At 39.8% G+C, this 144,179-nt stretch overlaps 2 protein-coding genes across 3 annotated transcripts; one reads left to right on the top strand and one right to left on the bottom strand.

Moving 5' to 3' along the window:
• The first annotated feature begins 8,560 nt into the window (after window positions 1-8,560).
• Window positions 8,561-50,584, top strand: GATB (glutamyl-tRNA amidotransferase subunit B). The gene is made up of 13 exons (XM_041480126.1): window positions 8,561-8,746; window positions 10,720-10,870; window positions 24,403-24,516; window positions 27,581-27,779; window positions 28,761-28,883; window positions 31,753-31,866; window positions 32,933-33,017; window positions 33,357-33,401; window positions 35,292-35,481; window positions 41,836-41,969; window positions 42,361-42,439; window positions 47,769-47,903; window positions 50,139-50,584. The coding sequence occupies exons 1-13, from the start codon at window positions 8,583-8,585 to the stop codon at window positions 50,265-50,267; spliced, it is 1,662 nt and encodes a 553-aa protein (XP_041336060.1). The 5' UTR covers window positions 8,561-8,582; the 3' UTR covers window positions 50,268-50,584.
• Window positions 50,585-61,770: 11,186 nt separating this feature from the next.
• Window positions 61,771-140,917, bottom strand: FHIP1A (FHF complex subunit HOOK interacting protein 1A). Of its 2 annotated transcripts, XM_041480104.1 has the most exons (14): window positions 140,620-140,917; window positions 140,266-140,354; window positions 126,582-126,698; window positions 96,270-96,502; window positions 94,240-94,866; window positions 89,379-89,537; window positions 87,099-87,185; window positions 76,561-76,728; window positions 74,315-74,394; window positions 72,724-72,911; window positions 71,197-72,237; window positions 67,549-67,727; window positions 67,123-67,261; window positions 61,771-63,113 (listed from the first exon to the last, which is right to left on the bottom strand). In XM_041480104.1, exons 4-14 carry the CDS (start codon window positions 96,369-96,371, stop codon window positions 62,896-62,898), a joined length of 2,988 nt encoding a protein of 995 aa, XP_041336038.1. In that variant the 5' UTR covers window positions 96,372-96,502; window positions 126,582-126,698; window positions 140,266-140,354; window positions 140,620-140,917; the 3' UTR covers window positions 61,771-62,895. The 2 variants fall into 2 exon arrangements, with proteins under 2 accessions (XP_041336038.1, XP_041336039.1); XM_041480105.1 differs by lacking the exon at window positions 140,620-140,917 and having other exon boundaries at window positions 140,266-140,518.
• Between the last annotated feature and the right edge of the window lie 3,262 nt (window positions 140,918-144,179).

Below are 144,179 nucleotides of genomic sequence, written 5' to 3'. Positions count from 1 at the left end.
TTGGTATTTCATTTTGAAGTCCCAGCTTTGAGATTTTAGCTGGGAGTTTGGTAGCTTCATGAAAAATCACACCCCTAAATTTGACTTTATATTGTGAATTAAAATGAGTTTAAAGAAAAAGTGAGACTCTAAATCTTAGCAGTTTTGGGAAAATAGAAATCAAGTAATTAACACTTACTACTACTTGAAAAAGAAAGGAAAAATTAAAAATATAGCCTAACATCCCTCTTGATTTAAAGCCAGTCTTGGGATGTGATTTGGGGGGGTTTAAACTCTCAACACTAAGAACTGCCCTTTCAATGAATTCACGTGCCATAAATTTGGATCCATATTTAAATGCACAATAGAAATTCAAGCCTGAACAGTTAAGTGAATACAGCCACACTGTGAAGAGATAAGCTATGAATGAATAGTTTAATTGGACACATGCAAAATTAACTTGTCAAAAGTAATTACTCTATACATGATCCAACTGGAAATGTTTTATATTATCCACAAGTTGAAAGAGTATTTATGCTATTCCTTGGCCTTTAAAAGATACATTTACAATATGCTGATTATTTACTAAGCTGCTATCATGCATTTGCAAACCTTTCAAGCATTCTGGTAAAAAGAGACAATAAATTCATTTTTGTTCAGTTCCTGCTATGTTTTGTTCAGTATTTGCTAAGAGGTTAGCAGATACACTGACTATATTTTTTAATGAAAATTCTCATATTTTCTTCTCCTTATGCTAGAGTAAAATCATCCTGGCTAGAGGTATATGTTTGTTTTCTGTGTGTAACAATAAAAATGGATTTAAAATTAAACAGATGGAGACTGGGAAAGACCAAGTAAACATAATCACAGTAAGACAAACAAGCAAGTGTCCATATTTCAAAAGACTGTAAGGAAAAAGAAAACCAAAACAGAAAACCAGACATGCTTTGAGAAAGAAGAGTCCAAGAGGAAGTAAAAATCTCTCCCTCACAGGACCTAAAAGAAACAGCAAGCTTTGCATAACCCATACAGAAGTAAATAAAATGCTTCCTGAACTAGACAGTTCCCATCTAGTACCATGAGACAGGAGATTATAATTGGAAAAAGAGAATGTGTTGATACACAGATATATTTCTTCCAGCTATGCATAAGGCAGCTGCATAGCTATTCAAAATAAGGTGTCATTGAATTTCCACCTCAGTAACACAGGAAGCCGTAATCCAAAGTGGGCCTTTGAGGTCGGGTAGCCTCAGATAGTTGTAGTTCATGTAGCTCAGATATAGTAGCTACTGCAGGCCTGGCCCACCCCTAAGGCTTTTCTTTACATGCAGTAACAACACAAGAATTGTCTCGTGCCTTGGCAGAGTATCCCTTCTCCTACAGATACCACCCTGGTGGAAAAAGCTTCCTGTGCCATCACTCACGCATTGCCTTAATCCACACGGTAGCAGAACACGACAGAAGAGAGATCAAAAGCATTGCTGGAACAAAAGCCAACAATGGATTCTTATGCCATTACCATTACTTTTGGCAGCTACTGTGAGCATCAGCAGAAAGAAAATACTTCTAAAGAGAAAGCTATGCTACCAGCCTATAAATGCTAACATCTGGAAAGGATGGAAAAGGAAAGACATATGGCAAAGCTGGAAAGGTTGGTCTCTAAAGTCCCTTTGGCAAAGTTGTTATTGCAATTATCTAACACATACTACTTCCTTTGGGTTTGCTTTAGCAATGGTATGGGGAGTCAAACCCAAACTCTTACTCAATCCCCCAGAGCTGTCTTTGAACAGTTCCTGTAGAAGCAGCCCTTTGACACAGTCTAAGTATCCTGTGCTGCTGTGAATTCCCTGCACGTGCTGCTATCCTGGACAAAGCAAAGAGGAAATACAAACTACAAAGATTATCCAGTGTATTAAAACTTAATGAGCCATTGCCCCAATATGTGCAAAGCACACAACACCTCTTTCTTACATTCTGGCTTCAGACTGCAATTTACTAATCAGCTGCTGAAGCTGAAGCACCTCAGTCCCAAAGCAGTTACTGACTGATTGGTTAATAGAAGTTCCTACAGAGAGAATTTCACTTCCATAATGGAAGGATTTCATTTAATCTGAGATGATGAAATCACTTGCTGAAGCACTTCAGTCCCAAAGTAGTTACTGATTGACCAGTTAATAAAAGTTTCGATAGAGGAAATTTCACTTCCACAATGGAAGGATCTAACCTCATCTAATGTGAGGTGATGTAAAAAAAAAAAAAAACCACACACATACAAAAAAACCACCACACGGCCCCTAAACAAAAAAACCAACCCTATATACATGAGAAACTTCAGGTAAAATCAAAAGATCCCAAGCCCCAACTTCTTTCCCCCACAAAACCACTTGAACAACAAAACCAAACCAAATACCGGCACTTAATTATTTTCCTTACTTTTAAAGTAATACTAAAATAGGTATTCTACTATCGATATAATTTATACACTGCAACAAGACTTGAAAATGTCTGCTGTCCACAAGACTGCACAATTATTCATACTTTTTTCAACTAACAAGTTGGGAAACAAACTCTGTGATATAATATGTATGAAACACCAGGAGTCTTCAATGGGCCAAGTCATCCCATGAGCAAGGGACAACTCAGGTCAAGTTCAAAAGGAGGGACAACTCCCAGGTGAAGGTCATAATGAAATAAAAAGGCTCTGTTTAGTTACCAGCCTGTTTCATATCAGCTGTGGTTACTGGTGGGCAGCAGTTCACACCAGTCAGCATGAACTGATGGCACCACAGAAAGCCCAAGGACAGAATAAACGACCCACAAGAAACCACTTGGCTGAAATTTTTTGGCAGTACTGTCTATTAAGACACTGGATACAGAAGTAACAAAACAGAAAATATGTTTGCACTGCTTCTGTGCGTTCTGGCCTGTTTTAAAGGCTTTCATTTCTCCAGGTTGTCACAATCTGTCTCCACCTTCAAGCTCTCAGTTAATGCCTGTGACTAACACACTATCTTTACCAGGTCCACGGAGAAATCATAAACTGGATGCAAAAGCAATGAGTCTCAAAAAAAAAACCACAAAACCAGCCCAAAACTGCATCAAATTGTGAGATAGATGTTTGGATGTTTAATTTCAAGGGTGCTGCCATCCTCTTTTAATTCTCAGGAAGAAGTGATGTTTACATTTTTTTTTTTTTTCCCTGTAAGAAAAGTTACGAAGCACATAGGTATGGCATAAATACAGAACAGAGGGGGAAAAAAAAGCCAGACACATCATAAACATTCTTGTCACTTATTACTAAAAAGTGCAACATAAACCAGATTTTGCTTTGAATGCCACAGGCACTGTGTGAAGATGAAGACAGCAGTGCAGCTATGCAATTAAAGAAAGAAAATTTTACGTTCCAGAGTGAAAACATTATATCCAGTAGGACAAAGGTTTCAACATCAGGTGTTCTTCAAGCCTGCCTGGGTGAAACATAACACAATGTATCGGTGTATATGTTTGAAGGCAAGGAATATACAAAACGTTTTGAAAATAACTAGCTAACTCCTAAATCAATCATAAATAAGTAAAAAAAAATCCTAAGTAAGTGAAAAGAATCCTAAATAAGCAAAACAGAAGTCTGTGTTCCTTCAAAGGGAAAAGATAGGGCTGTCTCACTTCAGGATCTGCAACTTTATTCAAAGCTTTGGAACAGTTACCTGCAGTATTTTCCTTCATTTACATTTCTGCTGTGCTTTTAGTGAAGTAATAAATCACAAAGTTCCATCTGGACAGCAGTTTTAGCTCACATTCTTATTGCTTTAGACAATTAAAATCAATCCTTAATGTTAAGAACAATAAAGGCAGCCCTTAAAAGCATCATGCTAAGTTGTGGAATACAATTTTTTTAAATATCACCTTTTGAGATTGGTTTCAACCTACTAGTAATCTCATGTTTTAAAGAAGTCACTCTCTTACACGCAGCAGCTTGACAGAATTTAACATTTCAGACTATCTTTAGATTGGTTTTGATTTAAAAAATTAATTTTAAACTAAACTAATGACATTATTACAACCAGCTTACTCCCAGCATTACGTTGCTTGACAACTCCTTCAAACTATTCCTTCACTTGATATTCACGACAGAGAAGTCAATAATAATTGAAGGCTTTGCTGATTCCTAATACCATCTCCTAGTCAGGGAAAACACTTTGATGCATGTTCCCAATTTAACTGTTCAGCTAAAATTTTTCTTCTTTAACAAATTTAGCATAGATCCTTGTGTCTATTTTTTCCTAGGCTGGGCTGTCAGCTGGAATCTTATAACTGAGAATACAAAAGTTCTTGTTTGAGTATCAGTTATGTGAAACTATACACTGCTGAAATGTTAGATCCATGACTTTTATATGTATATAAAGTCATAGACAGCCTGCAAAACAAGAGTTATGGCTCTTAATTTAGGAAGCAACAGGCCTCAGACATAACAGCTCTTTGATAATTTCAGCTGAAAATTATAAGCAGAAGAACATTACACAAATATGCAATGCAAATGAAATACAAGAATAAATTAGTCTCACTTCTACATGCTTTTCCCTCTATTCTTTGTTGTTCTAAATGGACCAAAGTAAAAAACTAAGAGCTAGAAAGACATTTTAAAAGTTTTCTTGCAGATACCAATACAATTAGAGAGAACATACTAATAAAATTTAGATCAGCCGAAATATTATCAATCACTGCCTTCTGCATAATAATCACAGAAAGTCCTCACAATAAGTTTATTTGACTTTAATACAGATGACTTTAATACAGATGATTTAGCCTAGCCTCTGCTGTTTCCAAATGCTGTTTCCATTGCTGGAAAAATATACTATAAAAAAAAACACTATAACATATTCCTTATAGGCTGAGCTATATCTAAGTATAAACCTGGCATAGTTCCAGAATTACAACTCAAACATTTAGAAAACATTGTGCATTATAGCAGGACCAAATCTAATGGAGTGCTCACCCTGTAGGTAAATCATACTGATTTTCAACTAAAAGAAACTAATCCTTAGGCAAGTAGGAGTCATATTAAAGGTAGCATAGGCTCATAATGTAGATTTTCCAATAACTTAATCAAGATGTAATACCACGACAGCAGTGATATGCTAGGAAATCCCCTTATGCCTATAATAGATGAAGTCCACATTGGAAAAATAAGGATTTAACTTATTAAGCAATAAGATTAGGGTAGCACTCACCCTTAGACAAGGTTAGTGGCACTGGACTTCCTCAAACTCTGCCCCTGCCAAATGGTTTTACACAGACCTCAGCTAAAACAAGCCCAGTAACCACTTCCAGCTCAGGATCCCAGGACAAAGGGCTGTCCTGTGGCCCTAAGTGAGAGCTTTCAGGATTGCCAGATTCAAACCACGGTGCAGCCAATGCTCAGTGCAGCACTCCCAGGCAAGGCACACCAGACGAAATCAGCGCAGAAAGGTGCTAACACACAGGTATTACCATGGCTGAACCAAGGTTCTCTTCAATGACACAGCCTTGAGGAATATTAAATTCACCTTCTACACCAGGTAACTTACACGTTTTCATTACTGTTTGTAGAAATTGCTTGTGCATACATATTTCTTGTGGTGTTTTATTTCCCATCTGGCTCTGGCCCTTATTTTTCAACTCATGAGTTATAACAATTTTGCTAAATAAAATAAAATGGCACTATGTCCCAATCAGGAACTTGATGGCACTTTGATACAAGAACCCTCAAATCATGAGGCTGATCATATTACCCAATCTATCACTGCATGCATGCATACCCATATGGTCAGCAGGTCACACAAGGCAGCCCTCTAGGCCCCTAAATACTCTTTCCTGTGGTCAACATCCTTTCCCAATCCTCAAGATCAAGTCCACATTTTTGTGTTTGCCATGTCCCATTACTGGTAGATAGATAAGTTGAATCCATATTCCAGACTGAAACAGTTCATTGTCACTATTAGTTCAAAGTTGCAGGAAAAAAGAAAATTTCTCTCCTTATACCCACAGAGAAGAAAAAACAGGCTTTCAAGGTATAGAGAGGTGACCCTAGGGGCCTAAAAGTTTGAAAACATCTCTCACCATAGTTTGCTTCCCGACTTAGCAATTTGCTTTGTTACTCTTCCCTGCAGGCCAACGTCTGAATTTTTGATAGCCTATGGACCTACTCTTCCAAAAGTCACAACCTCTGCATCAAAATCTAGCAGAGACTCCCGTCTGTTCCTTATTTCACATGCTGAAACAAGACACTGCAGGCAGCCTGTGAAGTATCTAACAAACACCCCAGTCTGAATACCCCATTCCCTGCTGTACCAAAAGGAGAGCTCACAGTCCCCAAAAGAGTAAGTATGAGTGCTAAGGATGACTTGCAAAAATCCAGATTTTAGAGCTCAGACCCTAGAAACTAAAATTCGGAGGGATCTTCTTTCAAATAAATGGGATAGACTGCTTGTGGCTTAAATGATATGCTGTTGGGTTTTTGTTTTCTGCAAAATTCCAATTTCCTCTCAGACATTGGTTAAATTCCTACAGTAACAAGAGACTCAGAGCAAACTGTCCCCTGGGTCTACCCTCTCTAAGATATGAGTCTACACAGTACTGAACTATCATAGCACAAATCTTTATGCAGTGCTATTTTCCTATTCCAAGCCACAGCATGATCTATAAACACACTGCAGCAAGGAACAAATATGTAGCCTTTCCCACCTCAAAGCAAGCTGCTGGGAAAGGCAGTTATTCCCTGTGATTGACCAGCTTCCTGCATATGGATGTGTGGATTTTCATTTATTACCTACTTGGTTACTGGCAGAAGGCTGCAAAGGTTCTTCTAACGAGATTTGTTTCTGAGAACAGAATTAAAATAACACGGAGAGATAATTTAAATCACAAACAATGGCACAATGGCACTTCCCAGTCTTCCTATCTCTGTAAGACAACAACTAAAAGTTCCAGAAAATTTGCCTGTGATGGATTTCAACCTTTTTGTGCTGTCTGCTCCCTTCTAAATGATATGTGCAAAGGGCAGAAGTCCATGCAATCAAGGCAGAGTAAGGCTTTAAGTAACATGACTTTAATATTCATTAGGGTTTAACTTCTTAGCAACTATTTATGAAATCTTCTATTACATCAGGAGAACAGACTTAAAAGAAAGTCAAATAATCTGAAATTTACAATTTTTACCCCAGCAGAAACACTTTGGAGCTATATTTAGAACCTATCCTGACAGCTGGGTTGAAGTGACCTGCCAATCCTTCCACAGCATCAGAAAATAACTACATCCAGAGCTCATGGAGGACAATTGTAAAGAGAATAAAATTGTTTCAGAAATAAAAACCATGTACTAAAGCTTCAGTCTGAAAAGCATTTTTCATCACAAGACACTGCAAAGGATCCTCCAAATGAAAATGGGGTTTTCCTCAAATCAGAATTATCAAAAGTTCTTAAATATTTCATTGGCTCAAAGACTACTACACAGGGAATTACACTATATGTTATATTAATATATGAAGAAGTTTCCTTCAGGAGAGAAGGAAAAAGGCCATTCCAATGTTCTTTCCATCTCCACAGCATGTACAAGATGACCTGTGGTCAGGTCCTCTCTACTGGAAAGGAATTTTTTCTTGGCCACTCTTTGTTGTACAAGGGGAGGAGGTTTCCCAAGGAATGTGACAAGCAAATTAAAAGAAGATATATCGTACAAGTAACTACACATCAGTGCCTGCTGAAAGGACCTCTCAACTGGTTCCTCTTATACAGCACTTCCAGGTAATTTATTAAAAATACAAATATATCAGAAAATCAGTGCTACAAAACACTGTTTATAAGACATTTTCTAAAATTATTTAATTAATAAGTTATCTTTTGCATGATTCAGAAGCATTCAGCATCTCATACTGGATCTTGGGAAGACAAGAGGTCGTAAAGGTTCCAGGATACTTTCAAGTGCCGCCGTGCCCCGCTGTCCCCTGCTGGAAGAGCCTCTCTGGTGTGTGTGGGTGAGCGGCCTCTCGCTGACACAGAGCACAGGTGACATTATCAACATCAGCTCATCTTCATTCCGTTTAAGCCCCACACGCCGGCTTGCGACGGAATGCCATCAATTCTGTTGTCTGTGCAGTGCAGCTATGCAAACATTAGAGATGTTGGCAGACGCCCTGGACAAGCGTTTTTATGCCCACAGAGCGCCAGGCCCCGCCGAGGCCGAGCCTCGCTGCCCCACGAGGCGCAGTCACGCTCCCGGGCCCCAGCGCGTGGCACTGCGTCACTTGACGCCCACGGCCCGCAAACGGCCGCCGATTAAACGGCAACTGGTTTTGTGAAAGCGTGAGCCCAGAAGAAAACCACATACAACGCACTTGGAGGACCTGAGCCACCTAACGCGTTTTAAACGGCAGCCAAGCAGCGATCCCACCGCTCGCTCCAGCATTCCCGGGATAAGCAGCGGACCTGCGGACCCAACCCCGCCGGCGGAGCGGCCCAGCGGCCTGACGGGAGTTGTAGTCCGCCGGCACTGCCCGCGCTCCGCGCAGCCAGCTCGGACTGCATTTCCCAGGGGGCGCTGCGGGCGCCTGGCCGTCGCTAGCGGGGCAATGGCGGCCGTGGTGGCGAGGGGTTGCGGCGGGGTCTGGCGTCGGGCGCGGCAGCGCGGCGCGGGGCAGCCGGGGCCCGGGCCCGGCCCTGGCCCTTTCCCCGGCGGGCAGAGGGCTGTCGCCTGTAACGCGAAAGGCGGGGCGGTGCCGGCGGGGAAGAGCGGGTACGCTGCCGGGACGGCGCGGGGAGAGGGGCCGGTGAAGCTGGTTCTGCTCTGGAGCCCGGGTCCGCGGCTCCAGGTTTGGGCAGGGAGCGGCGGTGACAGCGGCGGGCCCGGTGTAAATTCCGGTGTCTGAGCGGTGCGAGGCACTGGTGCAGGCGGCGTTTGTCCCGCAGCCCCCCCGAAGCGCAGGCGGTGATTGCGGCGGCGGGGCCGTGCCCTCAGGCGCGCCCGGCTGCGCTACGAGCCCGCGGCTAAGAGCTGTGATTGCGGCGGCGGGGCCGTGCCCTCAGGCGCGCCCGGCTGCGCTAAGAGCCCGCGGCTCGGCAGCGGCAGCGCTCGCCTGTGCGAGGAGCTGCAGCGAGGCTGCTCCCGCTTACATGAGCGCGTTCTGCAGGGTTATTCTAGCCCAAAAAAGGCTTTCTCTCCCAGTGGAGTAGAGATTGTCTCCCTTATGAGATACGGTGTGCCTGAAGCAGAGCGTTTTGTTTCTGCTGCAGCTGAAAGTCACGGCCTGAACAAGTTCTCCTGTTGTCTGGTGTCCCACGGTGTCTGCACAGCCGGTCACTTCAGGAAGGTTGTGCAGACAGAGGCAGAAGTGTGCTGCTGATTCTTTAGGGACGCAGATCAACATAATCCGTGAGCAAACACGGCAAGAAGCTCCAGGTGCCTCATCAGTGTTGTTGGTAGGATTGAAGGATTGACTGGTGCACGTACCTTTATCTCTGAGTGTAAACCAACACACTGATTAGGCAAAACCTGGTGTAATTTTTAATGCCGTGATATGAGAGAAAGGCATTTCTGAAAAATACAGGAAACAATGAAATTTGCCTCCAAAATGTAAAAGAAAGCTGTCATGATTTCTTAAACCTTGAGGCATCTGTATGATTAGCTGAAAATACTGAAGAATAATACTATTTCAATTGAAGAAATTGTGTTAACTTCTTTAAATACCTGAATCTTAATATTTCATGATAATATTCTTCTTCCTGAAGCATCAGTATAAGTGGCATCTGCATCACTAGATTGGTGTTTGTAGGGATGTTCTCAGCTGTTGGAGGGCAGATGGAGAGCTAAAACCCTGGCAATGTAGAATGTTCACCTTTGGAAGGAGCACTGTACTTGATATATTTGTTTGATGTTTTCCCATAGCTTGCTTATCTCCTATAGCTGTCTGGGTACTCATACTGCTGAAGTGTTCTGCCACAGAAATGTGATTTCATCAGTGAAATATTATTTGTGCCACTTCATTTGTACAAGGCCAGATAATTACTTACAGAAACTGTCAAGCAATTCATACTGTAAAGGTGACCTTTTTCTCTTGTCCATATAAAGGTTATGGATGTGAGAATTGCAATTACTTTTTAGATTATATGGAGAAGCTTTATTCTCAGAATACATTCAGGGAACAGTAGCTCTCTAGTTGAAATGATGATTTCTCTATTACCACATTACTAATGTTTATGCTAATATTCTACTAACGCTGCTCTGGAGAGCCACCTTTCCCAGCATGCAAGTGTCTATCTGACAGAGAATACATAATTTATTATGCCACCTGTCTGTTGGAGATTTATCAAACTACCTGAGAAGTAATTCATATTTATGATGATTTGGGGATTTTCACAAGGCACCAAATTAGGGTTCATCCAGCATGCAAGTGTGCCTCATTAATTTCTCTGAGATTTCTCACGTAAGGAAAAGTTAAAAGTTTTAAACCATTACATTTTTTAAGATAATCTTTTTTGCATATAATGAACACTGCCATATAGTCCCGGTAGCCTCTGTTCTCCAGTATCACAGCACAGCTTTTCCTGTTACAGTGTAGATGTATTTGCAACATTGTTTACAATATTTTTACAATTACAACTGATTTTTTTTTCATAAATTAAACATTCCTAATTCTATTTCTAGGCTTCCATGGTTTTTAACATCATCCGTATTTAAATTGTTTCTCCCTTCTCCTCTTTCCTTTTCAGCCTTGCTCCGTGGGTACCAGTTGTGGGGCTGGAAATTCATGCACAGATCAGCTCAAACTCAAAACTCTTCTCTGGTTCCCAAGTCCAGTTTGCAGCACCTCCCAACTCTTTGGTATCTTTCTTTGATGCCTCTTTACCAGGAACTTTACCAGTAAGTTAAGCTGCAGTTTCATTTATGTCAGGATTAATGTCAGACAACTTTGCGTATGCTTCTAATATTTTATTTTTCCCAGGATTTGACTAAAGTCATATATATGACTACTTTTCCTTACTTTTGTAATTTCTGTTTGTTTCATAACATGAGATGCCTAGAACTGTTTCTTTTCACTTTCTCACTCCCTAGTTATTGCCTCAGATACTTTATATCCTCTGCAAAGCAGAAAAATCAGGAGTGTCTCTTCAACATAGGGAATGGGTTGTGGTATTTCTTTGAGGCCAGAGTGGGTGTGTTTGCTTAGTATGCCACACAGGAAATTCCTTAAATATGAGACATGCCTAAAGCCCAGTGAGAGAAGAACATCTTAGATTTCTGAGTGGCCATTTGATGTTATTTTGCCATATGTTTGTTTATGTAGCTGTCATTTGCCATTTGGAATGTCTCACTGAGGAGTTACTTTGCTTCCTGAGTAGAAAGTCTCCAATTTAGGAAAGTGTCAACCATTCCTATTTCCATAGCAAACCAATTATTAAAAAAAAAAAGTAATCTGTGTGAGACATTGGGGATTAATAGGTCAGAATAACTAGCTAGCACTTAGCAATAAGGTTTATTAGTGAAAACTTATTAAGTGTTTGAATTCACAGCTTAATTATAACTGTGATGGCTATGACAGTACTGCTGTGGAATTCTCTAAGTATCTAACAAGTTTAATTTAAAAATAAAAGTTAAAAAATTATAACATAAGCTCTTACAATACAGTGAAAATAAATATTTAATAGACTTAGCATTGCCACATGCAACAACTCTGCAGAGACTAAGATGGGGTCTAATTATTTAAAGCAGAAGCATTTCACTGACTATATTCATTAAAGTACAGATTTGAATTCCAGTTACAGAAATGTATTTTTAGATCTAGTTGGAGCTCTTCATCACCATGAAACAGCCTCAGATAATCTAAAATTGAGAACTAATTTGTGGCTGGATGTTTAAGGTCTTGATATATATCATGATCCTTAAAAGGAGAAATTATGTTGTTATTATTATTTTATTTTTATTTCTGTATTTGCAAAGGAGCTAAGGAAATGAAGTTGAGATGCTGATAAAATTGGGACTTTGCTCTGGTTACAGTGGCAATTCAGAGCTGAGTTTCAGATCTAACTGTATGGAAATTCTGAAAACTTCCAGGAGATAATGGGAATGTTATGCAATAATTTGGTTTTAGAAGAGTCTAGCTAGACTTAAATACAGAAAATTAGTTCCTTTCATTTGGGGGCATGGCTAGGTTAGTCTGAAAATCCAAAAGAGTTCAAGATTCTGGTTTTGGACCTTCTATTTAACCTTCTGTTAATGCACAGAAATTCTCTTAGATTGTCTAGTGCTTATCTTCAGTCAAGTAGAAAAGCTGTTCTTGAGTGAACAGAAATGAATATTTATGAGGAAGTTAATTTTTCTCTGCATTACTGTTTATCAAGGGTGCAATGTATGTGTCTGTCTTTTTTCTTTATTAATGAGGCTTGGTATGACCTTTGTAAGAAGACCCCAGTACATGTGGGCTTTGGTAGAGAAAATAACTGCACCTGAGAAGAAAAAAATCCAGAATGGATAGGTTAATTTTAAAGCAGTGATGCCATGTTAGGTTCTGCTATACAAAGAGAAGAAAGATTTTTCTTACTGTAGTACTGGTGGAAATAGAGTTGAAAGTGGATGTTGCAAACTACATGTTCCTGCATGTTAGAATGTGATGCAAAATCCAGTCAGTAGTCACAGCTCTGTTTTCCTATTGTACCTGCTGCTGCTGAGAGACCAGCATTTGTTCTGGAATCAGATGGCCTCGTTTTCTCTGTGTAAATTTGTACATGGCAATACTGTCTGAAGCAGAATTGAATTTTAGTAGATTTTGAAAGATGGAAGGTAATTTTTGAAAATTATTTAAGTATTTGTAGAATAAAACCAGCAAAAGCCATTTTAATAAATGTTAGGTTATTGACTAATAAGACTACTTAGAAGATAGATATTTGGACTCCATTTTGTTGAAAAATGAAAAAAATAGCAGCAAAGTTTTTATACAGTAGTTGTGCCGAGTCTAGAATAGAATGACTCTTTTAACCTGAGAACTATAGGGACAGTTTTCAGTGTCACAAGGATTTAAATTTGCTGTGTGACAACGAGATGGCTGTGATAGAGAGCTGTCCTAGTACTGGCTCCATCACAGTGGGACCAGAAATGATGGTGCTGAAGGGAGCTTTTCAGGTTGCTGTGCATTTCTGGGTCACGGTAAGTATTGGCATGAGCTTTTGCTGTGCTTTACGCAGGAAAGGTGAAACTAGAAGAATGTGTTTAGCTCTCCTCCTGCTTTCCTTTTAATATTTGCCTCCTGTAAGGTTAATACAGCTTATTTTATCCTTCTGCTGCAACTAGCCTTGGGAGGATCATCACAGTGGAAGTGGCATGGCCATTTCACTGTGTTATTCTCATAAAGTGCCTCTGAGAGACAGCTACAGGCAAGAGGAGCTATGCAGATGCCCTCCTATTTGGCATGAGACAGAAAAAAAATGATCATAGAATCACGTTTGAGTTTGAGTGCCAGGGTCCTTACAGCTCATCTTGTTCCAGCCCCCCTGCCATGGGCAGGGACTCCTTCCACGAGACCAGGCTGCTCAGAGATCTATCTAGCCTGGCCTTGAAAACTTCCAGGGATGGGGCAGCTACAGCTTCTCTGGGCAGCCTGTGCCTCAACACCCTCACAGTAAGGAATTTCTTTGTAACATCTAATCTGAACCTGCCCTGTGTCAATTTAAAACCATGTCCTATCATTACAAGCCCTTGTAAAATATCATTCTGGCTCTCTTGTAGGCCCTCTTTAGGTACTAGAAAGTGCTGTAAGGTCTCTCTGGAGTTTTTTTCTCAATGCTGAACAACTCCAACTCTCTCAGCCTGTCTTCATAGGAGGGGTGTGCCAGCCCTCTCGTCATCTTCATGGCCCTCCTCAGACCCTCTCCAGTAGGTGCCTGTCCCTCTTATGTTGGGGGACCCAGAGCAGGATGCAGCACTCCAGGTGGGGGCTCACAAGAGTGGAGTAGAGGGGCAGAATCCTCTCCCTTGCCCTGCTGCCCACACTGCTTTGCATGTAGCCCAGAACATGGTTTGCTTTCTGGACTACAGGTGTGCTTTGCTGGCTCATGCTGAGCATTTCCTCAACCTGCACCCCCAAGTCCTTCTCCTTGGGGCTGCTGTCAGTCCGGTCCCTGCCCAGCCTGTACTGGTGCTTGGGATTGCCCCGACCCAGGTGCAGGACTTTGCACCTGACGTTGTTGAACTTCATGAGGTTTGCATAGGCCCTTCTCAAGCCTGCCCAGATCTCTCTGGATGGCATCCCTGCCCTGCAGCATGTTGGCCACACCACACAGCTTGTTGTCATCAGTGAGCTTGCTGAGAATGCACCTGATCCCGCTGTCCCTGACAAAGACATTGAACAGCTCTGGTCCCAGCTGAGACCACCTAACATCACTTGTCACTGTTTTCCACTTGGACGTTGAACAGATGACCACAGCTCTTTTAGTGCCACCACCCAGCCAATTCCTTGTCCACTGACAGTGTGGGACTACATTTGACTACATGCATTTCATTTCATGTAAGGAAATTTGCAAAAGCTTGGGGTTTTTACCTTGTGAATGGACTTGGCAATGATCTTGGCTTGGTATCTTGAGAAGACCTATTCTGTACATGGTAGCAGATAATGCATTACACCTGCAGACTGGACTGAAATTCTTCTGAGGATCCATAAAGGTGGTTGCCCTCCCAATCTGATTTAGCCTCTGAAAATTATGAGAGGCTAGAAAGGTTGTTAAAGCTAAAACTGGGCTTACAGAAAAAGAATCCATGATTATCTATTTTCATGATGGAGGTGGCTGACTAAAAGTTAATTATAGCTCCGGCACAGAAATAAGATAGTAGATCTAGCAGCTAAAGGCTGAAACCTTTTTGTCAGTGCTTAGTCTTTGTCGCACATTTACGTTTGTCTCTGGCATGACTGAAGTGAAACCATAATCCTATTGTAGGCAATCCTTTGTAGGTAAGTATATAAAGAAATAATCTAGGATTAACATATCCAAAGTTTAAATTAATAAGGTTTGAATTAATATTAGCCCTACAGTCCTAAATGTTTTGAATTTTTTTAATATCTTCTCATGCATTTGAATTTCATTCTCCTCTTAGCATGAACAGCATCTGTTTTGTCTTCTTTTGTTTTTTACAACACACTTTTCAGAAACACTTGGGGCAACCAGATCACTCCTTTTCATGGAAGAGAGCAGTGCTAGAGCAGCTCTCAGCCCTTGTTCCTTGCGGCATTGCAGCTCTGGCACCTTCAGCTCCAAGCTCGGGCTCATCCAAAGCCGGCGGTTTTCAGTGCAGCGCTGCAGAGTCGCTGGGAGCACCTGGATCCGGCTGTTGCCTTGCAATGCGGGGATGCTGAGGGGGCTGCCCAGGCATGTGACAGGGCTAATACCCAGTTTGGGATTATAGAGGCTGTTTCCATCTGTTCTTGGCAGTGGCAGGTACCCAGTGTTTTTCCAGATGTTTTGGGTGATAAAATAACATCTACAGATTATTTATTTCAGACCTAAATAACATCTACAATTCATCAGAATATACAGGATTTATCTGATGCATTTGCTTTCAAAGGCTCTGAGAGGTTTGTGTGAGATTTTGGTGGATCTGTCTGTCAGCTATTCATACTGGAACAGAAACAGCATTTGAGACCAGAGTTTATACTTTACAGCTTGAAACTAGGGGTTTTTTTGTATCCTGTTCCTGTTAAATCTGATGATTGCAACAGCTGCTTTACCAACTTGTGATTTCAGTTTTGTTTTGACATTCCTGCTGGCATGCATGTGAATTTACTCCCTTCTTCTACTACTTTGTTTTGAAAAAAAGCCTGCTTCTTTGCTTGACTTTTGATAACTACAGTTTTAATTGCGTGCACTTTTCATGGGGAGTTGAACAATCTTCTGATCTTTGTATGGATGTTTTTTTAGCTTCCATTACATACATCTTCTTTTCTTTGAAACTATATGATGGCTAGGTTTTTGTATCTATGAGTTCTCCTCTAAAAATAAATTAGTGGCAATGCCTGATGAAAAAAAGTGAGTTCATGCTTGTTTTAAGCCATTTACCTATGTCTACGTTCATTTAAACTCCTCATTACTTATTTCACTAAAACTGTAGTAATTGTACTTAGGAGAAAAAAGGGGACTTTTATTAGAATTGATGCAACCTTTCTGTTGCAGTCCTTTCTTTCCTGATAATATTTGGATTTGCAACATGCAATTGTATGGTCAGTGCTTGGGAGTCTTTTCTTGCTCACACAGTTCCAGCTTGCTGGGCTTGCAGTCCAGAAAGCTTCTATAAAGAAAATCCCAAATAATTTAAAAAAAGACTAGAGGAGTGAATTAGGCTTTTAAACCATTGCTCTCTGGTTCATAGACCTTAAGTGTCCAAGTTCATGGTGAATTAAAGCCTGCATACCAATTTTGAAATTATTAATCAGTTCAAAGCTGTTGTACTGGTTAGAAGAAGCCTTTGAAAGATGATTAGATGCTGGCTTCAGGTGACTCAGGACTGGGTTATGGTGCTGGTTGTTTCTCATTCTGTTTCTTAGTGTCCATAGGATCATCCACAGCTCCAGGGTTACCTCTGGTACCAAACTCCTTCACTGGGTCTGAGTAATGTTATATTTCCTCCATTACTGCAGTTGCTTAGCTCAACTTTATATCATACTTAGGCCATTTTTTTCTGGAGACTCTGCTCTTATGTATTGAAGTATTTTGTGACATTAGTTGCTCCTCTCTCAAGCTTTGAAGATGTCTCTCATTTTTTGCTATGTCTAATATATTTGTGAGTATTTCTGACCCTCATTCTGGATGTTTTAATCTTTTTGTCAAGGCTAACAATTCAGGTTGGGCTGTCTCCTTAACATCTAAGTGTTGAACTCTGTTCTTGGTGGCTTTATTGATCATCCTTAACAGGTCCTGTGGCTGATGCAAACTTGCCTGTTAGAATAGCACTGATAGAACATCTTGTTATCACCTATTTCAGCAGATCCTTCAGTGCATCAATGATGATGCCTGTGTATTTTCTCTTACCTCCTTTCCTGTTGTTTCTTTTTAAGCGCTTTACCTTTTGTTTTACAGAGGTTTTTTTCTACTTCTGTGGGGGAGCAGGAGTTGGCAGTGTCTTGTTTCCTTTCTTTCACACAGTCCTATTACTGCAGTTATTCTGCCATCTTGGACACTTTTGGACAGCACAACCACTACATGATGTAACAGTGTCCCCCCTTTCTGAATTCATTTGGAAATTGCTGCTTAAATGCACATAAGCTTTTTGCAGTAGCTTTTCTCAGTGGGTGGGAATTTCTTTAAGTTGGACCTGAGAGGGGATTTATTGTTGCAAATTTCTATTACCTCTGGTATCAGTCACTATAGGTGTTCTGGCATCCTTAATGTTTTGATTTGATTTGGTTTTCTCACAGTATGTAGACAGTCTGGTTCCAGGTGACTCCATTTGAGGAAAGCCAAGGTGGTATGTCATGTGTATGTGGATGTTAGCAGTGCTCTCTTAAGCAAAAGTTTCATGGTTCTACCAATTTCTTAGCATTTTAACTTTGCAAACGGACCTCTTGCTACTTCATTCTTCTTCTTAGAAATTGTTCCGTTGTAGAGTTTTTCATTAAAAGGTGTTTCGGGAAGCATTGTCTGACAGTAATGACAGATAATTGTAGACTTTGTTATCTTATGGTTAGCTGTCTGGTGGGTAATGTTGCATAACTGTCAGGTTTTTGTGTTTTGTTTGAAACTTATCGTGGCATAATTAGGCTGTAATCAGTTCCTGGGGTAAAATTAATTTCTTTGTGTTCTCTCTGATTATCAGTCACCTTGCCACCTTAAATATGACTATATTTGATTTTGAGAGGATTATGAAACTTCTGCAAGTGATTTTTATCAGTTACATATGCAAATTTTGCCACCAGGACTATTGTTTTCTATACAGAATGCTTGTTTTGCAATTTTGCTGCCAAGTTCAGCCAAATTTTCCTCCAAAACATTTTAGGCTTGTAGAGTGTTGTTATGAATATATTAGCGAGCATATGAAGAAGAAATTATCGATTTAGTCTCCCCACTGATCTCAGTTTATTTTGGGCAGCTGCTCTTCGGATACTTGTGACACTTTATATTCATTTTGGGATGTTTGATGAAATGAGAAGATGGGGGAGTCATGGGAGAGAGAGTTTTGGGGTCACTGCTTAGGTAAAACAAACTAGGGATATTATTTAAAGGAAATTAGTCTCTGTTGGTTCTGCAGAACAAGTTTGTTAAAAGCAAATTATTTCTGTTTGCTGTCTTACAATTTCTCTCAAATAATTTCTTAACAACTCTTTAACAAGTTGCATTATGTCGCCTATTGTTTTCCCCAATTAGTATAATCTTTTATCTATGTGTAAAAGACCACTTCTGGTTTACTCCTAATTCGTATATTGTGCTCTTTTAAGAGATCTGGGTCAGCCTACAGGGAAAGATGGCTGAGAACAAATAAGCATGTTTTGGGAGATAGCTGTTAGGGAAAAAAGGAATGAGGGAGTCAGAGCAAAGGGCTGAGAGTTTAGTGTGGGCTCTCAGACACACAGAAATTGCAGGAAGAAGCAGAGGGCAGATAGCCAAAACTTTGAAATAATAGAAAATGACAGTAAATGGGGATCAAAGGTCAGAATTTGTTACAGCTCAGAAAACCCCAGAGCTGGCTCTCACCAAGCCTACGAGCAGAGGGCCATCTGCAAGGAAAAACAGGGTAGGAGTTGGTTTACAGACTATTTTGTCCTGAATGCTCTGTCTTCATTTAAGAAATTAAGCAATCTGTGTTATGTTGAAGAAGGCAGATAATACATTCAAAAGCGTTTTTTTTCTGGAACTCAGTGTAGGAAGAAAGGTCTGAGTTGGTTCTCCTTAAACATCTTGTTGCCTTTGGATTTGATCGTAGTCTGTAACTTAAGTTTTAGCCATTGCTCAGTCCCCTACCTCCAGCAGCAGTGGGAAGTTACCACTGGATCTTCCTGCATTAAATGTGCCCTGGATAAGATAGCATTAGCAGTGATTTAAATTCTAGCTGGCATTAGAGAGGGAGCATCCTTATGACAGGTCAAAAAACGCCATGTGGCAGATGCAGAAGACTAATGTCAACACGGAGAGCATGGATGTTAGAGAGGTCATGGACTTCTTTATGGCAATGCCACATAAACACAGCATTTGGTTATGAATTTCATGAACCACTCTGTCACCATTGCATTGTCCCGTCTTTGTGGGTTCTCCTGCTTGAAACTGGTCCTGCAGGATAGAATTTTATTTGTTTTTAGATGCTGGTGATGGGATCAAAGATATGATTGGGATTGGCTTCTTCCCAGAAAACAAATTTATTCTATTGAGACCGTTGAGCACTTTGCCCACACAGTAGTCTGAATGGATTTTTCCTTCTGTGTTTCTTCTAGCAACCCCTGTTGGGCTGAGAAACCTTAAATTCTGACATTATAGAAATATCTTTGTATCTGGTGTAATGTTCCATTTTTCTTGCTCTCAGGGGTCAGCATTTCTTCCTACTGCTGCTGCATTTTTCTGGCCGTCACTGACACTGGAAGATGCTTCCTCCATCCTAAGCCTTGTGATAAAATGTTTCAGCCTAGCTCTTCAGCTTTGAGAAAGTGTGCCCTCTGATTCTGTTGAGTACACCTGAAGTAATGTGTATGGAAGTTGGGTACTTCTTGGTGGCAGAACTGCCTAGTTTTTAGATATGACTGGGATCATTGTGTGCTGCATCACCACAAGCTAACTTTGCCACTAGGCAAGGTTAGCAATAATGTGTTTAATGTATAGCAATGTATGGGTTTGGTACCAGACTGTGGAAAGGTAAATTTACAAAGTGCATTAAGTATGTTTAATGGCCCCTGTAGCCTTTGTTGTTGCAGCTTCTGAGTTGCCATTTTCTTCTCTTAAGCTGGGATCTCTTTTGATAATGCTAAGATCTCAATTTAAAATGTCTGGTGCTGCTTCTCCTTCTGAATTGCCCCTTTCCTTAGAGATAAGAACATAATGCTCATACTGGGGCAGCAAACATGCTGTGAAGTAGATGCTGGAGTAAGTGCAGAGGACACCAAACTGAAGTTTTTTAAAATTTTCCCTGAAATTTGAGACCTTGGATTTTGGAATGTGGGTTCTTTGAACACCTAACAAATGACAGGGCTTAAGTTGTCTTATGTTTTAAATTTTTACTGCGTCCTTTGGGGGATGAAGTCTGATTGTAACCTACTGAAATAAATTTGGGAAATGGTCAGCTCTTGATTTATTGTATCTAAATTTTGTACATGCATAGCTCCAGTTGGTCCCTTCTCTGTGTGTGGGAGGATGCAAGGCAGAATGCTGCAGAGCAGTAAGTACTCATCTACAGTGTCAGACTGAACAGCCTCAATTACACTGTGACTAAGTACATATAAGGGTATTCTATTTTGAAGTTTAACTTATGATTGCACTTCAAAGAACCATATATTGCAGCAATTTGGTACTTTTAACACAGCTAGAATAGTAAGACTGGGTATATCCATTAGTAGAAGCAAATAAAAATCAGAGTGAGATGAAATAGGAGTACTTGAAAATGTGATTAGATATATCTGTTGAGGTTTCTAAAGATTGGTGTCTGGTCTACAGAGTACATTGTACTACTTCCTTCTTTCAGGTATTATTTTGAATGAAAATGAGCTAAAATTAAATATTTCTTAGATAAACAGTCCTGTAGTTAATCTGATTAATGCTGATTTTTTCATGATTGTAACTAGGACTGAAGGTCTTAAGATAGCCGGTGAATATTAAATCTACTTTATTAAAATGTGTGACCTAGAATGAAAAACTTCACAAATTTCTGGGGAATTATTTTGATTTTGCCATTTTTAGTACAAGGAATATTTTCTTCTGTAAGATAGGCTTCCTGGGTGCAAATGTTATTGCAGAGATTATTGGGTTTTTGTAAGAGGTAGCAAAAAATAAACTTTTTCCAGGAGAGTTATTTAGATATTTCTTCTTTTTCCACCAATTATCCTATATAATACTCATTAGCAAAACAAGAAGCTGCATACCTAACCTCTTTGAAATCTAAACATGGTAATTTACTAAATATAGAAATGTATATCTTTATGTAAAAGGGTGCCAACTTTCTTTAATATATTAATATAAGGACTAAACCTGTTGTTAAAGAAAAAGCTGTCAGAAAATTGCTTTTGGTGGGAATTTGTGCTGTCAAAGGTACTGTATATAGTTTTGAATAGCTATTGAATATTGAATATTTAAAACTAAGGTCTTGACTAAACTGAACTTGCAAATAAAGATAAATTCTTAAAAGGAGTCTTTCCACTTGTGGTCCAGATGTAAAGAATAGACAAGTAGCAGAAAAAAGAGAGATCTTGGTTGGACTTCTTTCATTCCTTTAGTGCTCAGTTACCATGGTACTGTAGCAGGAGACCGTAGCTACGAGGGAAATGGTGCTGGTGTTGTGATGCCATTGTTAAGGTTTTTCATGAGTTTCCAATACAAACAATTCACATTTCCTTTTGTAATAGCTCGGTAGGATTTTCTTCAAATACTAGGAGGGATGCTTCCCATTTAGAAGAGTATATTGAAGAAGTCTTTATAGACTATTGTGTTTTGTCCATAGCTACTGCAGGAACTACACAGCTTGCTTTCAAGGCCAGCGGTTTACTAGCATAGCAGACAGGCAGCTTGTCAGTTCAAGCCAGTAATTTAAATCTTTGGTGCTAGTCAAAGCTGTCAACTTAATAACAGCATACTGCATAAACAAGCTGGAGGGCTTACTCTAGGTCATTAGTATGGGAAGTTTCACATACTGAATTGATGTTTATCACTGCAGATTATTTGAAAAACAAGGCTTGTTTGAAGGAAAGGTGCTTTGTGCTTACAGCCTTGGTCATGACAGTGGGTAGTACAAGTCACTTCAGATGTGAAGCGGTATTAGATAAGTTTTGATTTTTGAAGAAGAAGAGGGTCGTCTGGTTGGTTTTGGATTGTGTTTTCTTAAAGGCACACAGGGCAGAGGGGGCAGATTGGGGTGGTAGCCAGTGTGCCATAGCAGGAAAGATCTGCTTTGCAAGGCCTTCTCTCACCACTAAGATGGGTGAAGGAATAGCACGGGAAGTTGAATGAGTAATGGAGCATATACAAAGATTTGGCTACTATGATCCAGTACACAGGGGACACATATACATCAGAGTCATGTAAATTCTGGTAATAATACATAAAAAATAATCAGTACTTCCTGTTTTTATGCCACTTTTTCCCCAGGATCGCCAAAATGTTTCATCAGCAGTAGAGCAAAAGATCTCTCAGGTTTAAGTAGTGTATATATGAGGATTATTTTTTTCACCTCAAGACAGTGTTATCCTTTAGGGCAATGAGTAAGATACACGCTCTCCTGTTTGAAGTAAAAATTGAAGAGCAGTGAAGTGCTATGAAGCTTTCAGTGATTGTGACTCAGGTGTTGGGTTTTGTCTTGTTCGCTGATTGCAGTCAGTCACAACCCCTGCACCATCAGGAATTGTAGCAAGATACTGGCTCACTGCTTTGAAGCTGTGGTGTTTTGAGTCTACCAGTCCTCCTCCTTGGAGGCTTAATGGGCTTCTGGTGGCCAGTTTTATTAAAGGACTGACTGGCAAGGTCCTCACTAATGTGTAAAGCTGAAGAGGATTGTGCCATAAGGGTTTAGTAAGAGGAAATTTGCCTGTGTATTTAGAAATATGAAGATATTTTAAACATGGAACAGTTTGACTACCACTGTCACAGAATTCCTTAAACAGTAAAAAAAAAGTGTCTGTACTGTCTGGAAGCATTTAATTATTGAAAACAGGAGCATCTACTATATAATGAACTGCAGTTATGCTGCTAAAATAAATTCATATTTTGTAGTTATCAATTTTCTTTAGATTAGAGTCAGGACTAATTGCATGCATTTTGCAGTGGATTGATATTTCAAAGGGAGATTGTTCTTCCTTTTTTCTTGTCTAGAATTTGCTTTATGTATCTCTTAAATTTTTTAATAAGTAAAATATGCCTGAACAGATGATGTGTTCTAGTTAGCCATATATAGCTACGCTAAAGATCTGAAAGTTCCCTTGTTAAATGTCTTAAATATTTAATTTCTTTTTTGTATAAGCAATTTTAAAGTTTTTGTTCAGGAAGAGTTGCCCATATCCCATCTTACTATTTTGATTTTTAAAAAGTAAATGAATAAAATAAAGAGATTAGTTTTCTGGCTGAAGATGTGGGATGATGGGAAATGTACAGCTGCTTAATATGTTTTCAGAAATGAGGCTGGAGAATATAAAAAGTAAATACTGTCAGAAACATGGAAGAAAACATTATTTAAGCCTTTTATGTTCTGGTCAATGCAGATGAAGTCATGTACATTCTTTTACATAATGTGCTCCTTTAATGGTCCTGCTGGAAATAGACTTCTTGGCAGCTGTGCAGTACAGAACAAGATGGATAAAGTTCTGTTCCTGTTTTGAAATGCTGTAAGTGTGAGCATGTCAGAATTGTAGTAAGACAAATTCAGTCTTTTTTACTTTTCAGTGTCATCCATTTGATGCTAGTTAAACGAACTGTTAAATTACTCAGAGCACATCTGAAAAAAAAACCATCATTTGTCAGTAGTTTTTGGAGTGAAATCTTCTGGATCCTTACCCTGCTGAGGAGATGGAAGGGTGTAGTGCTGAGCATGATTGACTCCATGGTGAAAAACTGCATTTCACTCCTTTATTTCTTCGTGAAGACCTTGCTGGATCTTTAGATCACATGGCATTCTTCAAATACCTTTATCACATGGGTTTCTTAGGAGCTGGAAACATGTATACTTTTAGCCATGGGATCAATTGTTGTCTTATGGGTTCTGTTTTAGCAAAGATGTAAGTGTGCATCATTTCATCCTGGTTAAGCAAAGCATTAAAATCTATGGTATGTGTAGATACTCAAATTCACTGCGGTTCTGTAGTTACAGGTGTTCTGAAGTGTTCTACTGCAACTGCACTGCAGTCCCTAATGCACATCCCCTGTGTTTCGAATTCCCAGTATGAGCTGACAGCTGGTTACCAGTCAGTTATCATGTGCTGTGATTTGTCTCCTGTACCCTCAAAAGATTCTAAAGCACTGAATGTTTGCAAAAGTAGCAAGCCAGAACAGTGCACACCTCCATATGTGGTATGACAAAGTGACTGAATACCTTGTATTTTCATCGTAAAGCCTTGCAGATTTATAGCTGCCGCAGCTTTAATGATGAATAAGAGCTACCCACACAAAGAAAGAGATCTAATGGTGACTGAAGGCAAGTGAAATTGAATATATGCTCCTTATACAGCAGTGTGTGGGAGACACATTTGTAACATACTGAGTATCTGAGCAAAACCATGTGTCATGTTTCCTTAGGTTCTCAACAGGAGATGTGTAGAAGCAGCAGTGATGACAGGCCTGGCTCTCAACTGCAGCATAAACAAGAAGTCCTTGTTTGACAGAAAACACTACTTCTATGCAGATCTGCCTGTAAGTATGCAGTCAGCATGGCTGGTCCCTCCTGGGCTCTGGGAAGGACAAGTCTGCAGTACGGATAGCAGTAGGGCAGGAGTGCAGAGATGCTGCTTCTGTTTTCAGTCAGTGCTCTGCTCACCCCAGCAGGATGCTGCGCTGTGCCCTGATGGAATAGGCAGCTGTACCCTTGTGCTCACTGATTGAATATGATTGCTCTGATTGCTGACTCCTTGCTTAGCTGCACAATTCCAGTAGCCTAATGTAATTGGATTGGGAGCTGGAGCTGATTTGTCCCTTAAGTTTTCCATTCCTGGTGTTTTGTACTAATTGTCTGTTAGGGCAAAAGCAATCTGATAAAAGTCCTTCATTTAAAGTGAATGTATAACTAACACAGGCTCCAGTGGAATAAACACAGTAGGATCTTTTTTGTGTGTGCTTAGGGACCTAAAAATATTTAATTTCCCTTCAAAACTTTCCTAGTCGTGGTTCCAATAAATGAAAAAACCAAAACAACTGAGGAATCGAGTCTTTGCAGTGCGGTTTGTTGGTAGATTTCATATGTGTAGAAGGTGCCACTGGAAATCAGATGTATTTTGCTGCATTTGATATGGATGTAGAAATACTGAAATAGTTTGAGAACCTGACTTCTGTCCGTGCAACAGGATGCAGCAGTGTTTGAGCCTTTTTTTTGTCTCTAATGACATTACACCTTTCTAATTTGTAACTTATTTTTGCATGAGCTTATTGGTACTGAATGTTCTGTTTAACACTAATCTGTCAAAGGGAGGAAGCTATTTTTATTTTCTTTGGTTTTGGGGTGAAGATCTGATGACATGAAAATAAAAATATGTGGGTTTATTTTATTTGGGCAAGATCAGGCATGTTAGCTTATCCTGTCTTTAGGTGAGGACTCTCAGACATCCAGAGAAGCAGAGTGGGAGACCTCTCAGATCCCAGATGAATCTGTAGAGGTGCTGTATTATTAACCAATTACTTTCTTTCTCACTCTTGTTCAGGTATTGAAAATATTTTGAAGTTACACAAAACATTTTAAAATACAATTGCTTCCCACCTTAGAAAGAGAATTATATTATAGTTGTCCAGTGGAAACCTGGATCTCAGAAAGGATTTCTGTTTTATTTTTTTCTAGGTTGTGAACTTGTGGCTCTTCTGTGAAGTTGCTATAATTTTGATTTGGTTTCTGGGGATAACTTTGCAAATATTTGTAAGCCATTAAGAGGCCCTTTTACTGGGAGCTGTGCAGTGACCTGCTGGGAATGTGAAAAGCAAACTTAGCAGTTTGAATTGCCAGTACTTTTTTTAAACATGTAGAACTGTGTTAAAGCCCACTGCAAGACCTGAAGGGAAAAAAGGTGAAATAGCAGGAAATAAATATGACTTTAGAAATTCCTTTACGCATCATGAAGAAACATCAAAAACATCACAGACAAATTGTTTGCAATTTACTTTTAGTGCTTACTCTGTTAAACTGAAATCACTCTCATATTCTTGTGATGCCTGCTGCTGTCAGTCTACTGATAGCTGCTATATGGGTGAATGGTGTCCTGGGAAAGAATCCACGTCCATGTGTCCAAGAGAACAGTGGAGGTGGAAGAAACTGTGGGACTCTGCAGACATGAATTACAGGATCCTCTGGTTACAGAAGCATGGAGATTTGGTCAGGGAGATGCTGACATGTTTTATTAGTTGGAAACATGTAATTCTGGCTTTTAACTGACTGACTTCTGCAGTTTAAGCACTGACAATAAACTGCCCGACCTACATTTCATAGTGAACAGTCTAGTCAGGAACCCTGTAATAAGATGCAGAGTTTAGGCTAATGAGCTGACTAGAACAGATAAATCCAGCTCTTAGGGTCATTTGACAATGGGATTATTGTTACTCCTGAAAACAGGGCTTTGGATGGGAAATGGGATTCATATTATTTATTGTCACTCAATATTTCAGGCTGTAAAAAATTATTTTAATGAGAACTTCTAGGAGATGAGAAGAGCCTGTGATTAGCATAGGCTGCAGAGAGTCAGTTATTTTCTTTTTCTTACAGTGATTATGTCTGGTAGGTCATGCACCTCACTGCATATATAAATTGGGGTGTTGACAGGGCCAGACCTGTTCTCCATTCCAGTGCCCTGGAACTCACCATCTCTATATTTTGGAGTAAGCTTGTCATCCCTGTAAAATATACAAGTACTCCTCCCAAATAATTTGTTTCAAGCAGACTTTTTTTTAAATTTTCACCACTAGTGCCATAGGCAGGTGAGGAAGGAGGAAGCAAATGGAACCCCACCTCAGCTGTCTTTGATTCACTTCTCTATTTTCACATCATTGCAGTTATTCCAATACCTTGTCACTGGCAGCCCCTGTTTTGGCCAGCAGTTCCCTTTGAGTGCAGTCCCAGGCGTGAGGTGGCATTTACCAGCCGTGTGCCTTACATGGGGTTGCAGTGTCTTATCTTTTAAATTGCTACATTAATGAAATACAGCTTTCTCATTTTCTTGATTTCCACGCCTCCACCCCTTCCCTCTCCTCCCCTCTAATGAGTACAATTTGGAAGAGACAGAGGGGGATATGCCTCCTGTTGGGAGGAGGAGGAGGGATATCCCCAGCTTGGGGATGGAAGTACAGTCACTGGCTTCAAACAACATGTAACATGATCGTGGGACCACAGGCATGGAAGAACCTCCTCCAGTCCATTTCCTGCCCCAGGACAGTATCAGAGAAGTTTGTCATCCTTGGCAAGAGATTGTGCAGTTGATTATTGATTATTTCAGCATTAGTATGGTGTCGTATATTTGTCTGTATTGAGGAGTCCTCGTATTTTTTCCAGACTTCCAGCTTCTTACCATTATGTTGAATTTTAGACTCATCTTCTAGTTTGCTTCCTTTCCATTTAAGCAAAGTTACTTTTGAATTTACATGTGCATTTATTCTCTCTTATATAGGTCACTCAGAAAGATGTTGCATTTTTAGTTTTGTTCTTAGTCAATTATATTTGCACTTGGTCTGCTTTCTGAAAAGTGAATGTTTCAGTTGCATATAAAACTAATTTTGTTGACAGGCTGGCTATCAAATCACTCAGCAAAGAGTTCCTATTGCAGTGAATGGAAGTCTGTCGTACAGTCTCTGCATAGACAACAAGATGAGCCAGATGGTGACCAAAACTGTGAGGATTAAACAAATTCAGTTGGAGCAAGACAGTGGAAAAAGTCTCCATGATGATATAAGGAGCCAAACCCTTGTGGACTTGAATCGGGCTGGTAGGCCTGGATTATTTTCCTATTTTTCTCCTCCTTTTGGGTTAAGATGATTCTTTAAAGGTGTAAATAAATGACAGAAAACCGGCAAAAAATAAAAACAGCTTTATGGCTCTCTTCTTGAAAAAATAATTCATGAAAATGACTGTTACACTGGAAACAGACGAATACTTGATTTTTTTTTAATGGCCAGTAAACCTTTCCTACTTGCTGTTGGTTGATGGCAATTGGCAGTAGCAAGTTAGAAATCTTTTGGCTCCAGTTTGCTCAAAACTGTGTCAGTCACATAGAGCCACTCAGCTTTTTAAGCTCTGTACAGTATGTGCTGTTAAAAAAAATAAAATATTACAGATATAGTGAATCGAGTTTGTGTATAGGAAGAGCAGCTGTTGGAATCTGTTGGTGCATGAGTCAGTAATTTCTCTTAATTATTAGCTTTGAAGAAATGTAGATTTTCTCTTCTAACTTAGAAATTGTAAATGGAGTGATCCAAGGAGTGCACAACATGGGCAGCAACCTGGCTGGCCTGGCCTAACTGGGATGAAGTACTCTGGTGTCCATCAAAGCTGAGGGCTGTGGCTGCTCAGGTTCCTTGAAAGCTAGGTCCTGAAGCTAAAAACTAGACTACATCTGTTTACAGTTCTGCCTGCTCCAAAATTAGTTTAAGATAAATAATTTTGCATCTGGAACCCAATTGGCTTTAAATGAGAGTCCTTCTAGAGGAATGGGTCCTTCTGATGTGCATGTCATCAAAGGGTGGGGGTTGTCTGCATTTGTCAGTTACTTTAAAAAATTGCAGGAGAAGTTTTTATAGCAATCTGCAGCTAGGCCCATTGTTCCAGTTGCTAAATAATACATGGGGGTTTATGTGTTTCTTATATTTTTTTAAAGAAGTCCAAGTTCTTTCATGCGTTAGCCAGTTGCACTCTGATATGCCAAGATCAAAAGCTATTGTTGAAAATCTCCTATCTCTTTTCTTGGTAGGAGTTGGTCTCATGGAGGTTGTCATGGAGCCTGATATGTGCTGTGGGGAAGAAGCAGCTGCAGCAGTCAGGGAGCTTCAGCTCATTCTGCAAACACTTGGGAGCAGCCAGGCAGTCATGGCAGGTACTGAGGGGAGAAAGGCATGTTCCCTTGTCAACAGTAATTCTCTGCATTTGCTGGAGTTTTGCAGCTTCCTGTTACTTTTCTCTATGGTTGCTTATAATGCATAGCCCTTTCTAGCTGTAATTTTACAATCCTCAGAGTGTTTCCTAATCTCTGCCATACTTATAGGCCTGCCTTTGTCTGCAGAGCTTTGCCATGCTAGATGATGTGTTTCCTCACACAATAATTTTACAGGATAAGGCTAGGCAGGAAGAAATGTCCCCAGGGTTCTTGTGGTGCTTCTCCCCATCTCTCTCTATCTTGCTTGGCGCAGCACAGAAGATCTGTAGCAAGGATTAATTGTAGGGTATGGAAGGGACAAAGGGACAAAGTAGTGGGAGCATGGATCACCTTCTAAGTGTCAGGTCTCAGCTAGTCATACAATTGATGTAGGCAGTAAACTTGTGCTGGTGTCATGGATGAGATGGAGTAAACAACAGCATGTACAGAAATGGATGCTGGGGTTAATTTTAGCCAAGATTACCTATCTTTGTGAGACCACTTCCTCTTGCAGGAAACGTTGCTTCTGGTACCAGCTCCTTCTGTAATTTTAAGGCCCCAATTTTCACAATACGTGATGTGCAGAAGCATAGCCTTCATTCAGCCTCCTCACCGCTGATTTTATCTCATTAATTGTAATACTCAGATCATGCCATTTTTCCTCAGTCTTTATGTTACCAAAATCTACAACAGGCACGTGGTTACAGGTAGCATATAGCAGACGTCTGCTTAAGTATTTAAAAGTGCTTTCAGGCATTCATCCCCTCCACACGTATCCACAATTAGCAGCTGCTTATTAGTGTTCACAGTGTAAGCTATATTTTTGCCTGTGACAGGTGGCCTCACTGTCTGGCAACAAATTCAGTCCATTTTACAAGTGGATATCTCCTGGAAAACTGAGTCAGAGCGGTCTATGCATCACACAATGAATGGGATCCAATAAATGTTGGCTACTGATGCAACTTTAATTTAATGTAGTGGGAAATAATAATAGCTAGACATTATCTATTTCTCTGAATCTTTTCTCACACAAGTGTCCCACATCTCAAATAAGGCACACTTGTCAGTATTAAGCAGCCAGTTTGGATGCTTCTCCAAGGGCCTTTGTGGGCATATCTATATACAGTCATTTTTCACTACTGAATTTGGGCCTAAGATTGCCATTGAAATTGCATTGTGGTATCTTTTATCGCAGGGAGATTTCTGACTTTATATGAGAATCCCAGTATTGGAAATATTTTTCTTCCAGGAAAGGTAGCTATAAAAGTATGTGGATTTTTTTTTTTTTTCTAAGTGAAGGTTTTAGGCGCTTTTGCATGTACAGTGAAAACATGTGCCCAGTTTTATCAGATGTTATTTCATTAACAGCAAACAAATGAAAAGACGCTTGCATTGTAAAGTAAAGGAAAGTAAGCTGGGCTTAAAGAAAAAAAGCCCTTTTTTGGGGTTTTTTTTTGCTTTGTTTTTTATTTTTTTTCTATTAGGAACTTTTGCAGCTTGGGTCTTTTGCTTATGCCTGATTAAATTCATTGGTCACACTGACACCTACATCCAAGTAGAAACAGGTCACGTCTCAAATGAAGCAAGGGCAGGACAAGACTATTCCTCGTTTGGAACAAATACAAGTTTCACCCCAAAGAGGGAGCACATGCAAAACACTTCCCTTGAAAGAGATGTTGGGTTATTCCAGCATCTTTGTCTCATTTGCATGTCTGGCAAGGCTCTGTGAAGACAGAGGAAATTAGTGTGCTGTCACCCAGCCTGCTTTTACAAATTGTACCAAGGTCTCGTCGGTCAGTTTAAATCTATTGACCGGAATGGGTTCTGAAGCCGTAGCATCCTCACAGTTTTAACTCTGAGTCATTTTGCACTCTCATTTATAATTCTGTAATATTATAATGTATCCAATCAGTAGGCATTTGTTTCTTTTTATCCATATTTAAAATAAAAAAATGACTTTAAAAAAAAAACACATGGAAAGGCTACAGATGCTCAATGTGTAATATGGGAAAAATAATGTTTCTTAACATTCCAGGATGTAATACAATCTCTCCTGTTTGTGTATTCCCAGCAGCTGATAACTGTGGCAAGGCTTTTCTTCTTGGAAGAGATGTCTTTAGAGGAACAATACTTAGAAAGATACAATTATTATTTCCTTGTGGTTGAGTCACTAAAAATTTTTAAGGACATTGATCCATTTTGGACTGAGAGTGCATGATGCTTTTATATAAAACTTTGTACAGTTTTTGGCAGCCAGGGACATTTTGAGGGGTAAGATTGCAATTTCCTGAAGGAGAGGAAGAAAATTACTAAAAAATCCACTGCTGCTTACATTTTGTCCTTGAGCTGTAAATTTCCAAGAACACCTTAGTAAATCTGTTCAACGTAACCTTAAGTTCTTGTGTTCCATGCTAGGGTAGTATATATCCATCAAATTGTAATTCCAAAAGGTATTTTTGTGCTGCTTTGAGAGGAATGGAAGCTCACAATCCACCACTTTGCTTGTCTGATTCTGCCCTTTATTTATGATCTGTGAATCAGAAGCTCTTTTCACTGTGGGGTTTAGAGGATCTGTGCTGCACTGCATCATGCAGTTTTCTGAGAGGAATTATGAGCAATGATTTAAAACTATTTTGAATGATTCAAGGCAGTCCCTTGAGATGAAATCACATACAGAAAGCTATGATGAAGTGGTTGTTACTCCGTTCTGAACATACAGAAGTCTGCTATTAAGGCTTTGCACATAACATGCAGTTTATTAAGGCATGCCAAGGATTTTAATTCTAGTGTAAAGGGCAGACTGTTCTGTTAATAAAATTTCCTTTTACAGAGGGTCAGCTGAGAGTGGATGCCAATGTTTCTGTGCATCACCCTGGAGAGCCTTATGGAGTGAGGACTGAAGTGAAGAATATCAATAGCATACGATTTCTGGCAAAAGCAATAGGTAAATGGTGGTTGCTTCATTACAAGAGCTTTGTAGGTATTTTATGTGGTCTGAGATGAAATATGTCAGGCTCCTGAGTGCAGTAATTGGCCTTAAATGCCCTGACAAACTTCACCTGGGTGTTTCCTCCATGTACCTTGCCTGTGGGTACAGAAGTCCCATTTAGGCTCAGACAGGGGTCTTTGGACTTTGCCTAAATGGTTGTGTCACAGATGTGCCAGTTTTCAGTCCTGTCTCCTGAACCTGTTCTGTAGTCTTGTTTCTAGAACCTAGCTTCTTGTGCTTCTCCCTGAGCTCCCTGAATGGAGCCTGGACCCAGCTCATCCCCTCACCTCTGCTGGCACTGTCAGAGGACTCAGTTGGCAGCACGTGCCCCTGCTCGCATTGTTCAGACCAGTGGGACTGCATCAGACCATGAGGGCATGGCCTGGGCTCTGGCCACCCTTCACTCCTGGCTTATCCTCTTTATGGAGCAGCCCCACTCTTGCTGCTCCCTGACAGAATAAATCTTAGTATGGGATACTCTGGGAAGAGCAGGCATGTTAGTCTGCAGGTTTGTTGCAGTAAAACCTCTGCCTGCAAGAAGAACTAAGCAGGTGGTTCAGTGCCTAGCACTAAAATATGGACTAAAATATGGTAGCAGCGGTTTTGTGTCCTCCAGTGGAGATGATTGCTTTCCACTGAGTATGGTGTGTGATGTGTGTGAAGTTCAGATGCAGCTTGGGTATGAGGAAAAAAAAGGCTGATTGTTACATCTCCAAAAGAAAACTGAACTGGGTGACTGCAAGGTCACCAGGAATATATGATTTGACTGCAGTGCCTGGGAGAAAATGGTTTCCATTTAAAGGAAATGAAAGCAGATGAGGAAAACACACAAAGAAAGAAGCAGTGCTGGAGAGAGAGACAGTGACTGATAATTCTGCCCATAACTACTGCTGTTGATTTCATTAAGGTTAAAACAACAAAGTCTTCCATTATGGCGTAGCAGTGAAAAATGATAGTGGAGTGCACTAAAGCTAATAGTGTAGTCTAACAAGCTTACTCTTTTTTCTTTTATTACTATCAGACTATGAAATACAGAGGCAAATTGAAGAACTTGAAAATGGAGGGACAATTTTGAATGAAACAAGAGCCTTTGATTCCAAGCTTGGGTGAGTTTTTATTTTGGAGGAACATAGGAATAGCTGCTTTTGAGTGCCCACATACACCTAGTGACGTGATCAAGAGCTGTAATATAGTGTTGCTCAACTTGTGTCTTCTAAAGTTAATATTCACAAGTATAGTCTCCTCTTAAGGAGTGATTTAAGGCTGAGGCTTTTTCACAACAGATTGTGTCCTGCATCAAGCAGTGTCTGAAAATGACTGCCCTCTTACATGCACTTATTCTTTGAAGTGGTTTTCAGAGGCACTCCTAATCTTCATGAGGCAGAGGTTTTGCATTGTGGTTTTGCCATAAAACTAACTCACATCTTGTTTTGTTTTTATTTTAGGTGCACAGTACCAATGAGAGACAAGGAAGGAAAACAGGATTATCGGTATTTTTTTAAATAGACCTAACATTTCACAAACTGACAATTTATTAAATTTCTGAAGTGTAGCCAATGTTACAAGGATGTAAAGTTAGTCAGTGCAGTGAGTATGTGTTGGAAGTTTACCTTCCACTGGAAGGGGCAGAGACCTATCAAAATCAATGCTAGTCTGAGCAGTTCAGATCTGGATTTGTGTCTCATTTCTGGTAAAACCCCTGGACCCTTCCTAAAGACTAGGTTGGGAGTACTTCAGCTCAAAGTGGGAAAGTTGAAGGTTTACTGTATGGCCAGTATAAGTGTATTCTTAAGAATGCCTGCCATAAAACATCAGAATTTCTGAGCTCAGCATTGCGCCTACTTTAAGTAAATACAGAGGGAAACGGTTTTAAGCTACCAGGCCCTGCCTCTCCGTGCTTAGATTCTGTGGTCACAGATCACAAGCACTGTTTGAAAATCCTAGCTGCTATTGAAAGGTGTCAGCATTTCATGGGCAGGTTTCTACCTTGAAGTTCTTTGTAGACCTAATGAAGGTGCTACCTTGCTAAGCACTTAGCCTTCCACAAGTGTGAGGTGACAAACACTCAACCATAAAGTCACTCAGGAAGGATTTAACTGTGAGGCTGAGGGGACAAGGCATGAGTCCTGTTGCAAAGCAATGCTGCTGGGAAGAAGTTCTGAGGCAACAGGCAGGAGCACAGCTGCCTGGGGCCATCGTAGTGCCAACCCTCCCAGTAGTTCCCTAGTTTTGCATCCCTGAGAGAGCTTCCTGTTATCCCCAGAGTTCACTTCCCAGCAGAACTTCCAGAGTCTCTTAGCTTTGTCAGCCCTGTGTTCTTGTCAGATCTTATATTCTACCACTGATCTTGCTACAGCAGAGCAACAATTTTGAAAACATCCCACAAACTTTGAATTTGAATCTGCATTTTAGATTATGTTTTTGTAGAAATGCAGCAGTGATCATTTTGTGAATTCCGTGTTTTGGTAGGGGCAGGCATGAGGCTTATTTAAAAAGACTAACTTGAAAAAATGCAAAAGAAAATTCATTAAAACCTAGACAAAACTGATGAGTCTAAGATATTTCAAAAAAAGACCATAAAGATTATTACTAGTACTAAGATTATGAACAGTATTGAACTGTAAACTATGTTTTCTAGGGTTTTTTGTAACTTAGTGCTGCACATTATACATTAATCTTAAAATCTATGTTTAGGCAGATTTTAAATAGAAATCATTATAGTTCAATGCCCTTTATTCTAGTGGTTTTGAACCCCTAATTTGGTCATGTAAGAGTGAAGTTTCTGCTTCAATCACAGTTATTTGAGTCATTTGAATTGGCCTTCTCTTTAAGGGAGCCTTTGTTCTGTGGTAGCACCCTGCTGAGCACAGTAACTTTGCTTTTAGCACAGCAGGAGATTTCATCAAGATTTTTGAAGTTTGGCTGGAAAAGGTTACAGCTTGCCCAGATCATTCCTGGCAGCTGGATGTCAATCCAAGTTCTTCCCTGCCAGCCCACTCCCATTTTTATCCAGGTCTGTAATTCATGCTTGATGCCAAAAAGAGTAGGCTGTTTCCATATCTTTTACTGGTGCTATTTGGACTTTTTATTATTATTTTTGGTGCAGAAGTGTTTGAATTACCCCTTTTGTATTATGAACTCTTTAACAATTGGTGGAAAATTGCTGAAGGAAAAAAAAAGAGAGGCTTTGCAACAGTTTGGGGCCTGATCTCTTTCTACTTACCAGTGATATACCAGGTCTTTAATTTTCAATATTTTGTTTAGTTGAAAGGGTGATACAGCTTTCAGGGAAGTATAAACTTGTGATATAAATTTTATTCCTTGTTGCTTAGCTTCTGAGTGAAAATAATTATAAAGGAGTTTTTCTTCCTTTTTACTAGGTTCATGCCAGAGCCAAACCTTCCCCCACTGATTCTGTACGATGCAAAATCTTTGCCAGCTAATATGAACCATCAGCAAGTGATAAATATTGACTGGATTCATGAGAGACTTCCTGACCTCCCCAGTGTGAAGAGGAAAAAGCTTGTTGAACAGTATGGGATTCTTCCTGAGCACAGCTTCACCTTATTGGTAGGTCTATTGATCAAGTGCTAAAATAAGCCGAGAAACTTCAAAGGTGCATGGTTCTCGAAAAGATTTACAAATGTCATATTAACCAGCTGTCAGTCCTTATGAACATTCTGACTTGGAAGTGTGTCCAATGCATACTTCTTGCCATGGAGCCATACACATAGAATGGTGAAAGAAATGCACCAGACACAGCGTGCCAAGAAGTGTTTCTTATGCAAAATGCAGTCAAATAACGGGTACTTAATATTGATCTTGTCTGTCTAGACATTGCTGCACCCCTGACTGACTGCAACAAATGTACAGCTTCTGGATACTGTCCCTTGTCTGCAAGTGTCTGCTCTTCAGCTTTGGGCCTGCTGCAAGGCTGGGCACATTGACCATATTTAATGAATGCGAAGCAAAACCCAAAGTCTAAATCTTTCAGCTTCATGTGCTCCCAAATGGTTTCACAGTATCAACTTCAACCTCATACTGCAGTTTACCAGGGATAGGTTCAGAAGAGGGATAAGAAGGGAAACAATGTGTCAAATACAGTTAAAAATAAGGACGTGACAGCAAAGTCTTGTAACTTCCAAAATTGTTCTAGAGGACCATGAGCTTCTTAAATGCAAACTGTCATTAAATGCGAACTGTCATCTCTCTATACTCAGCCTAGATTAGACATTTCACATACCCTGCTAAGCTAGGAGAATGTCCTGCTTTGGTTACCACTGTCATTAGTGGAGACAGAAGGAAAAGGACTTTTTCAGAGTGAGATTCAGAGCAGAACTTTAAGTACTTTAAATTGTCCTCTGGAGGAGATCCTTTCCTTTGACTATAAATGAAGGGAGAGCAGTGCACATAACTACCTCATATTCCTTCTTTGTATGTCTGTAATTTAATACACTTGTACGGAGGCTGATTCTACAGGAAGAAAATGACTCTGTGTTCTGAGGAAAGCTGTTAGGAAAACTGCTTTTGTGCTGCTGTGCCATTTTAGTGACTTGTAGACTGTTTTGTGGGCAGGTGAGTCATAATTCTCATCAAAGTCACAAGACTGCAGTAACAGTATTGAGAGGTGTCAGCAGTTCTTACCTTGCTATTTCATTGTATGAGCTGCAAAATATGATTTTGCTGCCAGCATTCCTGTTCATACATGCATTTTTTTCACATATTTCTAACAAATTAAGCATAAGAGTAGAAAGGATAGATAGGTCCTGCATCCTTTCTTCCTGAATTTTTCTACTTCCTCCTCTCTGTAGTGCATTGGTCCTGCCAGGTGCTAGGTACTACAGCTGCTTGCTCATTTTCCAAGCCAGGAGTAGAGGGAGGAGATTAAGAAAAGCAAAAGTAAGGCTTGTGATTTGAGAGAAACACTGAAGTGAAGGAATGCAGTAGGGGAAAACCTAAAAATTTTGCAAATACAATCAGTCACCACTCCACAAGTAGACTGATATGCTGCCAGTCTGCAGCCAATGACACTGACTACATCCCCCAAAATCCCCTTCCCTCAGTTTTCCTTGTTGAGCAGGGCAGGGAATATAACCAGTTTGGGTTGGCTGTTAGACTGTCCCACCTGGCTTTGTGCTCATCCTTGGCGTATTTGCTGTGGGTGACAGAGTGGAGAAAGAAAGTTGCTCAGCAGTAGCCAAAACACCTGTGTGTTGTCAGCGTTGCTGTGGTCACAAATCCAAATATCTTTAGAAGATAACCTCCATGGCAGCCATGCCCAGGGCACCCACTCCTTTCACTTGGCATCAGCCCACCTTTTGTGCGTATCAAGTTGCTGGTATGGGTGGCTTCTGTCATCTCTGCCAACTAGCCCTATATATTTGCCTCATCAACTGCCCTTTCTTTCAGCTGTTCTCTGAAATCCTTTATTGCCTTTGCTTTTCCCCTTCTGCTTTTTGCGATGTATAAGACAATTAATGAGCTCCAAGCTGAAATTTGGGATTCAGCTTGTAATAAGCTAATGCATCCATTTGAATGCATGAAGCAAGCACATTCTTCATTGCAGGTCTCCTTTTATTGTGCATTAGAATGTCAGCCTGCACACTCCCCACCAGAGCTGCTTGCCTGTGCGCTGGGACACCGTTAACCTTAATTCATCAGGAAGTGCCGTGTCCATTCTGCCTTCAGCTTGCATCAGAGGCTGCACGGGATTGCTGATAGGGCCAGATGCACACATCTAATGAGCATTCTTTCAGGTTAGAGCGCCCAGGAGTGCTCATTAAATAAATGGCAGTTGTAGAGGAATGGCTCTAAAATGCAAAGTCTGTTCTGCGCCAACTTAATAGAGAAGGCATTTTGTGCCAAAGTTGCAATCAAACACACATACTCCAGCATGCAGGCTAACTCCTGAGCTTGCTTCCAGAGCTTTGTCCTCATACACAGGAGCTGCCTGTACATACTGTGGTGTTGAGAAACTGAGATTCCTCCTTTGCCTAATTACAGGATGTACTGAAAGGGAAGAAGTACCCTATTAATATCTTCATATCTGAAATGCCTCATGTGTAAATGGCTTCATTTTTGGCAGTTTTATATAAATTACAGAAATAAATGATGTTTCTGATTTTTCTTTATGCAGAACTATTCTTACTCATAATTCTTTGAGCCATGTACACTCCATGGTATTTGGGTATTCAATTTCTTCATGCAATTCCTACTTTGCTCTGTAAACTGGTAATCTGGCAAATACATCAGTCAAGAAGGATCTCTGACAACTTTGCCAGTTATGGTATTTTCATCTTGCTATCTATTGAGTAAAAAAATAAGATACATTGGCATAGACATTAATGTATTAATGTGTTGATGCAACGCTTCATTTTCAAAATGCGTGCTGAGGTCCAGGGAGGTCCAACTAGAAAATACATTGATTGTCACAGGACAGCATGAGAAAAAACAGTCTGATCACTTCCTTTGTCATGTGAATTCCAAGTCTTCCTGTGCATCTGCTAGTCCTCTGCTTACTCAGATAAAAGTAGCTGTTCCACTTGGGCTGATTGCCCTGGTGGAACAATCGCATTGGTGACTCCTTCAAAGAGTCTGAAGTGGCTTGCTGGAGAAATTGGTTCTGACCATTTTGTTTCATGCCCTGCCATTCTCAGACATGTTAGTACACAGGTGAACTTATGCTTCTTTTAGAATTCAAATAATTTTGCAATAAGCTTTAGGAAAAAGTTTGAACTTTCTTTGACTGGTCTGTTTGTCTCCTGGATGTTCTGGGGTTTTTTCCCCTGACAGTCTTGCACAGGTTTGCAGCAGTTACCTCACAGTTGGTTATTGTAGGAACTGTGATGGTGAAAATGGGAACAACAAAGCAGCAAATTACATTTTATTTGTGATCATTGAAGCAGTTTTCTTCTTTAGTTCTTTGGGAAACATTATTGGTCTTTAAAAGAATAAGTTTGCATTACAGTCCCAATGTCCCTGAAGATTGCACCCATGGTATTCTGTAAAATATTGTTTTAAATTTGTTTAAAAGGTACCTGAAATCACTACACCACTAGAGTTTTTTACTGCTTCATCTCACTGCTATGAAATCATAATTTTAAACCATGTTTAAGAAAGAAATTTGCATCTGATTGAAATACTGGTATGTCAGGTTTCATGCCAGTGAGACTCACAGGAAGACATTACAGCATATTTGGTGTGTAGTGGGAGTACGGAGTGGCCTGGATTACAAACATGATGCTGTTGTTCCAGATTTCTGGTTTTCTTTCAGTGAAGTTTAGAGTATTCAGAATGAAGAGAGAACAGGCAGTCAGCATTCCTGTAAATGCGGCATGTTGGAGGGTGCAGTTTTCAGCTGAGATTTGCCACAAGGGACAGGTCTGTGAGTGTGTTGGTAGTTGGAGTCAATTTTGGAAGAAAGTATACCAAAATGTAAACCAAATTGAAGTCAAGTAGTGCAGTATCTATAAACTGAAGCTAATCAAGTTATCTCTACATTTTTTTTAATATGACAAGAAAACAAAGAAAATGTTTCATTTCTGTCAGTCATTCTGATGTTTTGACATTCTGCCGTACTCATTTCAGTCTAGCATTACTGGGTTTTCCTTCTCTTTGGCTACAGAAAATGAAGTCTCTTTAAAAAACCCAAAATGAAATGCAAGGGAATTTTGGGGAATGTGTCTGGTTATGTGTGCACAAGTAGTGGGTATGGGGTTCAGCGACTTGGTAGCATATGTAAGTCTGTCTCCCTGACTTTTCCTGGGATTTTCTGCACTTGCCCCCTGGAAATCAGCTGATTAAAATGCAAAGGCTGCATATGTTTGTCCTTGATTTTTCAAAGGTCTGGCAGCAGGATCAGAACTGTAACTCCAGCCAGGCTGTGAGTATCCAGAAACTGGGATGTGCCCACTGCTAGGGATTCGCTCTCTAGCCTGTACATGATGGAAGTGCTGGATGTGCTGCATCTGAGCTGTGTAGCTGCATTCAGACATGTGGCATCTGCAGACATTACTTTCCTGTGCATAATGTTGTAGCTAGACCTACTCTGCCTGGAATGTTTGTAAAACCTTCTGCAGCATGTGTAAAGAATCCAGCATTCAGACATGCTCTCTTTCTGCTACCTAGATTGGACAATCGCTGCTGTGTAAAGGAACCCACTATTTAAATAATGAGTGAGTGTGCTGTTGAACCCTGAGGTGAATTAGAAAGAGTACAGTACTTGGAAATACATCATTCCAGGAATTCTGCTTAACACACACAGTTTTTAATCAAGTTTACTGTGCTTTGGTAATCATGTCATTCCTTTACCGTTTTTTTAAGTTAAATATGTTCCTCTAGTCTCTTTAGCCTTATTTTTGCATAATTTGATTAGAGAGTAAATGCTAGTTAAATTAGAGTAGTGAGTGAAGAATAGAATGATGTCAATGTGTATTAGATAGATAACTAGTGGGAGTTAGAAGGTTTACCGTGATTCACAAAAGACCTCAGTGGTTTCCCAGGCTGAGAACTTGGTTTCTTTGGTCATGGTCTCAAGGTGAAGGGGATGGGTCTGATTTTTGTCACACCAGTTTTACAGCACCAATGTTAATCTAGGTACATTTTGTTTTGTTTCGCAGAATAGAGATCAGTCTTCTCAAAAGTCATACATTATTATCAATGAAATATGTGGTATCCGGAGTTTTGGAAGTTTGTGTTGTGAAAGTTTGGAGAAGGAAAATCTAAAATTCTGTATTGCTATGGCAGTAAATGGCCTTTAAAAACAAGGACAAATGAGACTGTTTTGATGGGATGTGAGTGGAGAACTCAGGCTTTTTGTGGTTACCCTGCTCTCTTTTTGCTCATAACTGTTCAGAGATCTGGCTGCAGTCAGTATGTGCTTGAGAAATGTTTTTGCTGTGATGACTGTATACTTAGAATAGCTCCTTGGCTATCTCTAAGCTGTTACCTCCTGACTTCTGAGAGCTGGCTTGTCCTCCTGTGTGTTTATGGTACATACTGCAGAAATCCAGTGGCATGCTGGCTTTGGATTCCTCCTTTAAAAGGTAGGAGCTGCCACTTCATACCTCTTCAGCCTTCAGTAAACCTAATGAGTTCTGTGCTGCATTTAAAGGTCCATCAGTGCCTTGATGACAAACACCACAGCCTTCAACAGACTGTGCAGTATCAGTTCTTCTAAAAACAATCTCAGATTTCACTTAGGCTATAAATTGATTCTCCCACTGTCATATCTTCTGAGCTGTTAGTGTGCTGTGTAAAAGCTTACCATAGCTTCTCAGAAAAAACTGAAAAATAAAACCCTGTTTTTACATATGACCTTTCCATATCTCTCAAGGGTAAATGCAAGCTAAACTTACTAATTCAATCCAAAATAAATAGAAGTTAATAGATTTCAAGATCAAGAGTGAAGTAGATGCAGACAATTTCAGGAAAAGGCTCTTCTTGGTAAAAGGTAGCATGCCAGCCTGTGAGAGCATTGTATTTTCTAGTATCATACATAAAACACTTGCAAAGATGAGAAAGCTTCTGTCCAAATGCTAATTTTAGGGAGGCACTAAGAGAAAAATGATAGCTCATTTGTTGGAAGTTCCACTGAAACAGACAGGCTGACAGATAAACTGTATATTCCCATTCTAGGCATAAGATTGCTGGCTGTTATGTTAATAAAATTACTCCGAAGTTTTATGACTTTGCATGAATTCAGAGCTGAAGTTTACTTTAGGACTGAACATTTATATGCTGAGTGCAGTTGTATAATTAATTGTAACCTGTAACCTGTGTCAGCTGCTCCAGGTGACCCTGCCTTGGCAGGGGGGTTGGACTGCATGATCTCCAGAGCTCCCTTCCAACCCTAACAATTCTGTGATTCTGTAACTATGTTTGCACTCCAGTATCCCTTTGATACATTTAACTTTTTATAAACAGAATGAAGACGGACTAGCAGAATTCTTTGAAAGTGTGGTAAAACAAACCCAAATGAAGCCAAAGAAGGTGATCGGCTGGATTCTAAAAGACCTGCTCAGTTACTTGAAACAGCATTCCCTTACAGTAAAGGAAAGGTCAGTCTTCTTCATTGCTGCAGTGGTGAGACAAAGTGATCCTTTTCTCATGACTGGTACCATGTCACTCCATTGCTCGCGGCTGCTTTAGCTGCTCCCTGTGAAGTTTGTTACTCCAGGCAGTCCCTCACAGGCCTTGGCTCTGTCCTGCTGAATGGAGTTAGACAACAACATGGCAGACAAGAGGATCATGTTGTTAAGAGTAGCAGGCAGTGTTCAGTCTTTGGAGTGTGATGATGGTAAGGCATAGTCAGGCCTTACCCATGAGTACTGAACATGAGGAAAAATAGCTTGTCATACTGAACTGTGCGATCTTTAGGCAAGCAGCAGTAGTACAGATACATTACAGCACTTTATTCTCTGACATAACTTCTGCCCGCTTTTTCCCTAGCCCAGTCAGTTCTTTCCTCCTGGCTGACCTCTTGAACCTTCTACAAAAAAAAGAAATTTCTTCTACAGCAGCAAAGCAGGTAAGTACCTTTTTGATTTTGCTGTACTCTGCATCCATGGCTTCTTATTTCAATTGCGTAGTGATTTTATTATCATTGTGTACCAGTACTATGATTGCTTTAAAGGGAAATTATTTACACTGTTGATAAAGGATAACTTCTGCATCTATGCTATGTACATATAATAGATGCAAATGCCTTACGTTTTTATATAATCTTAGAGACATATCTGTATATTCCCTTTTAGAAGAGGGCAGGAGCTAAATAGTAGACTTAAACAATGTGAACTGAACTCAAATAAATCCGGCTTCTGAGCAGAGCAGACAGTAGGTCTCAATTTCACTATTCCAGTCAGGCCTGCATGAAAGGTCAGTGGGAGCTAATCCATGGCTTGCAGTTAAGATGAGAGTATCAGTTACTAGATTCCTAGGGACAGTAAAGTCTACGTTCCCAAGCATTAGCACATGGGAAAGGATAGAATTCATCCAAGCGAAGTCACAAAAAGAGTTCTGCATTGGTGTACCTGAGTCAAAAGTGGCAGAGGTCTGGCCTTTCTTTTATCCTTGCTTCTTTGAGCAAGTGCTATCATGAAGCTCTCAAGCAAGTAAAGCTGGGTTGGTTTTTTTTTCATCTTGCCTAGGACAGTCTGAAAACGCAGCTCTTGATATTTATATCTAAAATTGTGAACTGGTTATGATGGGAACAGTACTGCTGTGTTTGTAGACAAAATATAGAGGCTTTTTTGTGATGGGCCGTAATCAGTCGTTCACCTTAAATTGTTGCAAGTTCATCTATATGGAATGATTTGTCTTTTCAGATTAATTATTATACTCTAGTTAAGTGCATTAGGTGACTCTTTCAGTGTTTATCAGTGAAACTGTTAATGAACTGTGAATGAACTTTCTGGTTTGTTTTCATTTTTGTTTTTTGGAGATACTTGTGGTTCTTAATTAAGTTGGTCTGTGGATAGCCAGCTGCATAAGACAGGCATCATAAATAGGGATTTAAGTGCCTGGCTTCAGGCATGTGTGTTTGGAAATTTTGTATTGGAAAAGTAAAAGCTTCAAAAAGGAGATAAAGTATTAATAGGAAGAGCACGGGAATGCAGAGCAGCTCTTTGCCTGCGGGGTTGTGGCACACCCATCAGTTTGGTGTCTGTGTTTGAAAAGGAAGCTTCAGAACTCCAGTCTGAAGTCTCTTCCTTGTGGAGGTAGGGACAGGGTACTAATGCTCTTCTATGGGATTTTCTGCTTTGTGATATATTTGTGTGCCAGGCACTTCTGTGAAGTGTCAAGAATTTCAGAAATGCATTTGTTGTTTAATTACCAACTCCTTGTAATGTGCATGTTGTCCCCAGTGATCTGAAACTGGACCCAGAAGTTGCAGTAGTTTGCCCTCACCGAGTGATGATGCTATCAAACTGCAGAAACGTTGCCACATTTAGAAAAGTATTTTGGTTGCCTGGATGTCAGAAGAGTAACAAATGTTTATAACAATTCTCAGCAGTAGGCAGAGATGCTGGATGGCCCGAGGGCAGAAAGGGCTATATATACACACCAGCAGATGAATTGCATCTCCTGGGGAGGGGAGCATGATCTGCAGTGGCAGATACCGATCCAATGGGAAAGGAAGGAAGGGTTCGATGGGATGAGCACACGGACATGTGTACACATATGTGCTCGCTGCGGGAGGCTGTTAACCACTTAAATTATTTAAAAGGTTTTGTGTTTGGGCTCTGCTGTCTAAGGCAGTAAAAGAGGCAGATAAAAGCCGCAAGCACTGGCTGTACACACTGAGCATTGTGTGGTGGGATGCAATGCCAAGCTAAGGGCACTGTGTGCTTACATAGTTACCATATAGGGAATTACAGAGCTCATGCCCAACTTGCCATCAAACATAGCATCCCACTCCAGAGGTTTCCAAAGCAGTTCCAGGCTGGCCTGCCTGTGCAAAGGGGGGGAGCAGCTTCCCGCTCTGCTGGCATGTGGGGCTGTGGGTGGGCATGTCCTGGATCAGATGGATACGTGTTGCCTGTGGCCCAGCCCAGAGGCACCATTTTGAAGTGCAAGCAGTCAGTGCTGCTCACCGAGGGCTGAAACCCGTCTGATGGGGAGTGTGCCTGCGATGGGGCCTTGCTCCTCAAGAGCCCAGGCTGGCAGCAGGTCCATGTCTGGCATAACAGACCTGTCTGTGAGTTATGGCATTATGGGAGGAGGCTGGTTCCTGGGACAGGGAAGTGGAAACTTGTCCCGGCTGCCAGCAGACATTCTGGAGCAACTCCGTATGGACACCCTTGTCACTGGTTCACAGGGGATCCGTGCCCAGCAGGCCATAGAGCAGAGCAGACCTTGGGTTTTGCTGGCTTCTGCAGTTGCATAGGTCACCCACACAGGAATAACTTCAACAGATCTGCCTGGCACCCCTACTTTAAAGTAGATAGCAGGGAAATGAGTACAGGACCTACATCTAAACAGAACCAACTGCTTTGACAATTATGACTACACCATCTGGAGGACTGGACCCAGCCTGCCCCCCACTTCTCTGAAAGGCTGAGGGACACCCGCCAGACATGACAGCTTCCATCACTGGAAAGGAGAGGTGTCCACGGGACTTGCTGGAATGGTGCTACCTGCTGCTTTCCTCCTGTCCTTGGCAGCAAATCACTGCAGATAGGGTTTCCAGTTGGAGCATTCTGAGGCACAGCAGTCAGCTGGCATGGTCACCAGTTGCAAAATGTTTGATATGATGCCCATGACAGCCAGACGTGTAAGACCTGATTAATTCATCTTGACCATTGCTGCAAAGCTTGCATAGGTGGAGACCACAGAACATCATTAAAATCTAATCACGCTCAGGCAAGAATCAATAGTAGAAGCTACTGAGATTTCAGTAATGGAAATGAGGCCTGAGATTCACGTTTTGGCTCTGGAGACTTCATAATTTGATCCTCCTGTGCTGGTGCAGGCAGTTTGTGTAAATGAGTTGAAATCGTTTTTTAAACTGCTTTCTTTAGATTTGTACTCCTTGCCAAGTGGAGAAACACATTTTTTAAAAGTGCATCTTTGACAGGTCTTGGCCACATCTCTTTCTGCTTTCCTACATACCTGTAAACAAGCAAGGGCCTTGATAACATTGTTGCTCTACTAAGTGGAGATGCTTGTTACCAAATGGGAAGGGACACATGATGCAGCTGTCACAGAGAAAATCTGGTGCCTTCAAGGTTTCTAATGGGCAAGCTTTCCTCAGTGCCAGGAAATATTTGGCATAGGCATAACAGGGAATCTGACCTGGATCTCTGACTGTCAGGCTGTCCTGCCCCTGATCTAAGTCAGCCTGATGTGCATGTTGCTCCTGGGTAACTCTGCCATGGTTGGCTGCATAGATTTTGTTCATTGCAGATTTCCCCTTCCTGCAGCCCATGGCATCCTGCTTGAATACATACCAGTCCTAAAAGTCTCATCTGCCTTTTTCCAGGAGAGTGAAAAAGCTTATTCATTGTCCACTCTGATTTGTGCAGTACTTTAGACTGTCCAGGGCGTTATGCTAGAGGTTGTGCCGTGCCTGGCAAGGACAGGGCTCATTCTGACAGGTGACATACAGTATGGAAGCCTCCAGGACAGAAACCTTCCTGCTTCATCCCTCAGGGAAGAAGCAGAAGGGCTGCCAGTAGTAGCAGTGGAGTGCAACAACAAAAAAACTCACAAAAAGCAAAAAAGAAAAAAAAACCCATCACAAAAAAAGGCAAACAGCTGCAGACAGGCTGAATCTCTGTTGGATATGATGTATTTATTTCTAGGGTTATTCCAGGTAGCACTGGCATGATGATTTTTAAATATCACACTAGAAGGAAGATCTTGTAGAAGACAAGCACATCATATACAGCACTGATTTATTCAGTGTAAAGATCTGAAAGCTTTACTTACAACTGTTGTAACTCTGGTGACTTATCAGTAACTTCAATATTATGATCTGCCTTTGGCCCTCTCGCAAGGAAGAATTAAGATGTAGCTGCCACAATACAGCTGTGTGCCATTACCCTCTCATAAGGTGTCCAGAAGTGTTGATGAGATCCCATAAAAAGCTTCAGAGTGCCACTAGCAAAAAAAATGTCCTCTTGCAGCAATTGTATGGATGCACAGTTCTTAAATACCTGCTGTGAATAGAGAACTCTTTAACCAAAGGTCTTTTGTACCCACAAATTTGTCATGCTGAAGCAAACTGCTGGGGTAGTTAAGATCCCATCCCACGTGCATCATTCTACCTGAGTTCTCTTGCTGCCCTGCAAATTTTTTAACATGCAGTTTGAATGCCCCTCTTTGTTTTCCCACCAGAGCCTCTTCTTCATCCTACAGGGAATATTTAATGCTGAAATTTTGACATGACATGCATTTCCAGATTGGGACACAGCAATGGCCCAAACATACAATTATATCCTCAGCTCAGGATGGAGCACAACAAGCTGTTTTAATAAGGGTTTTCTTACTCTCCTCCCACAGCCCTGAAATAAAAGCAAAGGGAATACAGAACATGACTGCCCAAGGAAATTGGTTTTTTATAAATGTTCTCTCCTCTCAAGTGTATTCCAGGGCAGTAGTCCTGCTGCAGTGTAGGAAAACACTAGCATTAACAAGTGATTATGCCACAGGCCTGGGTTTGCCCAGCAGTCCAGTACTTGGAGATGATGCATAGGAAGGCTGGAGCTGCTGCATTCATTCTGCTTGGCACCATTTTTCTTCTGCTTTGTCATACATATCCTCATTACAGCCTGCTGGCAAGGACTGGTAATGGGATGAGTTACCTGGGATTAAACTTGGTACAATAGTCAGCTAATCGTCAGTTCCCGGGCAGAGCCATTGCTCATGGAGATGCATTTCCTTGCTGCTCCCAGGCAGTTCTGTGAATGATGTGAGAAGAGCAGGAGTACTGGCGGAGGAGCAGCCTTGCAGCCATCCCTGCTGTGGTGGCTCCTCTCCCAGCCAGGGAGCAGCAGCTCTGGGCTTGCCAGCCCAGAGGAGCAGGGCTTTGTGCTCAGCAATTCCCTCTGGAGAGACCCCAGCACTGGGGGAGTGGGCAGGGCCCGGGCTGTGGGAGGCTGTGCAGCACCTGCTGCCAACCATTAACCTGGACTCGTGCAGGAAGTGGCAGTGCTTTGTCTCAGTGCAGGTGGCAGAAAAGGAGGGAGGTAGGAGGGCTCTTTCAGAGAGGCACATGATTAAATCTTGGGCTTGTTCACGTTTAGACAATCGGCTCTTAGCAAAAATAGGGCTTGGATCCATAACTGAAATACTGCATGTAAACAATGTTCGTAAGTCAAGCCACTGACCTTTGCTGCTTTTATTGTGATTTTCAGGTGCTTGCGGAATTGTGGAAGGGAGAAGGGAAGACTCCCCTTGAAATTGTTAAAGAACAGAAACTTGAACTGTTACAGGATCAAAAAGAGCTTGAACAGATCTGCCAGGCAGTGATTGATGGACAAGAAAATGAGGTGATTATGATGGTGCAGGGAACTTTCTGCAGTGTGGCAGTCTGTGGAAGGGGGTTAAAATAGCCTCTCTTTTTTTCCCTTTTGATGGCATTTGTGCTCTAGAGCCAGAGCAGTAAAGCTGCTGCCAAGATATTATCAAGCTTTTCTTCTTTCTTATTTTACTAAGTGGGTTTTTTGAAACTGAAGCTTACACAAAATGATCTGCAAAACAAATTACCAGTCTGGCTAATGTGCAAAGTCATTCTGGGAGCCCATAAAACTTTAATGCAGGAAAGCAAAACTGCAGGACCCTGTCCCTCTCCAGCGGTACTGCCATTAACCTGACCCTGCCACCCAGCCACATAACTGATTTTTATGTCATCTGTTGTGATTTTGGGGCAACACTGTTAAACTGTTCTGAAGCTGAAGTTACCTGTCAGCAAGGCATATATTAGTTATGGAGTTAGAGACTGTATCAGAGCTGGCAAGGCAGAAATTCTGCTTGCATCTGACTTTTTGCCATGTCCCTGTCTCTGTCCACTGCCAAAGAGAGGAGCCTCGCTGGCTCTCCTGCCTGACAGTGGATGTGGGGTGGGGAGGAGCCAGAGCCCTGTGGCAGCAGCAGCAGCTCCAGAGCTGGTGCCCACTCTGCTGTTCTGCTGGGCTGTGGCAGCAACACAAACGCTCCCCTGTGGGGGATGATTGGCTCTTCCCCATCTCCTTGAAAGACACACAGCAGCCAGTGTGGCTCTGTCTAACAAGGTCTGAGCTGGAAAAAAAGGGAAAAAACCCTTGTTGATCATGAAAGGGAGGAGTGGGAAGGGATCTTGACAGAGTCTATATAATCTGCTTTATAAAAAGCAAAATGAAAACAAGTGCTTATATGTTCTCTGGAGCAAAAATGTAAAAGCAGAAGTGAATAGCTTACTTCTAATATAAACAATGTCTAGCTCCATTTGCCATTTGGAAAAAAAACATTAACATCTTTTGAGAACAATACCGCCCACTCCAGATCTCATTGGGGGATGCTAACAGCTCTGCAAGAGCTTTTGATAAAACGAGCTTGCAGTAGGTCGGCGTGACCTCCATCCGACTTGACTCATTTGCAGAGCCTGATAAAAGTGCTGCTGTATTTCCAGGCTGGTATGAAAGCATAGGCAGGGAGGGAGAAAATGTTAGAACTGACTGGGAAGTGCAGGAGCTGGAAGGTCCATAACCACACTCCCATTTCAATGTGTTTTGAGAGTAACTTTTTTCAGAATGAAACAGCTTCTAAACAGCTGCTCAAACCAACACTGAGCACTTTGACAGTGCAAGACTGTACTGCACTCTGCTCCACATAGGTAATTTCTAGCAGATCCAGAGTAATGAGTCCTTTCCACTGTGCACATAACAGAGAAGATTTTGGACTGACAATAATTCAGATACTGTAATGAGAAGCAGTATTTGCATCTGAATTTGGTATTGGCACAGTGCATAGCTCCTATGTTTGCAACCCTTCCCTGAACATCTGCAAATATGTCATCCTGTTTCTTTGCATCGATTGTGTTCTGCCTGGTAACTCTGACAAGGTAGAAAATGCCTTCCCTGCCACACAAACAGTAGCCAGATGCTTGTCTTTCAGCAGTAGCATCTGCTTTAGGAAGGCCCAAAGGTGAAACTTTTGATCCTTTCAGCTTTTAAACATGGGCCTTGCAATGTAGCAGGTGACTGTGCATCAAAGGCTGTCTGATAGCAGGTAATATTTGATCAGTTAATTAATCATCATGTTGCAAAGGAGTACTTGCTTGAAGGAAATAAAAAGCACCTACATCTGTGCTTGAAGGACCTCACCAATATTATCAAATAGATTTTGATTTGATTCAAATCACCTGTTATAACAGGACATTATATTCAGTAAAATGGTAGATCCTATTAGCAAGGCAAGTCCATCTCACTTCTCTGGCTTTTTTCCAGGAAGTTGCTGTTCAAACTGCAGACACTGTAAAATCTGAAAGTATTTTCTGACTCTTTCAATAAGAGGAGCTCTCTCTATTAGTTGTAAGGCCCTGATGCTGTAGGGACTTGCTGTTCTCTCATGGGAGCAGAGCAGGAGCTTATTGCAGGGCTGAAGGCAGTTTTTATAAATAACACCTTATCCCAAAATGTAGTCTTTTATCACAATAGTCCAAAGAACAAAAATATTCATACCTTGGTTGGGAATGAGTGAACATGTTCAGTTTTCCTGTAACAATGGTGTCTTTTTCTTCTTTAAAGGTTATGGCGATCAAGGCAGGAAATCCAAAAGTTCTAAATAAGTTAATTGGTCTGGTACAAAAGAAAACACAAGGACGGTCCAATCCTGTTCTGGTGAAGCAATTATTAGAGAAGAAGCTGTCAGAGTAGCCACAGGAGAAAAAGCACACAAGCAACTAAAGAAGCATGTGCTTCTTTCTGTCTGCGGTGTCTCCTTGTGCAGCGTCGTGCTTGTTGGATACACTTCAAGCAGCCTGAAGTCCCAGCCTTCCCTGGATGCACCAGCCAAAGGTAGATGGGCCAGAGAAAAGCAGGATACAGCCATTTGCATCTCCCATGCTTTGATGTGGCACTTGGAAATGTGATTTCCACACAGCCCTGGGAAACAGGCTCCCAGAGGTGTCTGTGAGTACACAGAGAGCTGAAACTGCATGGGTTAGTTTTCCAATAAAGCGGGTACAAACTCAGCTGTTCTGTCTGCCTGTTTGTGAGAAGGGGGATTCACAACCTCAAATACTCAGTCTGGGTGTGCACACCATAACTCACTGTCAGTGTCAGCACACTGTGAGGGCTCAGTCACTGAGCACAACAGGAACAATTATTAAAACACCCAGCCCACGTGTGCCTCGATGCCTTACAGAAGGGAACAAAAAGTTCACTGCTCTCATTCTTCCTGGTTTCTGAGGAAAGGGGAAAGGTTGAAGCCATGAGCTGCTTCACTGTGTGCCTAAGGGTAGTGCTACAGACAGAAGTGCCAGCATCTCACCCTGTCAGATTGTTTGCTCACCTTCTCCCAGTTCTGCACCCACATACCTGCTGTGCCTGCTCTCAGAGCTGAGGAGTGCCTGAGGGGTGTGTGCCTGAGCCCTTCTGCAGGTCACGTCCCATTTTGGCATCAGAGGCTCAGAACAGCAGATGTGCTTCTGCCAGCCCTGTACAATCTACAGCAGAATAAGAAGAATCTTAGAATAGCTGGAGTTGATCATTACAGTCCAGCTCTTGGCCCTGAACAGGACAGCCCCAGCTCCAGTTTGGTTATTTTTTCTCTGCAGGCAAGAACTTGACCCTATGTTACAAATGCTCAATGCCCAGGGCTGCTGCTTCTCTGGCACATGGTTTTCTCCTATCATCTGGAACTGTACTGCTTTGGAACTTGCAGTTTGGAGCTGTACTGCTTAGGAATGGAACATGCAGTTGGCTGAGCTGCATTCAGCTGGGGTTCAGTCCTTCTCCACTACATAATCCTAAGGGGTGTTTTGTGCTGGTAGTTTTTATTTTGGGTTTTTTACATCATTTGTTTTTCAGTTCCTGGCTTTCAGTACTCACTGAAATGCATTTGGGATCTGGAATAAACTTCCCCATCCCAACCAGCTTTAGCTGATTGAGCCGTTAACAGGAAATGCAACAAGAAGGACCCTGTCAAATTTTCATGTAGTGAAATTTAGTACCAGATGCTTGAAGTTCTTAAATCCCTCCTGGAGACTGCTAAGCCATACTTTTTTAAAAAGTATCACACCTATCTCAGGCCTCACAGCTACTTCTTCAGAATTGTTCTTTAGGATGTGCCTGCAGGGCAGACATTGTCACAGGAGTGCCGCAGGTGTGGCCCTGGGACTTCAGTCACCTTTGGCTTGCAGCACTAGTTCAAAGTAGGCTGATGGCAGTTCTTCCTCCTGAGCAGCAGCACTGATATTACGTCTTGAGGAGGATGTTATGTACAAACTGGCTGAGATTCAAGTGCAAACTCCTTCATTAGAAGGACTTTAAACCCTTTGGTTTTCAGTACATTTAATGAATAAAATATATACCCATTATTCACAAAAAAAGTACCTTTACAATTCAAACATCATCCTACAGCTTACAAAAAGCAGTAACACAACTGCAGTCAAAAACTGTGACCCTTCAAAGACCAATCCACCAAACAAAAAGCCTAAACCTCCAAAAACTCCCCAAATCACACCACGCTCAGGATTTTCATGTAATTTGACCTTCACATTAAGACTTCCACTATCACTTTTCACATCATGAGCAAAACCTACCATTTTTACCTAGACTGGTGTGAGTTTTCTGTAAGCGTTCAGTCAATAAAGGTTTAGTTTATACAACAAACTATTGGAATTCTGTTCAACTCTTGCCGTGGCAGCAAGAAACAAGAAGGCACAAGGGTTTCTCCGTGAAATCTTGACTCTTAGAGATCTCAGTTTAGAAAAACACAGTTGTTTCCCAGAGGTGGTCCTCCAAAGGTTAGTGTTTGTTGTGGCACACCTGGATGCTGCTCTGCTGAGTTCCCCACTGCTGCAGTGGGTGCCTTTTAAAAAGAGAAATCAAACCAACAATTTGAAAGTGAAATAAGGTGATGAAGGAAGCATCTCAATTAATGTAGCAAGGCTACTGCTGATAATTCTCTCTATGGTTCTTCTTAGCCACTCTTACTATAGAATTATACTTTACTAATATGTGCAAAACCTGTTAAAAATCATCAGCCAGGTTCTCTCTGAGTAGAGTCTGTATCAGTACGTCATGCACCTGGGCCTGTGCAAAGCACTGGACACTGTCCTGCATGGCATCCTTATCTCTAAACTGGAGAGACATGGATTTGATGGGTGGACTTCCCAGGGGATAAGGAATTGGCTGGCTGGTTGCACTCAAAGAGCTGCAGTCAATATCTTGATGTCCAGGTGGAGGCCAGTGATGAGTGGGGTTGTCCAGGGGTTGTCACTGGGCCTTGCCCTGTTCAACATTGTGGTGGGTGCTTTGTGGGGTGCTCCTGGGACGAGTGAAGAGACATGAATCTTTACTCCATGTTTCAGAAGGCTGGTTTATTATATTATGACATATATTATATTAAAATACTATATTAAAACTAGGATTCATCAGAAGGCTAGAAAGAACAGGAATGGAATGCAATAACAAAGACTTGTGACTCTCAGAGTCCGAGCCAGCTGACTGTGACTGGCCATTAATTAGGAACAACCAGCATGCACCAATCACAGGTGCACCTGTTGGTAAACAATGTCCAGACCACATTCCACAGCCATCAGATAGTTAATTGTTTACATTTCTTTTCTGAGGCTTCTCAAATACAATAGGAAAAAAATCATAGCAAACGATTTTTCATAAAATATCATGGCTACATCACATCTTTGCTGGTGACAAGGACCAGCAAAGTGTGATTGAGTGCTCCCTCATCCATCAGCAAGTTCTCTGATGACAACAAGCTGTATGGCATGGTTTGACACACTGCAGGACGGGGATACCATCCAGAGGGATCTGGACAGGCTTGAGAAGTGGGGCTGTGAAAAGAAGTGGACTTAGGGTGCTGGGGCATGAAAAACTTGACACGACCTGGTAATGTGCACTCACAGCCCAGAAGGCCAAATATGTCCTGGGCTGCATCCAAACCCCTGTGGGCAGCAGGGCAAGGGTGGGGGTTCTGTCCCTGTGCTCTGCCCTGGTGAGACCACACCTGCAGTGCTGCATCCAGCTCTGGGGTCCAGGAAGAACAGGAATCTGTTGGAACAAGTCCAGAGAAGACCATGAAGATGATCAGAGGGCTGGAACATCTCACCTGTGAGGACAGGCTGAGACAGCTGGGGCTGTTCAGCCTGGAGAAGAGAAGGCTCTGGAGAGACCTTATAGCACCTTGCAGTACCTCAAGGGGGCCAACAAGAGCTGGAAAAGGACAAGGGTATGTAGTCATACATGGGGATGTACATACAGGGGGAATGGCTTTAAGATGAGAGAGGGCAGATTTAGATTGGGTATTAGGAAAAACATCTCTACTGTGAAGCACTGCAACAGGCCGCCCATGAAAGCTGTAGATGCCTCATCACTAGAAGTGTTCAAGGCCAGGTTGGATGGGGCTTTGGGCAACCTGTTCTAGTGGAAGGTGTCCTTGCCCATGGTGGGAGGAGTTAGAATTATATTAAGGTCCCTTCCAACCATTCTGTGATTTACTGTCAAGTTTCAATCTGTTTTCACCTCCACCTGCCAGACACAATGGATAACAAGAAAGAGTAAAAAGGCATAATTGTAATATTCTTCCCTTCCAGGGAAAGTAAAGTGCAGCCATAGTCTATAAATTTTGCACTATATTATGAAACAGTCATTTTTGAAAATTTTAAAGAACTCTTTTGCAGACACACACAAAATGTAAATTTCTTTTTGATAGGAAAAAAAAGTGGTTTGAGTCAATTGAGATCAAGATAATAAAGCTTTTTAACATTTGTGGAGATATCAGCTACCAACTTCAAAGCACCAGTAGCTGGCAGTGCTCAGACCTAGCGATGGGAAGGCTCAGTTGGGCCAGCTCACATTGCTCCCACTATCCAAGCCTGCATTAAGGAGCTCATCAGTCACCTCACACCCCTTTGACTGAACCAATACATCCAAAACATGGGATCCTTTTTGCCTGCCAAGGCTCTTATACAGCAGCCTAAATACAACCACCACCTTCCCATTCCCCTAAATGGAGATCACAGCAAATTCTAAATACTCAACAAGTGGGGCGCTGCACTGAGCAAAACAAACAGCTTTGGTTTATATCTGCTTAGCAGTAGTTGATGAGCACATAAAAAAAGCAGAAGCAGCAGCCTCAAAGAATTTAGTTTCTACTATTTAAGGACAAATAAAACAATCCTAGAGGACAAGTGGGTCTGCAGAATAGGAGGCAGAGCCTGACTCTGAAGTGTTGGATGTAGAATATCCTGCAGACCAGAAAGCTGTCCCAAGTGTGGCTGTATCGACGCTGGAACTCTGGAATGAAGATTGAGGCTTTGACCCCAACTTGGAAGTCTCATTTAGCTACTCCAGTGCTCTCTGATCTAATGATTGCAGATGCCATCTGTGCAACAGCATCAGGCAGGGTGAATTAAGGACAGTTTCATGCAGATTTTCAGCAGTTACTATCCATGAACAGAGGACCAAGGAAAATGCTCACAAATTAAAAGCTGACACCAGACACTGTCATGACCATCTCATCTACTCATTGCTGGAAGTCTTTTAGGAGGTCAGGCCTGAGGGTGGAGAGCTGATACTTACTACCCCATATAGCTGAAGTATCCTGTATCTGAGCTGCAGAAGAGGAGAAGAAAGTTGTCTAAAAAGATGCTGGCAATGCTCTAAGTAGTGAAGAAAGAATTTCTAGCGCTCAGCCTTGGCTGCAGAGTTTAATTTTAACCGTGTTAAAAATAGAAGCACATGATAGGAACCTTAACTAAAAAATTATAGCAGAGCATTCAGCTGTGGTTTTAGTGCAGCCCCTTTCCACCCTGCTTTGTGGTGTGGTGTTGGGGTTCTGGGATGCTCTCGTGTCTCTTCTGAGCACCCTCTACCTACACTTACACAACCATTGACCTCAGCAGCACCTTCCCAGCTATTTGTGGCCTTGTGTGCATGCTCAACCTGGAGAGTGTTTGTTTTTTCACACATAAAGAAAAACAAATTAGGTTTTCAGTCAACTCTCTGTTCTCCAACTGAGTAAGGGAGAAGTAATAGCACACTCCTGATTAGTTTGCCCTCGTTGCTGGCATCTTCTTAAAATGCTATTTACACATACTCACACACACTCTGGATTTTGAATCAGGCAGTGGCCACTTAAAACCAAGTTACAGCAGACAGGTCTCTATTTATCAGCCCAAATACTCAGAAGCTTCCCTGCACTGCGTTGGTTTCAAGTGCAAGTTGTCCCCTCTCCCCTCAGAAGCTGCAAATGTGCAGGTAATACACAGACAGAGAGGACTCTATGGATGAACAGTGTGAGGAATGCAGTAAAATACAAAATCCCTAGTTGTCATGACCTGTAATTTGCTGTACATTTTTCTGCCCAATGTGATGGCAAATTAGACTGCATCTTCAAGAGCTGCTGGGCCAAGCACAATCAGTAACTAGGGATAACTGCAGTGGAAACACAAAACCACTGGGAATCACTTCTCTCCTGACTGTACTCCAGCCCACATCCCACATAAGGATGAATTTTAACTGCAATAAAGCAAACTGCAGAAATGCTCAGGTGCCACCATGAGGGAACAAATCTGCAGAAAGAAGGTAGTTCAGTGAGCAACATAGCTGTGCATGCTCCCAGTGGAACTGAACCTCCCCTCTAGTACCATCCTAGTCCCAGATCCTTAAGATCTCCTGTAGGCATTTCACAACTGTCTACAGCATTTGCTGACCAGCTGCAGAAATAAGTGGGGAGAGATGCTGACCTTTGGTTTCTCCCCTTTATCTGTATGGGGGAATCCAATTCATGACCCTGTGAATTATTCCCATCTTGCCTGCTGGCTTTGTCCAAGAAAAAGACTGGTGACAGCTGTGCCAGATCCCATGTTAACCCATCTCATACACAGGCAGCAAACTAACCCATGCAACATTCCCTGCCTTGTCATTGCAGCCACTGGAGAAAGACCTCCAAGTCCAGTACTTGGAGCTGCAGAGCTGCACTGCCATGATCCTCACAAGAGCCAACAACTTCACTGCAGGGAGTGCTCCCTCCATGCACAGCCTTTTGTGTAAGCACAAAGCAGAAGTTCTCCCAGCTAGCTGCATCAGCCACAGCTGTAATTGTCTAACCCACTAAGCAGGCGTAATCATCAGTAAGTTGTATTTTAGCTGCTCAAGAGGCCACACTTTCAGGCTGGTCTTAGAGGCTGCTAGATTTTTTCCACACTGAAGCTCAGAAACCAATGTTATGACCTCAGAGATTTGCAAAAGACACTGATCAGTGTTCCTAAACTCCAAGTTGGGCTTGGACACCAAGAGACACGAGTTGTTGGCTCAAGCTGCAGCAAGGGATACTGAGACCCAGAGCCACTCCCTTTCCTTTGAGTTCGAGCTGGCATTTCGTCTGAGCTCTGGCCAAACTGACACAGCAGCACTGAGCTGGACACAGTTTAGTTGTCTCGGATTTGACTCGTCCATGTTATCTTTTGGTCTAAATCCAAGCTAGTTATTTTTAAAGTAGGCTGCAATAAAACACAGCTGCTGTGGAATTGGCTTCATCAGAGATGTAGGTTTGCAGGTATTTAGTCCACAGTACGTAATTGTATGCGGGCAGTCTGCTGAAGTGCCAAAGTTGAGAAATGCAGCCTTTGCACAAAAGTTCCATCAGGGCTTTTAGCCCAGAGACTTCAGTCTTAATTTAATCCAGCTGCCACAAGAACCATTATAATCAATGAACAAAAAGAAGATTTGCACAGTCAGCAACAAAACACCACTTTAAGCACCTACATATTTGAGACTCCAAGTAATGCTCCTTTTCATAAATAAGAGGCTTCCAACTGAGCATGTAACAAATGAAGTCCATTGATGCTGGGCCACAACATGTTTAGAAAAGCTGGGGGCCACTAAAAAATAAAGTGCATTTAGTCAGAGCAGGGCTTTAACCACCAACAAAGTCACAGAAATAGTGCTGCATTCTGTGGCTGTCTGTGGTCAGACAGCTGGCACCACCATCATCTTACCCAAGTATCTATTTATGCAAGTCTGACACCACCTTCACAAGGAGCAAGTTTTACCCTTCTTTGCACATTTCTGTCCCAAAACATCACACAGCACTGCTGTCCACTTGAACAGGTACTGTAGTACATGGTCATATTAAATTTTCAAATTTGAGCTTTTTCTTTCTGGTCCCCAATAAATCAGAGCAACACAAACATAAATTTCACACAGAGGGAAGTTCCCCCTGCTACTCTGTGGCATTTTACCTTTGGTTTGCTCATTAATGTAAGCAGCCCAAGTGCCATGTATCCTCCATTTCTGCTGATAATGCTCAAAGAGTGCAAGGAGGAACATACTCTAATTATCTAAATCAGATCTGGACACAGCAGTATTGTTACTGTACAGTGCCAGAGCTATCTGAGTTAAAAGAAAAGAAAGAGGAAAATCCCAGTATTCTACTCATAAACACAGATGCAATTTAAATGTTACAAACGTAATGGGAGCTGTCATAAGAACTGCAGGCATGACATAGCAATTTCAGTTAATATAGCAGAGTAAATTGCTTATTAAATCAAGCCATCCTCAAACAAGAGCTGTGGCTACAAATTCAAATGATACAATGACATAATTTAACTGCAACAAATCACAATGCTCCCGTCCTTTTCTTTTCAACACTGAGATTTTAGAGCATCTTAGGGGAGCTAAAAAATCTTCCTGAAGCATGAAACCTTCTGAGAGGCTTAAGCAGAGTGCACAAAAGGGTAGTGAGTGTGTACACGCTGTGCTGGATGGTGAACTTCGGTTGGTAAATAGAACTTAACCTCTTGAACTTAAACCCTTGGAGTCTGCTGGATGCTGCAAGTTTGTTTGCAAATGTTTTTCTCTGAAGGACTGAACAGACCACTTGGGTTTTATGCACGGGCCAAAGAGCGGCATTGGTGGCAGGAATGCTGCTCTGGCTTCCTGTCCATCCAGTCCTCCCATTCCAAAGCACAGCCCCTGCTGATGTCCAAAGTCCACCTCCATCATACTTTTGTTTTCTCCCTTCCTAGGAAATTTACCAATCTTACTAAAAATACCAAATCACAACTGAAAGGCAAGTGCTTTTGTATCACAGCATGACACCACTGAATTCAGACTTTTTGCGAAGTGACAAAACCCCAAAGAAAGAAGAAACAAGTAATTTATGAGCTGGATGCTTGGAAGCATGTACCTGGGCCTGCTGGTGGCAGGGACAGTCCATGCCTGATACTGGAGTTTTCTCATCTCCACAGAATACAGCTGAAAACAGAAGTTCTCATTTCTGTTCTTCAAAACCAAAGTCAGAAGTTACCAGGACAAAAAAAAAGACAATGCACTGCTCACACCCCGAACTGCAACACCAACAACTTGATCCCATTCAAAATATCATAATATTCTTTAGGGCACACATGATAAAGATCAAATTTAAGAAAAATGCCTAGAATACAATAATAAAGGTAGTAAGCACAGCCAGCAACACGTGAACTGCCCCTGACTATACATGTCCAAAGATCAGCACAAGCATGAATAAAACTGTTGAATGCTTTAGTTCAATTAATAGAAACCATGTGTATGTTTACTGAGACTAACCCAGAAAGCATCCAAAAATGGCCAAAGGTAAAAGAGAATGACTACAAATTTTTGAAGACAAAGTGCTCACTTTATAGGTAGGTTGTAAAAACAAAATAAACAAAAACTAAACCAAACCAAAAACACAAACACAAAAAAGCAGGTTGAAAATGCTGTAAAGATCCCTTGCAATAGCAGAAAAATACACTCCAAGGCTACAAAATTGGAAATGTGGCATTCACAGTTTGAAGCATCTAGTAGGAGACTGGAAAATCACTTTGCTATCACTGAGCCACCACCTGCAGTCTTTGGAATAGATCTGCCAAGGCACTTCGTTTGGAACAGATGCTGAGCCAATGTACCAAAGAAGGACTGCTCTAGTCACACACCCACCTAAATGTGGGGAAAATCACATCATAAAGCACTTCCTTGTTCTTGGAAAGAGCAGTATAATGCTGCTGTCCTCCAGGGACCTACAGGCAGGACTACAGCTTGGACCACAAGCACAGGTTTTTTTGGGAAAGGATGTATCATTGGTGAGAGACAGGATAACACATTATCTAACTGGAGGGAAGAAGCTTATTAGAGAAGCATTTGGCTGAAGAGCTTATGCACACAGATGTGATTCATCTCAAAAGATCAACATTTTCAAGCTAAATCACAGGTTCTGCATTTTGAAGGCAGGAAGAGGCAATTCCCACCAACAGTTTTTTGTGCTGGCTGCCAGACATTATACTGCTATTATATCTGAGACACAGCTGCAAGTCTGATCCCACTCAGAAACAAAGCAATGCAAAGGTACATGTATGATCTGCATTTTTACATTCTAAGCCAGGGTCACTGCACTCATCCATCTCTTCCTTTTGGGGAGCTGACAGACATTTCCCGTTGGTGAGGGGACACTGCACAAACACAGCTCTGACCTTTTAGCAAGAAGCCTTCCACACAACTCCAGATTTCAAAGGCTGACTTTATTCTACTGTACGTAGAACATAAGCTCTACTAAAACTTATGTGGAAAATCCTCTCCTCAATTTACAGATGCTTTTATGAGCAGTCCACATTTTAAAATCCTCATGTAGCTTAACAGAGCTGCTGTGATGAAACTGCAGTGATTTTGTGTATTTGCTGAAAATACCAGTTAAAATTAACAATCTCAAAAGAAATCCCTTCTACCCAACAAATAAGGATTCCTAGTTTAGAATATAAACAATGGAAGGGAGTGTTCAGGTAGTAATTTACTGCCTTAAGCAATGGCCTGCAGAGTTCTTTATTTTTAAAAAAGTGAAATAATCTAATTCCTTTCTAAAAAAAGTCCTCAAAAAAAAAAAAGGGGGATTAGATTGCTTCTGCATTTTAGCAATTGTTTCTGAACCACTAAAAGTCAGCTGATCAAACTTTCCTTTTGCTCACATGCAGTTTTTGCAGAGAAGGTGAGAAGTAGAGCAAGCACTGACCCTACAACCTTATATAATGCTAAAACACTTCCAACACGCACACTGAACCCCCTCAGGCCAGGCCTGTGAGCACAGCATGGAAGGCAGCAGAAATGAGGGAATGGGGAAAGAACCCACAGTGTCCTAGGACAAGTTAAAAAAAAATTTAAAAAAAGAAATCAATCTATATCATTATCCATTTACATTACAATGCAGGAGTGGGGGGAACTGAAAAAGAAAGAGCTCTCTTCAATCTGGATAACTAATACCTAAGGAAAAATCCCACAGCTTTGGCTTCAGCTTCCAAGAAAGCTGGTGAGGTGAAAGAGGGGCATGTGGAGGTCAGTAGGTGATTTACAGAATGGTGATGCAGTGGCATCTGAAAAACTAAACAAATCATAAATGAAACCAAACCAGAGAGAGTCAGCTAGGAAGCAAGAGGATCCCCAGCCATCATGGAAGTGAAGACTGTGCAGCAAACAAGAAAAGATGGACCCAGAGAAGTTCTGGAGGTGATTTTGTTGAAGGTAGACGTTGGGTTTGTTTTTTTTTCTTGGAATAGCCTGCAGTGGCCTGGCACCATGAATGCAGACACTTTAATCTATACCTTGTAGATTAAAGGAAGAACTTTTCAGAGCTATCTAAAATATTTAGGAGCTTAAACTACACTGCACATTCCAAAGGAATTTGATGTGCAATTAATTAGACTGTTCTGGAATGTCTTTGGTTTTTGTTTTTAAACTGGTTTTTTCCTTGAAATCTCTGAGAAAGTGTGTTTCAAAATCAGAATGTGATTAACTGTAATTCCATATTATGGAATTACAATGAGCAGGAGAACTAATGTATGCAAGTGTTATTTCTGATTTCTGTTTCTTTACATTTTTTGGAGTCACTGTTAGTTTTTATCCTGGGCAAAAGGGTTTATGGCTTTCTTGAACTAAGCCCCTCTTTATGTAGCCAACTACAACACTGGAAGCACAATTATGCAGCTAAGACAAAATGCAGTGGTGATGCACCAATTCATCACGTTTGGGTTCTTCTAATGAAGCCCATTACTCACAGAAGAGAATTTTCTCAAGCAGTTAGTCACCAGCAGACAGCTTTCCCCATTACTCCTTCCTTTTCTGCAGCTGGTGAATAGCCTGGTCCTCCCCTCACCATCCCAGAAATGCAGTATTAGGAAAAGTCAACACCTAAATTAGAAGTAAACAAACAGTATTTAACTTTCCCTTAACCAAAAGAAATTAACAATAAAACAGTACACCTTTCATGAGCAAGCAAACCTTTTTCATTTAATAAAAAAAGACAAAAAAGACAAAAACAGCCTGCTGTCCATTTAACACTATAGAAAGATACTGAGTATCTTTCTTTAGCTTATTAAAACAAGCATACAAATAAACTAGACACTAACAACAGCTTGCATAGAAACATTTTGTTTTGTACTTTGTGCAAATCTTACTAAATAAGGCATGCTCGTGGGCTTAGGTAGCAATGCAAGAGTTATCAAGGAATGCTGAGGAACCACAAGGAAAATTCCAGGCAGTCTGCAATCCACATCCACTTACACAGTTCACTGGACTTCAAAGCCCAACAGCTGATAGCTGCAGATCTGTCTGCGACATAAGGCAACATGGTATGTGTAGGGCCCAGCACCTGCTTTCAGCTACTCGTGGGTTTACTACACATAAGATCACTTGAATTCAGAAAACCTGAGCCAGTAGTTAAAATGGGGGTTTTGGATGTGGATAGGTAAAAACCTGGCTTCAGGGTGAAGCAAGGGAAGAGGCAAAGAGGACAATGACATCAAGAAACAGCCCTTCACATAACCCCTTCAGGGTTTTGTGCACATTTTGCATGTCTTTTTGTACTGTGAACATTTCCCATGGGGCAATGTCTTTTCAAGCAAACTTGTCTCCTAACAAGTTATCCAGAAGAGTATTTCTGGAACAGAAAAAGCTAACATGTTTGTGTCTCTTAGCCAACCAACAAGTGTCTATTGCAGAAATTCAGCAAGAATTAGTGACACTGAAGAAGGGTGGCTGTGTAACGAGGAAGGGATGAAGAAGGAAGCTGCAGTAAGAACAGTATCAGAAATCTCAAATAAGTTATGTAGCACAGAGGGAAATTATAAGGCCTAACTGCAATAATATTTTGCCTCCTTCTTTTCCCTCCAAATCAAGTATTTTCAGGAAATATTGAAGTACAACTTCTTTTGAAAGCAGCTTTGCATTAAAAATCTGTTTAAACTCCAAAAGCTTTTCCAAAACACATTTTAAAAACCGACTAATAATAATCTTCAAAATCCCCCAGTGTTTTTTAACATAAAATGGAATGTTCCTGGGCTAGAGCTGCCAGCTCCTTCAGGAACTCTGGGAAAAGGGCAGCTGCAAGTACGGCGTTCCTCACGTGCACAGGAAGGCTGGGATGAGCCAGGCCTTTCTTTCCTTTCTGTCCCAGGAAAGGCTGCAGTACAGCTGAGTAAGCTTCGGGAAGATTCCTTCCTTTCCCTGGGTTGCTGCTGTGATGGACATCACCTAAAGACAGGAGGAGAGGCAGAGGAAAGAAAAAAGACTCAGTATATTAAGCACACAGAGTACTTGTACAGTGTCCAAACCCAGTTTATAAGGATTGTGTCCAGAGCTGTAATTTGCAGTACCCACATCGTGCAGGGAGATACTCCACTAATCCAGCATTTTAAAGTTCTATGTGGCCTAGTTCTGCTGCATTTTTTATTACCTATCTTTCTCCAGGTTATATATCATTCAGTTACAGCTCTGATGAGAGAAATATGTGGGCAGAAGAGAAGTCAAGGGAAAGAGTAATATGGATTTACCTTCTGAAACAGCAGATAATATCCACCTGTCTAGAGCCAGCATGGTTGTCTCCATTTCAACAATACTATGCTCTATCCCTCCCCCAGATGAAACTGTTATTTTGATTTTACTTCTCTTTCTCTGTCCTCTCCCTGTGAATCACCATGTCAGTGGGTTTGAGGCCGAGCTATCACATCACCACATGAGTTTGAAGTTAGAAACTAAGGGAAAAAAAATTTAGAATTGGATTTTTCTGCAGCTATAGGCCCCACTAATTACACTTACTTCCCTGTAAAGCAACTAACCATTAAAAAGAGAGCAAGTGAAAGCCACTGTGTGTTCTGCTATATGATCTCTGCTGCCAGAGTTCAGAGGATCAGAGCTCAAGTATCAGAATGCATGGAATTACAGTGACAGCAGCACTTAAATTTCAATCAATTGCTCCTTGTTTCAACCTGAAGCAGAACTGCCCTTTAATTAGATGATAATTAATTTAGTGAAACTAAAAAGGTGACAAAATCTAATGCTGATGGAAATAAATACTCTACGAATAAAAATTAACCTGTAGAACTCACTGCTACAAGATAGAACTCACTGCTACAAGGTATCATTGAGGCCAACAGCGGAGACAGATGAAGTCCTGTCTAACTTACAAGTGGGATGTTCTCCTGAGATGTATGAGTAAATCATTAAAAAGAAATAAAAGGGCTGTTAATTCACATACTGCAGACAAGCCCCAAACTGCATTGCTGCCCTCAGAAGGGGTTTCCCTTACATTGCACACAGTTTATGTTAAAGTAACAGTCTCAAGTGACGCCAGCCTTGCTCTGAAACCCCACCAAGCAGCGAACAGGGGGAGCTGCAGATGAAGGCCTCACTTGATGCTGCACAGCAATCCTCTGTTCAACAGCTCTGCACTTTTGCTCCTTGCCTGTACTTCACCCAAGGCACTGTGGAATTACTCTTCTCTTCCAAACACTTGAAAAAAAAAATTCATCTCAATCATTTAACAGACTCGTACTTTTCTTGAGTTTAAAACACCTTTCCAACTCCAGACTTATCAATCATTCATGTTGTTATTCTACAAATTTCTACCTACTAGAGACAGAGTACAGGAATTTCTATTCTGTGGGAAAATCTGACTGTGGGAGGAAAAACAACTTAAATTATAGATTACAATGAAAAGATAAAGTTTTAAGCTTCCCCTGAAGATTTTTTCTCAGATTTTCTAATGTCAAAACATTTCATAATTAATATTTTAAGTTTTTTAAAATAGTTTAGGCAATATAACCAGAATGCTAGTACACTGTCAAAGCTTTGCTTTTCTTTATACTCTTCCTTTTAAAAAGAATAAAAAATGATACGTCTCTAAAAATATTTTTTGTTTAGATTCAATTGCTTGTTTAGAAAAAAACCTGAAAAAAACAGAAAGGCACAGAAAGCTGATCTAGGAACTAGAGATTTGGGGTTTTTTTCTTTGATAAGGATTTTTCACTTCTCTCTAGGGTCAGGATGCAATCTGAGTCATACAATTGAAAACTGAGCAAATGAGTACTCTGAAGATTGTCACCAACACACTGAAAGAGAGCAGCTTGCACATGGAACTACATCGTGACAGCTCTAGATGTGTAACCAGAGCCCAAGCTGCTGTGGAAGAAACCACACACTACTGCAAGCAAAAAAGAACAAATTGTACCATTTCTGTTCAAAAACCTTCAGAGACCAACGCTGTGAAGTGAGAGAAAATTCTCTGTAATGTTTTGGTTTTACATTTGTCTTCCTCACTAACTCTGGTTTCAGGTTTTCATATGTGAATTTTGTAGGAGGCTGGCTATGCTCAGACCTACAGAGAACACGGGGTTTATTCACCACTTCTTTTCAGAGGAAAAATCCCTCAGAGAGCAACCAGTATGTCTGACAGTCAGAGGTGTTCAAGCTAATGCAAAGTCCATGGGGAGTTCCCAATTTGTTGTTTGGTTTTTGTTTGTTTTTTTTTTGTTTTTGTTTTTCATTTACCATTATTGCAGCAGTTCCTACCTTGCACTTTTTAATCAATATAATGAACTACTGGTTGATGGGCTACTGAACCAACTCTCCCCCAAGACTACAGTTTGACGACTTGCATCACTAGTCCTATAGGGAACCAAGTCTGCAGTTATCCAGACATTTACTTACTCCACTTATTTGTTCTTTGCAGGAGTTGCCACTATACAGAAGAAAGTGTACTAACAGGGTGACTAAGCAGCCTTGCTTCAAATCCCTAAATAATGACCAGTATGAGTCAACCTGGCAAATTCTGAAGCTCACAGAAGAAAACTGACGTAAAACAGGAAGTATAAATAAATGTCATTGGGAATGCATTATGTGAAAGTTCTTATTGCAAGCACCTGAGAAAAAAAAGGACTCTGAATATTGCCTCCTAATCTCATCTCCCACATGCTAGCTACAAGGCCATCTAACTGTTAGGCTTTCTATGGCACCAAAATGCAGAGCCTAAAATGCTACTGACATATGCAGTACACAGCTTTTTTACAGCAGACCAACAGACCAACTCTTTGGGAAGCTGCCTTAGCAAGATCATAATTTTACAGACTAGATGTACTGCAAACATCAGAAACACATACTATGCTGACTACAAACTAGGCAGATTATTCTTCAGAGTCTTGAAAAAAGAAAACACAATTAAAATGGCACATAAAGAATCCTGATTTCCACACCTCTGGAAATCCAAGAAAAGCCCCAGCATCTTCACAGAAGTATGGGCAGAGTGAGTGATTATTAATGACTCCCAAAGATGAGTAAGCACACACTTGTAAATGCAGCCTCTCTTGAACCCTCTTGCAGTCAGCTCTTCATGACCCACCAAATTTGACACACTCCCATCGTGTGGCAAGTTGGCTTTTAAGAGAAGCGTGCATCCAACGTTGCCCACTCAGCAGCAAGCTGAGAACAAGCATGTCCTCAGGGCAGGGCTTCAGCTCTACCCATTGCCTGCCTGTGTCTGGAAGGTTCTTATTTGGCAGCTAAGACTTTATTTTCTTTATTTTTACTAGCTTGCCCCACAGTGGTAAAAATAAGTACAGGTAACTGTAAAGACAGGTGCACTGTGCACGTGCTTGAGAGGCAGCAGATGTTACAGAGTCCCCTGCAAAGCTGGCTTGGTGGGGTGATACCTGTCTAACTCTCCACTGCTCATAGACACACACCTTTTGGTTTTTTTCTGTTTGTTTTGCTTTGCTTGTCATACAAGATAGATACTAGCCAGAAAACTTTCAGTGTCTTATCTCCTTCAGTGGTAGCCCAAACCATGACACCAAGCATTATTCAACTGCTGCAGAAACCAGTTCATCCTGGACTTCTGTCCTCTCTAACATTTATCAAAAAGAAAACCAATGACCTAGCTGAAGGTCAGGCTAAAAATAAAATGCACATATGCCACCTCACCTCATGCTTTGAAAGTGAGTTTGTTTACTGACAGCAAGCCAAGGACTGATTCTGTTACTTCTTTAAACAGACACTTTATATGCCAAATAAAACTTGTAAACAGCAAAGAATATCCAAATAGACCCATACACTGTGGTCTACTGAGCATCATCACTTTAAAGTTAGAAGGATACAGCTGGCTAATGACATTCACAACACACCACACCTTTTAATCATCTAGGGAAAAGGACAGGGGTAACTGGTAAGTCATTCCACCAGCCCTCCTCTGAGCGTGCTTATCATTTACCTTTGGTGAGCAATTCTTCTGCAGCATCAGACATGTCCACACGAAAAAGCAGGTACTGCTGGGCCTCCAGGAGAAGACCTGGGAAGTCTTTTTCAATGGAAGCAAAATGTTCAATCTTATTTTTCACAGATGCCAGCACCTGCCAAAACAACAGCAACAATTACGACTTTCTCCTTTGCTCCCAGTGCAGCCACAGACTGAATATTCAGGCTTTTTCTACCTGCATTAAAATAGAGTTCTGACAAAAGCTATGGTCATACAGAGTTTCCATTCTTTGCACAAATGTAATTAAAACATGGAAATGAAATAAGAAGCTCTCAGACTGGTAGGAAAGCTACATGTGAAAGTGAAAGCAGCTAATGTAAGGTTTAAGGAGACACTAAAGACACTGCTCCAGCAGGCATGGCTAACACCTGTGGTAAATACCTGATAGAGTGAGCGCACGCTGGGCTGAAACACCATGTTGGTGTTGAGCAGAAAGGAGCGAAGAAGCGGCTGTGGATAACTTGCCAGCTGAGTAATAATCCCAATAAGCAGCAAATTTACATGCAAGGAATTCTCCAGCATGTTCTCCAGCTTTGACAACACTACGCTGATGAATGGTCCTGCAAGAAAACAAGAAGGAATCAATGTTTTGTTTCCACAGAAGAAAATCCCTAAGATCCAGAAAAAAGGCATTTAAAGGGAATTTTGACCATTATAACCAATCAAATTAGGCCTCCCACACAGTAATTAAAGACAGCAGGGAGAAAACCCAAACTGTAGCTGAACAGAGAATGCAGACTTATCAGAGGTGATGAAAGCTTTTGTGGTTAGCAGCACATTTGCTACCTAGCCAACCAGTTTACATTAATGGCATATTTAACATTCATGAGTATTCCACTTGCATGTGCCAATAAGGATTTAGCCTAGGACATTACAGTCTAGCATTCTATTCCCCTTGAATAAACTGGAAGGGTACTACTAGTTTTAATGCAAATAGAATCTGCTCTTTTGACTCTTCCTGTGCCCTATTTCTATGTAAGGACTGGGCAAAGTGAATTATTTCTATTTCCTGTTCTATCAAAAAACTGGTTTTCTAAAGAAAATATTAAAATGCTATTCTAAACATAAAAATCAAGCTGTGATAGTTCCCATCACAAGAAAAGGCATCTTCAGTACACCAAACAGTCACACAAAGCAGGGAAGACATTAAAATAGATTTATAAGCATAATTGCTGGTAGACAGGCGTTATCATATAAATGTCACCCATAAACAATAGCTTTAGTTTGTGTATTCATGCTGAAGGACAGCCACTGAACTACAGAAGCATTTACCATGAAGTACATAAACCCTTCGTGCTCAAGCTTAAGAGACCTTTGCAAGGCTGAGAATAACTTCACCCAAATACCACCCTGTTGGACCACACAGCTGGGGAGATGCTTGAGGCACCCAGTACAAGGGACCTACTCACAAGTAATGTCCCTTGTCCCACCCACAGTCACACCACACTATTCCAGTTGCATAAGAGCTAGGAAAACCATGCAGAAGAATCCCTGGATGATTAGCACTGTTATCTTTGAATACCCCGCCCTCAAACCTGACAAAAGATATATGCCATGGGCATTTCTAGGGTGAAGCAGGTGGCCATAATCCAACACCATTCCAGCTCTCCTCAGCGTGCACCTGGCTGCCATTCGAGCTGGCTGGGCACAGGCACAGCCCAGTTCAACGTGCCTGCTGGAAACTGCAGCAGAGGCTAAGGCACTTCTGGCCCAGAGCAACAGGAAGGATCAAACGAGGAGTGCCCCTGCTGCCATTCCTTAACAGAGCTCCACTAAAGGCTGGAATCTGCCGTGCCTTACAGCAACTGTGAGCACAAAGCCAGCACTCCTTCCAGACTCATCTCTCGGGGCTAATGCTGGCACAGCTCCGCCTGCAAGAGGAAAGGTGGGAGGGCCAGTGTTGACAAGGCTTCATGTGGCTGCTGCCTTTCAGCCACCACCACAGCCATCAGAGCCGGGCACCCAGTGAAGCAGCCCCAAACACTTTTGCTGAGATACAGTTTCTTCTGTCCCAACATAACCTATCCAGTTCACGGTGACATTTTCACAGAGCTCCTGAGGGGAGCTCTACTGTATCAAAAGGGATGGCAGAAGGAGCTGAGATGTGTCACTGTTTCTCTTCTCTAGGTAACACTTCAAAGCTGAGTAGGTAAAGCTGAAGCTGCAAGGGAGGTTACCAAATACATAAAAAAAATTTTAAAGGTGATAGCATGACTTTCACTCCCAAGAATTTATTGAAATGACAATCAGAGGATGTAAGCAGAGTTTAGAAGCCTTGTAAGAAACAGGGTAACTAGATGAGAAATCAAAAAATTACTCCGTTCATGGCCATGAAGTCAAGCACTGATATATGGAGAGGGAAGAAACAAAATACAGATTCCTGTTCCTGAACACCGCAAGTGAAAATAGGGATGCAAGTGTTTAACGCTTTTACCATGGATATAAGACATTGAGAGGGCATTTTCTTCACAGATCCATAGGCCTGAAGAGAGAATTTTTGCATTGCTGACACTTACGGGCTGTGGGAAACTTCTGTCAGAGAGAGGCCTCATCCCTTAATGCCATCCCAAAACAGTAAAGCAACCTTAAAACTGTATCAAACACTTCAACAAACATAATACAGGATCCCAAATTAGATACAGAATCATAGAATGGTTTGGGTTGGAAGGGACCTCAAAGACTATCTAGTTCCAAGCTCCCTGTCCTGGGCAGGAACACCTTCCATTAGATCAGGCTGCTGTCTTTGAAAGGTCCTGCAATTTTAACATTTCCAAGGTGTTGTTGTGAGTACCTCCTTACACGCAATCACTAAGATCTTCACTAAAGCCAGCTAAGGAGTCTAAGATTAAAACACACTGTAGATGGGTAGTAAACATCTAGGCTTATTGTGCTTAGCTTTATATCTTCATTTTCCTCAGTTCTGAGGTTTTCGTGGATTTGGGTGAGGGGTGGGTTTTTGAAAATGAACAAATGAAGAGAGGGACTAGATGAAGAATGAGAGACAGAGAGAACATTTTTGAGCTACATTTGACAGCAGATAATATGAAACAAATATCTGGATACAATTAGCTTCTGGTACAAGGAAATTGCCATCACAGCAAAATATCAAATTAGTTGAAAAACAGACTGGATTTTTCTATTAAGAAACAGTGACAAGTATTCTGGCCACAGCTGACTAGAAAGGGCTGCTTTTCAATAAACATACATTTTCCCCCTCCAAATGAATGAGAAGCCATCTTAGAGAGGTTTTTTGTTGGGTGAGGAAACCTAGTACATGATTATTTTTTATTATTTGCGTTACTCTGGTATCTAGGAGACCTAATTAAAGACCAGGAGCCTTGCAGTGCAAGGAGCTGCAAAAATACAGATCAAAAGCCCACTTTGACCTCCAGTAGCAATGCCATTCCTGAATAGCTTGGACAGTCAGCAGAGAGCAATCTTAAATTGCTGCCTGGCACTAGACAGAAAAGCATGCCAACAGCGAGGGCAGACCTGACACTGGAGAACAGGATGTCAGGGCAGAGCAGGGAGACAGGCACGTACAGACATGGCACCAGTGCTGACACCTTCTGCTACAATGTGGAATAGCAGAGAGAGGAAAAATGGCACTGTGATCTTGCATCCATCCCATCAGAGATTAAAGATGGCAGAAAAATTACTTACTTGGGCTCTGTAAATTAAAACAGCTACTCTCAACACCTTTCAACTGAAAAAACCTCCTCTGGTGTGACGGAGCTCTCACATACAAACAACATAACCCCTGCTCAATGTTCTAAACAATAACCAAGAAAAAAACCCTGAAACACTACTATTTGCTTTCACCACACACTCAGATGACTGTTGTATTTTCACATTGGATCTCTCACTCTCCTTGGAGTGGTTTCAGCTATTTAGGCTATACCCTGTTTAGTGCCAGGACTCTTCCTTCTCTATGTTTGCATTGTGTGCCACAGTGTGATCTCACTGGGCCCCCTTTAATCACCATGCCTTCTTATATTTGTTATGTATGTAATTAACAGGACATTCCACCTGTAAATGGAGCACTCTGGCTCCTTGGAGAGTGCTTGGGCGAGACATCCTCCTTTGGTCCAAAGGGAGGTGATATGCTTTCTGCAGAAGGGGTATCTGCTGAGAAATTCTCAAAGTCCTCCTCTTCTTCTGCTGGAGAGACAGGATCAGGAGCATCCAACTTCTGCTCCTCCATGCTTGCACTGTTTGGAACCAGTTCCTTAATAATTCTGTCATACTGTGCAATGAAATCCTCACCATCTGTGCTCAGCAGTTTTACAGTTAAGTTACAATCTGCCTCCTGAGAAGAAATCTTTAACTCTAAGTCTGGCTGTGGATCAATCTCAGTCATTTTCTGGTTTATTTGTTCTCTCATTACACCTTTAGTTGAGCTTGAATTTCTCTTACTGTGCTCATCCAAGTCCATTTCCAGCTGGGTCTTTGCAAGAGACCCATTGACTACGGTCTGGCTCTGCACCTTGTGTTCTCTGGCTACATTTAAAGCTTTCTCCTTGGAGCTGTCATCATCTTGAGTATCCTTCTGGGCACATAACCTGTAAACCATAATATCATCCTGAAAGTCTGACTCCTCTATGTAAGAGCCTTTGACGAGCATAATGGCATTTTTTTTCATTTCCTGAATGTGTTTTGGTGGCTCTGCAGGTGGCTGCATTTCTGTGCTTCCCAGATCATCATACGGTTGTGGCGAGCTCACATTAGAACCAGGAGAAATCCCTGTGTCATAGCTATCATCCCATTCTAGCTCCAGCTGCATCTTCTCACTGAATGGAGTTGCTCGAGCAGAGCTACACGTGCTAGGGGTCCTTTGCTGGAGCCGAAACATGGGGTGCTCCACATCCGTACTGTTCTCCTCTGCAAGCGTCTCGATAAAGGTGTCTGGATCAGGATTTACTCCATCATACAAGGCAGACCAAACCTTACAATCTTTCATGCACTGGATGATGGCTTCTTGAGCTTCCCCCAGGTACTGCAAGTAGCTGATGTCCACAGCCCTTCCATATTCCACAATGCAAGCAGATTCAGAAGAGTGTCTACCAGGATCTGGAAGTAAAGAAGACGTATCAAGAGTAGTGCATCCAATTTTCTCCAGCAAGACATCCACTAAGACGTTGCAGGGAGAGTCTTTAACCCTAACAATCCAATAAGGCAGGAAGACCAAAGCATAACAATTGAGATTTGCTCATAAACACACTTTTTCCTATCACAAAGATAGAGCTGTAACTCAAGATTTCTATGAGCCTGCATTCAAACCTTAATGCAGTAACCACTCTGAAGCAGCCAGAGTTGCTTCCATGTATCAGTACACTATTGTCATGAATACATATTCAAGCCGGATAGCTGTTAAAACAAGGTTTCGATAGACCTGGACATAAGGAAGGAATTAAACGAACTTTCTACTCCAGGCTTGCCCAGTTTATTGTTGCCCACCGCACTTCCTTCCCCTTCTACTCCTTCACAATTCCTCCCATAAGGTGCTACCAGATCAAACACAATTAATGATTTTGTCTTCCCCTGAGCACCAATTACCTTTAGTTAGTGCTGGTTTTGTCCAGAGAATATAGTCTTTTCCTTGGCTTTCAAGTGTCAAAGTGATTCCAGTGGAGCAGCAGAGAGGTGTCAGGGCCAGCAGTTTTGCAGCAGATACAGAGTAGCAGTCTCTCTCTTTCACAGCCCTCCGCTGGCTCAGCATCATGTGGTTGCACGGGATCAGATACCTGAAACAGCAGTGCCCAGCATCATTTATCCTTTCATGTTAGAGAAAGCAACAACACAGAATTCCTTTCCCATCTTCTTGCCTTCTCAAAAACCAGCAATAATAATATTTACAGTGATCAATTTTCTAAACCTCTCAAGAGCATGAAACCATGACTCTTTATATTGTGATGCTTGGTTTGATAAGGAGCTGTCAAGATGAGCAGAGATAGGAGACAGTTGCATCAGAACAGGGAACCCTTTGCAGGTCAGAGCAAACCTGTTGTAAGAAAGTATGGAGGAAGTGTGGGATGGGCAGATGTCAAAGGCTTGGTCTGGCTATGAACGCATTCTGTCTCAGAATCCTCAATTTATTTGTCTCCTGGGAAATCCAGAGAGGCAGTTTGCCAGATGAGCAGCCAGAAAGAAATGGAGGGAAGGGTCATCCAAGCATTTTACTGCAATAGATCAAGACTGAGCTCTTAGGCAGAGGAAAAAACTAAAGGAAGCTACTAAGGAACAGAGAAAGCAGTCTCATCTTGAACTTCTTTAGAGCACCTTGGTTTTACTTTTTAAAAGCACTTTTATAAGAGCCTCAGTGACAACTGCAACAATGATCTGCCATTTAAAATGCAAATAAATTCTAAAGGATTTCCTAAATAAACAAAAAGATCAACCACAGCACTCTAATGCTAGACTGGTGATGTGCTTGTGTTTACAGAGGTCCTAGCAGTATTTCCAGGCACCACTGCCAGATGTATAAGGAATTTCACCTTAATGCCTATGTGTGAAGGGACAGACAGTATCTGGAACATTCATGTGATTTGCAACGCTAAAAGCCCAAGTCAGTTACACCAATATTTCCAAATAAATAACCAGTTCTCATCTAATAAATATACCCAAATTATAAGTATTTTGAAGCAATGTACAGAATGACAAAAGAAAACCAAAACTTATCACTGTGTTTAGTACATCACTTAATATACCTAGAATAGTGCAGGAACATGAAGTGTTCTCATTGAGTGAGGAATCAAAGAGCTGGAAAACAACAAGAAGGGTAGGAGCTGCAAACAGTACATACGCCTGTATCACAGTGCATAATACACTAGAGAAAACATGCAGGAGGGAAGAATTATGCATTTAGAAGCAGGGAATAAGGACTTTGGAGGTGATAAATATATTCTTAGCTTCTCTCACTTTTATAGAAATAAATCACAAGAAAAATCTCTTGCTCTGGAGATCTCAGGATGTAAATCAAACCTCATCAGGTCTGGTAGACTTTTGCTGGGACTATAAATATTGTTATCTCTGTAGTTACTTGGATTTCTGCTCTCTTGGAGAACTCCCACCCATCTCTGCATCCACAGAGAGAGACCATACGTCCCAGAGTTAGCATGAAGAATGGCAAAAAGAGTTTGGGCTTTACCTTAAAACCAGCTGTAACATCACATCTTCACAATGCAAGCCAATGAGTGTTCTGAACAACGCCAAGGAGACCACACAGAGCTGGAAAATGATAAACATTGTCAGCTTTTGATCTGGAAATTGTATCTTTCCAATCTTCCTTGCATACTACATTACAATATGGCTCTGCCAGAACATCACGATTTATAAGACACTCTCAGAATGATATTTCATTTAGTCAGCACCCCATGAGATTTTTTTTTTCAAGGTGTCTAGGGCTATGCATGTAATATGTTACATTTTAACAAAATACACTCCTAAACAGAATTTTCCCTCAAATAAGCTACTAAAAAAATCCGTCTTAAATATTATTCAAATGTATTAATTTAAGTTGACTTATCATGAACTGAACCCTGTAACTTCCAATATAGTGTTTTAGTTTTTACCTCTGACATAGAAGTTGAACCAATTAAAGGTCTTTTTTGAAAGAAAAGTTATAAATCACTTCAGGTTTCTGTTGCTTTAGTATAAGGAATTATTAGTGTTCTGCACATTAAGAAGCTGAATGGTTGAAGAGCTTCACAACAAGCCTTTGGAAGAGGTCAGATTCTTGCATGAAAGGTGTGTTTTAACTGAGAGAGATGTAAGAGGAAAGCAGATTTCCTGTTTTTCTCCTATGAAACTTACAAGGAGTTAAGTATAACTTTTCTTCATGACATGAAACTTCAGAAACACCTGCTGCTGCTGCCTCAAATTATCCTCTATTTAAGAAATTTAAGTTTACAGGGAAATAGTAATCATTAGTCTTTGCAAATGTGGAATCTTCTGAATAACTAAATCCAAGTCTATTTTTGCACTGTGTAAAAATATAAGATTTAAAATACACTCAAGAAACAAAGAGGATAGTATTTCTACAAGTCCTTTCAGGCACCTGTCTCTAAACAAGTTTAACTCTGTGAATGATTAATTAGTATTTTCATCAATAGTAATGTACACAGCTTTTATGCTATGTTTGCACTTGGCTGAGCTATACTGCAGAAAACTCCTTTAGCATCACAGAACCACTTTGGCTGAGATCCTGAGCTGCTCAGGGCTGCAGAATTCTTTACAATTCCCATCTTGTTTGCCTATGGAATAGTAATTAATGATCAGCAGAGACAACAGCATTTGCATTTTTGTTGACAGAACCGTTTCAGTTTTCAGAGTTAATCCATCATAGAGATGCACTAACAGCAGCATATATATCGATATTTGCATGCACTTACATTTCAAAACAATTTTCAGATGAAGCTACTGTCCCTAATACACAAATTTAATGCATATGCTGGTGTTCTGGCTTCTCTAAAACATTACTGCACATTCTAAGCATTCACTTGCACTAAAACAGTATACTCAATTTCATCCATGAAGCTCTGCATCACCCAAGAGTCAGCCAAGGCTGCCAGTCAAGCTAGGCTCACTCAAGCAGTCCAGTGCAACAAGCAGTCATTTTCTCATCCAGAAGATCCAACTGCTGGCAAAGGTAACTACTCTCTCTCCAGCAGGCAGCCCTCCAGCCACCGTGCTGCACTGTGCCCAGGCTGAGAAGGGGCTCAGCACAAACCTGAGATAAACCCTACTGCACAAGGGAATGAAGGCAAACAGAAGGAGCAGCAGCCTCATCACTTGAGCAAGAAATCATGCTCTTTTAGTCAAATAAAGCAGGCAACATCATAGTTAAGTAAACATGCTACAGAAATACAGACTATAGATTCCTGAAAAATACATCAGCGAGATCACAGTTAACAACTGGGATCCATTTGGAGACTTCCTTAGAGGGCTCCCATTGTTTCCCCAGACAGACTATTTGAAAATGCTTGTTGCTTGGCAAAGCTCCAAAGATCAGAAATGCTCCTCACCACAAGTATATTTATAAGTCCCAGGGAGAGCTATCTATGATAGCACTAATCCAGCACTAGTCAGAAGAAAAATGTTTCCAAATTTACCTTTTATCTTCCAAAAGGATTCAGACTTTCAGAAGCTCTCAATACCTCTATGCCATTTCTTACATATGTGAAATCACCTCACAGGTTTATTAGCTTTATATAGTGGTTGCTAAATGTCAAAACACACACACAAAACTCAGAGGGTGGAGATATCACACCATTGGGTGGAGGGTAGAAAATTCCTAGCTAAACAAGTACTCAACTGTAATATATGAAATCTCCCACTTAAACACTGAATCTACATCCATGCTGAGTTCCTGAACTTCCTTTCTGCTTGTCTTACCCGGAATGGTGTGTTGATTCTGCTGGTAAGTGTATCCAGGATATGAACATTCTCATGTCGGTGCAGCAAAATAAAGCGGAGGAAAATCTTGAGGAGAGCTGGCTCCGAAACGCTGCGCAAGAAGAGATCCAGGTATGCAGTCGTAGTCATCACTTCCTCCACAGTCACCTGTAAGCACAAGTAATGCAAATACTGCAAACACAAACATACTGCACACACAAAATATCCACCCATCCATCCTCTGCAACGGTACATCCAGCAAAGCTCTGCATCCATTACACTGCCATAAAAACACAGAATCTTCACTCTTAAACTGGCCTCACAAGCATTCTGAACACATTTCCTACCTGTCTTGCATCCCCAGGAAAAACATCCTCCCTCATACTGACAGCCCAGATCTCACACATCGTGAAAATCAAAGGACCAAATCATGCTAGAAGATACCCAGCACCTTTCTGCCCATGTCATCTCCTTTGCATCATACGTGTTGTCCCTCAGAAGCATTTTCAGATGTTGTGAATGCCTGCATCTACCACTTAATTAAAAATAAATGTCAGAGCAGAATCAAAGCACAGTACAAAGTCATGGTCGTGCAGCTTTAAAGAGAAAATTCCCATAGATATCCAGAATTTTGTCATGATTTTCCTTCTTTTTATTTTACCACAGCACAATTTCTCATTTCACTCAATTTTTAAAAGGAGTATGTATTCAGAAATATATTCACACAAAAAGCCCAACCCAAAATCAGTAATCACTACTGAACTATTAGTAGATCAAAATAGAATTCATGATCCATGTGACATTTGCATACCATAACCCACGCTGCTCTGCTTATTGCAATCCCTTGGAGATTATCTATTCACAGAACACACTGGCAAAGCACAGAAAATTCCAAAGCCCACCTCTGCACCATGTACTGCTCTTGCAAAGTCAGCATTTTTTAAATAGTTACCCAGGAATCTAATAAGCTTAAGTGCACAAAGATAAACCTTCAAATACAAGAATCTGTCTCTGTGAAAGGAAGTATTAAACATCTTTTGTTTACCAAACTTAGCTGGATAAATGAAAAGACTGATTTTATTAAAAAAAAATCAAAGCTGTCACTTAAGACCTAAGAGGATTTAGAAAATACTCAGAAGGGCAACGTTTACGTAACATGCTGTAAATATTAAAATCCCTGTTCCATTATGCTGCATGTTAGCCATGTACACAGTAATGTCATGATGCAAACATTCTCTTTAAAGCATTTAGGATCACAAGCTGCTTCTGGGTGGTTACACAGAACATAGGAATGGAGTACACAGCCTGCAGACCTTATGGAGAGAGAAGCTCTAAAGCTAAGGTCATTGAATCACTCTCAGTCTGAAGCTTTACTCTAATACTCAGCTACACCATCATTAATACACTGGGATACTAGCTCATTTTGGCATTAGAAACAAAGCACCAGTGAAGCAGCAACAGTCAAATTTTTCATCAGGAAACAGAAGCAGCCCAGCTCCAATCAAAACCTTTTTTTTCTTGGAAGAGGTTTGGGGAGTTGTTGTGTAAAAAGGAATAGCCTTCTGGTCAAAGTTAGTGTCTGTTGTTTTTTCTTGCCTTTTTCTTTTGCTTTTTTTATAGCAGTGAGTGGTAAAAAGCAAAGCCCAAGAAATCCATCATGTGACATCACTATGACACCATACAGCTCATGGACAAGTTCAAACTCTCTGCCAAGGAAAGGCCAGACAGAAGTAATGCATCCTTACGTCTCCATGTCACTTCTTCATCCTTTATGGGGAAAAGGAAGCACGTTCTTGGCTGTCAGTTTCACCAATGTTTGCTGACAGAATGTATATGTATCAAATACTGCAGCTGTACATGAAAGCAAGAAAAGCCAGCAGATTCACAAGGGCAGTGACCTTTTTCTAAAACCCACACTCTTTGGACAACTCATCCTACAACTTCTATCGGTGAGAAAAACCCACATGCTTTTCAAAGCGTGTATCATGAATGAAACAAAGAGCAGCAGCAGAAGAAAGCCAGCTGAAGAGCAGCTTAGAAAAGAAACGTTACATTCTGAGAGCACGTTCAGTGCTCCCAACAGCTTGGGCACTAAACAAAAAATGAAATCACGTTTAATAGCCAAAACTTCACTGATACCACTAAGCAGAACTAGAAGAACCAACCAATGACTAATGAAGCCCTAATAGTTCATAAAGGAGTTACCTGTGATCTTGTTAAATCCTATTTTTTTTTAATGAGAGGGTTTTGTGAAGGGTACCACATTGCACTTAATTTTTATTTTTTCTTGGGAAAAAAGTTGGTGAATCTGATTAACCATTTTCCAAGGAAAAGATGACTTAAGTTTTGTCAATATTTAAATGGATTTGTCGGATTTTTTTTCAATTTTTAGTGAAAACAGGCTGCCGTATCTACCACATTTCTCCAAATTTCCTTAATAAATGAAGCTACAGTCTATTTTGCAGGGTCACTGTGCCACACTCAAAGCAGGCACATTGAAGTTGCACAAGCAATTTTTATGCTATTGCATCCCAGAAGTTCTAGTGTTCTCTCAGTGTGCCGTTGTGTGCAACTTGTCCCCACAAACCAACAAGGAGACCAATCTTCTGCTTCCTTGCCAGGGCAAATCAAACAAAAATATTGCTGTTGGGCACTTAAATGCAAGCCAGGTATGCAGCATAGAAAAAAGATCGATTAACCTGGCAAGCAGATGTCTGCACTTTTACAATTACTGTATCTTATTTTGTCATCTTGCATTCTGTGTTTGCTTCTCCCTTTTAGCATATCTGATGGTGAGTGCAACTTCTGAAGATTCAAAGCACCTAGAGAAGTATTCAAGAAAGCCAATTTTACCTCCACGAGGCTAATTTTCCTTTCACTCTATGGAATACATTAGTCTGCTCTGATTGAGCCTCTGGAGAGCTGACTCTTTTTGCAATTAACTAGAGAAGGACGCTGGAGAAATCAGTTAGATGAGGCTAAACCCAGCCCTGGCAAAAATCCTTTTAACTCTGCACACCTTCTCTACAGAGTGCATCATACATAAAACATGGAGTGTTGGAAGTGAGACTGGTTCAATTTGTGCAGTTATTATTGAAGATCTCTGTTTTCTACGAAACCAAAGCCATGCTATTAAGCTTCATTCAGTCTACCTGCTGGCTGTCTCTTCTTAAACAAACGTCTCGTGAGACAGATTTGGAGGAAGAGGGAAATCATTTCTAATAAATTCAAATCAGTACTCAGATAAACAACAAAAGAACAAAACTTCCCAGAGAACAAAACAGGCGCCACCCATGTCAAGTATGTCCAGTACAGTCAAATCCTGAGGCAGTTCTACAAAAACTGTTATTTTAAACATTGATTACAGTATCATTTCCCCAAGTAAGCTTTTAGTTACTAGCCCTTGGAAATGAAAATCTCTGAAAATATGATAAATAGCAAGCCAAAACTTACAAAAACCTTATTTGAAAATTCTTCACCTTTGGTAATTCAAATGTCAAGAAAAATACTGTAACAAAGGAAGAATAATAAAATCAAGACATGGGTTTCTAGATAAACCCTTTGTTAAGTAATTAAGTTTCAAGTTTGTTTTTGATAAAATTTTTTATTAAATTTCAAGCTATGTTATGATACTACTTTTTCATAAAGGTATTTCAGCAATAATAAAATCCACCACTTCCTCAACAGCAAAAACAGAAACCCACCAGTAGCATCCCTTGCATTAGATCCTTTCTGTTAATGGCAGAAACCAGGCATACCTCTGCTCTGAAAATAAAACTACAGGATTAAAAATAAATTTAAAAACCAACAAAATAATTCATTTCCATTGCATTGATCAGACCACTACTCTACCATTTTTATTCTGATTACCCACAAACATAACAGCTAAAAGTTGCTCGATTTTTTTTTCAATATAAATATAAAGTGTCTATCTAAAAATACCATTTAAAAAGCCTCATCCATGTTTTTCTACACAAAACCAGCTGTTACAGATCTTTTTTTGAGACGTAAACTGCAACAAAAAAGACTAGCTGAGAGTCTTCATGGCCAGAGAGATACTTGACTGGAGATTATTGAAAAGACAAGGCCACTTTTAGCCATGTAATACCCTTCTATAATTATGTAATAATTTTTTATTACAAATCTTTCCTTGCCTCCTCTGATGACTGATTAGATGGTGAGGCAGAGCACTGTAAAGGGATCCAGCTTTTACAAGTTACTCTGCCAAGTAATAGCAAAGAGCTAGAAATTACTGTCATTGCAAGTTCACTTTAATATACTACACTCACTGTGTTAGGCCAATCACATGGATTCTTTACTACTGGCCATTTTCCCTTGGGAATCACACATACATTTTCTAATTTACAGCTTCATGACCACTTACAAGAATATGCCTACGATTCCTCCTTTCCATCACATATCCCTTCTTACAAGGACTTCATATTGCCCATGAAAAGACCACAACTGTTCTTATTTGAACTTATCCTCTGGATCCATCCACAAGCAGTTTTAACCTGAGTAAGTTCACCTCACTGATAAAAAAATCCAACCATTTCCAGTCTCTTCTATTAATTTTCAACTTCTTGCCCCTTATTTATACAGGCAGAAGTGTTCATGCTGCACAATGGATCGGGTCAGGAAATTGATTCAGATCAAAAATATTCAGAAATAAAGGTGAGTTTTAACCCCAATAAGTTTCAAGTAAGAACAGCTATCCTGGCAAAAGAAAGGGACAAGCAGGGTCAGGGACAGAGGACATTTGGCCTCTGGGGGGACCAGAAAACCCAAACTGTTTCAGCTTCCTTCAGCTTACAATTATAAAATGCTTCAGTCTATACCAGGTTAAAATTCAATTGAACTGCATGTCTGAAGCAAGCAGTGAGAGGCATATTTACGTATATCCACACCATAGCTGGTAAAATTAAGTTTTGCAGCTATTAATGGGCTTCTGCAAAGCACAAGGCTATTCAAAGTTTTCCAGTGACACTTGGTTTACATGTTTTTACAGCAGCTGTCCAAACGCTTTTCAGTAAGGGGAAGGATGGCATTATTCCTAAATGGGAACTGACAGTCTTGTAGGATATTTATAAAGATGCTCCTTCTAATCTGTAGAGTACAATTTACAGGTCATTTCCCCCTTGCTGAGCTATGTAATCATCAAGCAAGTATTACTGAATTATCACAGTAGCACACCATGTCAGAGGCTTTTTTTTTGAAGGGTTAGTGTGCAGTAGACTTGAGGTGCATTTGACAGAGCTTATTTGACAGGACTGTGCCAGCACCTCTGTAGAACAATTCTGTTCACTTGACCAACACCAATGTTTTACGTCAAAAAACTGGTACAATTTTCCATTATTCAGACTAAACCAAGCATATTCAGATTAAAACAAGCCTTCCAAGTATAAAAATAATTAGATCATAGTTAGCAATTAAATGCCATGTAGTGGAGGAGTAAATGCTGACATTCAAAATTTGCTTTTATCATATAATTTGTCAGATTTTAGTGCTTTCTTCAATAAATTGAAGTACTACAAATTAGATAAACATTCAAGATGGTCTGAATAGCTGCCTGTGTCAACCAAATTCTTTGAATGCCAAACTAAAATGAAATCACAAGCATTTACAGTGAAAGGATGTATATAACCAATATGAATTGTATCAAAGGAAACAAAACATTTATAAATACCAAAGTGTGGCTCCTAATTATCTAGCACATGGTTTTGACTGCAAAATATATACATATTCAAGATTTCTGAACAGGATTCCACTTATATTTCTACAGAAGTGCTGCAACTACCTAAAAGAATAAGGTAAATAAACACAATCTACTAACAACTGTATAGAGACCAAAATAAGGCAATACAGACTCTAACAGAACCAGTAAAAACAACATCAGTACGGTTATTCTGGATTCACTCTCAATTTCAGTGAGGTTTCAACTGAGGAGAAAATTAGCCTTATTTGATTACTTAGACCCTTGTATAACCTGGCCTCAGAAGACTGTGTATATTATTGACAGAGCTCAATGTTAGTTTTGAAAGTGCAACTGGAAATAGCCAATGAAATATGTCACAGAATCCAATGGTAGGGCTCTGTACCATTCTCTGAACAGAACCATACCTTCTCCCAAGTTTTTTTTCCCCTATGTATCAAAATATAGGGAAGAACATACAGAGCTGATAATTTCAAGTTGTAACTGACATGCCATCAGAAGTTACCAGTCTTAATTTAAGAACAATTTCTGTAAGATAGTCTTAATTTCTTCTAAATTCCAGACACTTACACCAGAAAGAATAAAAGATGGTTTGTGCAAAAAATGAAATAATGGAAAAAACTACCAAATTAACATTTTCTTTAGCTCTGTATCTTTACAGACAAACCATTTTATTCCTCTGTTTTCAAATGAATTTTTGACCTTGCACAAAGACATGCCTGCCCCGCTGCTCCACAAACAGTTTCATTGAATCACTTTTTTGATGTCTCAAGCAACTCCTGTGTCAGAAGTAAGGGAGGTAATGCTTCTGTAAAAGGTACAACATCCAGATAACCAAAGGACAAGGCAGGGCTCTCCAGCACAGCCAGTTAATGCACATGCCCAGCTACATAATACAAATCTGGGCTCTGACTACCCATTCAGCAATGTGCAGCTTTGGAGATAGGAACGTACTTGTCAAACACTCATTACACATGTAGGTGGGATAACCCACACAAAGTGACAAGACTAGGACAGACAAGGTATAAATTAGGCTACAAGAACATGCTATATTTAGGATACTTATCTTTGAGAAATGAAGTTAGGGAGTCATAAGCTTGAGAATGTTTGGGTTATTTAAGCACATCACAGTTAATCTGCTACAAAAATAACCTCTGCAGAGCTCACTGTGAAAAACAGGTTATTTCAAGCTAGCTAGCTTGCCTGATCAATTTGAAACTTCCTTAACTGGAAAAAACCTGAACTAGAGAACTCCTTTTTTCAACTCCATACTAGCTTCCCAAGATAAAACCAGAAAAATCACACCAGAAAAAAATATATTGGTCTCCCCACCCCCAGACTTTTTCACAGAAGCATCTCCATCCTCAACAGTCTTGTACTGTTTCATTCACACAGTGAACTGTGTACATAGTAAGTATTTATAGGGAGACAATCTGCAAAGATTTTGAAAAGGCAGAGTTTACTAAATGGTTCTGTAAATGTCACAAACATTTCAAGATCACACATAAGCATATCTTAAAGTTTTGAACCACATAGTGAAACTTTAAACAATTTTTAATGAAATTCTACTTACTGAAAATTTTATGCTTTTACCAAAAGTCTTGTTTGATAGTCAGATGTTTTAAGTTGGGAGAAGAGAAGGAAATCGAGGAAAGGAGATAAGAGGCCTGTGCGGATGAATTAAGAGCTCCTAAAAAGTCTGAAACAGGAAGAGACAGAAGCATGGAAAGGTGACCCAAGAGGAATATGGAAAAAGTGCCTGAGTATGCAGAGAAAGGATGAGGAAAGCCAAAGCCCATTTGGAACTGAAGAAGAGCTTCAACAGCAAAAGAAATATCAAGGAAAGTGCATGCTCACTGCTGAAAGGGGATGGGGACCTGGTGACAAAATACATTAAAGACATCACAGTATTCAATCATCACAGAATCACAGAATAACTAGGGTGGAAAGGAACCTTTGGAGCTACCTAGTCTAATCCCATTCTTGACTGGAATTGTCTTTGCATAAACAATTAATGCTAGTCTGTGTCTTGCTGCAGAGCAATTTTTTTCCTCAGAACATACTTCTTGTAGAAAAATTAGAAAATTAGGAAGATCAGGTTTGTAGTAGTCTGCCTGCCCAAGCCATTCAAAAGCAGAGGCAGAAGCTCATCTCCCTTCCAATTTTTACATTAAGATTGAACCATGAGTGCCAGATTGGATGCGGGATGCTAAGACCAGTATGCCACATGAGGTCTAGACAGACTGACTGACTGACTGACTTCCTTCCATCCTATCACCAAGAATTATCAGAAGCAGCTGTTCCACACCAGTTAAATTCTAGAAATAAGATTTATAGAAACACCTTAGGAAGATGTACCAGTAATTGTCATCATCCCTTCTTACCACCCTTTAACCTTGCACTGATCTGTCTTCCTAATCATGTATTTATACCATGCTCCATTACACATTGTATTTGAACTCAAGCCAGAATAAATCAGAACAATCCAAACTGAATGACTGAAATAAAACTAAAATCTTCACCCACAAGTAGACTTTATGATATCAAACCAACTTCAGTGAGTTCAAAAGAAAAAAGTCAAGATACATTTAGTATTGTGCTAAATGAAAGAACTTCTGTTTTAAAAACTGTCATGAAACATCTGGCCTCTCATTTTAGCCCTTTCCAATTTTTTATTAACCTCAAGGTTAATTACAACATTAAGTCCTGAAATGGGAGATACAGTTTTCAAAGTCCACTCTTCCCCTTAGCATTAATGTTTTCAATAGCAACTAGAAATAATTTTAATGTATGAAAGAGCTTTTGCAGCATAATTATCATAGTATATAAACGTTATGGCCCAAAAGCAAGAAGGCAAAATATTTATTTTCTGTTATTAACATGGAGCACAGGACAGAAAGACTGAAGGGGTCAAATGTGCCTCAACTTACTTAATTCCTTTTGCTAGAGTTTTGGTCTCACAGATGTGAGAGCCTTGTATCAGATCCACTAGATGGTGCAATCCATCTTCTCCATTAAAATCATTTGAAGTTTACACAGAAGAAGTTAATTTTTAATGAGAAAGAAGTCAATTTTAATGCTAATCAAGGAAAGGTTTATTATTGGAAGAACAAGGCACCACACAGAGTATCAGGGTTTGAGAAAGATCTAGGCTATGAAAGTCACCAATGTTAGCAGCCAACATCCCCCTTTTCAAGAGAAATACGATTTCAGTCAGAGTATGTAAACAAAATTTTCATCAAAGGAAAAAAGGAATCACAACAGCCATCTTTAAATTTTTTAACATCAACAGGGAAGTAATCAACCCAATATGAGATCAGAAGATTTACTGACTGATAAGAATGGCTTTCAGAGGAATGGTAGTGTTCAAAACAATCTTAGTCTCAAATACTTCAGAACAGTATTCACTAAGACTAGAATCCATTCTGATATCTCCCTCATTACCTACAACCTTGACCTAAAACTGGTTAGGCTTTTCACTTCTAATTCCCAGTCTTGGTGAGGGATTTAGTCCAGATACAGGAATAGAAAAAATAACTGCCAGGTAAGGAGGTGAACTACCTCAGGACAGACTAAAGCCTTGATCTGGATCACAGCCAAATTTTACTTCAACCCTCACCCAATTCCCAAGTGTTTGAGATCTGCCAAATCATTGGAAAAGACTCTGCATTGCTAATGACTTTCTTGGTGACTATTCACCATGAAGAATTGTGTGCGCTACTGAAACAAGTTGTGAACAAGAAAGCAGGGTACAGTGTTTCACTGTTCTCCAGAAAATGGAACAGCTGCAATGTTTTGTGCTTGGTAGGCTTTGTGAGAATAAGGAGACCTTATAAAAGTAATTTTTTAGTTTGCTTCTGGAAGTTTTTTGTGGATTTTTACTCTCAGCTGTTCCTACATTTTCTCCTCAGAAGAGGTGTTCTTTTACAGCGCAATGAAGATTGTTAATTCATAAAATCACAGAACCATATGATGACCTGGGTTGGAAGGGACCTTAAAGATCATCTAGTTCCAACTCCTCTGCCAATGGCAGGGACACATTCCACTACACCACGTTGCTCAATGTCCCATCCAACCTGGCCTGGAACACCTTCAGGGATAGGGAACTGACATAGTCTGCAACAGCCGGAAATATAGCTTTTTGCAACCTAACCAAAAAAAAGTAAATACATAATTTACTAACATTGGTGACACATTTTATGAAGGATAAACCCTAAAATTCTAAGAAAAAATGAATTATTTTTCTTCAAAGTTACACAAACTGCACTCTAATGCATTAGAAAACTAATACCAAGCTCTACTTTAGGAAAATAACTCTACCCAATATGATAAGGAACTACAAAACAATAGCAACTTCGCTAAGACTAGCATAATATTTATTGACTAAACATCTTCCTTGTGAGCATCTTCCTTTAGAAAAATATTCATTTAGCAAAAAAAATGCTCACAGAAACATGTTTGCCATGATGAAATGTCTAAAATGTCACTGGTTTTTTGATGATATGTGAGTCTAGAACAACACAAACATTTTGTTTTTTCATTACACTTAAGAATTTTAAACATTTTCAGAATACCTATATGTTGCTTACAAAAGTATATAGAATGAAAAGATGGAAGGTTAGTCTAGGAACATATTGAATTGCATGGAAGTCACTACTGACAGTACAGCTGATATTATTATTATTATTATTATTATTATTATTATTATTATTATTATTATTATCTGATGCTATTATTATTATATCTGATAGTATCTTCACACAGAGATCTTCCATCATGCTTATTCCCGTTTTTCTTTTGTGCCATGCTTGCAGACATCACTGACCTTATGGAGCGCAGGAGCCATTACCGGCACCAAAAATCCATTGTAAATGTAATTCACAAGCTGGTTGCGTATCAAGGGATGTGCCACCTAAGAGGGAGGGGGAGAGAAAGACACAGAACAGCTCCAGTGAGATTTAAAAGACAGGGCACAGAATGCTATTATTCACTACCAAAACCCTTTCCCATTTAATAAGACATTTGTTAGTCCTTCTCACAAGCATTTGATATGATTCTGGTTCTTAACAACTGTTTCTTCTACAAAGAAATACACACACCATCTTTAATTACAGTAAGTCTGCTAAACTCAGAGACACGGCTTTTTAATCTTCCTGCATGCTGACAAATATGAATGGATGGGCAGAGAAGTGTATGTAGTCATGCATCAAAGCAAGAACTGAAATTCTAAATTCAGCTCCTGCAACCTTGTTGGGGTCACTTGAAGGTGAATTTGCCATTGTTAACTTGTCCTTCTACAATAAAGGAAAGCAGACCAGCTGCTTTCTTATAATTCACAAGTAGGTAAATCAAAGCACTCTCTAGCTATGGGGAAAGAATACATTGTTCACATGCCCTTCTCCCAGCCACTGTAAAACAAAAAGAAATTACAAAATAAACCTGCATAATTCATTCAATGGGATGGTTAAGAGCTTTAAGACAAACAAACAAAACAACCAAAAAATCCCCAAAATATTATTAGAGGCCAAAAATTTACTTTTATAATTAAAAAAGTAAATGAAAATTTACTTTTATACTTTTATAATTAAACATTTCTTTTGTCTTTGCATTGAAAACACATCAATTCATGTATATAAAAGCAAAATGAAATTCCATTCAGAAGTTTTCAAAACCAATATATTACGTTTGAAGTTCACAGAGACTGGAGTGTCACAGCCTATACGTGGCCTCCAAATAGATTCTCCAACCTGCAATTCTTACCAGACTTCCTTTAACTTGTAACTCTTAATTTGGTAAGAGGAAGAAAAAGAGTGGCCCTTCCTATGCTGTGGTCCAGGGAAAAAGTACTAAATGGCAAGAGGTCTTGGCTACCCTATTCCTTTTTAATCTCTGGCCAAAGTTTTTGGGTGAACACAGACCAGTCCATGTGCAAAGCAGGAATTCCTACAGTAACTGAGCTTTCAAGTCAGCTGAAGACTATACAGACACAATCCAGCAGCAGTCAGAAACTGCTCTTTCTGCATGTCAGCATATAGCCTTAACCATTTTACATCTATTTGAACAGTATTTTTTTTAAATAATTCATTCTTTACCTTTTATGCAGTGCCCTTTATGTAATTTTTTACGATAAAGGTATCAATTATGATCTCCTGCAAAAGCAGATCTGTAGAATAACTCTGGTTAGACACCAAAATTAATATTGTCTCCTCTTCATGTTTAAACATGCATGCTAAAAATCTTGTATAGTGCATTTGAACATTGACAGCTACTATTATTTTTGCTTGTTCAAGGCTTTAATAGTCAATCAGTTCCTTTACTGCACTTTGCACGCATTGCACCGAAACATATCTTTTATTTAACAGTAAATGTGACTAAATTTTCAATCCTATCCAGCACATTTCTTCAAATAACACAAATCCACAGTTTCTGCAGAATTTTTATTCTGTTTTAATGAAATACTGGATGTGGGTTCTATCAATATTCAAGCCTTAAAAACAATATATAAAGACAAGAATTTCATTTTACATTCAAATCAGAAAAAAATACTAAGGGAGCAAAGCACTGAAAAAGAACCCTGTAAGAACAGAATAGAAAACAGGCCAATATAAAATTAATTTAGACTTCTAGGAGGAGACCTAAATAATTCTGCTTGGAAGGCTTTCTTTCTGTTATACTCCCCAACAGGCAAAACAGACCATTTTCACTGTTTTCTTTTGCATACCATTATGAGAGCTTAAAAAAATATACATATAAACCCTACATTTTCCCACATGTAAAGGCATTCAATTTACTTCTAGGAGGAACAGTGATATTAAAATGCAATACACATTTGTTTTTTCTTTTAACAGAAACTGGTCCCAATTACATAATGTAATATCAAGCTTTCATTTGAAATATTTGGCACCTGAAAACCACAAATATATTAGTTGATCCTTATAACCAGAACAGACAGCACAAGGCATTCGTTTTATACACAACTTGTTTTAGTCTAACTTTAATAATTCATGCCATTAACAAAAATAAATAAACTCTATGACTTACAAACTCCTGCAAGAGCTGTAACTTACTACTACTTCTACAGAACAGGCTAACTCCGTTCAGTTACCTGTATCACAGCATTGCAAAATTCAAGGGAATTCATGAATTGTACAAGGGCTGGTGACAAAAGCCAGTCATCTTTCATCAGACAGTGCCATTCTTCTCCTTTTTCATCCAGCTTTGTAGGCAAAGATGAATAGAGGCCACTTAGTCCTGTTGCTAGCACCTGTATTTCAGAAACAGAAGAGGAAATAAGTTAACTTTCCATCTGCTTGAATGGCAGTACCACAAATGGTTTCTCCTATTAGTTTTAGTAACATAAGAAAGAGTTAAGATTAATTTAATTTCCTTTCAAAAAAGTCCTGTGGCAGAAATACATAAATATTTTAAAGAGCCTTCCATATAATATGCTTCTTTCAAGATCGGGTATTTAGAAGAAAGTGATGGAGAAAATCAGGTTATCTTGTCTTTTTTTATTAATCCAAAGTTATAATTTCTTTATAATTTTTTCTAAACTTATTTTGTGCTTTCCTTTAGTCCCTTTTAGAAACAGCCATCAGTGCCATTATCTACAGCTTGCCTTTTGCTGGTGATTCAAATGTCACAGCTCAAACATGTAGGAAGTAATTTCACTCAGAAACACGAAACATCAGAAATGGAGGGGGAAAGTGCCCCATCAACAAAAATGAAGTTCAGCCCCACTCAGATCACAGATACATATTGACTTGGACTGCCAGGCACTTAGACTCAGCTGAATCCACTTTTAAAGAAGTAAATTTAACTGTTCATAATTTCCCTTTTCCCTTATTTATTTGAAGGAGGGAAGCTTCAAAATAAAGAGTTTGAAATCAGTTAGTATTTAAACAATGTTTTCAGCAATATTAAGCCTTACAGTGATTTATGTAGAATGTATCACTGAAGAACAAGAGAGCATTTTTAGTTACAATTTAGAAAGCATATTTCCAAAAAGTTTTTTAAATTTTGCTGAATGTACCTACAGTATGGTATTTTCAAATGCAGTACTTAATTATTAAAGTTATTTGAAGCCAGAAACTTTCTAAATATTACTGAGGACTCTTACCCTTCTGAGATGACTTCACAGAACTTCACGATAATTTTTGAAGATGACTTTCATTTTAATGGGAACATTATAACTCGACCCAATGGAAATCTTTTTAATTTTAATTCAACAGACTCTTCTAAGAATATTTCCTCTTACAAATGGCTACTTGGCATCTACAAGGCTACACTGTCAAAGCTCACAGGAAACACAGATCTTATCTACTAAAACACTGGAAGATAATGTCCAGATCAAAGACCAAGGGTTCACAGACAGTGATCAGGTTTTGGTCATACACAAGCACAAGCAATTGTAACTGTTAATCCATACAGTCAGACGAAGTCTGTCTTTCTGAATACTTTTCATTCCTAATGGACATAATTTTGACGATGGATTTATTCTGGCATAGGTAAGTAAGCAAAATATTAAAGGGCAGAGGAGAATACTGTGAATACTGTGGAAAGTGACTGCTTTAGTACAGTGACATACACACAGTCTTATATATACATATAAACAAAGGACAAAGCTCGACATATGTTCAAAAATTGAGAAGCTAAAGCTATTCAGCAAAGTTTTATTTGTACAATCCCATTCTTCTACAACCAAAATTTATTTAGGGTTTTTTCTTTCTCACAGTAGAAGCGCTCAGAAAAAAGCTCTTACAGAACTACCTACACATAACCCACACAAACACTTACTCTCACAAACCCAGGCTTCTGATGACGAGAGAATTTGACATTTGTTTGTCTTGTGAACTTTTAATTAATGCACACTTGATTTTCCGTTGCCTGCTTAAAGTTTAATTGCTATTCATAAACACAAACGCACCCTCTCAGTATGCAACCGGATTCTCAGAGCTGTGTCCCATCCACGTTTCTCCTTCATGTGGGTATTAGCCCTTAAGCACAAGAAGCTGACCTTGAACAAAACATCATACTCTCCACTAAAAGGAGCAGTGAACTCACAATCAGTCAAAGTCTTTAGTCTGTCAGACTTACTGAAATAACAAGTGACAGATGCAGCTACTAAAATCTGTAAAGTTTTAGAAGCTCTTATTTTTGCTATGAAGTACAACACAAATGGCTCTTTGGAATTATGTTTCTTAAGCACTGAGACAGAGTAGCCACAGGTAGCAATTTCATCTCTTCAGATTAAAAATATTTTAAAATGTTCACAAAGTGTATGGTATAAATAGGGTTACCATCTGAAATTACCAAGAGAACAGAGTTTTAAATTGGTAATGAAACATTAATGAAAGAAATAATCTGAAAGGGAAGGAAATTAATGCATTCACGTCCTGAAAAAGCAAGATTTGGTTTTATTTTTTGTTTTATGCAAAGCAGTGTCCTTTTAAACTTCTTCTAGCATTTATCATGTCAGCCCTACATGCTCATCTACTTTTACAAGCAACCTCAGCATTTTCTTTCTCACCATTGAGTCATGAGTCCCTCTACAAACCAATTTCTTTGATTTATTTACTTTCTCTTGACTCAGAGAAGACACTGACAACATGATTTGTAATCCCAGGCATAATACCACATGATATTAATGTGATATATTAATGTGTTGCTAATGCATAAACAATTGCTATCTGGACAATTATTTCCTTTTAATAATTCTCTCTCCTCCCACATCCACAGTCTTTCTCTCCCTTTGCAGCCACAGCTTTTCAAGGACACTGCAGAGCCATCCTTCCTCCTGCTATAATAGTTGCTTTCCTAAGCTGCAAGGTATTTACAAAGTTTTGTGGGGGACTTTGTCATGTGACCCTGCTCAAAATTCTTGAGAAACATTATTATTATTAATTAATGCTGAACAGACAGTATCTTAAATCATATCCAGAAAACTTTCACGTCAAAACAGGATAAAAGCTATATGGTGTAAAATCAGAAAACTTTTCCGAATAGTTTGCCCACACATTCCGTGTTAAAAACATTTGTTAGTGATGTAAGCCACTGCAAACTGTCTCCTTCCTTCCTTACACCTTTTTCAGCTACAGTTTTGAATACTGTGAATCTATGGACAGCACAGTTTTTAAAAAGCTATTAACCAAATTTATGTTAAAAAACAGTAGGGTTCACATTGGCACAGATCTAACATTGATCTGGGTACATGAGGCAGCAGAGATTTATGGCCAGATCCCACCCCAGAGGATACCTATATTATGCAATAAGGCATGGTAAAGAAAATCCTACATGCCAACCCATCCCCAGAAACAGAGATAACATCAACACAGTGCCACCCAAAATGTTTCTGGTATCAGCACAGGACTGCATTAACTGTTTTGCAGAGCACCTGAGGCAACATTTGCACTGATTTCAGTGATACACAGGAATGTCACTGACACCTACAAAATCCTCCATCAGAACAAAATCTGTTTTTCAGCTCATCACAACTCAAATTCAGAAAAGATATTGTGCTCGTAAGCTAAATATATGGCATTACATTAAAGTCTTATTATAGGCTTAGGCCAACCTCATTACTGTTCAGAGAAGTCTGATTTTAGCACATTTTGACAAGAAGCCTTCCTAATTGGAATGATTGTCAGTCATGGCTCCCTGCTGTTGAAAGCTGGCTTTTATCTTCAGTGTAATAAGGCTGGTTATTTTTTTTTTTTAACTAACTGGAAAATGTAATTATGGAAGTTATAGCATGGATCCAATAATGGTATCTGTCTTGGGGACAGTTTGAGAATCGACACCATATTCTTTGGCAGCATCTATTAAATGAGGGCAACTGGAGTCTCAAATTGATGCAATATTTACAACTGACAAAATAAACCATTTAGAAGTTTTGTTGTGGAATTTTTAGGTTTCACCTACGCTACAAATGTGGCTCAGCCCTACTGCTCTAAGTAATCTCAGAATACATGAAAACCTAAGGCTGGAGCAGCTGTCGAGCAGTGGCAGGGATTCTAATGCTCTCTCTTCTACAGCTCTCTGCTTTAGTAGCCATGTAAGACTCTCCTCCACTTCATTTCTCCAGGATTTTAAATTAAAATGCAAGCCATGAAGAACATAAATGAATCCATCCAAAAACTGACCCACAAGAGCAACTTCTGTACAGAATGATACTTGCGTTTGAACACACCCACTGCAAATCTCAGACTGTGATAAGGCATGAAGAAGCAGGTGTTGTTATTCCAGTCTGCTTTAGCTTTAGAACTGCAGTAGCACAGCTTTGTTAGTTAAATCAGATTGATTACTTAACAGCAAGGTAAGTAAAGGTTTTCTATTCATGTAGTAAGAGCAATTTGTCAGGTGTAACAATGCAACAGTGCTACCAAGTTTTTTAACTGAGAACAACATAACAAGATGGTGGTTAGCCTGAGACAGCCATAGAAACATCCAATTTTGTGACAACAAGCAAATAACCCCTTTATCTTGAAAAAATTATAGTATTTCTGTAACACTCTCACTATTCTCACACTTGTTTTTTGAACTGTTGAACTGTTGTCAGTGTGGGAAGCACAGCCAGCTTAAGCTTGTGCTGCCACCTGAAACAACCACCCTCAGGACACCTCACTCCTCTCGCACTCCCTTCAGCCCCAGCATCTCAAAGGTACCTCACAGTCAGACAGAACAGATTTCCTTTTCACTATGTTCTGCTATGACTTCCATCAGTTTTCCAATTCAATTCACTGTGTGACTGCAAAAACATTTGTGCTGGCCCAAAAGCACGTAAGTATGGAAACAAGAAGCAAAAGTGTGTTTCGCATTGGGGATGGTTTAATCAGCATTACCATTTATGAAATAAATAGGTGTTAGTAGAAACAAATGTGTTACAACACTTCTTACCAAAAATGACAGAAAAGGACGAACGACAGTTAGTTTAGCCCTGAAGACCATGTAAAATAAGAACAACTTACTGGGCAAAAATAGGTGTTTTCTGCTATGTGGTTTGCAACAAGGTTGTTTTCTGCAGACAGAGACATAATAAAAAGCAGTGCATCCCGGGCCTGTTGGCCTACTGTTCCTTCTCGATGGATGAAGGGGATCAGCAGGGAAAAAATGAGGAAATTGGCAGCTCCTTGGTCCTCACTAGTGTGGAAAAACAGTTCTAAAATGGAGGGATCTTTGGCTATTATAGAGCAGAGCTGGTTCAAGAGGACAACCACCTCTGTTTCCACGGTTGGAGTGGTTGTTCCTGAGCAGGAGCTCAGCAACATCATCAAAGGCTTCAAAATGGGCTTGTGATGCAGCAAAGGCTGATGAGACTGGGTTACAAGCATTTCATACATTTTAAGTTGCTCAATTTTTGTCTCATCGGTGAACTCTCGCCGTAGGCTCCAAAGGAAAAGCTTCTCCATGATGTTTTCTGAGACCACAAACTCCAGGATAGGCCCCATCGAGGCATCCTTTGCTTGCTCCTCAATTAATAAGAAAAGCATGTGCTCCACGTAATTCTGGACAGTGCTGGCCTCATCAGGCGAGATTGCCCCATATTTTGCCTGAGTATTTTTCAAAGGATCATGCTTCTCTAAGATTTTCAGAACCTAAAGAGAAACAAAGACAGATCAGTTTTAATGCACTTGAATGCATCATAAAAAGCATGCACAAGGAAAAAAAAATCAAAATTCTTTAACAAAATAAGCATTAAGTCTTTTTATGTTTTCAAATTTAGGAAGTTTGACAGACAAGACCCAAAAGTTTAACATTTGGCATGTACAAGGCAAAAATATACTGCTGCTGTTCACCTTTTTAAATAAGCACCTAAATTTGTCATTTACTCTATTCCTGAAAACCAGGGGTTCTCTTAAATAGGGATAAATAAGTCTTACTTAGTGTTCAGAAACTGAGCTTTCATGATGTTTGAAAGAAGTTTGTCACAGAGGACTGAAATCAAAGGGCCTGTTCTCCAGCCAGAGTAACTGTGCTCAGGAATATCAAAATCATGGGTTGATTTGCAGTAGTAAGAGCAGTAGCAGCCCACAGTGCCGTTCTTTGCTTGACACTTTTTATATGATACCAAGTGGCCACTGATGCCCATATACTCTTGCAACTTTCAGTTTAGTAAGAATAGTCATACCAGTACTTCTAACCCTGAATTACATTCTGCTGTGCATGCAAACAGTAAAGCTCACTGTCTGAAAAAACCCCATTGTCTTTAGCCTTTTTGCCACAAAACCCTAAAGGAACAGTGGCTCCCCTAATATGACACATCACTAGTTAGTAAGGTGAGAAAAGGTGATTCTTGAACGACAGCTCCTCTGACTCTGGAAACACCTTGGAAACACCACCATTTGTCTGGCTGGTTTCCTGGGAGAGCCAAAGAACAATACATGCAGGGAGAAGAACAAGGGAACAAGAACAGCAGCAGAGAAATCAATTTAATCTAAATTGTTAGGTTATTAATATTACTGCAGCAACAAGACCTTATATTATGATGCTCACAGCAAAACATATTTGCTTAAAAGCAATTACAATCCTGATGACATGCAAACAATTTTCAGAATATGCTGAAGTGTATAATCTACATCTATCCATAATAAACAAGAGTGCATACAGCTTTGCACTGTGCATTTAATTTACTTTACAAAGGATAGGCAAGACTTACCCAGCACTAGGAAAAGAAGCACAGAAGTCTGCAACAGGGCGCAAGTCACAATAAATCAATAGGAAAGCCAGTAAGAAGATCTAGACCTTCAATAAGATATTACCATGTCCTACCACTTCCCATTTAGATGCAAATCCAGAGTTGCAAGTGTGATTAGTAAAGGCTAACCATACCTTGAAAGGTCAAATATCTTTGCATTTTAAAAATAGTTCAGTGTCATCTACTACATCCTGCATGAAACGACATTTGTTCCTCAGCAATTCAGGACTATCCCAAAAGAGAGAATGAAGCAAATTTGTATTAATGCAGCTTACTTCAATCAATAAAACTAATTAACATTACCTGTGCCCAATGTGTTCTAAACACTATCATGCATGTTTCTGGGTCAACACCCTGCAGGCTGGGAGCCTGCCTATTTCTGCTGATACTTGTTCCAGAGGACATTATAAAATTTCCACAGGTCAAACCAACTAGGTCATGCTGAATTCCTTTTTAAAATCCTCCAGTGAGCTACAGATGTTCAAGCATCATGGTGAGATTGATACTGTGTCCTGAGCTTTGGTACCCAGAGAAATCTGTTAAAAAGAAAACAAAAAGAAATGTACCACACATGTACCAGTGCACATCACATTATAGCATCTAACAGAAAAGAACATTCTTAAAGAGAATACAAACTTTTCTTCTTTTAAGTCAGTTTGAGGATAGAATTTTTTACAGCATGTTATATGGGATCATCTTAGACTTTTGCGCATGATAATAGCTTATAATGCTCAAACTTTTGAGATTAGTGACTGTAATAAGGTGCTACTGAAATAAACAAGCCAAACAGAAGTTTATGCAATAAACATTTTATGCATATCACTGCATTTTTAGTTTCTCATTATGACACTTTTGCCATCTGACCATGTCTGTTCAGAGTCACTTAGTAACTAATGTTGCATAGACTGCACAGATAAAAAAAAAAAGTAGAGGTTATTTCTCTGGTTTTTTTTAAAATATCTTCCAGTAATAGATATAATTACAAACTCTTAGAAGTGTTCTGCCAGAAACCATATCATAAACAGATGTTGAAAACATCTGTAGAGCACCCTATTCACATAGAAGGGTGCATCTCTATCAATACCAAAGTAAACAAAACCAAACAGCATGAAAGATAAAACCTTCATGTATCTAAATCCAAATAAATTGAGATGTCATATTAAAGGACTATGAGAATAGGATAAAACATTGAAACATTCCATTCATCCATTACTTAATATCCTAGATATCCTAGTTGCACACCTGCAGGGGAAACTTAAAATGAAACAAAAATTGCTATCTTGCAGATATTTGGGAGGCTTAAGAGAACTTAGTATTCCCTCACACACCAGTATCTAAGTCACACAGCTCCCCCCCACCCTTTTTCTTTTTATAAAGTTTACATTTTTATTCTCCTTTTAGCAAACCAACTAGGCATATAATTTATTTCATTTTGGGACCACAGCAAAAAAAAGCCCAAGCAGAAGCGCCCAACAACAAACAGAATTTTTTTGTAGCATAAGCTGCCAAATCCCACACAGCAATTCTTTGCCAGTATAGAAGGGATTTCTCTGTGCATATCTCAAAAGATGAAAATCTTTTCTCTGTAGTGGACATCTCTGCTCCCTGTACGTGTGCTCTGTTTACATTCTTGAAACTGCTAGCACAGGAAAACATCCAGCCTGTCTCAAAAGTAGCAATGACTTTTACCATTTTAAAAGGGTTCAAAAATATACAGGGTACAACTGTTAAGATTTCTGAGGCAAGCAAGGAGGTTATGCACTTCCCTGTGTATCCATATACACACATATTTTCATATATTCAAGATTCTATCTCCATCCTAACCCTGCTTCTCTCGGCATTGCAATGTATTTCCTATGCATTTGCTAAGCACTCTCACACAATACAAGTAACACAATCTAGCCCATCCTTTTTGCAGATAACATATTCCACGTGTGGAGAAGCCAGCACAACCAGCATAAATCCTGCACACTTTATCTGTTTGGGTGACACCACTTCCAGAATGAAGCTGGCATTCCATACAAGCTACTCTCCAGATTATAAACCCCCTGGAATCAGATGCAGTGGAGAGGATTGTGCACAACCAGTAAGAACCAGTTCATGTACTCATTTACTTTAAGGCACCTGCCAGTACACTGCTACTTGTTAAACAGTCCTGTGAAAATGAAATGTATGTACTATTTCTACATTACTGATGCTCCTGCAGAGAATAAACAAGACAAAACAAGACAAAATAAAAAACTATAACCCACAACAAGAATAATCAGAGATCAAAGTAGCAAGTGGATTTGAGAACCCAAGACCCAGGATCTGGGTGCTTTTATCAGGACTTCCTTAAGCAATGATACCACTATACCTTAAACGCACACCTTCTGGCAATGTGTTTGCAACTCTGAGAGCTCAACATTTCTACCAAAAAACACTGGAAAAACATGATGCATGCCTACACACCATTTAGAAAAAGCCTGCTCTAAGTACTTTCCCTAATACCACAGCTGATAATCATAGGAATCTTTAACTGACATATACTTACTTCACTTCCTGCCGGTTCCTCTTTGCCAGCATCTCCTGCAAACAGAAATCTTTCCATGTTGGTAAAGTCCAGCAGACTCCTCCAGGGAAAAGCGTCCTTCACTTTACAACCCTCATTCACCCTTTTAGCAGATCTCTACCATGCATGAAACAAGCAGCTTTGGAAAAACTAATATGATAATGTAATTAAAGATGGTATCGGAAGGTGAAGTAAGAGAAGTTAATTAACAAAGCAGAGACAATTTATGAGTTCCTTCATTGGACAACTTAGAGGTTGTTTCAATGTAGCCATTGCATTTGTTTAAGAATTTAACTGAAACTAATATTACACATCTACCTATCACATGACAAATTCCATTAGCAGCACAGAATCAGAAACTTCACATCAGTCTCCAGTACTTGTGATAAAAACAACAAAGGAGACTATGGCTATCTTCACAAATTCTGATAAAAATCAGTGCTGTAAGACTCTCCAGATGTAGACAGTTCAAGCACACAGCAGACAAAAACAGCATGCCAAGAGGAACACAGGACTGCCACAACATGGCTCCCTCCACATCTTTCTGCTTGCCACCAGCCTCCACCCAAGGCTGGTGTTACTGCTGCACCTAGGGTTGGGGTTAGGGTTAGGCCTAGGCTTAGGGTTCAGAAAACCACAAATCTAAAAGTAACAAGACACCACTGCAGACTGAAATGCGCAATTACATTTCTATGTTCAATTCAATTCCCATAAGGAATAAAATATTTCCAGTTTCAAAAGCGTCTTGGGATGCTGGGATTTCCTTAGTAATACAAAACACTAATATATTGTGTAGGCTTTAAAGACTTCAAACTCTGTAATAGTGTTTCAAAAAGCTTTTGACAACTTAAGTGGTCACAGAATAGGTCCTAAAAACAGCATCCCTATTTTAAAACGGTAATTGAATTGGATGAGAAAATATCTTGTAAGATACACTTCAATCTAACAACATGCTGTAGTTATAGCAGTAGCAGACAGACTACATTCATTGTAAGCAGATTTTGTTACTCTATTAGGTTTTCTTTATTATACTGCAAGACCAAATGTGCAACACTAAATGTAACATCATATCATTCCCTGTGAATTAAATCTCACTTCAATTAAAGAAGACAAATAACCTGACCAGAATGAGTCCAAAGGTGAGGAAGTAAATTAATTTATAAAATACCAATTCAATGAGGAAAAAGTAGATGTGAACTCAGGGGCCACGAAGAACAAAAGTAACCATTTATTTTATTCAGTTCATTATTAAAATTTTACAATAATTTCGCCTTTTGTCTCTGCTAAATCCTGATCAAGTTATTTCTCCACCATTTGATAACCCTGACAAGTGTGAATATATCTCTCATGCAGTCCATTTGAAATTCTACTTCCAAAAGCCTCTGCTCAGTTTAATACTTGGACTCTGCCATACAGTAAGAGAACCTTCTTCGCAGGTAGATCTTTCATATCTTATCTAGCAGTTGTTTAACCCTATCACAAGGTCAAGTCCACTTACATATGCCTTCTAGAGCTATTTCAAAAAGCTTTAGTACAACTCAGCCTATTTCCAGTTGACAAAACACAGCAGTCCACAAAACTCAGTCATTGGACTCAAGGGAGGATATCTAAGTTCAGTTTTCCTTCAGAAACCTGAAGCCATCAGCTCTTTTCATACAGCTGATTACAGGGCTGAACACCTTAATCAAAACAAGTACTTATTTTACTGCAAAGTACTCTAGGAAAAACAGCCTAGTAGAGAATCCCTTGTGAAGTCTTCTCACAGTGAAGTGTTTCTTCGCAAAAACTTCACTTTTGCATTAAAAAAAAAAAAAAAAAAAAACCAGCACAGAAGTTTTCAGGATTGGGGTTTCCCAGGCAATGCATAGCAAAGCCAAAAGATATACAGCCTAGTACAGTAAAGAAGGCATAAAATATGCTGCAAGGCTGTGCAATTTATCATGGTTGTCTTCTGTTGAGACATTAAGATGCCATGCTCAACAACTCACAAACACAAGCAAACCTCTGTTATCAGATACTGCACTTTTGCTCTCTACAGGCCAAAGCTTTCCGCCCTGTCGGTCCAGGTACACAACCGGCAACAGAGAAGCCTCAATGGCAGTGAAAGAAATAGCATATATCAAAACTTTTTCATGGATCAGTATAGCATAAAGGGGCTTGAAATTAGACCACTTCAAAAAAGCAGAGGGAAATTATACCCTCTTGCTTTTAGCTATGCAATCACACTTCTGCAGTCTCTGCTAAGTGGATGAGAGAAGGTAGGAGAAAAATGAGTGTCAAATTTTAGCATGCCTCAACTTAGTTTCAACTTAAAAACGACTCGTTCAGGATTTGTTTACTTTTGATTGAAAAGAAAGCCTTCTGCATGAATTAGTCAGATTTTCTTTAGGGACTATGATCAGGGAGAGGGTTTAAATCTTATTAACAATTGTACTTCAAAGGAAGACATCAATCCTTTCAAAGAAAAGGATTCATAGTGCTTGAGGCAAAGTTTTGCTGCAAAAGCAAAGCCCGTGAAAACAGTAACATCCCCACCCCTAATGATCCTATACAATCACCACAACAGCGCAGAAGGATTACAGGTTGTTCACTGGAGAGCAGTAGGTCTGTTGTAGGCAACTGCTACAACAACACTGTCAGTGGTTAAAGTCACTGCATCAAGGAATCCTCATTTTCATTAAGTCCTACTCATCTTCAGAAGCTCTACTAGCAAGAAAGCTGAAGCAGATTACTAGAGGAATCATTTAAACTATAAGAAAAATTATCTGCCTTCTACACTTGTCCTTTCATATTTCAGTGGTGCAGTCCCAATTTATCCAGTCCTTTGTCCACCTCAAGCAAACATTTCACATTTAGGCAGCTTTCCTCAATCCAGCTTTTCTACCCAATATTTGCAAACATGCTAAGCCTTCCATGTGTAGGTGGGACAAGATGTTTTACACTGATAAAGCTATCTGCTTAAAAGCCTAACAGAGAATGAGACACCACAAATTTTAAAGGAATGTAGTTAATCAAAGTATCAATCTGCTCTCATCAAGCACAATTTAATCCAACCTGCTAACATGAAAGTAAGAATGTCTTGTGCCTTGTCCCCACAGAGACTGCCTAACGATCTCTCTCATGAGGGAAACTACACACAGTATGTTTTATAATGAGACAAAAAATCTTCCTGTCCCATCCACAGTCAGCCTGCTTCAGTTAAAAACCACAATTCATCTTTTATCAAATGTCTTGGGAGCTACACTACTCACATATTTATTGTAGATTCCCATTAGCTCAATCGGACTAGCACTAAGCTCTTCATGTGATCTGTATAATCCTACGGTATTATACGTTAGGAGGTCCAGGTTCCAGCATTAAATAACTCCATGGTTCTCCAGACATATCAAGAGGCAATTCCCCCACAGCAAGCAAGAAAACAAAAGTGACAGTCCAAGGCCCAGCTGACAGCCCCAGGCCAGCAGTGCTACAGTGGCATAAACAGGCTTGCTTCAAGGGCAAGCAACAGGAAAAACTCCCACTGGCCTGCAGCCTATGCACTGGCACACAGGCTAAGCCATATCCCAAGCCTCAGAGACTCCTGCTGCATGGGGCAGCCAAAATGAAAGAACAGAGATGCCAGTTAGGCAGTAGGTTCCAAAATGCATTGATGGGTTAGGCTGAAATTACACACAGTGTACCCAGCAAAGATGGTTCACCAAAGGTTGATTACCAAAATAGAGAAATGGCACTGACTGCTCAAGAAAACAAGAATTAAGCAACATAGAATACCTGACAGAGACCTTGACCTGCTCAGGAAACGCCTGATTTACCTGTTACACCACAAGGTATGCTCATCTACCACACTCATTTGCACATAGGCAATTTCATTGGAACTTGAGAGCATACAATTACTGAAGCTATGTTTGCAAAGTCCCAGGAGGAATGAACTACACATTCATATCCCTAGGTCATAATTCTGAAGCTAGAGAAAGAAAAAAAAAAATGGTTGTTATTCTAATGGTATGACTTGATCCTTTTTATGAGAGATAAAGAATATAATAAACCTGTTTCTCCGTTGTATTTTATGTCCTCACACTTAGCCTACTACAGAAAGGCAACAACTCAGTAACAATTAGTAGTTCAAAACACAGATTACATTGGTTAAAAACATAATAATAAAATAGCAGCTAAGGTTCTTAAAATCCAAGATAGATACCTTTCTATTCCCAACAGCACTGTGGCACAATATGACTGAGATGTCTAGTCTGCTACTAGACAAAAGGATATCAAAACTGAACTTTAAAAAAAGGCCTTCAAAATAGCAGTTCAGAAAAGCTCTTTTCTACCTACACACATGCAGATGTCACTGAAATGAAATCAGTTCAAAGGCTTTAGCTTTGCTGGTTCATTCCCACATCACCAACAAAATTGATGGTCCCAGAAAAGACTGCTTCCACACAAAACCAAGTCATAAAAATGTCCAAGGCCCACAGATGAAAACATTTGGTGTGGTACTGTGTGAGACAGACACTACAAGCAAAACAAACCTCAGTTTAAAACTTTGTACTGCAAATGTTTCCATATTGGGTTTCAAAGAGAAACAAAACGACTCCAGAGAGAACAGCACACTTCACTGAGCGAAAGAATCTACTTTCCATTATTTCACGTACAGTGAATTACAAATATCCCATGCTATGTCAAGACTAGTCATTTTTTGCCATAATTGAAATGAAATATTGCTAAAAAGTTGTTGTCAAAGTCTTCATCTTTACTGAGAATCTGTACAGGGTTTATTTCAAAATTCGTCACTATCCAGGAATGGGAGGGAGTAACACATCAGAAAGCATGCATTTGACAAAACCTACTTTATGTTCTGATTATGCTGGTGGAAGAAAAAAATCAAAGTGACCCATTCACTCTGTGCATCAATTTTGCTTTCCAAGATAATTCTGACACCTGTGTGACACAAACCCAGCTCCAACATGCTTGTAATTTAGACAAAACACATGCTTCCTGAAGTTGTGATGCTGGAGTGATGAAACATTTTTTGTTGTTTAGATTGTTTTTGAGAAAGGTGAAACAGTTTCTGTAGCTAAAATTATAAAATAAATTCATAGGAAATTATTAAGTTGCCTTTCTAGAAAGCCTCCCTGACAGAAAGATGAATGAGACCAGCAAAGCAGTAGAAGGCTCTGTACTCTGAAGATTTAACACTATTTTCAGAACACTAGCATACACAACAGGAAATACTACCTTCCCAAGAGAAAGATGGTCTAGAAAAATGTTATCAATACACCTGTAATTATCATATGTAGATTACAGAAAACAAGATTAAGCTATATATTTTATGACTACAGCAATAATATGTAAGACACTTTTTCAAGTGATTTGTACAGCATGTCAAATTACTCATTATAATAAGCATAAGAAGTCCAAGAATAATGTTCTCAAGTGTACAAAGTGGCATTAAAGAAGACGTGTGTGCTTTCAGCACTAATCACAATGAAATGCAAATACACATATATTACAAACATTCTGTGTTTCACGATAGAGAAAACACAATCTTTTTTTTTAATTTCCACACTCTGAGGTGATTCTGCAGGTTCTAAATATAGTCCAAACGCAAGAATCAGCAGTAAAACACCATTAAGACTACCCTGATTATATGACCAATAAATAAAGAAACCAAACAACAAGCTTCGCAGGAGGATTGTTGCCAAGTATGCACTGAGAAAATAACTTCCACTCTGCAGATAGAACTGCTCTCTTGCTCACACGCACATGATAATTCTCTTTATGTTCCTCTTTCAAACTAAAAGTACCAGAAAAGGACAGAATATTCCATAAAATCAAAACTGTTATGTATAGAATCATTATTGCATAGTTGTTAACATAATACTTCATCTATAAGCATATTTATTTCTCCTCCCAAAACTTCATTCACAATACAAAGTTCTATTTTTCCTGGAAAAAATCAGTTTATAACTCTATCTAAATTTAAGTAGCTATAACACAGTAAGACCCTTCTATACCTCTCAATATGTTCATTATAGTACATGGACTATAATAATTGACTAGATAACTTGAATCTGTCATTTATCTTCTGTACACAGAAGATAAAAACTACTCATTTTAGAGATAATTAGCACCCCAAGCTACTTATCCACCAAGTCAACATTATTTCCTAGACTCTGAAATGATAACATGTTAGTGACATGATGAACTAATGAACAAAGAGCAAAAGCACCTTGTTACAGAGCTTCAGGACAACTGTTTCAGTGCACTGTAGGATGGCAGAAGCCCATCACAAATTGCCCCTCAAACTTAGTCAACTTAATGAGCTACTAAAATCTGAAAGGTTATTTTCTTATCTCCCCCTATGTACACCTATCACCTCATACTAGGCAGGCCTTGTGGCAAAATGTTACATTCAGTGGATTGATACTTTTAAACATAAATGTATTTTGTCAGCTTTCTTTCCTTCTTTAATAGAAAGACAGAAACAACCGAACTCTGCGAACCAGTATTGTTTGCATCAGACATTTCCAATTTAGCTTGGAGAAAGCTCCAGAAGCTAGTGAACTTCCTTTGTCCTAAATTATGTTCATGTTTGACAAAGAGAAAGCCCCTTCCAAAATTCTTTTTATGACTTGCAGTTGTCAAACTTGGAAAACCACTGTTTAAGATGAGACACACAAATCATTATATCTCACTGTACACTGAAGAACAAAGGGGTGGAAGAATAAAAAGGGGGGGGGAATTGCAAAATGAACACTTCCTTACAAAATCCTATCCTACCTCTCCAGCTCCCCGTTCCCAATGCACAAAACCCCAGATATTCATGTCACAGGAAACTGCACAGAAACACTGCTCTCCCTCTCCCTTTCCATTCCAACTCAGAGAAGACAAGCAGAAGTTGAAGATTCATGTTATATTAATGCCTATAACAACAACACGAACCTCAATAAAATAAAACATCTGTGAGCACAGTTCCATGGAAAAGCAGCCTCACCCCCTGCAGTGACACTCTTATTTAAAAGCATTAGTACAGATTTGCATGGTGGGTGGACTTTGGCAGACTACAGATTTCTATATGTAGGTTAAATTTTTTGCTTTTAATACACAGGGTAGTAAACAAGAAAAACCAAAATTGAGTGTTGGCATTTTTATGATGTTTAGTGCATAAAAAGCTAGATCAAAGAAAAATCTACATGTTATTTATATTTCCATTTCCATTTAGCTACATTGCATTTTATACAGGTGGTAGATGTTTTTCCCTTGAAGCTTCTCCAGCTTTCCTAGGAACAAAATTATTTGTGTCATGTAAACAGTGTTAAGTTTTTCATTACGCAGAATGCAAATTAATTCTGCATCTCTGATCTCCAAACACAAGGCTACTCTACTATGAAAATATTTTACACTCTTACACCACCTAGTCTTCTGCAACTGAAAACTGAATATCATTACAGCATGTCCCATTCCTGTGAATGCCTTTCCCTGGATAATGGAATATACGAATGCACTGGCCAAAAAAAACATATACAGTCTATACAACACCTGTCTCAGACATGTGGCCAGCATGCAAAAAAAGTGATAAAGAATCAGAGGAACAATTGAAAAAAAATATTGAGGTAATCTGACACTTTGATAGCAATTCTTTATAATTTGTTTTCATTCTTGCCTTTGAACCTTTGAGAAACACAAACAGAAATACAGGTGTCATTCTAGTCCAGGAAGGAATGCAGATAAACTAGCAACTGTCACACCCTGAAGAGTAAAAGAAGGCAAATAACCTAACAAACTGCAAATGAAAACTATTCATCTGATAAAAGGAGTGCTCTGAGAAACACAGAACCTCACAAATGTATCTACTAAAAGGTGAAGCAAGTATCAGATTCAAGTAAAAATACAACCTAATTACTATTTAAACTTTTTAACACTTGGAATGACCAGTATTGAAAGCCTAGTAAATAGGAGGGTTGGATGTCAGCCGTGGCAGGAATGCTTTTCAGCATAGATAACCCAAAGTCAAACCACAGCCTCTCCCATCTAATTTTGTAACACCTATGGAGGCTTCCACTGGCGTGGGAAAGAACAGGTTCCACCCATCACCAGGTTGTTCATTCCTGCCTGCAGCAATTCTGAAAGTGGGGAGTGTCTGTGTGTGTCTTGGGGAACCCTGCAGCTTCTCACCTCCACTTCTGTCCTTCCGTGTAAGGCTGACAGAACTGTAGAAGCTACAGTATCCTGTCAGATCTGACACACCAGTCCTCAGAGAGCTCCCAAGTTGAAGACAGAAGCAGTTCAAAGAGGCAGGAGAAAGTCTGTTTGCATGCACAGACCTTGAACAGCTGTCAGCTGTAACCACAGCACACTCGGAAGTGAGACCTCCAACTTTATTCCTGAGGACACCGTTCTTGACACTGAATTTAAACATTTATTATTATTTTTCCAACCTCTGAATTGTAGGAAGCATATGTCAAACCAATTTTTTGTTTTGATGCATCAGTTAAGAAAGTACTTTAGAATATGCAAAACTGTTACATCATTCACCAGCTATCCCTCTGCTAAAACAAAACTCACAGTATTTCTACTGTCACCACGTACACTGCCATCTCCATTCTGTTTTATCTTCACCTTGCTCCACAGGTAACATTATACTTTCACAGTAATTCATGCCACAGGCACTGCAATAATAAAGCCCTACCCTACTGTTTCAGAACTGTCAGGTAGTTCAGACATCCCTACTGTTCTCAAGCAGACTTTCTCTCTGAAAGACATGACCCTCAGTCCTGAGAGTCACAGAATGTCCCAGGAAGCCCTCCGGTGACTTTATGAAGTATTTGCATACAACCAAGTGTCTGTGCTGAAAAAACTAACTGAAAATAAATGGTGTTCCTAGTAAGTCGGCACAAAACCAAATATATATGACTAATGACAAATTAATGAAGGATAGAAGAAAACCCTGCCCTTGTGAGACTACACCTGGAATACTGCACCCAGGTCTGCCGACCTCAGCACAAGATAGATGTGGACCTGTTAGGACAAGTCCAGAGGAGAGCCATAAAGATGACCTGAAGGCTGGAGCACCTCTTGACAAAGACAGTCTGAGAGAGCTGGGACTGTTCAGCAAAGAGAAGGCTCCAGGAAGACCTTGCTAAAGCTTTCCAGTACTTTAAGGGGGCTTACAAAAAGAAGGGAGAGCAATTTTTTACATGGACAGACAGTGACGAGACAAGGGGAGATGTGTTTGAACTACAAGAGGAGGTGTTTAGATCAGGCGACAGGAAGTAGCTCTTTACTCAGAGGGCAGTGAGACAGTGGAACAGGCTGCCCAGAGAAGCTGTGGATGCCCAATCCCTGAAGTACTAAAGGCCAAGTAAGACCCTGAGAAACCTTGTCTAGTGAAAAGTGTCCCTGCCCATGGTGGCAGGACTGAAACTGGATAATCTTTATTGTTCCTTCCAACCTAAGCCATTCTATGATCCTATGAACGCCTCTCTTCAGGAGTGCCAGAACCAAAGCCACATACAGCTGCAATTATGGACACCACAACAATCAGCCTAATTGGAAAGAATCAGTCCTCAAAGTTGCCAACACTAAAATTAAAACCACTGGATTCCATGTGTACAGGTGGGGTTGTGGCAATGCCCCTCAATCCTCTAACTCAGTAGGACTAGGAGACAAACCTGTGGTTTTCTCTAAATAGGGGAAAAAACTGAGTTTTCTCTGTGACAATGTATCTACCTATCACCTGACCATCACGAAGATCAACACAGAAAATACAACATGGTACTGCGAAGGATGACTACTAGTACAGTCCATCTACGCCCAAAAGGAGCCAACAGGGTCTGTGCTCCTGAGAGGGCAGCAGCTGTTGCTATTAAAATACACTGCTGGCAGCCCTCAGCAGACTACTGAGGTTTAAATATCAGGAGGTTTAAATATCAGTTTAACACACTATGGCAAGAAAGGAGATTCCCCTTGCACCCTAGCAACCATTTAAACAGATTCTGTCATGATAGGCCCTATGTATCTGAAATACTGCTTTAATGCTGCTCTAGAAAGAGATGCAAACATTAAAAAATTCAACCTGAGAATGCTTGCATAAATTTTTCAAAATAAAAGACCACATGGAAGCAAACCTGAACTAAATCAGCTTACAAGTGGAATGACTGAGTTTTGCAGCCTTGGACATCAGAATCACTCCTGCTCACTCCCAGTCAGTGAATCTTACCAACATTTATTGAGAAACCTTCAAAGCTGGAAAGTTTCTAGAATAACTTAACGAGTTTCTTTAGACTTAGGCAATGCTATATGAGCAACTTGCTGGGGAAAAGCATCAAAACTGGTCTTGCTAGAATAATTACTTCAAATGTGTTCAATTTTTGTTTACTTGCTCTCAAAAATATGCAGGGCACAAAACGATCATCACGAGCTGCAATGGTAACTGCTTCCATACAAGAGCTCAAGCCACAAGACTTTACTCCTTTACTTTTCTCCTGCAATTCTCTTCCCTTTACATGGGCCTGAGGTAAATTACTCAGCTCAGTTTCTCCCTTAATACAAGGGCCACAGACTTTTGGAGAGCTCGGATTATTATTAAAGCAGCAAGTCAATATTATTCAGTTGACTGTCTGGCCATTTACCTGTCCCAAAAACTCTCAGAATCCCTATGCACCACACTCTTAGACTTACAGACTACACACTTAGACTTAAAGCCCATCACAAACTCCTATTTGGCAAAGCACTTCTAAAGCCAGAGCCTACAAGTAATGAATTCTCATCTTACATTCATTTCCATATTTTGGCATCATGCAGAAAAGACACAATCAAGGCCCCCTAAATGAAGAAAAAAAAAAAATACATGAAGTGTTTCAGAACACCAGTGGGAGAATTTCATGCAATGCATGGCTATTATTAGATTGCTATTTTGCTTAGCAGATCAGAGGGTATAATCGGCAGATAATGCAGCCCTGATTTGCGAAGCACAGCCTTATTAAAGGCTAATGAGATAAATGAGTTAAAATTTACATTTTGCTCCACTGATAAGGTTCATTGGCACACTTAACTCCAACACCATGGTTTGAATATTAAACCCACTTATTAATGTCTAGTAAAGCTAATTATAATGCTGAGTGGCATTAAACTATAATAACCAAGCAGGATGTTAGAATCACATCCTTTAGTATTACTTAGCCCTGAAGTAAGTGTTCTGCACCTGGAAATAAACACCTGTTGAGGTCATGCTGTGAGAAAGCACAAGCCTTCTGTGCCTTTTTCCTGATCCTTCTGAGAGCCCAAAGCCCTGTTCTTCTAACAATGGATGTTAGAAGAAGCAACATCAACATAAATGTCACTCATTACTATGATTTCAACAGTGTCTGTCTGTCTTACTGCAGTAACAACAAAGATTAAGTGACAAATATTTTTAACCTACAATATATTAAATTACACTTGACATATACTCTGTAATTCTTAACAGAAAAATAAAGCACTGAGATACTAACAAAATTAACAACAAAACCCTGGAAACCATACCTTCGTTTTTTCTCATCCTTTTGCACTATCTTCCATTGAAACTACAAATATAACTATAAAAACACCTCAATTTACTGGAAAAGATACTGGAAATACACTTTAGACGTTACACTAGTCTATGTATTTCTCTGCCGCAACTACTTACGCATTTAAATGGACAACAATTATTTTTAAGGATAACAAAAGAAGACAAGGGCCATAATATTCTTTCCCTTTTAATCTCCACAATGTATTTGTCCTGGGACAGCAATGGAAAGAAGATGAGATGGGATAATTAAGTGCCAGCTATCAACACTATCCAGTGTGAGGACTCACACGTGCCAGTCCAAAAACAATTTGCAGTCAGCACAAGTGTGAGATACACAGTTCCTCTGGGATCTCCCCATCCCAACACAAGAGAGGTACCAGCTCTCCTTTCTCTAGGAGAGTCATATACAGGACTGCACAACAGCCATCATTACATTTTCAAAGTAGAATATAAAGAATGACAACAAAAAGCCTAAAAGCACTACTGAAAAGCAGACATTCATTACACACGAAAAAAGGCACTGCAGAACAATTAGATTTTTTTCTTCTGTGGGGAAAAGTGAAAAGGCACTTGCACTGTGACAGTAAAAGAAACTAGCTGAGCAAATCATGTGTGAAGCATTAACTACAACTGCTTTTTTGAACACACTTTTGTTCCTTTCAATTTATCACCCAATTTAAACATTTAGCTTGTAACACAATCCATTCCACTTTCCTCAGCCCAACTTTAAAATAGAGGCATGCCATATTTCAGCAGTAGAAGCAAAGAAATGCTGTGGAGGTCAGAAAGAAAAGATTCGGTGCAGCATTCCACTGCATCCCTGCTTGCAGGAAGCTGTGGGTTCCTGCATTCCCTGCATCCCTGCATCCCCAAGCTGTGCTGCAGCTGGGGAAAAAAAGAAAAAGGAAAAAAAAGAGAGCAGTCTACTTCAGTGGTAGATTCAAGATGCCACAAGCTCACCAAGCCAGCTGAGCCTCCACCAGAGCCCATTAGTATGAGTTATGCCAAGGGAACACACACCCTGTCCCCCTCCCTCCCGTTCTGCCATGCTCTTCTCGTGGGTCCTACGGCACACACCAGGTCCTGAAGCCAAATCCAGAAAAGATTGTTGGTTGAGGGCTCAAAGTATCCCTCACAGAAATGTGTCCTGAAAATGGATACTTGTGACTTTTAAAATGCAGAACCATCGAGTCTCTTTCCCTAAGGGAAAACCCTGCCAGCCTGGTGCCACAGGAGCAACTCTACACACGTTCTTCCCACAGAGCAGAAAGTGCCTCTGAAGTCTTTTTCTTCCAGTACACTGTACTAGATGTGGCTTTTCCCAAGCCATTTTATGAGTATGGTTTGTTTACTAAAAGCATAATCAGAGAAGCTCCTCCAATTACTATTTCAACTGCGTTAATACTTGGTAGGCATTCTGAATCTAAATGTTTCAGTACTTCTCTGCATCTACAATCAAGAGATACACCTAAAGCACACTATATTTTTAAAGAAGAGACAGCCAACAGCATAGTATTCCCACAGGCAGGCTTGTCAGGAAAAGATATGTGGTAAATAATTAATTTTCCTAGGTTAACTTCAGTTCCAGACTAGCATTTGTGAGCATCAGTGCCATGGAAAGGCAACTAATAACTCTAGTTTGTATTCTTGTCCAGTAAGGAGTTTTGCCTTATGTGCAAGCACTGACAGTGAAAGTTTTATCATCTCAGGGACAGAAAAAGTAAAGAACACATACAAGTCCAGTAAAATCTCTTCTGCAAAATTCAAAGGAACCAGAAGTCTTTGCTTGGCTACTACTGTTTTTTAAATTATTTCCTTCTTTGAGAGACAATGGGCCAAACACAGATAGATGCTGAGTGTCAGACTGCAGCACACAGAAACCTCCAGTATAATCCACCCTACAAATAATTAAAGACATCGTTCACTGCTTACTATGCTTTCTTTTAGTGCATTACAGATGTTTGGCAGGAAGGGTGGGGACTGTTCTAAATACAGGGAAAGGGCAGCACATTTCTGACAAATCTTTTTAAAACTGATTCTAAGCTTAGCAGTTTAATACATCGAGGTTTCAGAAAGTTCATAAAATGTTACAAATGCTACCAGTGTACATTCAGTATTCATGGCATGAAGTGACTGAGCTTTTGCATAAACTATCAACTGTGATCTAATTCTTTTTCCACTTCTATTTGATGCCTCAAAGGTGCTAGCAGATCATAACAAACAATAGTTCACAGAATCAGGAATAAGTTGGCAATAAAGAGAAGATTTTGAAGAAGGCAGTTCATTTTCCCTGGAAATGATTCATAAAAATGGACTAAAAAATCTAAAAAACTATTTAAGAAACAAACTTCACTAACATATCATTTCTGCAATAATTTTCAAACAAACTAGGTGTTTCTTAACTAATTCCAGACCTGCTGGTACCCACAGAGGGAATGGAAAAGCCTCAGGCTTAGCTTTCTCTTCAAGTCAGGGAACTCAGTCTAATGCTCTTGAAACTTTTCTTCCAAGTTTGATTTTATTTCTTGTGCTCCTAAACTGCCTTGACTGTGTGATCAGGAGCAAAGTTCATGGACCTCAAGATCTTATTTCCTATCATTTCAGTCAGCTGAATTTTTGGAGGATCAGAATAGAGTTATATATTTCTTTATAACAGAGCTGCATTACAACCATGACAAAGAAATGGGAGAAATGTTCTGCTCTGTTCGTTACAATCAATAGATTATGCAGCTCAGTCACAAAGCAGAAGGAATTATGAAAAAGAAAGTAATCTTTAAACCATTAATATTGCCAGAACAACTTTTCTTTCAGATATGCAGACTCCCACCTCCCAGACACAGCTAATAATGTCAGAAGCTCTGAGATTCATACGGTCAGAATGACTAATATTTACATTAAGCAAATGTATTACCATAGTAACATAGACACCACAGAGCTATCTACCTGCCACAGCTCTCTAAATTATTTAGCATGCCAATACTACAGTGACACTGTGTAAATGATCACATTCATTAAGAGCAGAGTATGTGCTGAAAAACTGAGTGTTAGACAGCCATATTTATTGCTAGGAAAAAAACAACAGCACCAGTGTTCAGAAAAAAAACAAAAAAAAAACAAAAACAGAGAGTATAGAGGAAGGCTCCAACCTGAAGCAGAACAAGACACCTTTAAAATCTTCATCTGAAAAACATGTTCACATCTGCATCCCTGTCCAAAGCAACACAAACAATAATCTCACTTATGGGACATAAGGCTGACCCACTGTGACCAGAACAAATTGGGAACTGAGTAAGGTTCCAAACCACATTTTTGGAGTAGTCATCAAACTTGCTTAATTTGCATTTTTTATTGCCAAAATATTATTCTACGTTGTGGAATTGCAAAAGCCAGTGCACAGAAAATAGAAATAACTACAACACACCCTCAGAACATGGTTATTCCTCAACAGTCAACAGATTTATGTTGAGGAGAGAGGTGCAATACTTTGGATGATGGTCTGCCACTTTTTGAAGTAGTAGATGATGGCAGGGATCTGAGTGGTTTGTGTTAAGCCACTATCCTCATCCTGAGTTAAAGCTTTTGGAAACCTCAACCACTTTCCCCTCATCACATGCAATGGCAGAATCAATGACAAGTGGAGAAAACAAAGGACAGCTCAGGTCAACTCTTGCAACCAGATGGATTTCTTCCTAATTTTTATCAGCTATAGCCCCTTCTTTTGTTGGACACAAATAACGTTTTTTTCACATTTCTCTTTGAATTCAAAATAACAAAGAAACCCCCTAAGAAGTATAGCACAAAAGATCCAGGCACAAAATTAACCCAGCCCAGCTCCAATCAATTCCTATTCTCTCTGAATTTTTTAGTTCTTCATAAGCTCAATTTACAGTATGTCAACACAAGAGAAAGCTTTAAATAATTTCTTCTACTACATTTTTATGAAAGTAAGTCTGGCATACACCCATCTCTTATTATTAATTTGTACTAAAATGCCACAAAGTCCAATTTCAAGACATTTTCATGGCACTAGTAATAACCAAATCAAATCTCAACCCAATAGATGACTGTAACAGAGATTCATGTAGAATTTGATCTTCAGAGACAGAATTTTCAAAACAATTAAGTGTTTCAAACATGCTCTTCTCCAGAGAGAATACTGCTTACCTAACAAGAGTCTGCTTTTCTTAAGCAAGTTGCTTTAATTAAGAATTGTTCAAGAACTGACTTGATCCTCCACAGAAAGTCCAGAAAGTACAGAGACCCTGTACTAAAAGCAGTTTTAGAAAGCAGCCTCATGGAACCCAACAGCCAGACCAGTGAAGGTACCTCAAATATTGGTGCTGGAGAGCACAGGTGTGATGAAGAACACCTAAAGGTTTACTACTTACAGAGGTCAGGTCGTCTCCAAAAGTTCTTAAGTTGTGAACTTCTGTTTGGAGTCTTCACTCAGTATCCCATTTGAGATGGTGAATTTAACAGAATGTCTGCTGGTTTTAGAGAAATGTCTGTGAAGGATGAATACTGCTCTTACGACTGTCAAAATATAAAGGATCATATGAGAAGCAACTGACTAGTGGACTAATTAGCAGTAAGGAATAGAATTATGCAAAGCCTCCAGATTCCAGGCAGAGCTATCAATTACATTTACGTGTTACAAATCACCTTGCTGATGAAGTGCAAGCTGGAAATAGGAAGTCACCTTGAAGTATTCAGCACCTTAAAGCACATTTGTAATGGAGCCTGAGGGGATATCTGCTTTGTTGCTGGAATAATTTAAAATGTGCACTAATACTTGAAATGATTCCATGACAATTGAGCATTCAGCTAAAGTGGCTGAGATAAGCCTTGACAATTCTAGATAAGAAACGTTAAGCAATTAATAGAGGTATCCAAACACTAACCTTTAAATCCACTTAGGCTGAATTTTCTCTTGCAACTCCTATCTTTGAAGCTTTTAACTGAGTGCACTAGCAAAGTCAGTCCTGCTACATAAACCACAACTAATTCTGAACACAAACCCTGTGTTTTATTTTCAAGCCAACAGTGAGTAGATGAACCCAAAAAGCAACAGAACACAAAAATAGTGGCTGAATTTCATTAGGTTTGGCTCAGCATCACTACAACAGAATCCAAATTGCTTTCTACAGAGCAATACAAGTAGCAGCAACACAAAGCACTCAGCTCCAAAGGAGTCCTTCATGTATCAGATGTGGTACCATTCACAAACTAAGTCTACGTTTCTGCATGTTGCTAGATAATGTCCCCTCACCAGCAGGGCAGTACAAAAAGCAGAAAAGGCCTTGGCTCTAAGTCCTGCTCAGCAATAACAGAATCATCTCTATTATCATTAGTGTGTCCAGCACAAATCCAAAACACAGCCTCATACTTGACACTGAGAAGAAAACTAACTCTACCTAAGCCCAAACCAGCACACTATGAAAATCCTAGATCTACAGAGCACTTTGTCAAAGAACCACTTTGTCAAAGAACCAAGTAACTTCATACCAATCAGTTAAGAGCTGATAACGAGGTTTTGTTTGTTTTTGAGGTGTTGCAGTATCTACATACAATTTGCAAAAATATCCCATGTGTTCAAATGAATCCTCAAAATCCACAGGAAACAACCACAGCGAAGACTCTAACTATAGCTGGGGACTGAGACCTGTTTTTATTTTTACAAGAAACCCAAAAACCTACTTCCAATTCTCCTCTCCTTCCCAGCCAGGATGGGAATGGAAACCTTTGTCAGGGTTAGCTCAGCCAGTGGCCTCTCTCACCCTGGCAACTGCTTTTATACACAGCAGGGAGACTGAAGAGGTAGAGCAAAGCTTAGTATTAGTCCCTCAAGCTCAGGACTTTACAAGGAGGAGAGTCTTTTCCCATTTTGCATACCAAAACAACTCAAACAACTCCCTAGTGCAATGAACTGTGTCCCTTTCCCCTTCCCTCCAGCCTCCACAATGAAGAAGTATCATTGCTGTGTCCTCTGACAGAAACCTCCTACCCAGATCCAGCAAACAGGATTAATGTAGAAAACAAAACCAACCGTTTTTTTGTTTTTTCCCAGGCAAAAGGTGATGGGAAGAAAGACAAAAATGGAAACCAAAATATAGATTTATATGACTTACAGTGATTAGAACACTAATCAGCCTCTTCTGTGCTGTACAGCAGGGTTAAAACCCCCACAACCACCCTGCACACAGAGAGCAACACGCACCCAAAGCAATGCACACTGCTGTCAAGAGTTGAGCTGCTGCGTACTTAATACGGAGGCAGATTTATTGAACAGGTATTTCTAATCCCATGTTCAAACCCCATAAGTGCCATATCAAAAAAGCATATCAAGTCCTCCATATTTACAACTTGAGCATAAAAACTGCAGTTTGAGATGCAGACATCTTTCTATTAAAAAAAAATTGAACAATTACATATGCACTAAATAAACCTTACGCCATAAATGTCCTTGATTCTTTATGTGCCAAAACATTAAAAAATAAATTCAACAAATCCCCCACAGAATAAAAAGCAAATAAACAAACAAAACCCCAGACATGGGGTAAGCTTACCATACATTATTAAAATGCCAAGCACAGTAGGTTGTTAATTTTTCACTTGAAGTAACTGCATAACTTGGTTGGGGAATTATTCAGTTCTAAAAACTCTGTAGCCATTTCATTTCACCTTTCATTTTCTATCATCCACAAGTCAAAATCATGCATGCAGTTTAATGAAAAGTGCATAAGTCCTTGAATACCAGATACAGATAGGATGAGCTATGAGTGATTCTCACCAAACCTAATAAGCAAGAAACCAAAATAAAAATTGAAATATACAGATACTAGTATAAGCATAGTAAGTCAGTGGTATTTTTATCAAAATGAAAAAATATTTTCTTCTTTCTATAAACCAAAGATACACTTTCAATCTTTGTGTCATCTATCCATGCTATGCATCATGAAGATAAATGGTGATTAGTGAATGGACATAGAATGGTAATAGATGAAAAACAGTGACACTTAGGAGTACAAGCAGCTTAAAGTGTACTTTGAGTATAAACATAAGTGTATGAGCAAGAAAATAATTAGCTATATTCTACAGACAAACACAGCACAGCTCTGTGGACAGATTCCTTTTCTGTGAACACCCTCATGCTAATTACTGTGCAGGAGTCAGGGTCTGAAAAGGATGCCGAGTCAACTTGTGGCAACTAAAATATTTAACCACAACAGACATGCTTTTACCTCACGAACAGAACATAAGTGGGAATCCCATTTGCAGGGATCAGTTGTTCCAACCACTCCCCTACAGAGAATTTGAAGACAATTATTCTACATCATGAGATGTAGAATACTTACTGCTTTTGTATGCTACTACAAAAATTTTTATTAAGAGACTCAACAAAGATGATATACCATACAGGTTTAAAAAGTAAGACATAAAAAAATATCACCCAACACAAATTCTCTAACTTGTCAAGAGAAGGGGAATGGGATCTATGTCCTCCAGAAGTATCCAGTACTAGGCTTGTCTCAATTAGATTCAAAGCCCATTTTTTTTCAGAACACTTAAGGACTTCCGTGGAAGCTCATAGTGACAAGGTAAATGAAACATGCTGAGAGAGCACATTGTCCTATTATTAGTAATATGGCTGGCAATACAACACATACTTTAAAAACTGCACCTACACAACCTCCCCACTTTGCATTTTAGAAGACACAGATATAAGACACACTGCTCTATACCAATTCAGATGTTTTTCTGGAGTATGTATTTGTAAGATAATAATGCAAACACTACAAAAATTTCCATAATAATAGCAAAAATCAAAGCATTCATAAAAGAGAATAAGTAATTCTGCTCTGGATTTGTTAGTTTTGGTTTTGCTTTTTGTTTGTTTGAGGTGGTTTTTTTACTGTTTGGTAGAGGATTTTTTGTTTTGTTCCTCTCTCCACACTCAGAAATGTTTCCGGAAAAGCCAAAAGTTCTGAACAAGGTCATTCATGATACTAATTCAGCTGCTGACTTGCCTTTCAAAAGTGCCAGACCAGTTTTACCTCATTTCTTTTAGGAAAGCAATGCAACGGGACAGTAACTTCATCTCCAAATTAACTATTGTTGGATACCCAGCTCTAGGCAATTGGCTTACTCTGTGCCAGCACTTTATTCCTACCCTCCTACTTGCTTGTATTTCTCAAAATGCAGCATATTACTCACTTTGACTGTAGTTGCTTCCCACATGTTCATTCATCTTAGTTTGTCTCACTGGATTTCTTCAACTGCATCTCATTAAATAGCCTGAATTTTTCCTTCCAGTTGCATGCTAGGCTTTCAGTGAAATATAGGTAGATTTACACCAATGAAAGGAAAACAGAATGTAGTTGCATGGTCTTAAATTTTAAGAGGTAACAAAGCTTTCTAGGCTATGAATTTTAATACTCAGAGATTAGCAATTCATCTTAGTTTTAGTTGTATCCTTCTAGAACAGAGCAGTTATCTAGAGATCCCTGATAGGTTTTTTACTAAAAGCATTGCTCCAAAAGCTGTGGTGAAGCAGAAGAACAGTTCATGGCCCACAGAAGGAAGAGGTCCTATCCCATGTCCCATGTCCCTGGCACACTCACGCTGCAGTTCCTGCTCAGGTCACAAACAATTCAGTTCAGCAACAGCTTCAGGAAGAGTAAAACAGAAGGGAGTAAGGCCACATCACTGCAAACTGGGAACAGAGCCTGGGAGCTGTGCAGCTGCCACCCTGGACAGAGACTCCATCAGCTCTTCTGCTTCTAGAATTATTCCATGATTTTCATTACCATAACTGCATATTTAGAGTCAGCAAGCCAGATTCTGCAGACTTAGAGACAGTAATTAATGCTGTGTTAGTTCTTCTGCAATAATGTTAGAATAATTCAAACTTACTAGCGGCAAACATGTTCAACATGTCACCAGAATCACCAGACTCCAGGTTTCATCTAATTCTTAACTGACTAATGCAAGAGCAATATTCTCTGCCCTAGTAGCCAGTGTACCTCTGGTAAGGGACGCAAATTGATAAAAGAGATGTAAGGAAACATTATATGAAACACTTGCAGAACTGCACAAAAATTCATTAGATATACTGAATATGACCACTAAGGAAAACATTCCCAGAGATTACTCTCTTTTTGCAAATAAATCAATTAAAAAATCCTGATTTTTCTAGAGTAAACTTTTCACATCCTTTCCTCTGGAATTGAAAGTGTTCTGGTTTCTCAAAGATTGCTCTCCTGTTGTATTTCTCCAAAATTAAACTTTCAACTCTGCATTGAGCTAGTTCCAAGCTAAACATGACCTTTGGAGGCCAGCAGATCTTCTTGTATCTCATCCACCCTAGTAGCTAAAAGGAGGACTGTGCCTCTCCCTACCTGGCCAAAAAGAAAAATAATAATGGAGAAAGCAACTCCTTATCTATTCTATCCCACCCTCAAAGGTCCTTGGCATGGAGGGACCCAATTCCAAAACACATCTACTATAGTAAATAGACTGGCACCCACCTAAAAATGCTCTTTGATGTATAGCTGACACAGTTTTGAAAAGGAAAACAGACTGATAATGTTGCAGCCTTAAAATAAGATGAGGAGCAGGAAAGTAAGTTGTTCCTCTAGGCATAATACTTTTCTGACTTGCTCCTGGATGAATGATTAAGGAATTACTTCCTTAACCCCAGCAAAATGAAGTTTCTGTCTTGCCATTCATAAATAGCAAAAATTTATGCTGAAGTTTCTGAGGTATTTTCAGAAGAGAAATACTTCAACTACTTTGGCTTTTGAAAGATTTTCCCGGTGTTGTGACCTTCCTTAGGACTTGGAACTGAAAGATTTCCTTGGTTATCAAGCCCCCCCTCATCTGTTATCATAATTTATAATCCTTCATAAACTGATGAGGCTCCATATTTTTAATATTCTCTTGCATTCACTAATGACACTACGACATTTCCAAAGCAGGGACCTATTAGTCCACACGCTTTTTGCCCAGTATCACATTGTAGCCTACTTACTCACTAGAATCACCCATAGGATGAGATTATAGCCAGAGTGGTTTAGGAGTGTTTTTTAAATTAAAAAGTAAGTAATTAGGTCTTTAATGACTGTACTGCAACTTAAATGTTTATTCACATGTAAAAACTTCACTACCAAAGCTTCTTTAAAAGATTCACCTTTTCAGTTTCAACTGGCTGCTCAAGGGGGTAACTGAACAATTATATCATGAGGCTGAAATGAAGGTTCCTCTCTCCAGCACTTCCTACAACAGTAATACTCAACTGCTGGTGTGCAGAAAGTATATTTTACAAAAGTCACTTGAGAATCCACAACATTTTACATATCAGCAATGTAATTTCAACAAACAGAGAGAACAAACTCTCAACTCAAGCAAAGCTCATTAGGATGTAAAAACTATCAGCAAAACTGATTAAATATCAACATCCTGAGATAGGGTTGAGGGGTAGGGATTTTTTAAATTATGTTGTTACATGTCTTTTCAGTATAAGTGGGTAGCCATTAAGTGTGAACAACAGCTATAAAGTGAAAAAAAATACCATTGAACAAAATCAATATTAAGTGGTACTTAGACTAAGTTAGTTTGTAGTATTCCTTTTTATATCTGAAGGATCACAAACTGCTTCGGAAAGCAATCAGATTTGAATTGATATAGTGATTAAACTAACTAACACCAAAAGCTCTTCAGCAAAACAAAATATTGATGTTGGTAAAGTAAGTCACAGAGAAACAAAATATTGATGTTGGTGAAGTAAGTCACAGAGTAGTACCAATCAAGTCAAAAAGTTACAGGAATTTTATCTAGAAGAACACCTTTGGTGGAAGTTTCAATATAATTTCAGATTAGCCTCCTTCTGTGGTAGGGTAGTCAGCAAAGATTTCCCCTTAGAAAAGATTCAAGCAAAGACATTCACATATTGTCAGACGCTGACTCCGCCACACCTAGAACACAGTGAGAGACTGTCCCTTCCTCTTGAATATTATGTTCCTACTAGGAGAGACGTAAAAAACCCATGTGTTTCATAAAGCAGTTTCTGTGCAAAAAGAAAATCTTCAAATGAGACTAGCAGTCAGCAGCACACCTTTACAATACATGAAACAGCCTACAACAGAACAGCTTGTGTATAAAATGCACTGTAGCACTTCACTGGAAGAAAGGGGAAACTTTCAAACTGACTGGACATAAAAAGAATATTACAATAAATCATATTGCAAACTACATGCTAGTTTCAATAAGCAATGTCCTTCAGGAATGCATTATATTTTAAAATTCACTTCCACCTTTTTGTTGCTTAAGATAAGCTACAGTTTATTTTAGTTATAGAGGGACAAAGAAGGATGGAGCAAGTATTCTGCTTAGGTTGCATTTTGCAAACTTGAGCATGCATATGGCAGTGGAATCAATTACTTTACTCCTACCCAATTTCTTCACTTTAAATCTCAAGCACTGCAAGAAAATCTCATTAATCTAATCTGGATAGCAAAAAGGTTCATCCAAATTTCTTTTTAAATAATGTTACAGTGTACAAATTTTTGTTTTAAAGTACTTACAACAGAAATACTCAACGTGCATTTCACAACATTGAACTTAATATGAAACAAAGGCCACAAACACTGCTTTGAAAAGCCCAACAGTACACTTGCAGTAGGTAACAGACTAGTTTTTCATTAATTCAATTCTATTTGAAGCAAACCAGTGTTTTAAAAACTTCCTGTGAATCCAGAAAGTTAAACAATATACCTCCATAGCTCTGAAATATACAATACGCAGAGTCCTTAAAAAAATTAAAATTAGTACATGAGACACGATTTAGACACCCAGAACTTGAACCCTGCATTCTCCTCCCACTGGACAGCTCTTCTTGCCATCTCTGTTCCTGCACAAGTGATAATTTGTGACAAAATATGGAACTCCTTGTTAGAGGCCATAAGAGTTACCAAAAGCACTGATGATGTTTAAAACAATTTTGAAAGAAAAAGACAAAACCACTGAATTTATAGAATGGAAAGACTACTAAATAAGACCATGGACTGCGCATGACCAGGGACACTGCCACATGCTTGGACTATGCACATGTTCTCCCGCCCCCTTCTCTCCCATCAATTCCTACTCTGAGGACAGCCTAACCTCAAAACCCTCGGTGATCCCCACTGCTCCACATACAACAAATACATTGAACACCTCCAGTGCTTGGCTCATGAACAAGCAGCTTGTCTGACAACAGCTGCAGAGAGGTTTCTAAGATATGTTTCTGTTCAACCCAACAGATTCTAGCATTGCAAAACCAAATCAAAATCTAATCAACATTTAGCCTTTCAATTCAATCCATTATTGCAGGCCTATATAGTAACAGTATATCTTACTCTTCCTCTCTTTCATTTATTCCAAGTTTATATTTTGAAATAATAATGCATACTTTAAAACAATTTAAGTAATCCACTAGCTTTATCTGAAAACCATTTTTGTCTTAAAAAATATTGGGATTGAAAGAAAAATGATGCACAGGAAAACAGTGTCAACTGAGAATTTGATCCTTCAAGATTTTGTTCTACAATCTTATTTTGTATTAATCTTTTTCCTTCTAAGGTAGCGGTTACCACAATGGTGGGCTTTTCCTCCAAATTAAATATAAAACCACTATGTTGATAATAATCCGTTTTACTATGAAAAACATGATCACTTTTTCCTGGTTTGCTTTTTGTGGTTTCTTTATGTCTATCATAAAATCTATGAAATTCTAACCTCACATTAACTGAATCTACTTTATTCAGAATGGTTACATACTCCCTTACGTTTTATAGGGATACTACCAAGGACAATTTACCCTGATTTAGTACTAAGGTGTAGCCAATTTTGGAACAACACATACTTACCGTGTTTACTTCCATGAGACCAAACCTAAGAAAAACAGTTGTAGGACTACAATCAGAAAACCAGTCATAGTTTCCCATTTCCTCACACCAGTGGCCTCTATCCACCATCACACACTGCTAACTTCCCTGCACTGTATTTACTTCTTCAGGGCAAATTACACACTCACCTAATGAAACTCAAGACACAAGCAACGACGAGTAAATCAAGATGGTTGGACAAAACATTCTTTATGACATACCCAGGAACTCTACTCACATTGTGTGATACATACACAAGCTTTTTCCTTGTTTATCTTGAGCTGAGAAAGAAAAAACACTTCATGCATTATGAAAGCCATGTATACATCTTTATCTTCTGTGCATTGCCTGGTGGATGTGTCCTTTACAGACCTCTCTCTCAGCAACACAGGGAAAGCAAATTTGTATGCTAGTGTATAGTCATGAAAGATTAGAAATCAGAACCATTTAAATTATTTATAGAACATCACTGATTCCTCAAGAAGGCCATGTGAAGTAGACTGCAACTGGACCAAAGTATCCTATGAAAGAGTAAAGTCATGTAATAGCTATTTTCTATTAACATTTTGTGAAATTCAAGGCAGTTTAAAAATTACGTACATGAGTAAAACAGGATTTTCCTCTATAATATTCACTTCTGTCAGTAGCCAAGTTTTTCTGGCTTGCTCCTAAGATTAAACTCGTTGCTGGATGAAAAAGATGCTTTCTTTCCCACAGGCCTGAGTCTTCACAATTTTTATAATGAGAACAAACTCAAAACTCTACGAAGTGACACCAGGAGGAAAAAAAAAGGAATAAAAAACTACAAAGAAACAAACAACCTCCACACCACAACTCAGGAAGAATACAACTGAAAGGAAGCATGATCCTCAGGTAATCCATATAAACTAATGGAATTTTTTCACTTTGTGTCTTTTGTCATTCTGAAATTCCAACTTGAATCTATAAGTCTTACTTAGAAAAGTTTAATTGAAAACAAAAATACATGGGAACATATTTGTTCCAGACGCATTAGTATTTTCCAATAAAAACCACTAAGTATTTAATACAGCTGGGACTAGAGTTGGTAATCACAGATACTTAACAATCTTAGACTAGCTACTAAATCTCCTGTGTTAAGGAATTAGGGGTTTCTTTCATTACTTGAAATAATAATGCATACTTTAAAACAATTTAAAGCTAAAGCAACAGGAATCCAAACATACTAGTAAAATTGAGGAGTTACAAAAACACAGAATAGGAAGAAATGAGAACTAGAGAAAGATTCCACATCATTGTGCTGGCTCATGTCACTTCCTGCCATCAGCAACTGTATTGCCTTTCCATTAGCATAACTAGATTTTAAGTCAGGGAAAGAAGAAACAGCCAACTGAAAGCTTTACACTGCTAGAAATAAAGTTATAGAGTAAGACCAGCCTCTAGTTTAAATTAACAATTGTTACTTAGTTTTCTCTCTGGAGAAGGAAATACACTTGTCTTTACTGAGCAAGATATTATATTCTAATGCTACAAACCATCTGAAGAACTCTTATCTACAGCAACTGATTGACAAATAGCCATTCTGGCAACCAAAGCAGCTTCCACACAGCCACAGAATCATGGATTAGCTGTAGGTCAACACATGTAAAAGCTTATACTCAAATTTTGGGCAAGGTACCATTAGTCTTGGGAATATGTAGTGCTTCCAAGCATCCTCCCAGATGAGCTTTTAGACAAGGCTTGATCTTCAAAACATTCTAATGATCTGGGTTTAATAAAACAGGTTTGCAACACTGTCAGAGTTGTGAGTTTATTCCGAGAGTGGAAACAATAACACTCTGAGTATTTGGCAAGCATCAGACTATCTACAACCCCCCAGTTTCCTGAAGATACTTTGATATCATACTCTGGGACCTTTTATAAACTATTACAGAGAAACCAGATGTCTCCTTAATCCTTACAGAGCAGCACAGGTTAGGATGAGACGAACAAGATCCTTCCTTCCCACTTGACAAAACAGTCTCCCATCAGCACCAAGAACTGCAACAAACTGCATCAAAAAAGAGGTGGAAGTACTACAGGGGAAGATAAAACCAGACACATGCTACATGAAAGGCTGCTGAGAGATGGTGTTCATTTTCATAAAGCAAGTGTTTGGTGGTTCAGAAATAACAAACAAGGCACAAGAGTTTATCAGAAAGTTAATACTAAATTATAATCCACCAGCTATTTGTATTTTTTCTAATCAATTTGAAAGAAAACCTAGGTATACAAAAACCAGGAACTTGTGGTTATCATAAAGTATCATTTCATATTTCTTCCCCTTTCTAATGCTGTTTGACTGGTATAAATGCTCCACCTGATACAACAAACACAACTTGGGAAACCAAACACACAGTCAGGTTTCCTGTGATTTCAAGCTTGTCAGTACTAATCCCAGTCTCATTTCACACCCACACATCAGGCTCCCTCCCTAGCTAGCTTGGGCTTCTTTTCTGAACACAGCTTCCTTATGACAATCTTGCAATCAACACCCACATCTCCTCCCCAGATGATGCCAACTCTTCTATGAAACATTAAGTCTATGAAAACCACACCCCCCTTTCATGCTCTTTCATCTGGCCCTCTTGCAAACTGAGAATAAGCATCTCTTGGGGAGGTGACTCATAAGTGTTCAGCCCTTTTCACATTGTAAAACAGCTTATCTAATAGAACACAGCACATGTACAATGTTGCATCAAGAACCAAATGATATTCATGCTTGTAGATGAGGCTGAGGGAAAGACAAATTATCTAAATTTTCATCTGTCAGCTAACTAGTTTCACTGCGGAGTAAGATAAAGTAAGATGATCCAATGACAAGCCAACATCTAGGACCTCTGTCCTTTATTCAGCTTTTGTTGTAAAAGGTTTTCTAAAGTTTCTGTGCTCAATTTTTAAGCTCAGTTAGAGAATACTAGTCTTTCCTCCTTCAAGTCTTTTTGTATCTTACATTGTACCCATTAGAGTCAGGAGAAAAAAAGAAAACGTACATTCTTCAGATGACAAGCATTTCAATTATTTCATATCCTGTAAGCCAAATAATGTGGAGATATTCTCAAACAAACAAACAAAAATAAGAGGAGGCTTGCCAACTCAAGAAAATCCCAGTGTACAGGTTGTTGGGTTCTCATCAATGTGCCACAGGTAACCTACCTCTGACTTACAGGGTATGTAGGTCACAATATATTTATTGTTCTCCAGAAGTTACAGGGCACTAAAAGACAGCTAAAGCACCTTTGATAATTGCTGTATATTAATTTCACATGTAAGCAATTACTGTGATTGCCACAGGAATATTGCACAATAGTTGCACTGTACAGGTGTGAACAAAGAGTTGAAATCACTGACAGGATGCTCCAGGTGCCTAAATGCAGCTGAGTGCTACTGGAGACTCTATCAGGCATCTGAAATCAGACTGAAGTCTCAAGCTCACTTTCCATAGGATGGGTGTCCGTACCACAAAAACTGATTGTGACACCCAGCACTCCAAACAGCAAGCTCATGGCTCAGCAAACAGACTTCTGTTCTGAGCTACCGATTACACACACACAGACACACACTTATCTTACCTGCAATTAAAGCATGTCAACAGGTCAGCAAGGAAAAATTGGCTCTGGCAGCTTTTCCATTTGGTCAGGAATCTAGACTTAAAGTTTCTTCAGCTTTCAGCAGCATTCAGCTCTCCACTACACACAAAGAAAGGCAGAGAAAGTAGAAAAGTAAAAAATGTCATTCTCTATTAACAGAAAAAACTGTGTAAAAACTGCCAAAACTCCATCTTAAAGAAAACAAGATAATAAACTCTCAAATACACAGGAGTAGCAGTAACACAGCATATTTCACATCACAAGACACGTCCATACAGACAAGGTCAGAGCTTCCAGGCCTTTCATCAATACCTAGTGAGAAGCCCTCGAAAACACCAAGGGCACCATCAGCTAAGAGCCCACACCACTGCAGAAGCAATCCATATTTGCCTTCCTTGCTGCCTTCTGTTCACTACTGCAAGTCAAAAACATTTCCATCCATGCTGCAACCCAAAAACAATCATGCATAACACACTGAATAAATCTGATGCAATTAAGAAACTCTTCTGGCTAAAAAGTAACCACTGGGGGAAAAAAAACCAAAACACAGAAGCAGAAAAAAGTGGTATTACACTGAATAGTAAAGCTGGCTACACTGCCAAAAAACTGATTACAGAACTCACTTTTCAGACAAGAAATGCATCATAACAGCATCTTGTTAAACAAGCTAAACACATGCAAGGGAGAAGGAGAAACCCACACCTTTCTGTCAACACTGAAGTAATTCATATTAAATTTATATTTGACATGTAACAAGGCTGCACACATACAGAAAAATGCAAGTATGAAAAGCGTGTCTATTCATTTACACAGTGCTTAGCATTCAAAATTGATTTTACAGACATCCTGCTAACCTGCCTGACAGAAATTCCTCCAGACTACACAAATTAATTCAAAATAAGGAGACTGTAATTTTTCTGTGTCTTATAAGCAGGGAGGTAAATCTCTGAAAATTTTCAGTATGCTGAAAGGAATCCTGCAAAAATTTAGAAAGTATATACATCAAGGCAAAAATATTTTTTATAAATATAATTTTTAACCAAGAACTCATAGTTCAAAACAGGTTCTTAAATAGCTTTCCCATCAGAGGAGCATGAACAAAACAGCCAAAAATTAAGGCTTTATGGGAAGACTCTGTTTTTATATTGCAAATATAACACGGTTTCAGTACATGCTAAACTAGATGACCCCTTGCCATTTCATGCTCCTGAATTTCAGGGATGATTATATCGGGTTCCTCCACAGATGTAACCAGAAATTTCATGAAGAGACTTTTAGCATCATTTTCCCCCTCAACTACAACAAAGAGGTAGTCCTAAAAATTAGCCAGTTTCCAAGAGAAATGGTAACAGGGTTAATCTCTCTATCCTCCAGATCATCTCTAAAATGTTTCCTGTAGTAAAATACTGTTCACAAAATTTTACCTCGCTAACCCCGCTATTTTTAATATATTTTCTTATTACTCAAAATCATTACAAGTGAAGGCTCTAAAGGAAGGAGATTTCTCCATAATTTGTAATTACTACTAACTTGTCTCCTGTTTGCTTCATATATTCATCGCATCTGGTCATAAAAATAAGGTTCCAAGTTTAATTTGTTGAACACATTCTCCCTATTTTTGTTTTGCTGTATCATTTATCTGGGTAAATTTCCAAGTGGAGCCTATAATTATGTTCTTGACCAGACTGTCTTTTAGATTAAACAACTACTTTTTCCCCTGGATTATCTTCTTTAATTTGCAGCATAGCTGAAGAACTATTGTCATACACATAGCAAAATAGGTATAGTCTAAATGACATCCTCATGTTTGAGGTTTTCAAGTTGATCAGCTTGGTATTTTTATTTCCTTTCACTACACATGAAATAATCCATCAGAGGGAACAGAAAAGAAGAACAGGGGAAACAAAATTAAAAGAGAAATTTCCCCTACCCAGAGCCCAAACTGAAATCCTAAAGGTAACTCACAGCCTCTACAGAAATAACTCATTCCAACATATGTGGGAAAGGAGTATGCCATAAGCATCTGTGGAGGGGCTTCAAGCAAACAGAATTAAGAGGGCATTGAGGGAGGGCAAAACCTCTCAGCATACTTGTTTTAAAGATTCCAGCATGCTTCCACCTAAACATCATCTTTTATCTAGAACCACAAGCCTGAAATTGAAAATTGGTACAAGAGATTGAAACCAGAGCCAATGAAGAACAGACACATGAGGGACAATGCCATTTCTGTCACGGCTAGTGCATGTCTTCAAATATATGCTTAATAAAAAATTACACAGTGGTGCCATATTATCCGAACTTATTCAGTGTTTCAGCTTCCAATTCCTGCAAGACTGACTCAATGAATCTTTGTTACTATTACTGAGGCAGTAAAGAAAATCACAAAGGTCTGTTCTTTTACAGGCTAAAACAGTTCTTTTGTAGTCTACAAAAATTTCTCTATGATATGCAGTTAATGTGCAGGTTTTAGAGACAAGGCATTCTGAATATGGAACAATTCCCTTTACCAACATCTGTAAAAAATCTGAATCTGAAACCTTAGCACCAAGCTACGGAAGATGTCCAGAACCTAAGTACCTTTAGCTTTCCAAATAATATTTAAAAAAACCAACAAAAGCTCACATAAAACCAAACCCACACAGAAACCCCTTAGGTCAGAGTGCAAAATAAGTCTCAGTCTAGTATATGAAAGAACAAAAATTTGAATAATTTAGCAAGTTCCAATTTTGAATCATCCTTTTTAATATTATTTTTAAAAGCTGTAATTAAATTAAAGAAGCATGGTGATGATAATTGAACGGAGAGCTTCCTGTTGTTGTGGCCCAGGAGAGTCATATTAATCACACAGTATCACCAGTTTAGTATTGCCAGATAGGAAATAATACATCCTTATCTCCAGGGAGCACTGACACTGGGACCTCTTTGCAGGCAATGACAAACCATTACTGCCAAGCACAGTCTTGCCTTATGTAACATTCTTGGAAGAGCAAATATTTTGCTTTTGCATCAAATATGCAGCTTTTTAAAAGCAGGCAACCAGGTAAAAAAAATATATACATCTGCATTCTGTATCCTGGATCGTAAGGAGGGGGAACAGAGAGAGAGAGAGGAGATTAAAAAGTTTCTGCCTTCTCATTTCCGAAAACTGAGACAGGTGAGAAAAACATAAAATGGTAGAAGAACCGCTCAAAAACTTTGAACCAGACACAAAAATGTTATATTTTATCTAATATTTTCTATCTCATATGATTTATATGAATTTTATATATTTTCTGGATCACAGTATTTATACAAATCATATGATTCCTAATTACAGGAATATAAGAAAAAATATGTATCTCAGCTCACATTGCTGGGATAGCCTGAAATTCTGTCCTAAAATGAGAGTGGTGAGGCATGCATATTAAAAAGCTTTAGAACATAAGCAATTCTTAGTAGTACCCTTCATGAATTAGGATGCTCTACTTTGTATACTGAGAACATCAAATCAGAATAGACAGCAGTTTTCAATGTTTCTTCAGTCTACAGCAGAGCAGACTGTCAAACTTAGTTTTAACAGGCAGGTTACCAGGACATTCTCAGAATGGCAAAATCCTTTTCAAGGATTTATACGTTCTCTGTCTCCCCCCTGTTTTTTTTTGGTTTTTTTTTCTAAACACAATTAATTTTGAGCTCAGGGTTATACTGCATTTTGTTTGAGAGGAAAGTTGTCCTTAGAGACTGTATCGCATCCCATGCATCTTAACCTACACCACTACCCAAGCTGGATAATATGAAAGATGCATAGCTTTGTGGTTTGGGAAATTCAAATTGCTTTCCTTATCTTTCCGCTTCATGTGAAAGCCTAAGAAAATAATCCTAGAAACCATAGTCCACAGATATATGAATCAATAAAAATACTCCCAGAACCAACAGATACCATTCAAAACAGCAGATGGACTTCAAAATATTAAGAGGGAAGTATGTTCCGGTTTCATACATGCATGAATTAAGATAACAAACACATCGTAGAGGTGATACCTCCTGGAAAACCTCCCTCTGTGAGTAACAAACCAGAAATCTTCTAAACTGCTAATTTTACACAAAAATGTGCCTATTTGCTTTTGATTTAAAGATCAGTTGACGCTGCAGGACTTCCTCAAATCTTTGTTTTCCTTCTCCTATCCACAGTTTTGCCCAATAACATGCAGCTGAAATTAAAACCTTTGTTTAATGTCACTGTTGTTATCCCTATCATTTGGACAAGAAATATGCAGTGAAGAACCCCTTCTGTTTTGGACTGTTACTGGGCAAATAATTAAAGAAAAAGAATTAGTGTATTCAAATAAACACAGGCTACAAGGGCAGCACAATAGAGGGTTGTTAACAACATACAGCAGATTACATGAAACAGGTTTCCAAATTTTCACTAGCACAAGCTGATTAAGCCTGTGTGGCACAGAATCAGATTCGCACAGGTCTGGAAGCAGTAAAACCCCAGTGGCTTGGATGCAACACCACACAAATATGACAAAATTGTTTTCAAAGCTAATCCAGGCATCCTCACACCACATCTGCTTGCACTCCCTGTTCTAGGATTTGCTCCTGCAGAGCCAGTGTGGGTATAGCCATGCCCACAGTCATTTTTTCATGCTGTTATCTCTAACAGGGAGTTCTAGCTTCTTTTCAACAGGCACAGCACTGCAAAGTCTCCCTCATATACTTCATACAGGTGAAAAGAGAAAAAAGTAAACAGAGAAAAGAGGCATAATGTTTTGATATCTTCTGGATCCTCCTTGTCAGTAGAACTATAAGAGCAGAGGTACTGAAGTGAATTCTCAGTACTGTGCTCTCCCTGGATTTTACACATCATGCTGCACCACAGTAACCATCTCCTTTTTGTACTCAAAGGATAAAAAAAATCACCTCAAAGTCATCTAGTCCTTCCCCCTGTGCCATGGTAACACACATCATGTTTCTGTCACAACTCACAGTTGTTTTCATTACCTGTTCTTAAAATCACGCACAACTTTTTCTGATAATATATTCCAATGCAATTCTGTCTTACCAAGCGAGGAAAGAAAACAGATCACTGTGAGAAACGCGTTTATCTCATACACTCGGACAAACCCTCACTTCTCATTTCTCCACTGTCTTCTTCACTTCTTTGAAGCTAAAATAACAGCTTCCAGTTCATTCCCCCAGACATTCAGGTATCCTTACAGCTCTTCTCCAGACCCCCTCCAATAGGTTCGTATTACCTTCCTTTTTTCCTTTTAAATTATTTTTTAATTAATTCCATCTTCAAAACATGACACTGCATCAACATTGGCTGGAAAGATCATTTCACTTGTAGAACATATTTCTATTTACACATAGGTGGTGCAGACACAGGATCCCACAACAAGAACTGGAAAGGTCCTTAAGGTTAACTGAAACAAGCCTCAGAAAGAAGTATTTGGTCCTTCTGGCCTTCTTCGATTGCTCCCATCAACCAGGAGGCAGAAATTGCTTTAAAGAAGCCTTGCTGTGTTTGAAATAAGGAACTGTGTTACAGGGGTTTGCAAGACAAACTTCAGTCCCAACCTAAGAATCAGCTTTATTTAAAAAAAACCCAAAAACTTCTAAGAGCAGAATTCAATTATTTAGATTGAAGATATTCTCTAATTTTACAATTCTATAGCAATGTTGACTCCTGTTATTCTTGTTGTCTACTAAAATATATAAATCCTTCAAGTATACATTTAAAATAAACCCCTCACCCCTAAACAACAACACTCTAAAAATCTCAGTGCATTTCTAGAGAAAACAATGTTTTTCAAGCAGTCCACAGTCTTGCCCAGAGGAATTGCCCACAGTCAATTCCTCCAGACATTCTTTAATAAGAATGAAATTTGGACTGTTTATATCACAGAGTCAAGCTACTAGAGAGCTACTGCTCCTCTTCTGTTAGCATTTTGGAAAAAGAAATTCTATTAGTCTAATGGATTAATCTTAAAAATAAAATCATATGGGCTACTGCTTATTTCTTTGTCATTTTCTACTGCTTTGGGAAGGTTTAATTCCCAAGAAAAATACTAGAACAAATAAAGATAAACAGCTGAGTCTACAGTTGCTCATTTCCACTTGCCCCTTGCCCCTGACACCTGTACAGACAGACACTACAATCCCTCTTCTCAGTGGCACAGTATTACACATACCCTCCATGAGTTAAGTAACTGCAGCAGCTCAAGGATTACATCAGCCAGCCTTTCAACAGTGTTTTTGTAAACACTTCAAACTTAAACTTCCCTAACTGCTCTAAAACTCACTCTTTCCTCACACCAGCTTAGGGTTTTAGCACTTGCCTTGGACATCATGTTCCCCTCCAAGTCTCAATATCTTTTATTAGACCTGAGGTTAAGAAACAAACAAAAAGAGATCTCAGCCTGCTTTGCATTATCTGTCCACAGCTCCACTAGTCAAACAGGAGCAAATCTCCTCTTTCTTTTTTACTAACTTTCTATTTCTGTAATTATTTCTCATTATTCTTTTTGAGTTGGCCATTCTGAATTTTTAATTGTATGTGTGTGTGCGTTATTTTTGCACTTGTCCTTGGCAATCCAGCTGGGAATTCCTTTCCCTCCTTGCATTTGACGTTGAAGGGCTCACCAGTAGCCAAACCAGCCTCTCACTACTTTTCATATTTTCCTCTGTGGAAGAATAGTTTCAATTTCTGCATTAGCATATGCCACAGACTCCAATATTCCTGCTTCTGAGTAAATCATATTTTTATCTCAGAATATTTAAATGCACTTTGAATTATAACTGATTAGACCACATTGTCTCCTGTCTCCTCCTCACCAGGGCCAATGCCAAGTGCTCCTGAGATGTTGCTGTTGACTTGATGCGTTTCTTAAATCTGAACTGCTGTTACTTTAAATGTTTGCAGAACAAATGCACACTAGTAAGAGAATAATACCTTGCTGCCAATACAACAAAATTTTATCCCCCTTAGTTGCTGCTACTTTAAAATCAAACAGTAATGTTTCAGCTATTGAATGTAGGTTGCTAAAAACACTACTATCAAAAGATACAATTTGCAAATAACCACGCATTATAAATGCAGACTTTACTAAACTGCCTTAGTCGTTGCTTCTGAACATTTTATTTTTTTCTAACAATAAAGGTTCTTGTGAGAAGAAAATAAAAGTTTTCCAAGTTCAAGGATTCCACTGGCATCAAAGCAAAACAAACCTAGCCTTAACTAGCTGAAGGAAATTTTTCAAATGAATCTCAATACTACTGTGTGTTCTGCTTTATCAACACCAGCAAGTGATGAACCCATAAGCACTGGGCTGCTGCTGGCAAACATCACCTCTGTAAAAATCATGCCAGCAAAATATGCTGAAAGCAGATGCAACCACTGACAGCCATAAAAATCTCTGTGTTACCTGGCAGCAAGTTCAATCTTTTAGTGTTGTTCACACTACTGGGACCAAAATATTAAGAACAGAATCATTGCAAAGGAAAATCAGTTTCTGTTCTCTCTGCTTTTCCTCCACTCAGAATGTACTCTCACTTCACAAGCTTCTCATCCTATGAATATGTTTCAAGAAGCTGATAAAGAACTTTCTAATTGTTTACCTGAAACCACTCCAAGCAGGCAAGCATAATTAATCTTAATGCAAGTCAGCAATTCAGAAAGGAAATTATCCTGTTACACCTATTGCTGACTGTGTGTTCCTATGTGTTCTCTGCTTCCGTGTACTGAATGGCAAAATGGCCAATTAAAAGGAAAAAAGAAAAAAAAAATCACAATCCATACCAAAGGCATTCCAAGGACATTGGGTGATTTGAGAACAACATTGGAGCCAAAAATAAAAAGGAGCAATGCACACTTTTCTGAAGATCTTTATGGTTTGCAACAAAATTTTTCGCTGCTTAGCACCTGTTGTCACTTTACCTTGGTCAGGCAGACAAGGCAGAGAAACCAGCACAATTCTAAGTCCACTCACAGAGAGGAGCCCTCACTTCCAAAACAGATCCACATCATGCTGTGATTGGGGGCATGCACCTCCTGCAAAGTCCAGCACTGGAAATCATTGAGTTCCTCAAAAGGGGAGATAAACTTTTGACCTCCATAGGTTTTCTTACAGGAATATGGAATTTATAACACTGAACTAAAATACATTTATGGCGTGAGTTTAGTGTAAAAATGCACAAACGTGCCGAGAGGAAGTAGCACAGTTCTGTTTACTAAGAGCCATGGGTCCAGTGCAGAAACTTACAGATGTTCCACCTTCAACTTGTAATTATGAAAGGCACACCTCCCTGCTCAGGCTTCCTTCTTGCCTTGTATGTTTAAGGCATACATGCTTACAGAAGCACTACTCAGGATCATGCCAGTACAGTGATGAAGCAGAAAGCCAAGTTATCTCTCCCTCTCAGGTTTGCTGTGTTAGGGCGGGAGCCTGCCACAGCGAAATGAGTTAACACAACTCAATAACAACCCATGCTACTTCTTGGACTTGGCAAGACACAGCAACGTTTTAACCACAGCTCTCTGACTAGCGTGTAAAAAACCTAAACATCTGAAAATAATTTAGTTATTACAATTATATTAACTGTTAATTGTTAATAAAACTAACTCAAAAGTATAATATTCTCTTCTCTCCTGCTCAGGGGTATCTGAGGTTTTACAAAAGATTTTGTGAATGCAAGTGAGATTGAGTCTTCAGCAGTTTAACTCTTCAACTGTTAGCCAACAGCTAAATTTAAGTTACAATCTAAAGGTTTACTGGAATATAAAGACTGTCAATACTTTAAAACTTTTATTTGTTTCATATGCTCTAAGAAAGCCTTCCAATTGTGAGCTTGTTCAAGGGCATCATTAGTTCAGTTCCACAGGCAAACTCCACATGTTTTGCCAGAATAGTCTTTCCATATAAAAACTTTCACAGAAAGAAATCCTACACTTCACCAATATACAATCCAGGCAACTTGCAAAAATGAGCTAGAAGCAGAAGGATAATGGGCATAATTGTCTTTCAGTAATAGTTACTGACACAAAGAATCTAGCGCATTTTTATTACCATACAGCTTTCCTGTCTTAAAAAATAAATTAAAAAAAAAAAAAAAAAAGACAAGCTCTTCTAAGGCACACAAATGTTTAAATAAGCAAAACCGTGTCTGTCATATGCTTGGAGACTACAGTAGAGGCACAAGGGGAGAAAACATTTGACTGCACTTCTAAAGCTAAATGGCAAAAACTCCATAGGAATTTGCCTCATATTTTTAGCACTAATCTAGCGATGCTGTGCATGTTCTCACACAAAAAGTAGATAACACCATGCTCATTATGTTTAGATCAGAATTAACTGTCATGGTCTAATATTACTGTATGCACAGGCAATTCAGTATTGCATCAAAATTTGACATTTTTTAAGGAAAGGCAACAGATAAAGAAGTCATTGATTTCCCAAAAACTCACCACCTACGGCAAGCCACCACAGTTTCAAACAGAATAAATTTCAGGGCAGATTTTCCAACTGCTAGGAAAAGGTGCTACATTTTGTTCAGAGATAATCTGAGTCCAAGTCCCAACTACATGCTGGGCCTCCTGCATGCAGATAGCTATGATTGTGTCTTGCTTCCAAACTTTCCTCTGCTAATTAAATGTAATCTCACTTGATATCATAGGTAACACTTTCTTAGATTATGTCTTCACATGCCTTGAGCCTGTATCACCACTCTCACAAGCTCTTATCTTACCTGCTCTGTTTCAATTCCACATGGAATTGCCTCACCTGGACATGCCCTTCAGAATCACCTTAGACAAGAATTTTCTGGCCACATGGTTTAACATGCAAAGCATTCTTATCATACCATCACTGAGTCCTTGACTGAGAGATACCTACCTTATACTAATAGGAAGTCTTATGATCAATGCCTACAACAGAAAGTAAGGGAAGATGGGTTCCCAAAGCTCCTCAGTGTTCATAATGCTAACTTCAGCTGGTGAATGCTTCGTTACCAACACAGCACTGCCACAGTTAAAGGTGACTCCTTAAAATGTACTGGTGTGTGTACACATGTATTACAATGGAGTGATATTAAGCCAGAAGCACTTATTATACACATTCACAAGTGCATTCAACACTGTTCTTTTAATTCACTAGAATCACAGAATTATTAAGGCTGGAAAAGACCTTCAAGATCAGTAAATCCAACCTGTGACTAAACACCACCATGTCAACTAAACCATAGCACCAAGTGCCACATCCAGTCATTGCCGGAACACTCCCAGGGATGGTGACTCCACCCCTTTGCTGGGCAGCCCGTGCCAATGCTTAACCACCTCTTCAGTGAAGAAATTATTCCTGATGTCCAGCCTGAATCTCCTCTGGCACAGCCTGAGGCCATCCTCTGTTGCTGCTTGCCTGGAAGAAGAAACCAACACCCACTGGGTTTCAAGCACCTTTCAGGCAGTTGTAGAGAGTGATAAGGTCTCCCTTGAGCCTCCTTCTCTCCAGGCTACACACCCCCAGATCCCTCAGCCACCCCTCACAGGACTCAGTCTCTAAACTCTTCACCAGCTTCACTGTCCTTCTCTTGCTCCAGAACCTCAGTGTCCTTCTTGTGAGGGGCCCAGAACAGGACCGAAGATTTGAGGTGCAACCTCAGCAACTTGATCCAGGTATAACTGGCCTGCTATCCATAACACAATTAAGTCCTAGCTCTACTTTCCAAATAAATTAATACGATCAGAAAAAGGCACTGTTTCTTGTAAGCTGTTTGCGTGAGGTTTTAAAGATACAGACATTCTTACAGAGCACTCATACCAGCATCTACTTACAAGTCTTTATTTGGCTACTATATTGTGTTGCCAAAAGGACTGAAAAAGATTTCAGAATTTCTAGGTCACTCATACCCAACTTTTTTGACTAGTGCAGACCTTTGTAGTCTCTTCTGGAAGCACCCCAAGGTTGTTTGTCTTTACTCAATCCCATCAGAGCATTAGAAGTGCAACCATAATGTACCAAAAAATATAGACATCTGCTGTTGTGTACTGCATTACCTGAAACACACCCAAAAGCACTATTCTGCTAAAAGCCTTCCTTGATGCCCTCTTTCCTGGTGCTTATTCTGATGCAGATACAGTGCATGACCATTTTGCTGGGGTGGCAGCTATTTAGTATAAAACTGACCTGTAGCCATTAGGCTGAGAAAAGACCACAAGTAAGGTAACAATGCCAAGCCAGCATGTCTGAGTAGAAGAGTCTGAGAGTTTGTCTGTAAACCAAAATATAGTTATAAAATTGTTACCAAAAAGGATTACTGGAACAAGAGGTCAAAAAAGCCTTGTTCTCAGCAGCACATAACAAACACCGCAAACATATCAACTACACCACATATGCAATGGGAGAAAGGGAGGGAGAGAGAGAGAGAGAACACATCTCTCTCGTGTCTGAGGGAAACTACTGCTCACAGTAAGTAATATCAGATCAGGATGTGGAGAACTGCATCTTTAAAAAGTCAAGTATGCTACTCAAACATTATAGAACTAAACAAGATTCCCATCAGGCTAATTAAAACTGGGAGATCTTTTGCAATGAAACCCTCTGCAGGCATCAAAAAGCAGCATCTATATATAATAAATAAAGATATGCAAGGGAGGAACAGCAGCACTTGTGAATGAATTCTTTGTTAAAAGGAAGTCTTAAAATTATGTATATCAAAGCAATCTTAATAATCCTTCAATGTACAGTTTAACAGAGAAACTGATGCCTTAGATGGTACTGAGAGCCTGCAAATCTGAAGACTTAAACTTGACAGGCATCAATGCATCATTATAATCTTTTTGAAGAGAAAACATAGCTATAGATTTCCAAAACTCAGTTTCATGCCAGGATCAAATAAAACCACATTAGCAGCAGTTTCTCCCATTTTGCTTCTCTTGGCTTCAGTTTCTATGAAGGTTTGTATCCCATTTAGGGGAATAAAACCCCAAAAATAAAACCAGAAAAACAACTCAAAGCCAAAACCCTTACAGAGTACAATCCAGTTTTTACCAGCACCACCATATAGTTTAGACACAGTAAAGTTTAAAGAAGAAAAAAAGGAAACCATGTACATAAAGCTAAGTTTCTTCCACAGGCTTTGTCCACACGTTTTCCATCAATCTAATAGGATTCTCTTCTTTTTCAAAGCACATATCGTCAATCACCATGGGTCAATAAACAGACTAAAACAGCTGTTAGTGGAAGCCGATTGAAAACACTGTTTTGATTGAGACAGATAAGAGGAAAAAGCATCTGATGTTCCACGAGTTTCACCAGTGCCATCCTCACATCAATATCTCACTGGTATAATCTTGCCCTCTACAGTTATTTCTACTTCACCTTATGGATTGTAAGTTTTTATGTCTTTCCTTTCTCCGTTTGACCTTCCATGTTCATTAAAGCAGAGGCAAAGAGAAAGAAACAAATTACAGCATTAGGTCCTAATTCTTAGATTAGTTTCAGATCAGGTGGACTCTTGTACACACATACTCCAGCAGAAGTAAAGTACCACAGATAATGTGAAAACCACCATTTGACTTCACTCCTTCAGGTATTACAAACCCTTCCAATCAATATTTTTTCTAAAATGTTTACTTCTAGAAATTATGATATAAAACCAGCACAGGAGAGAGACATGGGTCTACACTGCACGACCTAACAGTACTACCTTGGTGTATGAGAGATCTCCTGGAATGGACAATTATTACCACTGCCTCTTCTCTCTGAAAATGAAAACAAAACTAAGACCTCATGCTTCCCCACTAAGATGAGGCCCTAGATCTTTCTTACTGCTTGCTATACGGGAGAATAAAAACACTGTTGTACTAAAGGAAAATGTAACTATAAACTCTTGCACAGCATCAGTTTCACATTGATCAACAGAAAATACCTAGGCAGAGAGGGCACTGGCAGATTCTGAAGTCACATTCAGTTCAACCACAGGTAATAGGATGGCATACAAAATTACACAACCCGTTTTATGCATTTTTTTCTTCTTACTGTCATTGTATGAGACATGTTAATGCTAATCACAAAACCAATCAAAAAGCCCAGGGAAGAGAAAAGTCAGACTGAAATAAAAATCTCCAAATACCATCAAGTATGCCTCAGCCTTTCTCAGTTACAAGAAACCACGTATCCCAACCTGGCAAACTCCTATACTGGCAGGCTGGCCTTACGCATGATGTCCGAGCAGAGAGTGGGCACCTGCCAGCACCTATGTATTTGCCCACATGGAGCGATTCAGTCATGTCGAGTTGCTACCAACACCCTTGTGCTACAGAAAGGTTCACATGACCTCGCTAATAGTTCCTCAAAGATCAGAGAAAGCAACACAGTAATCACTTTGTCAGGGCACACTGCCTTCTCCCGTTACCCGGGCCCCGAAGTTGCCGAGACCTCTACCTTCCTTTGCCATCCAAAGCAAATGCCAACACAGCCTTCGGTGATTCGGTGAGTGACGCAAGGAGAAAGAAATAATCAATGTTAATTAACCTGTTAAAACAGAAGTCCGAACGCAAACTCGGCAAACAGACACAGGGTCACGTGGGTGACAGCCCCACGCAGGAATACCTGGCACTCAGGCGTCACACCCGGGAGGAAAAGCCTTCCGGAAAATAAAAGCGCGTATCCCATGCTCTCACCTCGGCACTCGTCCGCTCACACAGCCCTGCGCGAAGCCTGGATCCTCTCTCTCCCAGAAGTTTGCGACCAACGCTGCCCAAGGGTCGCCCTACAAACCAACAGCGGAAAAGCCAAGCCAAAAAGATAAAGGGGATTAGGCGGGTATTACTTCCACTGACCTATATACTGCCCTCAGCCCGCGGCGGCCCTGCGGCAGACGGCAGCTGCTCGGCCGGGGGTGACACCGGCCTGACAGCCCGCCCCGCCTGCCGACAGGCCGAGCGGCGGCGCGACAGCCCCGAAACTCGGTGCGCGGCCCGTCCCAGCCGCCGCCGCCCCCTCACGGCTCCCGCCCCAGCGGGACCGGCCCCTACCTGGCGCGGGTGGCGGCGGAAAGTTTCTCCGGGGAGGGGCCAGGCGGGCTGCACTCCCTCTCCGCCGAAACCACCGGCTCCGGGAAGGAAGGAAGGAAGAAAGGAAAGAGGGAGGGAGGGAGGTGGCCACCCAGGTAAATCGCCGTCCGCGACGGGACAGCGGGGCCGTCGTTAATGCCTCGGACGGGAGCGCCCTCACGCCCGCCCGCTCCGAAGGCTCCGATCTCTCAGGCGGGCATCTTACCCCGCGCCCCCAGCTCCCGCTCCCGCTCCCTCACAGCGGGCGGCCCCCGCTCGGCACCGGCCGCCGAGTTTGTGTAAGTGGGGCCGGGCCGTGAGTCAGAGCGGCGGGGAGGAGCCGCGACCTGCCGGGGGAAGCCCGGCCCAAGGCGGCTCTTGCCGGGCTGGCACCCGCCGAGACACAGTTCGGGGGATGGAGCCCGACTTAAGAAACGATAACCTTGCAATTAAGAAAGCTTCCTGCCATCTCTGCCTGCCTACATGGAAAACCCGCAAGCCAGAAGTACCATTTTAAATCTATCCCGATCTTACAAATGAAAATTAGAGGTAGTTCCCTAATGATACAAGCTGCAAGGTGATCAGTGGCCTGGAGCACTTCTCTTAAGAGAAGCTGAGAGAGCTGAGGTTGTTCAGCCTGGAGAAGGCTCTGGGGAGACCTTGCTGTGGCCTTCCAGTACTAGGGAGCACCTCTCATGAGCAGAGACTGCGGGAGCTGGGTCTTTTTAGTCCAGAGAAGAAAAGACTGGGAGAAAATCTCATTAATACATACTGATATGTTAAAGGCAGGTGCCAAGGGGATGGTGCCAGACTTTTCTGTGGTGCACAGCTACAGGACAAGGAGCAATGGGCATAAACTAAAACACAAGAAGTTTCACCTCAGCATGAGGAAGAACTTCTCCAGGTTGAAAGTAGCAGAGCACTGGAACAGAGGTCATGGAGTCTCTGTCTCTGGAGATCGTCAAAACCCGTCTGGAGGAGTTCCTGTGTCGTCTGCTGGAGGTGAACCTACCTTGGCAGGAGAGTTGGACTAGATGATCTCCAGAGGCCCCTTCCAACCCTGTCAATTCTGTGATACTTGAAGTAGGCTCGTAAAAAAGAGCGAGAGGGACCTTTTGTATGGGTGCATAATGATAGGACAAGTGGTAAGGCTTTATAACTAAAATAAGAGAGCTTTAGACGAGATGTTAGGGAAAATCCCGTATTCAGAGGGTGGTTAAGGCATTGCAAAAGGTTCCTCTCAGCTCTGGATGTTCCTTCCATGGAAGTGTTCAAGGCTGAGTTGTATGTGGCTTTGATCAACCTGGTCTAGTAGGTGGCATCCCTACCCATGGCAAGAGGTTGGAACTGGATAATCTTTAAGATCTCTTCCAACCCAAACCTTTCTGTGATTCTGTAATACTATATAGTTCTTATTTTTAAATACCTCACTGTAACTGGGATAGACTGCTGTGGTGAATAGTTAAGCATAGTTTAATATGTCACTATGGTTTTTTTTTCTTTTTTTTTTTTAAGGCTTCAGATAAATTAATTAGACTGTCAGTGTTCTTATTATGGTTTCACTAAAGACTCGAAATAAGAATAGATGCTGGCCTATTAGAGTAACAGCTCGTTTAAATAAATGTATAGTATAATCTACCAAGTGTAACGGTGTTGTCTCTGAGCTCAGGAAGCATTCTTTCCAAAGCTCTATGTAATTAAAGGATAATTTACTGAGATTTCTAACTAACTAGACTCACACAAACTAACTCACACCTAGGTATGCCAGAGTTAAGGTTTCCCAACCCAGGATAAAACTGTCATCCAAAAATCCACTAAGAAATAAAACTGATGTAACACAACTGAGGTTCCTCCACTCCTCCACTTAGGAAGACTGGAAGAATCATTGGTTCTTGTACTATATCTTGGCACACATTGAAACTAAATCTAAGCTTTAAGGAGCAGGGAGTACTGCCATTTCTAGGGACTATAATTCCTCCCTCACATGCTGTTGTTTATTGGTTTTGGAACTGCAAGATGAAATAGTGAGGCCATATAATTCTTTATTGAAAATGCTATGGCAGAGGTGCTTGGTGCTCAGCAGAGCTAGTAACACCATCCCCTCACAGTCTGAATCCAGAATCTACTGCCTAGATGTCTGAGCATGCATGTCTCTCTTTGGAGAGCTGTTTTCCAGTGTTAGATCTGGTATTTCTTTACATAAAGTCAGGAAGCAGCTTCCAAGTGCTGCTATTGAACCTCAGTGCAGAGATGGATGGCATTTGGCTGCTGTCTAGGACAGCAGAGCAGAAGCCAGCTTAGGAATTTGGTAGAATTGTCTAGACGACTTCAGAAATTGAGAAATATTTCTCAGTATTGAGAGGATACTTCTGTTTAAATGGTTTGGTTTCAGAAGCATGGGAAGCATCAGCCAGCACACAGAGCAAAGATGCCCTTTGTGTGAAACCTCTCCTCATAAGCAGATCATTAAGGAGTGAGCCTCTGAAGCACTGCCTCTTGCAGATGCCGATAGAATCTATTTTGCTTCTTTCTGTTGCTGCTCTAAGCATTTTAAAAGTACTCCATAATTATTTTTGCTGTGATAATTAGGTTGAATCCAAGATAGCTGTCCTTTTACATCCCTATCTCTTAATCATTTGATAAGCTGTTCTATCACACAGAGTTAGAAGAGATGGAAGTGTAAAGATGGCTTATCACAAGCTCACACTAATCCTGCTACTCACCCTCTTTGTTCTGGAGGCATTCTTAGCTACTGAGAAATACTTCACCCAAGTGTAAGAGTTAGAGGCATAGCATAAGGACCCAAACACAACTGACTGACAGCATAATTGCAAGTAGTTAAGGTAACATGAGATTTCACTACCAGCACTTGCTGGTCTTGAATGTTGTGTCATTGATACAGTTGTGCAGCACCTCTAGTGAAATTACTAATAATTACAGCTTTGTATTTCCAGTAGTTAGAGAACACAACAACATTTATGCTTACACTTTTGGTCACAAGTTTTACTCCACAGAAAAATCGGGCTTTCTAATGAAATTCCAGAAAGTTTCTGCTTTCTGTGACCCAGGCCATGCCTGCAGCATCAGAAAGATATTTTCTGTTGCAGACAAAAAATTACCAGCTGTATCTACAAAGGTAAACCAGACAGCTTTTAGAAGAGCTCTATGTAGATTTCTATGCCATTTTTTCATGTTATGTATTTTATCCATTTGTCCATAAAGGAGTGTACCTTATGCAAAGAATTGAATTACACTGTCCAATTATTAGTAGTCACAGGTGTACTACAAAGAGAAAATCTCTAAGATAGAAATGGTTTCATTTGAAGAAACCCAAGTTACTGTCAACAAACCAGAATGCTCACTGTAAATTAAGTGACCTCTGAACTGCCCCATTTAACACAGATTTTTCTTCTATTTGATCTAGATACCAACTAAGTAAAACAAACCTATACCACATTTGCTTCTTAGCAAGAGATCTGATTTCCAGGAAAGGTGTTAGAAGATAAACATTTCCCATTTAAGAATGAAGAGAAATACAGGCA

Source organism: Pyrgilauda ruficollis, unplaced genomic scaffold, assembly GCF_017590135.1.
Source record: "Pyrgilauda ruficollis isolate IOZ18807 unplaced genomic scaffold, ASM1759013v1 scaffold5, whole genome shotgun sequence".
Lineage (NCBI taxonomy): Eukaryota > Metazoa > Chordata > Aves > Passeriformes > Passeridae > Pyrgilauda > Pyrgilauda ruficollis.
The sequence above is the reverse complement of the archived record's forward strand: the minus strand, read 5'-3'. Positions and strand labels throughout refer to the sequence as shown.

What these genes read in the sequence shown, in the direction of transcription:
- GATB (XM_041480126.1), top strand. Translation starts at nt 8,583, where the DNA reads ATGGCGGCCGTGGTGGCGAGGGGTTGCGGCGGGGTCTGGCGTCGGGCG. An exon ending in GTGCCGGCGGGGAAGAGCGG is followed by an intron (nt 8,747 to 10,719) that starts GTACGCTGCCGG and finishes TTTCCTTTTCAG; the next exon opens with CCTTGCTCCGTGGGTACCAG. An exon ending in ACTTCTATGCAGATCTGCCT is followed by an intron (nt 24,517 to 27,580) that starts GTAAGTATGCAG and finishes TTTTGTTGACAG; the next exon opens with GCTGGCTATCAAATCACTCA.
- FHIP1A (XM_041480104.1), bottom strand. Translation starts at nt 96,371, where the DNA reads ATGTCCTCTGGAACAAGTATCAGCAGAAATAGGCAGGCTCCCAGCCTG. An exon ending in TTTGCAATGCTGTGATACAG is followed by an intron (nt 87,186 to 89,378) that starts GTAACTGAACGG and finishes CCTCCCTCTTAG; the next exon opens with GTGGCACATCCCTTGATACG. An exon ending in TGGCTCCTGCGCTCCATAAG is followed by an intron (nt 76,729 to 87,098) that starts GTCAGTGATGTC and finishes TTGTGCTTACAG; the next exon opens with GTGACTGTGGAGGAAGTGAT.